General features: G+C 46.2%; 1 protein-coding gene across 1 annotated transcript; it reads left to right on the forward strand.

Annotated features, from left to right (window-relative positions):
- Positions 1-19,294: 19,294 nt before the first annotated feature.
- BARX2 (BARX homeobox 2) lies at positions 19,295-98,745 on the forward strand. The gene is made up of 4 exons (XM_008259259.5): positions 19,295-19,916; positions 82,776-83,076; positions 87,768-87,852; positions 97,762-98,745. Exons 1-4 carry the CDS (start codon positions 19,730-19,732, stop codon positions 98,026-98,028), a joined length of 840 nt encoding a protein of 279 aa, XP_008257481.3. The 5' UTR covers positions 19,295-19,729; the 3' UTR covers positions 98,029-98,745.
- The last annotated feature ends 45,434 nt before the right edge of the window (positions 98,746-144,179 follow it).

Here is a 144,179-nt window from a genome sequence, read left to right on the forward strand (position 1 = left end):
TTCTTAATATGATTCCTTTTTCTATCTTTAAGTTTCTACACTGCTTTTTTTTTAAGATTATTTATTTGAAAGGCAGAGTTACAGAGAGGCAGAGAGAGAGAGAGAGAGAGAGAGAGAGAGAGTTCTTCATCCACTGCATCCGCTGGTTCACTCCCCAGATGGCTACAATGGCTGGAGCTGTGCCAATCAGAAGCCAGGAGCCAGTAGCTTCTTCTGGGACTCCCACATGGGTGCAGAGGCTCAAGGACTTGGGCCATCCTCCAATGCCTTCCCAGGCCATAGCAGAGAGCTGGATAGGAAGTAGAGCAGCTGGGACTCGAACCAGTGCCCATATGGGATGCCAACACTGCAGGTGGTGGCTTTACCAGCTAGTCCACAGCACTGGCCCCTCTACACTGTTATTCTAACCTTTAAACTGGTTGGTTAATGCATTCATTTGGAGAATTCCTTATTTGTTAATTTAGACATTTAAGATTATGACTCGATACTAATTTGTATCTCACAAGTCTCAGAGCAGAGCATGTTGTTGGTGCTCAGTTCTGTGTATTTTATTTATATGATGGAGACTAGTGCAGTGGTGCAGTAAGCCTCCATCTGCAGCCCCAGCATCCCATATGGGTGCTGGTTCAAGTCACATTTGCTCCATTCCTGATCCAGCTCCCTGCTAATGGGCATGGGAAAGCAGCAGAGGATGGTCCAAGTGCTTGGGACCCTGCACTCACTTGGGAGACCCAGAAGAAGCTCCTGGCTCCTGGCTTCAGCCTGGCCCAGTCCCAGATGTTGTAGCCATTTAAGGAGTGTACCAGCGGATGGAAGATGGATCTGTCCCCCTCTCTCTCTCTTCCTTTCTTTCTGTAATTTTAACTCTCAAATAAGTAAATAGATAAATATTTTTTTAAAAAGACACCTGGATGTACTGTTTTTCCAAAAGTATGAACATGTTAGTTGCCTTCCATTATAAACGTCTAACTTGGTTAGACTGCAATCAGAGAATATTATCTGGATGCAAAATGTGCTGGGTGCCCTGAATACTGCCCAGCTTCCATGCCCCACACCTGGCTGCTGGGAGAGCTACTGAAAGATGACCCTCCCCAGCCAGCTCTCCTTAGAGGTTAGTTAGACTGAAGAAATTCACTTGCCCAATCAAGACCATGTCTCCTTCATGGGCAGCCTGCATCCTCTGGCTAATCATTGGGATAGGGTCAAGGTCTGACCTCTTGCCCCAACTCAAGACCACTTTAAAGGACTACCCAGCTCCAGAGCCCTCCCTAGACTGGGCTACTCACCTTACTGATGGGAAAATAAATGACTTAACGAAATGCCCATTATTTGGATTTATTGCCTGCCCACTGCTCTGTATGTTCACATTTTTGGTGATTCTGGATTAATGTTGCTTTGTCCTAAGTTTTGAAATTAGAAAGTGTGTGTCTTCTGACTTCATTCCTTTTTTTTTTTTCAGAATTCTTTGTGTTGACCTATACAGATCACCACTTCTTAATATTTCAAAGCCTTAATGGGATGGTGGCACTAAACTCTGTAAACCCTTCCACAAATGCAGGATTGCTTTTGATTTCTTATTTTTTTAAGTAAGGACAATTCTATTGACTTCCCCTTGGCTTTTCCCACCACAATGGCCCTCACTATTGGTCTTGGAATGGAAATGAGAATTCTTCCAGTTGCTGAGTGTGTCTATTGTGATGGTATACCACAGACTAGAGAAGCAATCTTAGGATTGGGTTTTAGACCCACTGGGACCATGGTGAGATGGACCTAGACTAAAATTCCTTTGATCATGTGATCTCTGTAGCCCCGCCTCTGTCTGGCAGACGCAGTGGTATTTTGGGTCTCCTGTAACTGGTAAATGCAGTGCCTGGTAATATTTGAAAAACTGTTATATTTCCTTCTCCCCAGTGCTCAGTCACTCTGGAAAAAAGCCTTATGTCCTTGGTGGAAGGCTGAGAGAATGATTAACAGCATAAATCAATGCCCATGTGGAAGTTCTTTCCTCATTCATAAGTTTTTGGGTAGTAAATGGGCCCTAGTCTGTGATTGACTTTGAGATTGTGACTTTCTGTTCTGGTGATCCCATTAGACTTCTGTCTATTTGACCAAGAACTCTGGCTTATGCAGACCAGGTAAGACCTTAGTAGACTGCCAGCCACTTCTGGGGGCGTGGGTGTCAGTGACCTCTCTGATCACTGCCTTGACACTCGTTTGTTATGGACACCGGGCTCATCTTGCCTTTGGTGATGACATGTCGCACTTGGCCCCTGCCCTCCTGGGATCCAGTGATTCTCTGTTATATTCAAGGGGGTCCCCAGGAATGGGAGCAGTTCCCACTGGAATTTCATGACCTACTGAGCACTTCAAGGACACTAGGGTTCTTCCTCACAAGTCTATTTGTCATGTTCCTGTGAGAGCTGTGTTCTCTGGATCCTGACAGTGTGGGTCAGGTCACTGAGCTCTGACCTGAAGTAACAAGTCAGTGTTGAGAAATCATTGCCCAGGATTTTTTCATAGAATCTGTCTCTGATTGGAGGTTTTGGTTTTAAGACTTTGTGTCTGAATGTAAAAGGTACTTTATCCTCTCTTCTAGGGGGTTCCAGCACCAAGTAGTGGAAAAGGAAGAGACTTTTAGATTAAAATCTCTTTTATGTTGCAAAAGTGATCTGCCTGTACTCCCCTTCCTCTCTCTCTCTGTCTCTCTCTCTGTCTCTCTCTCTCTCTCTCACACACACACACACACACACACACAGAATCTCTCTCTCTCTCCCTCTCTCTCTCTCAGTAAGCAAACTGGTTAGGTTTCTTTGATGTATATCATAGAGATTTTATGGAGGTTTAAAACCCAAGTTTCCAATTTGAAACAAATTCTACTTTAGGCATGAAAATAAAGAGGCAAGGAAGATATTTCCTCTTACTTACACCGTCTCTGCAGTGATTTCTATCTTTTAATATAAAGGAAAATCACTATCTACAGTGGCAGCAGATGTGAAAAATGTCACACCTTCCCACCTCCACCTGTCCTTTCTTTCAATCCATTTGCTTCTTTTATTAGCCTCCAGGCTTCTTCCTGGGTATCTCTGCCCATCCCCCCACAACCAATAAATTCTTGGGATTCTCCGTTTATATATTTCCCAGACGATTCCTTGTAATCTCAGGACTTTAATTACCATGTGCACGCCAATGGATTCTGAAATTCCTGTCTAATTCAGATTTCCACATTTCAGACACATACTCAGCAGTATATCCTATCTCCATGTGTATGTTCGATGGACATCTCAGATTTAACACAGCTAGAATTGAACGATTTTCCTGTAACCTGATTGCCTTCTCCTCTTAGTGAGTGACTAGTAGCCTGTCAACTTTCCAAATCAGAAATCTGGGTGTCATTCTTTTTGGTTTCTTTTCATTCATTTTTTTGTTTAATAACTTTATTAACACATAGTTCATATGGCATATCATTCATCCACTTCAGATTCCAATGCAAGGTGGATTTTTTTGGTACATTATGTTATGCATTTTTAAAAATTGTGATAAAATAGGTAATATAAAATTGTCATTGAAACTATTTTTAAAATTTATTGGACAGGCAGAGAGATACAGAAACAGAGAGATAAAGAGAGAGAGCTCCCATCTGCTGGTTCACTCTCCAAATGCCTGTAATAGCTGGGGCTGGACTGGGCAGAATATGGGAGCCGGGAGCACACAGGAGTATGTTCCCACATGAGTGGCAGGGACCTAGTTACTTGGGACATCACCATTACCTCTGAGATCTATATTAGCAGGGAGGTGGAGCTAAGTATCAAACCTAGCCCTCCAAGGTGGGATCTGGGTGTAACCAGATTCTTAACTGCTAGGCTAACTGCCTGCCTGTAAACCAATTTTAGTGTCATTAATTATATTCATAATTGTAGCACTATCTCCAAAACTTTTAATCCACCCAAACAGAAACTCTGTGAACATTAAACAGTAACTCCCCATTCCTCCCTATCCCAGCCCTCAATAACCACCATTATAACTTCTATATCTGTGACTTTAAATATCTTATGTATTTCATAAAAATGTCATCATACAATGTTTGTCCTTTTGTGTCTGGGTTATTTAATTTAGCATAATATTTACATGGTTCGTGTGTTAGCATGTATCAGAACTTCATTCCTTTTCCTATGTTTTGTCTATCGAATTTTCTGTTGATGGACACTTGGATTGTTTTCGTCATGGGGTTATTGTAAAGCTGCTAGGAATATCTGCACACACATGTCTGTTTGAGTTACTGTGCTGAATTATTTTGGGGTATATATTGAGAAGTAGACTTGCTGGTTCATACAGTAAGTCTATTGTTAGCTTTTGGAGGAACTTTCAAGCTGTTTTCCATAGCACTTGTCACATATTATACTTCAACCAGCAATATATAACACTTGTTATTTTAATGTCCATGTCTTTGCCAAAACTTGTTATTTTCCATTTTCTTTGCCTATATCCATCCTAACAAGTTTGAAATTGTAGCTCATTGTGGTTTCAGTTTGCCTTTTCCTGGCTAATGATGTCCAGCGTGTGCTTATTATCCACTTGTACATTTTTTGAGAAATGTCTATGAAAGTCTTTTGCCCATTTTTGAATTGGGTCTTTTTTTTCTTTTTGTTGTTGAGTGGGAGGAATTCTTTATAGTCTTGCTATTAAGTGAGGTCATTTTTAAAAATGAGTTCTTTATTTTCCCATATCAAAATAATTCTTGAGTCTCATAGACTGTGGTTTTTAGAAACTACTTCAATCTTTCCTTTTTCCCTCTGTACTTATCAAAAAGCTACTGCTGGCCATCAAGGAAGGATGTACTTTTCTCCGAAGGGAGGAGAGAACTTCCACTTTGCTTATGGCCTTGTCCAAACACTGACGGAGTTTGTGGATTCAAAAGGCTTCTGTAGACTAGGCAGCTCTTGTCTTGGGTGGTCACTGATGCCATACATAAGAGTGTTAATTGTTAAATTAACAACAGGAGTCACTGTGCACTAACTTCCTATACAGGACCTCTGTCCTCAATGAATTGTATTATGAGAGTTAACTGCAAAACTTGTTCTCAAACAGTTGTGTGTGTGTGCAAATTGTTGAAATCTTTACTTACTATAGAGTTGGTCTTCTGAGTATAAAGTTAATAAGAAATTAAAAAAAAAACTCAGTGGACACAATAACATAAAAGCATTTCAAAAGCAACAAGAGATCAGGAAATTCAACATTAAGAAAAATCACTAAGTGGTATATTTAAGATCTGTGTGTTTTCCAATGTGTGTAAAGTTTATCCCAATAAAAGTTATAAACAGATATTAAACTATAATAAAGCCACTACCTCTCATTTGAATTAATATAGTGACTTCTTTTTTAAAAATTTTATTTATTTATTTGAAAGGTAAACCCCACACACACACACACATACATACATACACACATACACACATGGGGTGGGGTAGGGAGAGACAGCCAGATAATGCAATCTTCCATTTACTGGTTCACTCCTCAAATGCCCATAATATCCAGGGCTGGCCCAGGTTGAAGCTGGAAGCCAGGAAATCAATCTGGGCCTCCCACACTGGTGACAGGGACCCTAGTATTTGAGTCATCACTCGCTGCCTTTCGGAGCACACACCGCAGGAAGCTGGAGTTGACAGCAGAGCTGGGACTGGAGCCCAAGCACTCCCACAGGGGCTGCAGGTGGCCCATGTGTCGTCGTAACTGCTACTTGGAACATTTGCCCCTAATGTAGGAGTTTTTAACCAGCTTCCTTGTCTCTGTTCTGCTCCCTCCTAATCACATTCTCCCAACTCTGTGGCCTGGGCTTTCAGAGTCACACATCTGACTCTGGCACGGTCCTGTTACCCAGCTTCTCAGTGCTTCTCATCGTTTTCAGAATCGAGAGTAAATCAACAGCATCGCTTAAAAGATGCCTCCTTCTTCCTCCTCTCATTCTTGCTCAGCTCGTTCCTCTCCTGACCCCTGCTTACCCTCAACGACTGCGTGTCCCAGGACAAGACACCTTCACTTGCTTCTAGGTCTTGGATGTTTTCTTATTGCCTTGAATGCTCTTAACATTCTTTCTCTCCTTACTAGCTCATACTCTTTCCTCGGATCTTGGCGTAAATGACAATTCTTTATGAAATCCTTCCTTGATCCCTCTTAGGACTGGGCTAGGAGCCTCTCCCTCATGCTCTCACAGCTCCCAGAGCACAGCTGGGCAGAGCTCCCTGCTGACTCATCAGTCTCTACCCCAGGCCTGCTACTCTGAGGAGAGGAAGTGTGTGCCACTCCCCGCACCAGCACAGTTCCTGGGACAAAGCAGAGGCTCAATAAATGTTTGCTGGATAAATTAGCTCTCTATTCAATCTGCATTCACCTCAAATTTTGTATTCATTTATTTTCATTTTTATTTGAAAAGTAGAGTGACAGAAACAGAGAGATCAATGTTCCATCTGCTGGCTCATTCCTCAAATGCCCACACCAGCAAAGGCTGAGCCAGACTGAAGCCAGGAGACTAGAACTTCAGCCATGTCTCCAACATGGGTGGCAGGGACCCAAGAACTTGAGACATCATCTGTTGAACCTGAGTATATAGATCAGCAGGAAGGTGGATCAGACTTGGAGGAGCTGGACCCAAACCAGGCACTTCAGTATGGGATGTGAGTGTCCCAGGCTGCATCTTAACCACTGTAACCTTAGAATGTATACATTTACTGCACCATAGAATTATAACACACCGCCCCAAACCGAGACAGTGCAATGCAGGCCAGAGAAGAAAATACTGCCATACAAGAAGGTAGTGCTAAATACCCAGAGATACATCAGTGTCTCGTTCCCAAATTCAGGTATCTGATTGGCTAAAAAGTCACTACAGCTGAGCACCACAGGCAGCTTCTTATTCTTATTCGCTGTCTGTTTTGGGTAGCTGTAGCCACTCACATAAATTGGAGTTTTGTTTGAATTTTCTTGAGAGAGGGGGTGTATGATTGTTTTAGTTATGCACAAACTTGTTTTTATATACCTGGCAGAACTGATCGATTAGGTATGCAGAAAAAGGAGAAAAAATAGCAAAGTCATTATTGGTGACTTTGCATTTGTAATACATGGGGTGAAGTCTTCCTCTCAGTAGTTCTTTCTAATTCTTTTCTTTTAGGTCCATCCTGTTATATACATTCTACCTATTACATTTCCTTTACTCAAAAGGGTTTCAACGTGAGTTAAAGAAGACCAAGTCAATCCATAAATTCAGGATACTGTAGATGCATCCAATCCGTAGGAGCTGGGTATACTGAAATATGGTCTAGAGTGGGCATACACGGGAATTAATAAAATATAGAGGATGTATATGCTGTTGATCATATTAGAAACCCATCCCCATAAACAGATTGGATCTCTGGGACAAACTAACTTAGGGAAGGAGCCTTGTACTCATGGTCAAGGCCCACACTCCCGTACAGGACTGGAAATGAGTTTCTCCTTACTCTGCCATCTCAGGGCGCAGTCCTGGATCTTGCGGTTGTATGCTGTAGGCTTTCTATCCATATTGTGTACTGCTTTCATATCCTCCCCTGCTAAATGCCTTTGTTAAATAGCTCTACATAGAACTAGTTTACATAAAATTAGTTCAAGTGGAGAATTCAAAATTCTTGATGATGAGAACAGGACCAAACAAGAGTTTAGGACTGCCTAGCAAGAAGCCTTCCCTGATAGATCTAAAGAGTGTCCCTTGATCTGTTTTACAGTCTTAGGGGAGTGCAGCGATTAGGGACCCTTCTGACACAATGCTGAGGCCCAGGGACCCTCTAAGCAGATCTCCAGAGACAGTGTTGAGTCCTCAGCACTGACTCAGCACTTCCTACAGCCCTTCCTGGATGATGTACTTTATCCTGCCGACAGAGGGAGACATGACCCCACAGCACAGACCCTATACTTCCTTTCATCTGGTAGAGAGCAGTCACAGCCACACAACAACCCAGAGAAATGGCTGCTGCCAGTTCTGATTCCAGGCATGGTCAAGAGCTAAGTTGGCTTGGCGGTAAACTCAGACGCCCAGACTGGAATTATAGCAGGTGAAAAACTTACGTGACCTCGGAGCAACCCAGGTGACAGTCCACTTTCTACAACATTATCAACTTGTCCTTTTCGTGAGACTTCTGCTAGATTTCAGCAGGTGATGGGACTGTCTGTGTTAAGAAGTTGACCCAGTAACTGACTGAGGCCCCTGGACACATGAGACGGCCAAGCCTTCTATCCGAGATCCCACCATGACACTCCTTGATTTATTATGTTTTCACATCAACCTTCTTAATGTTCTATTTATGTCAATTTTATCAAATGCTTCCCTTTATCAAGAATAAATGAAGTATATGGGAACAACGGAAACTCCTGAGACTAAAATTCCATTTCTTTTGAAAAATATATTTGAGATCAGAGAGGAAGCATTGTCCAGTGGAAGTATGGTAAACCTGGACTGAAAAGACCAGGGTTTGGGATTTGAATCTGCAACTTTCACTGTACTTGGTGACCACCAACAACTCCTTATTGTCAGTTTCCTCATTGTACAATAGGAACAATAAGACATGTTGTTTCTCACACACAGGGCTATGTAAAGGCACACATAAGGTAATGAACATGGAAATGCTCTATAAATGTATTATGCAAATTTAATTATTATTGAAGTTCTTTTTTATGTTTTTAACTTAACCATTATATTTGGAGGAAAAGGTAAATATTAACCATAAAATAATTAAAACATGGATTGGTGTTGTGGAAGAGTGGGTTAAGCTGCCGCCTGAGGCACTGACATCCCATAAGAGTGCCGGTTCCAGTCCTGGCTGCTCCACTTCCAATCCAGCTCCCTGCTAATGCATCTGGGAAAGCAGTGGAGGATAGACCAAATCCTTGGGCCCCTGCCCCTATCAGTAGCTCCTTGTTCCTGGCCTCAGCCCGGTTTAGCCCCGGCCATTGTGGTCATTTGTGGAGTGAACCAGCAAATGGAAGCTCTCTCTCTCTGTCTCTCCCTCTCTCTCTGTAACTCTGCCTTTCAAATAAAATAAAATAAATCTTTTAAAAAAACAATTAAAACAATCTTCAAGTCCATGGAAGGAAAATTAAGTTCTCCAAAATTCCACCATCAATAAATCATCACTGTTAATATTTGAACATGCATTCCAACATCTCTGTGTTCCTGTCCATGAAGGAACTGTGAAATGCTCATTGAAAAAGTGAAAATAAAAGATAAACTTATTTTGATGCCAAAAACCCCAGAAATAACATATATGAGGAGGCTCCGTAAAACTCATGAAAAAGGTATACTGTTGTTTTATAGTTTTTTACACCAAAATAGATTTATCTCTTTTTTAAAAAGATTTATTTATTTACTTGAGATGCAGAGTTACAAACAGAGAGAGGGAGAGACAGAGAGAGGTCTTCCATCTGCTGGTTCACTCCACAAATGGCAGCAACAGCCAGAGCTGGGCTAATCCAAAGCCAGGAGCCAGGAGTTTCTTCCGGGTCTCCCACGCAGGTGCAGGAGCCCATGCACTTGGGCCATCTTCTATGTTTTCCCAGGCCATAGCAGAGTTGGATCGGAAGTAGGTTGCCAGCACCACAGGCAGATGCTTAACCTACTATAGCACAGTGCCAGCCCCTAGACTTATCTTTTTAAAATAAATAAATTTGTTTATATGGGAGAGAGAGAGAGAGAAAGCTCCAATTTTCTGGTTTACTTCTCAAATGCTTGCAATGGACAGGACCAAGCCAGGCCAAAAACAGGAGCCAAGAACAAAATCCTGTTCTCCCATTCAACAGCCAAGAACTTTGAGCCATCACCTGCTGCTCCCAAGGTGCACATTAAAGGGAGCTGGAATCAAAAAGGAGCTGGAACTCAAGCGCAGACCCTCTGATATAGAACATGGTGTCTCCACCACCAAATGCCTGCCCTTAAACTCATACTTTTTTAAAATATTTATTTATTTATTTGAAGGCAGAGCAATATAGAGTGGGAGAGGGGCCGGTGCTGTGGCTCACTTGGCTAATCTTCTACCTGCAGTGCCGGCATCCCATATGGATGCCAGTTCTAGTCCCAGTTGCTCTTCTTTCAGTCCAGCTCTCTGCTATGGCCTGGGAAAGCAGTACAAGATGACCCAAGTCCTTGGGCCCCTGCACCTGCATGGGAGACCAGAAGAAGCTCCTCGCTCCTGGCTTCAGATCAACGCAGCTCCAGCTGTTGCAGCCATTTGGGGAGTGAATCAGCAGACGGAACACCTTTCTCTGTCTCTCCCTCTCTCTGTAACTCTTTCAAATAAATAAAATAAATCTTTAAAAATATATACATTCTATTATTTAAATACTTTTGTCCACTTGGCATCTCAATAGGAAGACTTAAATTTGTTGTGCATCCCCACTGAATCTCACAATAGCGTCATTGGTTATACAGTTCTATGGAGAAGACGAGGAAGCTGAGTTTCAGAGACGTGAAATAACAGATTTTCCAATTTCCTTCAACATCTTCCAACTAACGCATTTCTTTCTGTTGACAGCCTTTCCTCCTTGTATTATCATCCCTTTGGCAACCTGCTTGTCCAACAGTAACAAAATCAAGAAAGTGATGTGTTTGAAAATGTAAATTCTTACACATTTCTGGAGGAAGAAACCTAGGGACTGCCCATTTTTAAGCAAGTTCTCCTAAGAGACTCTGTGAGCCATCCTGTTCGAGAACCACAGCTTTGGTTTCGGTCCCTGCATTGGGACTGCTGGACGGATTCTGGGTTGGAGACCTGAAGCCAAACTGCCCTGCAGAAATGCTGCCCATTTACATTCCCACAAACAACGTGACTCATTCCTGCTCTTTTATGTGGGTCTCTCTGTGCTCCAAGATATTACCTTGTAAATGACTGCTTAGTGTGTCATCCAGACAGCAACCTCCTTGTGGGCTGTCAGCCTGTGTGTGCACACGGGTGGGTGTTCTGAGGTTTGAATTCAAGGCTGAGCACTTTTCGTCTGCATGCTAATAATTTTGAGGTCCTCAGGAATCCACCCATATGTTCTGTTCAGTGACACTCCCTTCTGATCCCTTCTTTCACGCCCTGCTCCCTTTCTGTTTTCCAAGTCACTGTTGTCAGGAAGGCAAAAACCTATTTTTCTGAAATTATACTGAGTAATGAAGATATTAACCTTCATAATTGGTCCTTACTGAGGGAAAACAAATGATATAGTTGTATGCAGATGCTAGCTATGGTCTCCTCACCAGCCCAGTGAGATCCCAACTTCTTCCCCGGTCTTCTCAGTTCACAGAGGCCCTCTGCCTGCTTCTAAAAAAAAAAAAAAAAAAAACACACATACACACACACACACACACACACACAAAACTTCCAACTTGGTGTCTGTTGTGTCAAAACTGAAGCCCTCCTTCCTGGCTTGTAAGAATACTATTCCTCTGTTGCATCCCACGCTGTACCCCGTAGCCTGCTTGAGCTGTAAGTAAAATCTCCGTTTTCACAAAGTCAGACTGTCATCTTACTGAGATTCCAAATAAAACTTTTCCTATTTTTAAAAACATTACCTTCCTCCTACCCTGCAAACTGAACTTCTTTTTAATGTCTTTGTCCTTGAAACAAAGAACTATTTATTTTCCCTCATAAAGGAGACAAAGACTTTTGTGGGTAATTCATTAACAACTCTTAACAATTAAGCTACAGACATTGAACAAGATATACACAGACATCAACGCAAGAGATCATGGCCTCGGAAAAACTCAGCAGGAGGGTGAGTCACCTCAGACTTTAATATAAAGTTTATGTTATTCAGTTATGATGATAATTGTTTCTAATTGTCTCCGTGTTTTTAAAAGAACTTTAGGCACAGAGAACAGAGTCATATAAAATTAGACCTGAGCAGTTTATCTGTACTCAACATTACCCACAATGAATTCACTGCTAGTACGTTTGTTTCTTCAAGTGAGGGCTTGTATTCTGACACAGATTTCTGAATCAAATCATTCCTTAGACTATTTGGGATCTGAAGGTGTTCAGTCTGGGGCTGAGCTCTGTAATGCAAAAGAGGCAATTCAGGCAGAATGTTGGGCCGGGCTGGGCTCTGCTCTGGGCACTTGTTTCTCTGTGGAGCTGTTGCTACGCCATCCATAAAGACAATAACGTGACTTTTCAATAGCCACTGAAGATACCGTAGAAGAGACTAAAATTAATAAAAGTCCTGGATTATTTCGGTTTTCTTGAACAGTGCTTTGTGCAATGGAGGTTCTGGTGGAAAGCTGTGTATTCCGCTATGCATTTGGTAAATCAAATCCTGTGTCAGATTCTGTAAAGGGGAGGACCCACATGCGCAGGAGTGCCAGGGCGTCTAGGGGAATAAGGACTATTCTGTGATTTCTAGTACTGCTACATTTGTTTTTCAACATTTAGCAAACACCAGTCCGGCTTGATGCTGGCTTGGCCCCAACCTTGAGAACACAAAAATCGAATGAGCACAGAATCGCCTCAGAGACGTGGCTAAGTCGTCTTCATACCCATTACAGTTTGGCCAGAAGATCTGTCCGAATACCTCCGAAACATTAGCTGATAAAAATCACAGCCTCCTTCAGGAATGGGGGACTGTATTCTGGTTTCAGAAGAGAAAACCAAAACCTTTTGAGCTGCATCCAGTTACTGCCAAGCCAGAGAAAACGACCCGTTGTTCTGCTTATACAGATGAGTAATTTGACTAATTCCCCCCCCCCCCTTAACTTGGCAGAATCTTTTATTGACCTGATTGAAATGACCAGATGTTTTGGCAGCTTCTCTAGACACAATCTGAGAGACTCAGTAATTGACTTAAGTCAACGTATCAGGATGGGGACTGGCAATGGAACTGGGGATTCTCTGTTCTGCGATGACTTCAAATTCCATTTGAAAAGGCAGGCTGCTCGCGGGATTGAAATGCATAGATGTTGGCACCAACTCATTCATTTGTACAGCCGACGTAGATCTGAGCACCCCTGCAACTTTTGAAAGCAATGAAGGAAAAGTATCAGCGTTAAGGACCTTGGAAAACTTTCCTGTCTGCTCTTAGGGGAAGAAAATCTCAACATATAATCCTCAGATGAAAAAAAGTTTCAATGCAACTTCACTTGGCTCCCATTATCCAGAAAGATATATTTCATTTTTAAAGTTTTCGAGTGTTTTATCCAAGAATGTTTCATGCCAAAATTTTCCGTGTTACTTTTTTGTTGTTTCCTATTGTGCTTTGAGCACATTTGCTGTGCTACGGTCTCTATGGGTGACAACAATATTCCTGATAAACAGCCCACCGAGGTCAACTTTCTCTTAAAAGCCTTTGACTGTAAGAAATATTTCAAGGTGTACACTGTGTGTCAGAAAAGGAACCATCTGCATTTCTTTGCTTGCACGCATGCCTGCTAACCTGGGCTAAGACACTGCTATGGGAAACTTTGGGCTGGACGGGGTGCTTAGCTTGCTTCTCCTTTTTTACTTCCTATAAGATGGAAGATTCCTCTTGGATTTAACAAGTAAGATTCATGAAAGATTTATGCTTAGGTTTCCCTTTTTCCTTCTATACACTCTCTGCCCCTCTTCCCCCCCAAATATAGTAATATTTATAGAGTGTAGGATCAGGCGCATAAGTGCTGGCGCATGCGCCCATCTACACACACACACACACACACACACACACACAGTGGGGGAGGCGAGAGAAATTCATCCACACACACACTCTGTGCCTAGACCTAAGTAGGTGATTAGCATCTGTGTCCAGGAGTCTGTACAAACTTCCTCTTACTTAAGGACCTGGAGCGCTGAGGCCATTCCAGCTCCGCTGGCACACGGCATCTAGCGTCCTTGGTAAATATCGTTCCATATTAGCACAGTAACCATCATGCCAGCAGATTTCCTTAATCACTCAAGCTGTCCGGGAGTGTTGTTTTTCTTTCATGTGCTCAGGAGGCAGACTGGCTCCACGGGTCTTTCTGGGTCCTGGCTGATACAGGAGCCTTCTTGTCCTTGATAACAGGCGATGTTAATGACCCACCAACCGCTTGTTCCCTTTGAAATCCTGCCTTGCTGAGTTGCCAACTTGCTCTGAGTTTGGGAAGACTACAGAGAACTCACAGGAAACCTACCCGAGGTCTGCTTGAGGCCAACGAATGAATAAAAATGTTTTATGGGATGATTTGGAAGAGCTGTCACCCGGTGGGTGCGAGATGATGGCATTTTTTTGGCAGATGAAAACACATAAGAACTATAAATGACCCAGCCAGCCCCCTGTGAAGGGCTGGTTGCACTGATTGACGCCTGCAGATGTGCTAAGTCTGTGGCTGCAGGGCCAGATGTTCAGTAAAGCTTAGGGACCTAGGTGGCCAGGGCCATTTCCTTTAGCTAATGATAGTCGAGCCCATTTACTTCTGTCCCTCACGCTCCTTATGCCTCCGTTGATCCGGTGTTTTGAACATCGAGCAAAACCCAACCCTGAACACATAGGAAACTGGAGAGACAGGCTCTAGTGCCTTTAAAGTTCAGTTTTATTTTGTGATTTTATTTTTACAGCAATTGCTTGTTTTATTGAAAAAGTAACAATCGTGGGGAGACTGGCATTTCCCAAGTTAGCAGTGTGCACACAATCTCCCATGGACTCACCTAGCAAACCCCTGAGGACACAGGGCCGGACGGTTATGATCAAGGGACTGGGCTGGGAATAGAGCGGGCTAGCCGGACTCCAGTATTCTTTGCTCCCACACCAGACGCTAGGACTAGGACGCTGTTCCAATCCACATTTCAAATGCTGCCTCTCTATTGCGGTTGCACCTTTCTATTCTTTCTTTCTTTCTTTCTTTCTTTCTCCCTTTCTCTCTTTCTCTCTCTCTCTCTCTCTCTCTCTCTCTTTCTCTCTTTCTCTCTTTCTCTCTTTCTCTCTTTCTTTCTTTTCAGGAAAAGACAGCAGATGGGGGTGAGTGGCGTCCCAGCCAAAGATGCTGCAGACTTGCAGATCTACTTTCACAATATTTTGACAAAAGTAAGGAGATGTTAAACTTTGTTTTTCCGGCTCTGTCAGTTGGGATAATTGAGGCACACAGGGTATTGACAGAAATCTGACTGGGTGATGTCAGGATACTATAATTTAAAAGTGGGGAGAGAATCAGCACATTTTAATCTGTGTGCCAAGATCCTAAAAATCTGGAAACAGCCGGATGATTTACTGCATTTTCAGTCTTCACGTAAAAATGTCAGTGCCCTGTGGATACAAGCCCTGCTCCTACTGTGCCTCTCCTGTCCTACTTTCCCTACAGAAAGCTGTTTGGAGAAAGGAGAGAAGGATCTTACTCAGTCCTTCCCCAGCCCATTTGTCAAGCAGGTCATATTTGTGGCCTCTCATACGGGGTATGAGAGCAGGTTTGTAAATTAATATCATCATTAGAAATAAGCTGGCCTCCACACACACCTCCCTTAACTCGTTATCCGAAGCTGCCGAGCCGGGCTCCTCAGACAGCAGCTTTGGCAAGGCTCTGAGGCCCAGGGGAATATTAACTTACGAGGCTTTTCTTATTTTGCTTTTACACGTCTGAAACTATTTCAAAACTTTGCGGCTGAAATACAAGTTCCTAAATGCACTTTACTAGAATGTAAGAAGTGCTTTCATCCCCCTCCCCCCCACTTTGGAGAAAAGAAGTTTGGGAAATGAATGAGTGTCCTTATGAGACATGCCCTGGCTGTTTCCGAATACCTACATCAACACGTAGCTGAAGACTGTAATATGATAATGAAACTAAAAATCAAGCTGAGTCCATCTAGGGTCAGGTCCTGCTTCCAATTTAAACATCACCCTAGGGTTTTAAAGAAGTCACTTTATTAAATGTCAAGAGTTACAGATACTGGATGGGAGGGAAAGAGGAAAGGAGGGATTCTTTGGTTTCTCGCTGTCAGAGCCTCCAGCCCTAACTTTGCAAAGGAGTCCTTGTCGCAGTCTCTCTGTCTGGGCTCTGTCTCCCCGACACTGATGCAGATGGGGGGTTGGAGGGAGGAGGCTGGGGGAACTCCCCCCCCCCAAGCCTCCTGGAGGGTCTGAATTTGCATCCCCTTTCTTGCAGGCCTAAGGTGACTCCACACAGAAGAGGCTCCTCTCTATAGCGTTCCGCAGGGGGACATAGGGCACGCACTGCCAGGGTATGGTCACAGGAGGCTGGGATGCGTCTGTGGGTCTCTAGCAGCTGGAAAGGGTTTGAGTCCCTTTGGCAGATGTTTGCTGTTGCAGCCACTTCATTAATGTTGAAATCAAAACCCCTGACTTTTCCGACCAAAGTTCCACCTCATGATTGACAGTTGGGATGTGCTTCCTCCCATTGGAAGGCTCCACAGTCTGGAGGAACGGGAGTGAAAAGAGGGAGACAGGAGCAGAATGGGAATCGGCCTGGATGCCATTGCTTAAAAACCCTAGAATAATGAAAGAGAGAGAGAGAGAGAGAGAGAGAGAGAGAGAGAGGCTCATTCGAGAAGAAGCACACAAGTACACATTTGGTACAAGTTGTAAGATTTGTCGTCACCAAGTACTTTATACGAATTAAGTTTTCCAGCTTTTGCGTATCCGCTTGTTCATGGCACATGTCCTGCCCCAGATGCTATGTGGGTATTTGGAAAACTAGACGGATACTAATGTTTACGGCATTTCACATCGTGGAGGGTGCAATAAACATGCAATGGACACGCGAGAGCCAGGAGTTGCGAGGGACAGCCTTGGGATGGGGAAGCGCTTCCCAGGGGAGGGACTTTTCAGGTGGGGCTCAATTTGTTTTCCTCTAAGGAGGAAGAGCAAGGGGTGCGCAGGGCTTTCCAGTGAGAGAGAAGGAGCTGGGATTATGACAGGGCAACCTGTGACGGTGGTATGGGGATTACCGTTTACAGATGAAGGCACTGAGGCTCCATTTAAGTCATAAACAACAGAGAGCTACCGTCCGACTGCGCAACCTGGAACCCCTTGCTCTCCCCTGCGCGTGGGAGTGTGTGCCCACAAACCCTACCAGAGGTCCCTTGCCTCTGGGGGCAAAGAAGCGAAGACACAAAATCCAAGCTGAGTAGGAATGCGTTTGACGTCTTCAGCTGTTAAAACACCGCAGATTACAACACCCACTGTGAGGGAGAGCGGGAAGCGGGGAGGAGAGGGCTGGGGGACTCGGCCCGTTAGGCGAGCGCGCAGGCGAGGCGGCGGGGCTTGGGCTGCGTAACTGCAAGCCTGCTGCCTCGGCACCAGCGCGATCCGGACCCGGGCTGGGGAGACAGGGCGGGAGGAGAGGAGGAGAGAAGAAAAGGGACGCACTGTGGGGAGAAGAGAAGGAAGGGCAGAACAGAGAAGAGAGAAGCTGGAATCCCGGGAAAGAACAGGCTAAAAGCGCAGGAACACTGGGGGAAAGGGGATCTGCAGGGAATGAGTGGTCCTGGAAAGACTGGAATAGCTCGAGAGTGAGAAAGAAATTGAGGAGCAGGAGGGCAGGGCGAGGACCTGGCCCAAGGATAACCCGCACGGCGCGCTGTCGGTGAGCACCCGCTCAGGGGCTCGGCCCCTCGCCGCATCTCTGTCGCCGGGCCGGCGCTCCGGTCCGGGGCTCCGGACGCTCCAAGCCCGACCCTTAGTAGGCGCTGCACTTGGGTCACCCTCCCCAAAACAGTCTCTGGGGGACGTGGTGGAAGCTGCCCACAGCACTCCGCTTTCCCGGAGGCGAAGACGACTCCACGCCCGGAGTGGCCCTGGGAACGAATGCAGCTCTCCTGGGAGGGACCCAGGTCATTGTGTGTAGCGCGCGGGGTCCCTGCTCCTTCCGCGCTCAGAACAGCCTTTGGGCGGCTCGTCCCGGCGTCAGGGCCCCGGCTGCGCGCAGCGCCGTACCCGATAGAGGACAGGCCGCCTGGTTCCGCCGCGACAGCAAGGGCGCGCCAGGGCCCGCTGCGGCTACCCGGGGTCTCTTCTAGTGGACGCGCGCCGCTGGCGGTCGTTCTCAGCGGCCCTCGAACGAGCTGCCTCCGCGGAGAAGAATCAAGGAAAACGATCTAAAACAGAGAGGAGGGAGGGGAGCCCGGGCACGCACGCACATTTCTGCAAGGGAGTTCCTCCAAGACGCACAGCGGGCCCTGTCTAAAGCTCGGCTTGATTGGCCTGTTAATAGCTCTTAAGTGCAGCATTGTGAGTCCCTAGGCGTGTCCCTCCTCCGAGTTTAACTACCGGCTCAGGCGCCGCAGCCACTTCGCTCCCGCGACCACCTGGGGCCCCTCGGGGAGCCCGGCAAGACTCGGGGCCCCGTCCAGGTCGGGAGCGGGGAGCGGGCGTCAGCAGCCCTGGCCAAGGCCGTCTTTAGTTCGCACTGTCTGTCCCTTCCGTTCGCTTTCCTTCCACTCCTGAACACCCCAATCCCGAGACAAGTCGTGGAAATGGGCGCGCCCCGGACACTGCCCGCCGACTGCCGCGCGCTGAGCCCCCTCGGGCTCGGAGGCCTGGCGGGGGCCCCTCACCCAACAATTCCGATTGAAAACGAAAGTTCGCACGGATACGAATTGGACAGACTCAGAGAGTAGGAGCTCAGGGGAAGAAGTCAAACTGCTCGGGAAACACGGGTCTCCGTGGCTGCCCACGCCCTGTCGCGTCTCGAGGGACCTGCTCAGATTCAGGGAGTACCCGGCGCTGGGAGCCGCTCGCGTGGGGCCCACTGCACCAGGGCCCGTGGGCAGCCTGGAAACGCGCTGTGCTGGCCCTTGCCGAAGCGGAAAAATGGGCTATAACCAGAGTTTAAACACCGGGAAAGAACGCACGCTTTTATTACTAATTTGTGGCTTATGGCAGGGATAACGGCCGGGGCCACGATCATTTATGGGGTAGGATCTTGGTGGTGCCTTTCTGTTTGCTAGCTCAGCGCAAATGCGAGGTCGGCCAGGGCTGCGGGGTTCCCAACTGATGACAACGGAGCCGTGGTCCTCGGGCGTAGTCCACGCGGGAAAGGAGAAAGACACAGGGGCTCGCAGCGGCTTGGGCGCTGGGGCCCGCAGCACCAGGGGCCTTGGCCGAAAATCGACTTCTTTCCAGTAAGACCTGGGCGCACGCACTAGCCCACCGCTGTGCAAGCGTCGGGAGCCGGCGGGCAGACGTGGGCCCAAGATGGGGCGAAGGTGCGCACTGGGCACTTCCCCGGGCCGTGGTCCCCAGCGGGGGCGGTGCGCACTCTCCGCCGCGCAACACACACACACACGCGCGCGCGCGCACGCCCTGCGCACACCTGGAGCCTGTCCCGAGAGGGGGCGGGGAGGAGAGCCCAAGCTGGGTGTCTTAAAATAGAGACGCCGGCCTGGGAGTGTGAGACACCGGGAGGCGGCGGGGCACGCGGCGCGCAGGTTGGCGCGCGGGTCTCCCGGGCGGGCGGGGGCGGGGTGGGCGCCGACGCCCCTCGGCTAAAGCACCCGGCACCTGGTCCGCAGGAAGTGAGCGCTGATTGACAGCCGCCTTGTCCCCAAAAGGCTCTGCGAAGATGCTGGTCTTCGGGTGTGTGTAGTCGCGCGAGAGGCGCGCCCGGTGCCCGCTGCCCTCGGCGCTCGCAGCCCCCCGCCGCCTGCCCGGCTGCTGAGGAGCGGGGCTCAGGCCCCCTGCCCCTCGCCGGCGCGCCAGCCCCGCGGCCCCGGCCGGCCCGTGCCCTCGCAGCCGCGCTCGGGCCGGCGGGCGCTCGCCGCGGCTCACCATGCACTGCCACGCCGAGCTGAGGTTGAGTTCGCCCGGCCAGCTGAAGGCAGCCAGGCGGCGCTACAAGACTTTCATGATCGACGAGATCCTGTCCAAGGAGACCTGCGACTACTTTGAGAAACTCTCGCTCTACTCCGTGTGCCCGTCGCTGGTCGTGCGCCCCAAGCCCCTGCACTCCTGTCCGGGTAAGACGCCCGCTGGGGGAGGGGTGCGTGGGCGGTCGCCTGTGCTTTCCCACCCGAGGGCCGCAGGCAGGGGCCCGGGGGTCCTTTGCCTGCGCCCCTGCGCGGGGTCCGGACTCCCCGGCGGTGGCCGAGGCGAGGCGTCTGCAACGCGGCGGGGCAGGGCCAGGCGTCGGGTCGGTGGCGCACAGGCGGCCGTGCGCTAGGAGGGCGCCGCGGGTGCGGGGCCTGGCTGGTGCTGCCTCGCCGAGCACGCCGGCCGCTTCCGGGCTGTGCTTGTCAGTGAGAGCTCAGCCCGGGCCCCGAGGCAGCGCCCCACGAGCGGTTTCAGGAAGCGGTGGCGTGGGTTTCTCCACTTGCCTGTCACCTCGCGCCCCTGGCCCGCCGGGGCTGTCGTGAGGAGGTCGCGATCCCGAGGTTCGCGGCAAAACCCGCGAGTTCCCCGCGCTTGGCAAGGTGACAGCGCTCTGGGGGAAGTGGGTCTGCACCCGTGGCGCTTGCGGCGCGCCCCGCGGTGGGGGAGCGGACTCCGTGAGTGTGAAATGACTAAAAACTGACGGCGGAAAACACACACACACACACACACACCCACCCAGAAAACCTTCCTCAGGTCTGCTTTCCTCCCTCCACACGAGCTGAGACCGATAAGTTCATAAAAACTTGGACAAAGTTGTAGGCTTATGTAGAAAATAAATCCAAAAACGTGGGAAAAAAAAGTTTTGGGGACATTAAGCTCCAAATTTCAGAGTGCCTTGAGGAAAAAAAAATTGAATCAATTTTTAGCAGAATTTCTGTTAAAGGTAATTTGATATTTTCAAACCAAAAGAAGCGTTGAGGGTATGTTTGCTGCATCGGTGTCGTGAAAATAAATTAATTGAAATATGCGTCCTTGGGAAAAGCGGACGCTTTGAATGACTTTTTTTGGAACGTTGCAGCCAAAAGCGTGTTGTTGTTTCAGTGCTGTTGTAGCCCTAAATAGAACAATCAGCCCATAAATAATAAACGCGCACAGTGAAGTCCTTTTTTGAAGCTAGTTGTTCCTACACGCCTGTGGTTGTAAAATGAGTGCCGTGTTCACTGACCTTTTGAAGTAAGATTTGTAAGGTGGAATTAGGTCTGCTGTCCCATAACGAATCTCGTAACACTGACACTGAAATACTGATTTTAAAAAATACTGATTTAAATCAATATAGACATGAAATAAGAAACCGATGAGAGATTTTAGAAATGAGGTAGAGATCTGTGACGATATTTTTACATATGTGTGACCCTTGGATGAATAGTCTTTATGTTTCTAATTTACATATATCTGTCAGAGGGGAGGTAGGCTGAATTTTGTTTTGAGCACAAATAATCATATACTATAATATCTGCAAGGATCCGTTTCAATCACAAGTAGTCACACATCTGCAATCTACAGTGTGCTCAGACTGGGACCAAACCGAACAACTTCTCCCAAGCACTCTGGTATAGCCTAGTGCTGGCAACCTGTTCAGTGCCTTTGCCTGCATTAACTTGAAGCCAGCTTTTTCTGGCTTATGGGAGTCACCGAATTGGATCATAGAAGCAAACATGCCAGAAATAGAGTAATAAATCGCCTTAGTAAACAGTTACCCTGTCAGTGCAGGCTGAGTAAGTTCTGTGGTTTGGTGAACCTGGTGTGGGAAATAGTCAGAGGGAAATGAAATGATTCACATGTAGTTCGTGAGCGTGGAAAGTAAGCTCCATGTATTTCAAGGGCTGAGGTTTCGCTCAGCCTTGCCCTGGAGAAGTTCGTTGATGGCTTGTGGCGAGGGTGACTGTTAGCAGGGGTGTTTGTTCTTGCCCTGTTCGTCCAGTGCTTGCTTTCTTCACATTGTTGCTTTGAAAGCATGCCATGGTTTTTCTCTAGTTGAGATTTAAAATATAGAAACTGGGATTTTCCAGTGGAATTGAACCCATAAAAACTGGCTACAATAGCCCCATACTTTCAGATCATCAGCCTTCAGTGGGTTTACGATTACAGTTAAAGCCTTGACATGTATTAGATCATGGGAATCCCATTAGTGCCTTCTTGGGGGTTTCACTAATATCAGACGTTCAAAGCATTTTTTTGTTGTTGTTGTATTCAACAGTTGCCTTCAGAATCAAAAGTCTTAAATTGGATGAACATAATCTTTATTTCAGAAATTTAAGAAATGTACGATAAGTTGCCGCCATTCCTAAGGAAACTAGTTTCTTTTCTGGATGAAGTTAAATGTTTAACACTTTGGGTGGAACAAATGCATAAATAATTCAAATTATGTGGAAGACATAAATTGGAGTTGAAGTTACTGAATGTTCTCATCCTTTTCTTTTCTGATGAGGTTTCAATAATTGCAGCCGCAGTGAACTTAGGTAAAATAATGACGACTGAGAAAAAGTTTCCATCAAAATTAAAAATAGTTACCAACATGTACCGCGCATACATGAAACTGGAGTAGAAAGAGAGCTACACATCTAAAAAATCCTCTGCATAATTAGGCAGTCGATGTTGTTTAGATTGAGTAATCCAGATGTCAGTGTCTGGCGCTCCATCTCCTCAGGCAGAAGAGCAGGTGTTCAAGTAAAATGAGAAATGGAAATGTTTTTCATCGCGCAGACGAATTGGTGTTAGATGCTCCAGTCTTGATGAGCTACTCACCTCCAGAAATCTAGTGTTTCTGTTGACACTTACAGTAATTTTCTTGCAGTAATTTTAGTCCTAGAAAGCTGTCTTTGCATTTCTTTTAAATTTCCCAGTTGATTTTTTAAATCCACTTGATAGCCAGCGAGAAAGAGAATTCTTTCCTTCTAAGCCAAATGAAAGGGAAGTTTCGCGTTACACTTAAAAATCAAACTTAAAAAATCCGAGCATGAAAGAAGCCTCCATTTGTTAAAAAAAAAAAAAAAAAGAAAGAAAGAAAGAAAAAAGAAAAGAAAAAAAAAAGACCATGGTGAGTTGTGGAATACTTTTGGAAGTAATTTAGTATATGACCTATTGGTGTGGGTTTTGAATAACAATAATCCACATTGAGAGTAGAAAAATATTGCATTTAGAAATCAGTAATTACCTCTCATAAACATTAACAGGTTGACAGTGATTGAAAGGCCAAAAGCAAGGCAACCTTGATGGTATCATAAATGCTGCTGATCTTCGGGGTGCGTTTGTTTTCCTTTTCTGGGTGTGATTAATGTTTCTTGGAAAAGTTGCATGAAGCAAGCTGGCTTCCTAGGGTGGGATGTGTTGCAGAGGGCTCTTGCAAGGATGTGCTTGGCGGCCTGGCCTGAGCTTGACCCTTAGAAGCAGGCAGCATTTGTAGAGTTCAGGAGCGTTTGGAGCAACGGGGTCCCTGGCTTCGCAGATTCAAGGATATAACAACTTTCCCTTAGGATTTTCCTATGAGAGTACTAATAAGTGAACCTATGGTGCTAATTACTTCTAATTTATTATAATTGTTTACACTTAGAACCTAGCATTGCCCTACATTTGTTCATGTAGATTTGAGGGGGAGGGAGTTAGATACTTGAAAGTTTTACAACCTCGGGCTTGTGTGTGAGTTCTAAGTATTCTATTCACTCCGAAGCTCTACTTCCTCTTCCCCCTGCTTTGGCAGAATGGTTGTGTTGAATCTCCCTGACCTTCAGTGGGCCTGACCATTGAACTGTGGAGCTGGAAGTGGACCGTGGAACAATTTCCTCAAATAGGGGAGCCTCTCCTGCAAAGCACCAGGGTCCTGTGGCTGCGGCAGCGTGGTTTCCGGTCACTCTCTACGTGGCAGGCCTTGTCACAGCACTTACGATCAGGAGGACTTTTCCCACTTGGTTGCATACCTGGGATCAACCCATGCAGTCACACCCTGGGGATAGTCAACCAGCCAATTAAAAGGGGCATTTGGGGTAGGGTGTTTATCTTGGGAGGTGACATTGAGAACATTTTATCCTTTGGTGGATCTAAGAGAAGCAAGTTCTTTGGGGTGATGTCCTTGGGCGCATTTCTGTCATAGAGATTGTGTGTCATCCCAGCAAAAAATTAAATGAGGTGGCACAGACTGCATAGTGACTACATTGGGAGTTAGGGAGTTGGCTACTGTTCCCTGGTGTTGGCTGCAGTGTTTCCCCAAATCGGAGCTCTGAGTTGGAGACCAAACTCACAGAATCTTGGGAAGCCAAGAGTCGAGAACTGGAACGTTAACGGAGAAGCATAAACCAGCGTCTGGGAAAATGCTCATTATCCATGGGTGTTTGTATTGCTGCCAGAGGCAAATAGGCTTTGATAGCAATTACTCATAACTGGGCTCCTATTCCCATTTGAGGGGTAAATAAGTTGAGGGGCACATGAGATCCAGTATTTCCTGCAGGGTCAGGTTATGATGGAGTTGAACTGGTATCACGTTCCTCCTCAACTTTTATAACTCCTTTTAAACTGGAGAGGCCATTGGCTTTCTCCAGAGTCCGTTTTAAGTCGTGGATAGCTCATTAGCAATGTCTTCTCTGGCTCTGATTTTTTTCTAATAGCAAATGGGACGATGTTTAGAAGTTTCGTTCTCACAAGTTGAAATGCCTCTCCAAATGTCCAATCTTCAGTGTCATTTAATGCAGTAACTTAATCAGAAAACGTTTGCATTTGCTTGGTGATGGCACTGTCAAGTTCATTATTTTTAAACTATTACTGAAGCATGACTGTCACCTAGGATGTTCGAAAAATTCCTCCAGACTACTTGCGGAAGCATTGCCAAGCCCTGTTTACTTATTTCTAGAGTAGATGCTGGGCAGCTTGGAACTGGGATAGGGGAGCGTAAGGACAGTGTAATACTTTTGCCTACCCTGTGTAGTTTTCTCTCTGAACTCCGCCTAAAAGCTGTTATTGCCTGCGAAAGTCGTCAGATTAACCTTGTTAAATGCAGGTGAAATCAGAGTGTACGTGTATTAACTCTTCTGTGAGGCCAGTTTACTATAGAGATGCTGGTGTTCTTGCTGGTTGTATGAAGGGGCTTGAAAGAATTCATGGGAAAATGGAATTAAAGATAAGTATATTTTGGTGTGAAAAATTTTAAATTCCATGCATAGTTTTTTCATAGTACATACTTTTTCATGAACTTTTTGAAGACCCCCCCCTCCCCCGTACTGCTGAATGGAAGAGGGAATTTGTGATACAAGCCTCCATGGTATTTCTTAAATGTAACATATCCCAGGCATCCCTATGAAAAGCATTGTAAAATGGTATTTACATTGTAAAGGGAAGTTGAAAGGAAAAAAAAAGAGAGAGAAAGGTCTAGGGAAAAAGAAAGTGGGTTTCTTTGAAATTCTTTTTTAAAAATTGATTTTCATTTGATTTGAAAGGGGGAAGGGAAGATCTGTTATCTGCCCAAACGCCTGTGACAGCCAGGGCTGGGCCAGACTGAAACTCGGAGGCCAGAATTCAATCCCGGTCTTCAAGTGGGTGGCAGGGACCCATGTATTTGAGCCATCCTCTGCCGCCTCTTAGGATGTGCGTTAGCTGGAAGCTGCAGTTGGAAATGCAGCTGAGGTCTGAACCTAGGCCCTCCAGTACAGGGGCAGGTGTCCTACAACTTAACTGCGGGACTAAACGCCTTGTAGCGCTGTGTCCTTCCAAATGGCTCTCCAGACAAAACATAGGTGGCTTCTGAAATTCTTCTGTCAGTCCATGAGTGGTTAATGGCTAAAACTGATTCTAATTTGAGGCCGATGGCAGCTGTGGTGTTTACTAAGATGCTGCTTGGGACACCTGCATGCCACTTCACTCTGCCCAGGTTTGAATCCCACCTGCCCTCCTGACTATAGCTTCCTGTAGATGTGTCCCCTCGGAGGCAGCAATTGATGGCTCAACTGGTTGGGTCTCTGCCCCTGACGTGGGTTACTGGGATTGAGTTCCTGGCTTCTGGCTTTGGTCGGGTATAGCCTCAGCTCTTGCAGGTATTTGGGGAGTGAACCAGCAAATAGAAGATCTCTCTGTCTCTCTGCCTTTCAACTACAAGAAATAAAATCTACTTAGACACACACTAGGGTCCTTTAAGGGGAGAGGCCGAAAGCTTTGACTCTGATCAGCACCTTGCATTCACTGTGGAGGACTGTAAAAAGGTTAAGACAGAACATTTTTAAATTTTATTTTTATTTATTTGAGAGCCAGAGAGAGACGTAGAATGAAGGAGAGAGAGAAGAGAGAGAGAAGGCACCCATCTGCTTGTTCACTCCGCAAATGCCCATGTTGGCAAGACCTGGGCCATATCCAAGCCAGGAGTTGGGAACTCAATCTGGGGCTTCCTTGTAGTTCGTAAGGAGTCAACGACTTGAGCCATCTCCCATCCTCCCCAGGGTGTGCATTTGCAGGAAACGAGTCAGGAACCAGAGTCGGGCATGGAACCAACTCTCCGATGTGGGACATGGGTGACCTACCTGCGGGCTAAATGCCAGCTCCACCCGGAGAATTCTGAGGTGTTATTTGTACTCTACGTAGAGGCCACGCTGCAGGAGGAGCAGAGATGAAAAGCCTGGTAGGTCACGTGGTCTGAAGCTCCTGCCCATGCGTGAAGCTCGTGACCCATGAGTGTTTTGGAGCGTGGAGCCCACTTGTTCTGCCCTGAGTGAGTTAATGGGCATGAAGTTTGTGCATCCTGTGGATGAGCCCTGGGACCAGCTCTTAACTGGAATATGGTCAGAGGGCTGTGAGGATGTGGGAGGGAGGTTTAGAGTTTAGCCTCACTTTGCACCTCACTGGGGGAGATGGTGCTTTGCACTGCAGCCTTCGTGGAGTTTGTTCTTAGTGTGACTGTAGAAATATTCTCAAAGCTGGAGGAGCCGCCTTCTACTTCCCAACTTGCAGAGGCCCCCAAGTGCTCCCTGAGCCATTGTGAGCTCCGGTGCTGCAGGCTGTCGTTCTCTTGGGAGCAACACGACAAGGACAAAAAAAGAAGGGTTGAGGTTATTTGTGGGAGGAGTCTGCACGTGGAATTTGCCTCATTGGTGCCTGTCTGCTGTAGCTGCCTGATGGGGTTGGAGTGGGGGTTTCTTCCTCTGCGGCAGGCAGAACAAAATTAGAATTTGTTTTCGGCGTTTTTAATAACGGGCTTCAGATCAGGACCTTGCACAAACTTAGCGGTATTAACAAAATAAATATTCTCCAGGAAGAGAGTTTAAAAAAGAAAACACAGAAAACCTTTGCAAACACTCAGGATTTAATTTATTTTTATTGCAGTTTAATAACGGTTAGGAAAAGTGTTGTTAAAGTAAATGCTCTAAATAAAAACACAGTTAATTTTCCATTACAGTGTCTAATTACTCATCATCCACCAGGGCATTTTTATATGGCAATTTAGCTTCTTGAAAGTGGAAACTTGGCACACGTGTAAGGAAGAGCGCCCTGCACCTTAGATAGATATCAGAAGATGGTCTAATTTTATTTGGGCTGGAGTTGGATCTTACGAATGGTTGCTGTGAAAAGAGAGGAGGAGAGGAGGCCTGTGCCCGTAGTCACTGAGGAGAGCTCCGGTTTCTTTAGCGCCCGTGGAAACTGAATCCGCAGAGCTCATTCTGAGTGTTGAGGTCCATCTCCAGAGGGCTCAGGGCTCCTGCCAGTCACCAGGGGCGCTGACGTCAGGACTACTTGATAGGCCTAGTGGGCGGCTGTGTGTGCGTCCTGGCTGCACGGGCAGACGGCGCTGCGATGGGCACAGCCTTCCTTCTGGAAAAGGTCAAGATGCCGCCGGAGGGGAGCCAGGGCAAGCAGAGGCACTCATGGGCTTTCTCCTCGTCTCTCCAGCCTGTCCCTGGGAACCCAGCTTTCTGGATATCGGGGCTAGGTCGGAGTTTTCATAGCGTGGCACTGGCTGCCACTTAAAGATGTCAATGTTCTTTTTTTCCTTGGGTCATTAGTGTAAAAATTCCAGCTTATTATGAGAGTACTTCTAAAAGTTCATGGAAAATGGAAGGAAAATTTATTTTAGTGCAAATCATGTTGCAATGCATGCATAGGTTTTCATAATACTCATTTTTCCCCGTGATCTTTTGAAGACCGCTCATACGTGTGGATTTTTAAAATTTTTACAGCAAAATAAATTTGTCTTTTTGATTCCATTTCCCACAACACTTTTGAGGCACTGTCATCTTTGATAAATGGCATCATGAAAAGTGAGAGGATGATCTTATTTGAGGATCGCTTTTGACGGGCCTGGTGGAATTTCATGAAAGTCACAGCTGTGTTTTCATCCCAGGAAATACCTGGTAACAGCAGGTCGGAGAGACTGATGAGTCAGCTGGCCAGCCCCTGTTCCCGCCCACCTGCCTCTCTCCCAGGGTTCCTTTCATTCTGTGACTTAACCATGACTGAGAGTCAGAAAAATGATGGTTTCATAAACAAGGCTCCAGTCCCGTGTGGACTGATAGAAGGGTAACTTGGATGTTTACTTTACACATTATCCAGGGGCGTTGACCTATGTGTTTCCCTAATGCTAACTTATGAGGCTAGTGTACCCACATTATGCTTTCTTATCCTGGGCAAGGAGAGTTACTGAGAATCCTCTTCCTGACTCCTGCAGTATTTACCCTAAGGGAGCTACACACTTGGGAAAAATGCTAGAAAACTCTGTATGCGGAAACTTCTTATGTGTAACAATAATAGTGACCATGATTTTTTGTTTGTTTGTTTGATTGGCTGATAGGTAATAGGCATTGAACCAGGTTCTTTTTGATCATCTTCAAAACATCCCTAAGAAATAAAATATTTTTATCTTCTACTTTATGAATGGGGAACAAGGGAAGTTAAACAACTGGCTTAAAGCCGTAGACCAGAGAGAGATCTCTTTCAAAGTTGTAGGGCAAAATGCAAGTAAAAAAAAAAATGGATGAAAGCTACAATCAGGCAATTTATAGAGCTGAAAATCTAGCTGACCAATCAGCAAGAAAGGATGCTCCACCTCCCAGGCAATCAGAAAAACTCAACTTAAAAAGAGACACCACTGCAGACCCATCAGATAGGCTGAAATGAACGAATCAGCAGGCTTAGCTGATGACCGTCTCAGATGGTGCTGGTGGGAGTGGGACATGGTACAATGATTTGGGACAGCAGTTCGGGGACACCCAGTCGAGCTGCAGATGGACCTAGCCTTGCACTCAGTGGTTCCACTTCTGTGTGTGCCTTGAGAAATCGTTGTGTATGTGCGAAAGGACGCTGGTAGAAGAGTGTTTATGTATGTGAAAAAATGAAGACAATCCAACTGCCCTTTCAGAAGGACATAGGGTAAAATAATATGTGCTGTATACATGCAATGAAATCCTATGCAGTGATGAAGATAATATTGTATTTCAGGAATTAAGAGCTCAAGAAGAAAAACCAGTTGCAGATTGATCCATATAGTCTGATATGTTTTATATAACAGCTGAAAACATGCAAACTAATACCATGTGTTGGTGAGGGAGTCGGGGGAATAGGATTGAGGAGTGCTCACGTGTTTTCATTTTCCAGTTTATTATTTATTAACAGGAAATGGCCAATTTTGAATATGACTAAGCATTACCATGTGGCAAAATGTGGGCGTGTCCATGCTGACGTTCATGCCGTTGCTCTCTGTACTTTTCTGTATGCTTGAAATTTTCCCTAATATAAGCATTGAAAAGTGGTAGTATGGGAGACCACACATATCTATGAAACTCTTAAACTTGGGGAACGGGGAATGGATTTCTTAATAGCGTTCCTTATCTGGAAACAGAAGCTTTTACATGCTGAGCTTGTTGTACCTGGTCCCCCCTAGCAAACAGACACAGGTACAACTCACACCAGAACCACCCCTGTGGCTTGTGGAATTGACTGGGCTGTCGGAGGGATTCATCTCCGTTCTCCCAGGAATGTTTTGCCACGTGAGTACAGTCTCTGAGTTGGGCACTGACTCTGGAAGGAATTGTGAAGTGTCTGTTTTTTTTCTGACAGAATAGACATCAGTAAACATGCCCGAAAGAGTTGTTACCTTTATCCTTTTCCTCCTTAATGATATTTAAAATCACAGTAAACAACGTTTGCATCTTGTTTTTTTTTTATTTTCTATTTTTATTTATTTGACAGATAGAGTTATAGACAGTGAGAGAGAGAGAGAGAGAGAAAGAAAGAAAGGTCTTCTTTCTGTTGGTTCACTCCCCAAATGATTGCTACGGCCGGAGCTACGCCTATCTGAAGCCAGGAGCCAGGTGCTTCCGCTTGGTCTCCCACGCAGGTGCAGGGGCCCAAACACTTGGGCCATCCTCTACTGCCCTCCCGGGCCACAGCAGAGAGCTGGACTGGAAGAGGAGCAACTGGGACTAGAACTGGCACCCATATGGGATGCCGGCGCCGGAGGTGGAGGATTAACCAAGTGAGCCACGGCGTCGGCCCCCTACGTCTTTTTTTTTTTTTTTTTTTTTATTTTAACAAGTAGGTGATACACTACTCTTGGCTTTTTACCTCAGTAGTCCATTGAAATCGATATTGTCTATTACATTATAGACAGAAATTGTGTAGGGATGGTGGTGATTGACTATCAGAGAACCTGAAAATCTTAAAATAGGGCTTCTTAGGGACAGCCTAGCTGTGTTTTTTTTTTTTTTTTTTTTTTTTTGACAGGCAGAGTGGACAGTGAGAGAGAGAGACAGAGAGAAAGGTCTTCCTTGGCCGTTGGTTCACCCTCCAGTGGCCGCCGTGGCTGGCGCACCGCGCTGATCTGAAAGCAGGAGCCAGGTGCTTCTCCTGGTCTCCCATGGGGTGCAGGGCCCAAGCACTTGGGCCATCCTCCACTGCACTCCCGGGCCACAGCAGAGGGCTGGCCTGGAAGAGGGGCAACCGGGACAGAATCTGGCGCCCCGACCGGGACTAGAACCCTGTGTGCTGGCGCCACAAGGCGGAGATTAGCCTAGTGAGCCACGGCGCCGGCCCCGATTTCCAGCTCTTGATTTCAGTTCTCTGCCCATGTAGCCCTGGCAGGTAGCAGTGATGTCTCAAGTGGTGGGGTTCCTGCCACCCACAAGGAAGACCGGGACTCAGCTGGGCCCAATCATAGCCATTGTGAGCTTTTGGGGAGTGAGGGAGTGGATGGGAGCGCTGTCTGTCTGTTTGCCTTGCTTTCTTTTCCTCTGCTTCTACAATAGCTGAAATACTTTTTTAAAGATTTATTTACTATTTGAAAGGCAGAGTTGCAGAGAGGTAGAGGTAGAGGTAGAGAGAGAGAGAGAGAAATCCTCTATCTGTTGGTTCACTCCCCAGATAGCCATTGTAGCTGGATAGAAAGTGGAGCAGCCGGGACTCGAATCAGTGCCCATGTGGGATGCCGGAACTGCAGGCTGTGGCCTTACCTGCTTTGCCACAGTGCTGGCCCCCTGAAATATTTTTAATACAGCTCATTAGCAGGAAAGAGTGCTTATAGTGGCCTCTGAGTATTATTTATCTATGATAATATTCTGTAACTGTGATCTGATTTCGTAACTTTGCTAAGGGAATCATATCAGAGACTGTGGGAGGGGGAAATGAGCTGTTACCATGGAAACCCCACAGCAGTATCTGTTGCCAGTTGCTTGGAGGAGTCAGCCTGGATAGATCACTTTTCTCCAGAATGACAACTGTAGTGGCAGGTGCTTTATTCAACCTATCAGAACAGCCAAGGCATTACAAGATAGCCCCACGTAAGCAGTGCTGCTTTTAGGGGTTTGGGCAGAAATGTGGCGCTTTGGGAGCCCTGTCTTTTTGCATCCCTGCAGAGGGAAGGCACTCTGTAGTGTGAAGGAAGTGGTTTGTGCAGTCGAGAGTTTGCCAAGCATCTCCCCTCCCTGGACTGCTCCTCTCTGCCTAAATAAATCCATATGCAGTGAATCAAATACATCAAATCAGGCTCTCAAGGACTCTCACCCCACCTGGAGCCAGAGCCAGTGTCACTGCGCTTGCATTGGTGCCTGTGCTGCCATGGTCAGCAGGAACGAAAGCCCACAGCACGAGGACTGTGGTCAAATTCCACGTGACAGAAGGATGGTGGAATGGAGCGTCTAGCAGATGTGTTCCCAGTGTACAGACTGTACAATGTGCAGGCATTGTTGGAGAAAGCCCTTCTGCATTTCATGGTCCCTCACGATGGCTGGTGCCAATCAGTCTTTCTGTGTTGAGATCTCCTATCTTGGCAGTAAAACCCTATTCCTCAGGGCTGGTGCCATGGCTCACTTGGTTAATCCTACGCCTGCTGCGCCAGCATCCTATATGGGCGCCGGGTTCTAGTCCTGGTTGCTCCTCTTCTAGTCCAGCTCTCTGCTGTGGCCCAGGAAGGCAGTGGAGGATGGCCCAAGTGCTTGGGCCCCTGCACCCACATGGGAGACCAGGAGGAAGCACCTGGCTCCTGGCTTAGGATTGGCACAGCGCCGGCCTTAGCAGCCATTTGGGGAGTGAACCAATGGAAAAAAGAAGACCTTTCTCTCTGTCTCTCTCTCTCACTGTCTGTATCTCTACCTGACAAATAAATAAATAACCTATTCCTCATAAAATGGACTGTGTAGGCAGCAGATACCAAGAAGGACATCCCAGAGAGCTGCCATGTCACTCTACCGAAATAAATAAGAAAAATCCGCCAGGGGCGTCCTTCTGCAACCCGTGGTTGTTTGCTCACTGGCAACAAATCTGATAGGTTCACTCTTGGATCTTCTCTTTGGAACTGTTTAGGAAAAGACAAGTGAGGATTTGAGGTATTCAGGGCAAATATTAAGCAGATTTCACTGTGGGAGAGGGCAAGGCAGTGTTTTAATTACAGTTCTAATCTAAGTCCTTTCTTTTTCATGACTAAATATTTTACTGGAATAATTGGTAAATCACCCCAGAAGAGCTTTTCCTGGGAGAGGGTTGTTAGTTTTGTTATCCCTGGCTATTATAATAACTGGTTACTGTCTTAGCACGTTGGACAGCTGTGTATATTGGGAGCATTTTTTTAAGCCTATTTATTTGAAAGGCAGAGAGAAAGAGAGAGAGAGAGGGAGAAAGACAGAGATCTTCCACCCGCTGGTTCACTCCTCATATGACTGCAATGGCTAAGACTGGGCTGGGCTGACACCAGCAGCCTGGAATTCCATCTGGGTCTCCCACGTAGAGGGCAGGGCCTCAGCACTGGACCGTCTTCTGGTGCTCTCCCCAGAGCTGGATCGGAAGTGGCGCATCTGAGACACCAGCTGCCGTCTTCTGGGGTGATGCCACAGTGCCAGCCTCTGGAAGCATGTTTTAACCATTGGCATAAAGCAAGGCACAGGGAGCATCTTTTTTGGTGGGCTTCCCTTTTGTTTTCTACTGGGGTTTTGGGCCTTTGGGGGTGAAAACAATTACCTGCCTAGGCATAATGTGATTTGCTCTTTAGGGAGCTGTGCAATAAACATAATTATCCTAGAAAATATTAACCATGAGCCAGGCACTACAGTACACACTTGTATGCATAAAGACATTTTAGTTAAATGGAGGCCCTATATGAAATAGCTATTACCAATGGTTTTAGGTGATCCAAGTGAAACTCAAGGAGGTTAAAAATTGGCCACAACATCACATAAGTTAGTCACAGAATTGAGATTGGAACTCATGTCTGTCTGTTTCTATATATAAGTGCTGTACCATGTATAATTATTAGCAGATGGGTTGTCTATATCTATGTTTCTCTCTCCTGTCTGCTGTCTCTTTCTTTCTCTGTATGTATACACACACACATACACACACACTCCAATTAATGTGCCAGCTCAATAGAAATTTATTTTGAATGTGCTAACTCATTTATACTTATTTATAATCATTTCATATGTGTCTGTGAGTCATTGCTTCTGATGATTTCCTGAGTTTCTGGATGGTTCCAGAATTCCAAGAGGCAGTGTAGTTTTGGGAGTGACCAAGGTAGATGGGAGAATGTAGAATGTAGACCTGTTGCTGTTAGGCTGTGGGACCGGCGACTTGATTTCATTGTCCTTGTGTGTGTGACATTTGCTAAGACTCTTTGTCACTTTACTTCCATGACCTGTAATTCTTTGAATAAAGCTTTTTCAGGGGAGTAAAAGGTAGAATTTGCACTTATTTATTATTATGAATTAGATATTATGAATTAGCCATGATGAGCCAACAAACACCTTAAGAATTAAGACTTGCCATCTGTTTCATGTAATACTGGTGAGGGCAGATTCTGGGAATCCCTGTTTTTAAAATGCTTTCTCTGCGATGATAATGACAAATCAGGGTTGGGAACGACTGTAGAGTAGAGAGCAGTGCTGAGATTGGTGTAATTTTCAACCCGTGACAAACACAGGAAAGCATTCCCATGGAACGAGCCTTGTGTATGAGTTTTGAGTCAGTCAGTCTTGGGTTTGTCTGCATGTTGTTGTCTGTGTGATCTAGGCAAGTCACTTAACCTTCCCAACATTCAATTTCCTCATCTGTAGAAGGAAGATAATAATAACGACATAATAGTAGTTAGTTGTGTAGGTTCAACAAGATAATATATATAAAGCTCTTAGCGTAGTTGCTGGCAACCAACTGTACAGTAGTTGGTATCATCTATATTAGGAATAACTATAATAATAAGCTTGCCGTGGTGAACTGAAGCACACTCATTTAGGGAAAGATTACTACTCTTGGTGAGTTAAGCACACGAAGTTGAAAAATCTTTAAAAATTTGTTTTACTCTGGGGCATTCTTCTGAGTTATGCCATTGCAGGAGACCCCTGGCTGCCTGGGTGGTCTGTGAGTTGTTTGAGTTCAGAGTCGTCAATAGGTGGGATTTTTCATTCCTTCCACTTCTGTTATATAACATGAATTCAGAATCTTGTCAATTCATAAAATGAGTGGCACAAACAAGTCAACATCGCAGCCTCACAAAAAGTGCCTTGTAACTTCATTTTTTACAAGAGTTGCTCGGGATGAATTGCCCCTAGGAAATGTTCCATCCTGCAGCTGTACAGAGCCTCAGAACCATGGTAGAGAAATGGCAGAAGTTTGATTTCTTTGGAAAACAGAGACAGGAAGAGTCTTGTCCTTGAGAAGAGAATCAGAGTGTTCATTTTCTCTGATTTCACGGCGCTGAAAGAGAAAAGAACTCTGTTGAGACTTCATTTTCTAATCAGGTGGTGTGAAACTCGCTGCCAGTTTGCAGGCTCAGGTTGGCTGGGACTGGGGTTCAGAGTTAGTGCCCAGTGAAACCCCTGTTCACAGCTTTGACATTGCTACTGGGGTCAGCGCAGGAGCCCATTCTGAGTGGCCACGGTGGATGCCTGGTGTGGGGAGGGCTGTGTGAGTAAGAAAGAATTCTCGAGGGATTTTTCCGGAGTTGTGGTTTTCACTTGGTCACTTGTGAAGTTCAGTGTCTCTGGATGAAACACTTTAACCAGTGAATGCCCTCCAGAGGGTGAGAAGAATTCTCCTATGAGACGTCGTCCCCTTCTAAGGTGAAAAAGAAGCCGCAGTGAAGAGGGTGGGGCCTCTGGCCAACCATTTATAATGAGGACTCCTGCAAGCAATGTCGGATGACCTCATCCAGGTTGAGTGGTGGGTGGGGGCCAGGTGGAAGGAAGCAAGTGGGATCAGACACGGCAATGTGTCATCATTGTGTTTGTGAAGAGTGGGGAGACTGACTTGGTCCCCTAAGATCCTCAGCGGGATAGAGTGTGAATTTTCTGAATCAGTGTAACAGGCCTCAGTGGGCGACCCGGGTGTTTGGCTGCTTGTTCCAAATATGCTTTGACACAGACAGATTCAGGAAAGCAGAGTGCATGTGTTTGTGTCCCTGTAGGAGGGGGCGTAGGCAGTGATGGGGTGGCAAGTGGAAAAGGGATGTTAGCACATGAGGAACAGAGTCGGGGTAAGGAATCAAGTGAGTCTACTGAGGCACAGACCCTGGGTGCTTGCTCAGCATTGGTTGTCTTCCAGGAGGAGAGCCAAGTGAGGAATGAGAATGGAATATTTCGTTTGGAAATGGCCCTGTGAGTACGTGCTAATTTCAGAGGCGTTCCTCCTAACTGACAGGTGTGAGTGGCTGCTGATTGGGCAATGCCTTGCCCAGCCACACAGGTAAACCAATTATCGTATATTTAACGATGTATTAAAGGATTTCATCATCCTGGGTCACCGGAGATCATTATGATTGTATGCTAATACAGCAGTGGGGCTCATGCAGCACCACTCAGCAAACTGTGTGTCCCAGAGTTAGCAGGGAAGCAGGGTTCAAGTGCTTCTGTTTCTGCTCTTGGTAAAATAAGGCTTCCCTCCCCAGTGTACCGGAGAGGAGCAACTGATTAAGAACTGTTGATTTACTGCTTTGAAAATATACAGCCATGATGAGTTTGCAGAGACTGACCGAGAGGGAGCTGTACAGTCCCCAGGCAGTTACCCGGCTGCTGTGATTTTGAACTGAGCTAAACCAGGTTTCACCTAAACCTTTGCTGCCCCCTATTTGTCTACTGCCACACACTCCAAACGCTGTTTACGTCTGTAAATGTTTTAAAAGAAATGAAAAGAAGGAGCGCTATTTTGCGACCTGTGAACATTCTGTGACATTCAGGTATTGTCGTCCGCACATGAAAAGATGAATTGGAACACAGCCACGTGCACTGTTTCTCTGCCGGCCATGGCAGCTGTCCTGTAACAGCAGCGGAGGTGAGGCAATGGCACGGAGACAGCAGGGCCCACAAAGCCCTTTACAGGGAAAGTTGTCCAGCCCTTGAACCGGACTCTTGCAAGCAGGATGCCTCAGCTATGAAGTAGGGTTCTTACTGATCCACAACATATGATGTCATTTCGGGCCACAAAAATACCTCCTTTGATCCGTCCCAGGCCGGGGTTCTGTTCTGTCACCCTGCACTGTGGGAATGGCTGGGAGGTGGAGTTGAGTCGGGGAACCTTGTAGGGGGAACCTTTCACACTGAGATCAGGCCCTCTGAGCTTCCAGGCCTTTCCAGAAAGAACCCCAGGTTCTCCTGCATGGACAGAGCGGTCAGCATTACAGGGAAGCAGCTGTAACTCAATCAAGCGGTATTGACTCTTTCTCTTTGCCGTCCCAGCCCTCACTGGTTTTCCCCAGGGGGACCCGAGGAGGACCCCCGCAGGGAGGAGAGGCTGGCAGCATCCACAGTTAGACTTTTCAGTTTGGAGTTTGGGTGACAGTTGATATGCTTCTGACTTGACTTTAACTTGTTGCCCAGCCCTAGAAGTAATAGCCCTACCCAGAAGGGTTTGCACAGCCGCACAAGCAAGGCTCGTCACTCTGCTTGGGAAACGTGTACCTCTTTGAGCCTTCGGGGCTTTCAGCTACTTGGGGCTGGGAGCTACCCGGACATTGAGGAAGGGTGAAGCGTGAGTCTCGGGTGGCTGTGGCTCACTGGTTTCCGTCCAGGCACTTGGACTAGGGTGAGGGCAGCCTCTGAGCTCATGAAGCCCACTGGGAAGTCGGGGGTGTGAAGTTATTAACTGATTTGGCTGCATGTTCCTGTGCATGGTGGGGTTCACCCAGCCAGCAGGCTGAGGACCCTGTAGATTTAGCCCTTACCAACCAGATGGAGTTGGAAAGGGGTATGTACAGTGGAAGGTTGATTAATTTCAGAGGAATAAATTATTCGTCTTGGAAGGTAAAATCCTACCTCCAGGAGAAGTCTGTGTGGTACAGCTACCCCTGATTTTCTTACTCCAGATCGAAGGTGAAGTTCTCAAAAACAGCAATAAGCACATAGGACAGCTCGCACTTGTGTAACAATACTGAGTGCCCGATGTTGTTCTGCATGCCTTACTTTAATTCACTTGACTCCTACCATGACAATGGAGGGGAGACTATTATTTTTCTCATCTGATGGAGAGGAAACAGACACAGGGAGGAAGAGGGAGAGCCTTCGTCTTGGAGGGGGAGTACAGAAGAGGAAAGGAGAGGGCATTCAGGGCAGAAGAGAGAGAATTCCACTAAGGACTAATCTCTGTTTTCTGCCATGCTGTGATAGAACAGAAAACCCTACTCAAAAACTATGATCACTTTGGCAGAGTGCTTAAGGTGCCACTGGGGATGCCTGTAGCCCATGTGGTAGTGCCTAGGCTCCAGTCCCAACTCCTGGTTCCAGTTGCCTGCTAATGCAGTCCCCTGGGAGGTAACAGGTAATGGCTCATGTAGTTGGATCCCTAGATCCCTGTAGAACACTCTGCTTGTGTTCCTGTTCCTGGCTTTGAACTGGCCCAGCCCCAGGTACAGTGGGCACTTGGGTTGTGAACCAGCAGATAGGAGCTCTCTGTCTCTGTGCTCTTCAAGTGAAAGATGTATTTAGAGGAGCAGATAAGGGATCCAACCTGGTCACACTTTTGGGAACTCTGTTGCCTAATTTGGAGCATGGACCTCCTGCAAAATTTCCCATTTTAAGAAATATGGTTCTGGGGGCTGGCTTGTGGTATAGTAGGATAAACCTCAGCCTGCAGTGCCAGCATCCCATATGGGTGCTGGTTTGTATTCTGGCTGCTCCTCATGGAATCCAGCTCTCTGCCATGGCCTGGGAAAGCAGTAGGAGATGGCCCACATGCTTGGGTGGCTGCACCTGCATGGGAGACTCGGAGGAGGCTCCTGGCTCCTGGCTTTGGATCAGCTCAGCTCTGGCCGTTGAGACCCACTGGGGAGTACACCAGTGAATAGAAGACCTTTCTCTCTGTCTCTCCCTCTCTGTCTGTGACTCTACCTCTCACATAAATAAGTAAAACCTTAAAAAAAAAATACGAAGAAGTAGTATGGTTCTGGGTACTGGGTAGATCCTCAGCAAAATATTTTGACAGAATTTCTGATTTCCTTTCATTATATATTTGATTTACCTTATCTAGTTCTTTATTTCTAGGCTGTAAAACTGTCTCCAGAGTGATTAGGACATTTTCCCCTCTTTGGTGCCATAAAATTCTTACACAACTGAAATCCTAGGGAGTGTGTAAGTGTCCAGATTCGCAAAGTAAGTTAATTCAGGTCAATATTTTATCCATATGCTTCCCTGCATTAGGTCCTGTTTCAGAGTGGACACAAGTTTGACAAATGTAATGATAATTCTTAATATTTAAAAAATTAAATGTTGAGTAGGTAAAAATACTTATAAAATGTAGACAGGATTCAACAATAGAAGTCACTGTGCACTTATTCCTCATGTAGGATCTCTGTCCTTAGTGTGTTGTCCAATGTGACTTAATGCTATAACTAGTACTCAAACAGTATTTTACACTCTGTGTTCTGTGTGGGTGCAAACTGATGAAATCTTTACTTAATATATACTAAATCGATCTTCTGTATATAAAGATAATTGAAAATGAATCTTGATGTGAATGGAATGGGAGAGGGAGCGGGAGATGGGAGGGTTGCAGGTGGGAGGGAAGTTATGGGGGGGGAGCCACTGTCATCCAAAAGTTGTACTTCGGAAATTTATATTTATTAAATAAAAGTTAAAAAAAGAAAAAAATGTAGACAGGATTTATAGAACAACACGGTGTACGCTTCTGTGTACCCCAGCACCCAGCTGAAGAAAAATCTCATGTCTTCCAAAAGTTGCCTGTGCACCGCTGCCGGCGCTGCCTCCGTGAGCCCCCAGCACCTCAGCTCTGTTCTGCTCTGCCTTCCTCTGCCGTGTGTCATGTTTGTATCCCTACACATATTCCGTTTAGCTTTGCTGCTTGTTGAAATTTATGTCAGTGTAATCATACGGCGTGTGGTTTTGTGACTTGCTTTCTCACAGAGGATTGCGTTTCTGAGATCCGTGTTGGCTGGCTGTTTCGTGTGGCTGCAGCCCCTCATTGCTGCTGCTGCCTGGGGGCCACGGGGAGGGTCTCCCCCACACCTCTGTTTACCCAGTTGATCAGTGGACGCTTGCACTGTTTCCAGTTCCTCTCATTAAAGATATTGCTGCGTTGCACATTCTTGTTAAATTCCTTTTTATAAACCCGTATTCAGGTAGACTAATATAAATGCAATAGTTTTCTCTTGAGAAGGGCAATCACATAGATTAATGAAAATTATAATAGCTATTCCTGGCACAAAATATTGTAGTTTTTATTTTGGAAAACACATTACCTCTTTGAGTTTATTTATAAGTGCTTTTTGGGTTAATTATTTTTTTCCAGAAGTGAACAATAATTTGTTTATTTTGTGTTGTAAAATGAATTGAGCCATTTATTGTAAACATCTCAGGAAAAATAAGTTTTCCTAATTTAACAGTAAAGGATTTTAAATATTAAGTAATTAGAATGTGAAGTACTTTTTCTGTAACTGAAAGATTGAATAACTTTAGAGCAATGAACAAAAAACCCTGGATTATTAAGGTAAGATGGTTTATTTGTAGACTAGAAATGTTTATTTTTAACATTTAAAGAAAGATAGCTTAAAAAGATAGACCTGAAAACCCATCTGAAATAAACTGCAGAGTTACGCAAACACAAAGACTGAGGGTAAGCCATCTGCAGCCCACTGTCCTGGGAAGAAAACCGAAGCCCAGAGGAGTTCAGTCGTTTGGCCAAAATTCTCTAGAACAGCTACACAAATCTGTGGTTACATTTCTGAATTGGAAAGCCGCAAGCTTCTTTTCATAGTCATCTTTCTGCTTCAGTGCGCCTTCTTTAAATTATTCACTATCATTTTAAAATCAGTAATAGAATCTATGACAGCTTGAGGTTTGATTTTTAAAATTACGTCTCCGCACCTTGTGGACGCAGTGCGCCTGGGGCAGTTTTGACTGGGTTCCTGTAGCCTGGTTTCTGGCAGTCACAATATGGCCATTGTCTTACAACTTGCTTGTGGCCGGTGCTATTGGAAGACAAGCACTAAGCTTGAAGGATCCTGTTGTGTCAACAGCGAATGGCACCAGCCTCGTCCCACAGCTTGTCCACAAGCTGTCCCCAGCGCCTTCCCTCTTAAGGAAGCGGCAGCTTTGCAGGAGCGATCTTAATGAGGTCATTTGGATTAGATTGGGTTAGTGGCCAGCAAGGTCCTGATTTAGGGCTGGGTGTGAGGCTTTTCATGTTCTTGGAATCTCCCCGACCCTCCCCGTCACAACCCCATAGGGCCACATCCAACCCTGTCCTCTGTGTCCAGCCTGAAATAGCCATGGTTCAGCATGGAAGAAATTCACCTCCCTAATCCCTCCTGAGCTGGTGAGCTGTGCATTTGCCAGGGGGGTGGGGGTGGGTTTTGACTTTCTCCCCCTTAAGGAGAACTTTTGAGTGCTGAAATTTTGTATGGGAGGACGCAGCGGGAATATGGCCAGCCTTGGAGTTCCCGCTCGGCTGCTTGGTGGGTGACGGTGGGCAAGCCGCTGAGCTTTTCCTTCCTCAGCCGCGGAGCAGGTGCCATCCTGCCCATGCTCCCGGGTCTGCTGTGGAGGCGAAATGAGCTAAATCTCCAGAATCCTCTCTGGAAAGAGGACTTCACCTCTGCAATGAGTTTTAAGGGCCTACATGTGTCTTTAAGTGCCAGTATCGGAAAGCCAGCAACCGCCATCTGTAACAAACCAAAGGTAGTCGTGACCGCTGTGTGTCAGCCATGCTTGCCGGCTCTCTCTTACGCTCCAGGAGCGCCAGCCTGTTTAATACACGGCGTTGATGTCCATTTGTTTATTTGATTGTCTTTCCTGGGGGGGCTTTGAGGTTCCTCCAGGCAGAGTTTGTACCTTCTTCATCGCTGTGCCCCCAGCCCCAAGCATACGTATTGTGGCACTTAGAAGTTGTTCAGACCAGTGTGGTTTGGGACCTTACTGAACCTGACACTCATCTCTGCTGGTGTTTATTTATAGTGTTTTTCTTGCTATAAGCAATATGTTTCTCTCCTGCTTAACCTGCAGAAGCTTTCTCCTGCCCAGGGATCCCCCTGACCCTACACCTTTTATCTGCACCCCACCTCCACCTTGTTTGACCTAAGTATTTATAATACGCAGCTGATCATGCTTAGCTGATACTAGTATCTGGAAGGATCTGCTACAGCTTGGGAATTCTTAAATTTAAGGTCTTATTTATAGATAGTAAAGGCTGCACTCTTTCTTATTTTTTTAATTCTCTAAATTCATATTGACTGTCCTGCATTGTGAGGGATAATGATTCATTTCAAGTTAATCTACAAGACTAAAGTGTAACCTATTTGGGTGGGGGGGTAGGGGTTAGATGGCAGCTGTTGAGCAGTGCATAGCAACTCTTCACAACAGCTTAAACATGAAAAAGGAGTTGGAGTAATAGAATATGCTGGAATTTGATGAGGACACGGACAGCCACAGGACATGGGATTTGAGCTTGCAGTTGTAGACAATGACTGTGTCTCCTGAGACCAGAACCCTTGAACCTTTACCCCCAGGATGGCCCAGAGCGGCTGCTGGAATTCCCAGCAATGTCCGTCCAGCTCTTGAAGCTTTACACCCTGTGGTCACACATCGTCCTTCCCTTTCTCCTTCAGTTAAGCCTCCATAAACGAGGGCAGAGTCGTTCCTGCCACCTTAGCGTCCCATAAAGTTGAGAAGAATAACTGCAAAGTCCTCTTAAACTTTTAGATAGAAAGTGCTAAGAAATGGAAAGGCTTAGGTCACCAAAATACACACAACTGATATTAGACGTGATTTTAAGAAACAACCAGGGACATGCTGACAGATACTGGCCAATTCTCTGAAAATGTTTATATAGCTTTAGTGGAGAGTGCCAACCCCTTTGGAAATAAAAGAATTAAAGCATTCTCTTGCCTCTTTTTGTACACAGAAGTTTATATCCATGACTTTTTTGGTTAATTTTATACAAAATCAAACTCTTAACAAGTTTATTTGAAAACTTACATTACCTGCATTAAAAATCTTAGTGAATTCAATTTAACCCTTTAATGATACATGGCCCACACTGAACTTTCTGATTAAAACAAAGAAATGCTAGCAACGCTTACTTATTTCAACTAGAATTCATTGCAAAATATTATAGAGCATTTATGCCCCTGGCACTTGCAAGGAGTGGAGATGTGATGGTGACCTGAGCTTCAAAATTGTAGCCCTTGATCTCACGGAAGATCCAGGCAGGTGTATATGCAGTTACCTGTACAGCATCATATGATAGATTTCTCGGTGGGGGAAGAGTGTGCTGAGGGACATCTACCCAGATTGGGACTAGGGGGCACAGTTAGGGGTGGCAGAGGGAAGACAGCCTCACAGCTGAGACCTATGGGAGGAATAGGAAGGCTGCGAAGAATGTCCTTGCAGAGGCATAACGTTTCTAAAATGTGTTCCTTTTCCTAAATGCTACAGTACACGCAAAGGGAACATTGACAGTTGAGGAGCTCATGAACTATAGGGTAATGAGTTTGACCCCTAGTCTTTCAATAGTATTACAGATGTCCTTGCATAAGGTGCAGTAATTATCAATGATAACATTATTGCAAATACATCTTTACAAGTTGTTTTCAAAATAAACATTCATAACTCAACCTAATACTTGTGATAGAGGCACAATGAAGATCATTATGATGACATGTGTTTCTATACTCCTTTAATAAAATATTTATTTAATTAGTTATTTGAAAAGCAGAGTGACACACACACAGAGAGACAGAGAGAGACAGAGACAGAGAGACAGAGAGGGGTCTTCCATCTGCAGGTTCACTCCCAAATGGACACAACATCCAGGACTGGGCCAGGCCGTGGCCAGGACCCAGAAACTCTATCCAGGTCCCCTTGTGGGTGACAGGAACTCGAAATTTTTAAGCTGTGATATGCTGCTTCCCAGGTGAATTAGCAGGGAGATAACTCAGAAGCAAAGTAGCTGAGACTGAAACCCACATTCCAATATGGATGTCAGACTCCCAAGAGGCATCTCAACCCATTGCACCACAGTGGTCACCTCACTTCTATAGTTTGTGAATCCTGACTTACAGTTGCTTCATAAATTAGCGCTGCCTCATCTCAGCCCCCATTTTGTCATTGCTTCTTGCAGGGTTAAGATTTTATCCAAGTCTCTTAATGAAATATTGTGTTTTTACCAGGAATAGAGCTTATTTCTGATTTTTGTAATGTGTCTGTAGAGTGACATGGGTAAGCTTCTCTTCCTTTCAATTTTTTCTCTTTTTGAATAAAGAGATCATACTCATTAGAGGAGTTCTTGGAGATTCTTAAATATCAAATATGAAATCTAGGAAAATGCAAAATATATGTAGATATTTGCCTGTTGTAAGCAGATCCTTAATAAAAGAACATTGAAGTAAATTTAATGGAGAATTTAATATTCACATTCATGGTAGAGCATTTGAATAGTTGTAGCAAAGTGAACTAGCAATATCTCATTGCTGTTTGCATTGGAATTTTAGAACTTGTTTGAATATTTTTGATTCTTATTCAGTCATCATGTGATTGACTAATTTTTTTTTTTATTTTTTTGAAAGATGGAGTTACACAGAAAGGTTAGAGACAGAGAGAGAGGTCATGCATTCGATGGTTCACTCCCGCAAGGGGCAGAGCTGCGCCGATCCGAAGCCAGGAGCCAGGAGCTTCTTCTAGGTCTCCCACGTGGGTGCAGGGATCCAAGGACTTGAGCCATCTTCTACTGCTTTCCCAGGCCATAGCAAAGAGCTGGATTGGAAGTGGAGCAGCTGGGACTAGAACCGGCACCCATATGGGATGCTGGCACTTCAGGCCAGGGCATTAACCTGCTGCACCACAGCGCCAGGCCCTTGATTGACTAATTTTCTCAAAATTCTGCATACCAGCTTAGAAAATGTGCTAGTTTACTTGTACAGAACACCATTTGGTACCTTTGGTAAAAGCTGAGTTTGATTTCAGTTCTGGTTGTTGGCTTATGGAACCTTAAGAGAAACAGCTAGCAGAGATGGGGTAGTGACAAGAGACACTTATGTTGCTGTGAGTTTGCTTGCCTCAGAAGGTTGGGATGGCCGTGTTTCGCCTCTTGGTAACACAGTGGCTCTGAGAAAATCATGCCAGTCTGCTTTATCTCTGTAAGCTACCGTTTTGTTGTTGTACTTCAATTCTAGAGCTATTTTCAGAAAGAGAAAAAGCGCAACACCTCCCCTCAGTAGCTGTTCAAGGAATAGCCTGGCCTATGAGCTATGGGGTGGTCCCATGGACCAGCACAGGTCTGCCCAGATGAGCCCATCTGTTCTGCGTTAATGGCAGGCAGTGCCTCAGCCCTGTGGGCTCTCCAGGAATGTAGTTAGTTTACTATTTTGGTTACAATTATCTTGAGACGACTTTCAGATTGACCAGAATGGCAAAGTAGGGTTGACAAATGGTCAGGAGAGGCAACAGAGAACTTTAAATTTATTTATTGATTTTAAATTTTTATGTTTTGCCTGGAAAGCAGAGAGAGAGAGAGAGAGAGAGAGAGACAGCGAGCAAGCTCCTATCTGCAGGTTTCTTTTCCAGATGTTTGCAATGGGGAGGGCTGACTTGACTCTGAAGCCAGGAGCTAGGAACACAGTCGAGCTCCCCACATAGATGGACCCAGTTACCTGCGCCATTTCTGATGCATCCAAGGGTCTGCCTTAACAGTATGTTGGAGTCAGTACCTGGAGGTGGGTATCAAACCCAGGTACTCTGATACTAGGTGTGGTTCCCTTAACCTGCATCTTAACTGCCAAGCCAAAAGCCTGCCCCTAAGTTTGACTTTAAATCAGCCGCTACTTCTCTTGACTCTAGAGAGACTTTTTTGATTAGAACATAGACCTTTGTAGCCAAAGGGTATTGATGACAGCTCCTGTATGTAGGCAGCATCTCCATTTGGCAGAGAAGTAGAGGCTTATGTCAGTCCTGGAAACCTTCGTTGAGTGCCTGTTCTTTGCCGGGTTGGGGAAGCAGCTGTAAAGAGGAATTATTCCCTCCAAGAGTTGACTGAATAGTGAAAGGATGCAGGGCTGTGGCATAGTGGGTAAAGCTGCAGCCCGGAGTGTCAGCATCCTGTATGGGTGCCGGTTCAGATCCCGGCTGCTCCACTTCCCATCCAGCTTCCTTGCTTATGCGCCTGGGAAAGCAGCAGAGGGTGGCCAAAGTACTGGGGAGACCCACAAGAAGCTCCTGCTCCTGGCTTGGATCGGTCCAGCACTGGTCATTGTGGCCATCTGGGGAGTGAACGAACAGATATCTCTCTCTGCATTTGCCTCTGCATCTACCTTTCTGTAACTCTTTCAAATGCGTAGATAAATCTTTTAAAGGAGGCAAACACATGAGACATCAGTTTAAGTACTCCGGAGAGTGCTAGGAAAGAGGCAGTGGGCATGGAGGTTCCACGAGAGGACAGAAAAGCAATGTAGCCCAGCCTGTGGGCCGGGAGTAGGAAGAAGCTGGGGAAGGTTTCCTGGCTGAGAAAACCTGAGCTGAATCTCAAAGGATGAGTAAGAATTAGCAGGGGAATGAGATTCCTGGGGTGGGGTGGGGTTGTTCTGAGAAGAGAGAAACACAAATAACATGGTTTGAACAGAGAGTGTGTGTCTGGGAATCGTGGGCCATATCCACAGACTGTGAAGCATAAAGACAAACGCATGGGCTTAGACCACAGGCCTTTTCCTGTGTGCTCTAAAGAATCAGCAGTAAATTAAACAAGGGAATCACATAATTGGATGTGGGTTAGGGGAGAATCACCTTGGAGCATGATTTTGGGACTAGAAAGAAAGCAGGAGAGTCCATTAGGAGGCAGGCGATGATGACTAGGGCAGTGGTAGGAGTGGGCTAAGGTTGGAGCCTTGGGAGAATCCCCAACATTTAAAAGGCAGGAGTGAATTAGGAGCTTCGGCAAACCCTAGGGAGAGATAAAGGGAAGATCAGAAGAGATTCTACAAGAGAATTTCAGAAGGAGTGGGTGACCAGTTATGTGAAGTGCAGTGTGGTCCTGGGACCAGCAGCACCTGCAGTGTCCAGGGCTGGTCAGGAGTGCAGATCCATGCTCCACACTCAGGGACAAGGTCTGGATGTGGGTTTGGTTGTTGATGACCTTGACATCTCATTTTCATTGAAATGGTTGGGACAGAATCAACATTGCAGTAAATTTAGGAGTTAGAGATGAGAACGTTGGAATTATATAGTCCTGCAAGAAGCTTGGCTAAGATCACAAAGACATAAATAGAGACAGGTATAAGTCAAGAAAACATATTTTTAATATGACAGAGACTTGAGCACATAATTTTTGGCTTAAAGGAAAATAGATTGAGGCTTATTAGGCTGTTGAGTCATGGGTGATGGTGGTTGCAGGAGAAGACCAGAGTGATTGAGAAAAAACAACCCAGTGGCTTCATTTCTTTAAATCATTAAAACAAATTCAAAATGTAATAATTGGATCATGCAGGTTTTACTGGTGATCAATTTACAGGAAAGGCATAAAAATAAGAAAGAATAACTAAGCATAGCCTGCAGTTTATACACAGTGCAAGCTTGCTTCATTTGACCACAGTTGTCCAAGGCACCTTGTAAGTAAAGGCTTGTGATGCGTGGAATGAGCATTTAAAGAAAAACAATGAGCTGGTGTTTGGCACAATGGGTTAAGCTGCCACGTACAGTGCCATCATTCCATATCAAAGTGCCGGTTTGAGTCCTAGCTGCTCCACTTCTGATCCAGCTCCCTGCTAATGGGCCTGAGAAAGCAGAGGAAGATGGTCCAAGTGCTTGGGTTCCAGCCACCCATGTGGGAGACATGGATGGAGTTCCAGGTTCCTGGTTTTGGCCTGACCCAGCCCTAGTTATTGTGGCCATTTCAGGGAGAGCCTCTCCCTCTCTGTGTAACTATGCCTTTCAAATAAATAAAATAAATCTTAAAAGAAAAAGAAACATGCTCCAATTTCTTGCTCATAATTGAAAAGGGCATTTTTGGGCCAGCACCGAGGCTCAACAGGCTAATCCTCCACCTAGTGGCGCCGGCACACCAGGTTCTAGTCCTGGTCGGGGCGCCGGATTCTGTCCCAGTTGCCCCTCTTCCAGGCCAGCTCTCTGCTGTGGCCCTGGAGTGCAGTGGAGGATGGCCCAAGTGCTTGGGCCCTGCACCCCATGGGAGACCAGGAGAAGCACCTGGCTCCTGCCATTGGATCAGTGCGGTGCGCTGGCCATGGCGGCCATTGGAGGGTGAACCAACGGCCAAGGAAGACCTTTCTCTCTGTCTCTCTCTCTCTCACTGTCCACTCTGCCTGTCCAAAAAAAAAAAAAAGGGCATTTTTTAAAAAATAAAAACATGCAGAAGACAGAAATATCTTTATGAAGAAGAGTTTGAACAAATTCGAATCCTAGCTCAGGTTGACATGAAACGACTGCTGCTCCAGAATTGTGAAGCCTGGCTTTCCAGATTGGCACTGTGTCTCCACATCTCTTTGAAATGCACCATTGTGTATTCATAAGAGCCTACAGCTTTGAAGGCACAGGCCTGACTTGAATTTTCCCTCACCTCTTAGTGTGTTGAAGTGAGCAAATTCCTGGGGCATTCTGAGTGCTTGTTTCCTCATCTCTAAAACATGCATTTGAATACCATCTACATAGGACTGTTACGGTGATTAAATGAGAAAGTGTGGGGTGGATGTTTGGCACAGTGGGTGAAGCTGCCACTTGAGATGACCACATCCTATTTCAAAGTGCTTGTGTTGCAGTTCCAACCCAGCTGCTTATTAATGTGCATCCTGGGAGGCAGCAGTGATGGCTCAAGTACTTGGGTCCTGCCACTCGTATGGGAGACCTAGGTTGAGTCCTTGGCACCCAGCTTCAGCCTGGCCCAGCCTTGAGTTTTGCAAGCATTTGGGGTAGTGATCCAGTGGATGGAAGAGCTCTTCTCTCTCTTTCAAATAAATAAAAATAAAAGCAATGAGGAAGTGTGTATGCAAACATATACACCATACTAGGGAAGATATTACTCAACTTACAAGGGGTTCTGTTCTGATAAACTTGGCTGTACGTTGAAGATATCTTACCTTGAAAATGTATTTGCTCCACCTAATCAACTGAACATCACAGCTTAGCCGTGCAGCACACTGTAGAGTATGGGTGGTTTATCCTCATCACGGGGCTGCTGGGGATATGTTCTTCCCTGCTGCTGCCCAGTGTCATGGGAGAGGATTAAACTACAAATGGCTAGTCCCAGTAAAGATACAACTTCAAGCCCCAAGCACGGTTTCTACTGAATGCTTATTGCTTTTGCACAGTCGTGAAGTCAAAAAATTGTTGAGTTGAACCAGCACAGGTTGGGAATGTCTATATAGATGTGCCAGACACCCAACAGGTGTTGGAGTGAATGAATGTGAATATGTAAATATCAGTGCCCAGTGAGGCAGGCCATTTCATGGTGAAATGTTGTGATTTCTCCTCTGTAATAAAACACTAATAATTCTGCCAGTTCATTGATAGGACTTTATAAAGAGGAACATGAGCTATTTATGGAAACAGTTATGAAAATTAATGTTCACTATGTGAACAATGAAGCAACTTCAGTGGTCAGAGCGTTAACTGGTTAACTCTTTTTAACTACAGATCAATCAAACAAACTACATTTTAACCAACTACAGATCAATCAATCAATCAAAAGGTGCTAATCAATAAGGAGAATTGTAGGCATGGAAAAAAGCCAACACCAACGACAGAAACCACCTGGGTCGATCCTTGTCCTCAAGAATCTTAAACTCTTGGCCGGCGCCGTGGCTCAATAGGCGAATCCTCCGCCTTGCGGCGCCGGCACACCGGGTTCTAGTCCCAGTCGGGGCACCGGATTCTGTCCCAGTTGCCCCTCTTCCAGGCCAGCTCTCTGCTGTGGCCAGGGAGTGCAGTGGAGGATGGCCCAAGTGCTTGGGCCCTGCACCCCATGGGAGACCAGGAGAAGCACCCGGCTCCTGCCTTCGGATTAGCGCAATGTGCCGGCCGCGGCGGCCATTGGAGGGTGAACCAATGGTAAAAGGAAGACCTTTCTCTCTGTCTCTCTCTCTCTCACTGTCCACTCTGCCTGTCAAAAAAAAAAAAAAAAAATCCTAAAGTCTCATCAGAACATAAGACCTTCCGGGAAGAAAGTGATGAGGCCTGATGAGGAGCCAACGGGTGGTGCAGGGGAGGGTGTGCTTGGGGAAATGCAGGGCTATCAGGGCTCCTTTGTGGAAATGGCCTCACCTGCAGCTCTGCTGGGCTTCCAGCTCAGATTTTTTTTCACCCTCTCTAAGTTTCTTAGAGTTAGCTATTTGGAATGGAATCATTGTTAGTCATTTACAGAGACATTCTTTCTTTCTCCAACTTCTTGCCTACACAATAGGTGGTGGAAGAAACAGAAGTGAACCTAGCGAGGCAGTGTGGCAGACTTAATTTCTGTAATAGACACTGGGTGATTCTCTGCACTGTATCATATTGAAAGGCTTGTGTGAAATCTGAATCTGTCTCAAGATGTTATTCCCAGCTCGTCCGTGGGGCTGCCCCCTGGCTTCTCAGCCTTGCAGAGAGGCAGTCTGCTCTCTTGGATCACCATTCTGAGCAGGCCCTCCATACATCCTTGGCCCCTGTCCTCACAGACCCCCTGGGATTGTTTCCCCAACCAATGGTGATAGTGCTGGCATCCCTGCTGTCCCACATGACTGTCCCTTTTGGGTTAGCTTGCAACTGGCTGTCTTTCCTTGCTCTTCGTCTCTCGTGGGATTGTCCATTGTGAGAGCACTCGACCTTCATCCTGTTTCTTGCTGAAATAGTCCTGGATAGTTTCTACTGCCTTGGACTTTGGATCCAATGCAATGTGTCCTTTTCTGCAGACAGAGAAAGGTCAGGTCAGTAGGTGTTAAGGACAGCGCCAGAACAAGAGTTACACTACTTCACGATTCAATTAAAGATCCCATGAGCGATGATCTAGTATCCATTTCACCCTGAAATCTCCCAAAAGAAGCACTGCTGAGACCCACACGCACACATGCTGCCACACAGCCACATTTGTTGGTTCTGATTGTGATTGCAACATCCCGAAGCCAACCCCAGGCAGCTTGCAGCAACGAAGGCTGTGGGTGATGAGGTGAACAATGCACCATTCACAGGTAATAAGGGTGTGCCTGTCTCCTGTGCCAACCAAAATGGTGCTGGGAGTAAATGTCACTCTGGAGTCTTGCTTCAGGTGATTAGAACCAATTAAGAGGGTGACACGTAGTACAGATGGGGAAAGAAAACACAGAGGGTGTCGATTGTTTCTCCTTGGCCCAAGAGAGAAAGCAAGTATTTGTCATCCGCCAGCTTCCCAAGTCCACTTACAAATTGCTGGATAACCTTTAGTTTGTCAGTTGACCTTTCTGAGTTTTTTTTTTTAATCCCCTGCTGGGTTCGTAAAACATAACTGATGCTACCTGCTCTGTGAGAGTCCAGTGGGCTTCATAGCCCCATGGGAAGTGCTTTGCTCTTTGCAGAGCCTCGCTGTTATTGCATGGTGCATTCCCAGGAAAACACACAGCCTGTCCATTTGGTGTGAGCAGTGAAAAGGGGATTCCAACAGGTGCCAGGCAGGCTTTCTGGTGGAGGAGCCATTCCTAGGGCCTCAGGCTCGTTTTGATCTTAGCTCAGATTGAGGGCTTGAGTGGAATACTCTCTCAGGCTGGTTAGGAGACGCTTTGATCTCGCTGTGCCTAATAGGCAGGACTCTCTTCTCTGTTTCCTCTAAGGACAAAAATAAACAGAGAGGCTGAGTTTGTGAACAGCTGCATAAACAATGCAATTTGGAAGCATGCAAAAAATATGTAGGGTCTATCCACATTCATATGTGTATCCTCTTGATCTGTCTTTTTGCATTCTCTGTCCAGCCCTTGATCTGAGAGAGATTTCCATCGGATGCAGTGAAATCCAGGCCCTTTGAATGCTCAGAGAAGTTTAAGGCCCCAGAGCACTTGGACAGAAGCATCTCTTTGCTCTGCACGTGGATCAGTTCTGAGACATTCCAGCTACAGATGCGCCGTGATTATAATGATTTGGACCTAGGATTTCTAGATTTTATGATGGTGCAAAAGCATATCCATGCGGACACTCTGGTTTTCACTTTAGTACATGAGATATTCAACACTTTAACATAATTTAGGCTTTGTATTCGATGATTTTGCCCAACTGTAGGCTAATGTAAGTGATCTGAGCACATTTAAGGTAGGTTAGGCTGAGCTTTGATGTTCCATAGGTTGGTGTTTGAATGCAGTTTTGACTTAGGATGGGGTTGTCGGGTCCTGACCCCATCCTAAGTCAAGGAACATCTGTACAGAGTCATGAAGAAGCCTCCTGAATGTGGCAAGAAGGGGCTGTTCCCACACTGGGGTCTGCTAAATGGAGTTGATTTTCTAGTAGAGGTGTTAGATTTACATTTGGATGATGGAGTTTGCATGTCTGAAAGCAAACTCACTTTCTTTGCTCTGCCCCTCCTCCCACAGAGCCCTTTCTTTTGACATCCATCGTTTACTTCACGGGGTTGCCATTGCCCTTCTCATACGGACCGAGAGCCCCACCATGTCCTTGGTCTGTCTCCTTTCCTCCCTCCTTCTCTGATCAGTCTCCAGACAGTGTGGAGATGTCTCTTCACTGACTCACTGATTTCAGGCTATTGCTATTGGAAGTAGTATCACAGCTTCCTAATAGATAACATAGCTTGGTTCTGGGAGATGATCGGTGAAATTTAATTGCTTGGGGAAGATGGCTGACAAAATGGAAGGCTCAGACGTAGCCTTGAGGCTCTCAGGAGAATGCTGAAGAAGCAGTAACTTTTCAAAGGCCTCAGAGGTGAGAAGCTTAGAAAGTTGGTTCTGCATTCTACTGCTGGTACCCACTTACCTTTCCTGTCTGTCCCCTAACTTGCTTTCCCTCCTTTGCAATCACAGTCCTCTCTATTATCCAGAGTCCAGCTCATCGGTCATCATCTTCCCTGGACACTCCAGGAGGAAGTTTTCATTCCTGCTACTGAATTTCTAGAACCTTTATACAAGGGAACTTCAAAGTATTCATGGAAAATGGCTTAAAAGATAAGCTTATTTTGGTGCAAAAATTTTTCTTTTTTTTTTTTATGTGAGAGAGAGGGATGGAGAGAGAGAGAGAGAAAGAGAGAGAAACAAAGGTCCTACCTGCTGATTCACTTCTCACATGTCTCTAACAGCCCAGGCCAAGCATAAAGCTAGGAGCCAGGAACTCAATCCAGGCATCCCACATGGGTGCCACCAGTCCAATTCCTTGAGCCATCACAGCTGCCTACCAAAGTCTCTGTTAGCAGGAAACTGAAGTCAAGAACTGGAGCTGGGCATCAAACAGGCAGTCCAGTATGGAATGTGGTCATCTTAATCATTCTGCCTCATGGTGCAGAACATTTTTGAAATCTATGGGTATGCCAGGGGTCTTCAGAAAGTTCATGGAAAGTGTGCTGTGGAAAAACTTCACATGAATTCAAAATATTTTGCACCAAAATAAACATCTTTTAACTGCATCTCCACAAACACTTTGATGCCCCTGTGTGTTCTGTATTCCATGTCTTAGCAATTGGCTTGCTTATTATGTAACTATGTATGTTACTCATTGTCTTACGAGAGTATGAATATCAGAGAAGGGGATGTTTTTTAAAATTTGTACCCACAGGCCAGTGCCGTGGCTCAATAGGCTAATCCTCTGCCTGCGGCGCCAGCACAGCAGGTTCTAGTTCCGGTTGGGGCGCCAGATTCTGTCCCAGTTGCCCCTCTTCCAGGCCAGCTCTCTGCCAAGGCCTGGGAAGGCAGTGGAGGATGGCCCAAGTCCTTGGGCCCTGCACCCCTTGGGAGACCAGGATAGGCACCTGGCTCCTGTCTTCAGATTGGTGTGGTACGCCGGCCGCAGCATGCCAGCCATGGTGGCCATTGGAGGGTGAACCAACGGTAAAAGGAGGACCTTTCTCTCTGTCTCTCTCTCTCACTGCCCACTCTGCCAGTCAAAAAAAAATTTGTACCCACAGAGCACAGCACAGTGCCTTGCTAACTCTAAATACTTAAAAAGTAAATGAATGGTACTAAACCATGATAACAACACATTTAGCCAATATCCCTTGTACCCATTTTTTTAATTTATTTTTTACTTTATATGTCTTTTTTCCCCTCAAAGAAACCTCTTATGTAAGGCATACAAACTTCATGCATTTCATAAATGCAACTTTAGGAACATGGTGAGTCTTACCACTGTACTCACCCTCCCATCCACACTCCCACCCCTCTTTATCCTCCCTCTCCTATTCTCAGTCTTAATTTTTACTAAGATCTATTTTGAATTAACTTTATACACAGAAGATAACTCTATATGAAGTAAAGAATTCAACAAATTGTATTAATAATAAAAAAAAAGCCCTTTTCCTCAACAGTCGAGGCAAAGGCTGTTCAAAGTCACTGCATCTAGAAGTTGATTTCACTTCTTTTTCTTAAGCATTCTTTTTTTTTTTTGAGAAACTTAATTAACTTTAAAGAAGTCTAAGTGCTTGCATCTTTTGCAAGCGCTTAGACATAGCTATAACTTATGAGACATAAGAATATGTCCTGTTTAATACACTAAAATGAAGTAAATCTTTGAGAACAAGTTTTCCTATTTAATCTCATAATACAACTCTTTGAGAACAGAGGTTCTGCATGGGAAGTTAGTGACTCCTGTTGTTAATTCAACAATTAACACTCTTATGTATGATGTCAGTGATCACCCAAGGCTCTTGACATGAGCTGCCTAGGCTATGGAAGCCTTTTGAATCCACAAACTCCTTCAGTATTTAGACAAAGCCATAAGCAAAGTGGAGGTTCTCTCCTCCCTTCAGAGAAAAGTACTTCCTTCTTTGATAACCACTTCTTTCCACTAGGGTCTCACTCACAGAGATCCTTCATGTAGAACATTTTGTGTCACAGTGTCTTGGATTTCCATGCCTGAAATACTTTCAGGGGCTTTTCAGCCAGACCAGGATGACTTAAGGGCTGATTCTGAGGTCAGAGTGCTACTTAAAGTGATTGTCATTCTGAATCTGCTGTATGGACAGCTTCCCATGTTGGAATAGTCACTCCTTTTTAATTCTATCTATTATTATTACTAAACACTTAATCTTATTTACATGTCACTTTTAACACTTAATCCTATCCATATGATCACTTTAACACTTAAAATGCTATTTACCACCAATGCAGCTTAAGGGGATTTGGGATCCCATGACAAGTTTTAAACTGTACCCTTAGAAGTAAGTCCATAGAAATGTATGCAAAACTATACAGATTTACAGTTACAAACTTCATACATTTCATAATTACAACTTTATGTGTACCCATTATTTTAAGCAAGTAGATAAGCAGCTCTTCAATAATAAAAACCATAGAAATCTCATTTAATTCTCACAGCAATCCTGTGACATAGTTATTACTTTTGTCTTCATTTTGTTGTTTAGAAAGGAAGGACTCAACAAGATAGATTCCTCCAGGGCTACCAAGTTTGTTAGTGGCACAGTCCAAACTGCAGCTCAAATTGGTCTGACTCCAAAAGGTTCAGCTTCCTGTGCTGTTGTGTCCCCAAGGTGACCCATGTGGAGGTACAAGGTGCAGGAAGCTTCCAAGTCAGTGGGGGGACAAGCCACTCTAGAAGAGGCAGCTGCTGTATAAGTTTTGGAGACAGAGTACACCACAAGGCACCTCACAAGTGTCAGTGACCTGTCTCTGAAGAAGGGGCTGTAGACAGGGTGGGAGCACAGATTCTCCTGGTGCTGGACTAACCAACCTTGACGGTCATGGAATCCACAACTGTCCATTCTTGCTGTCCTGGTTCAGGTGAGCTTGTATTTCATGACAAATTATGACATTGTCCCTCAGATGGTGATGGAGAAAGAGAGAGTAGTAAAGAAGTAGTGCTTATAATAATTTTTAAAACTGAAGTTAAACAGCACAACTGAGTGTCCTTGTTGTCAAATCCCCACACTGTGGTGAAACCAGGAAGCGGTGAGTGGGCATCTAATGAGAGAAGCTGACCGTGGCCTACAGAAAGGATATTCTTAGATTTGCTGGGCACACACACACCTCTGTTCTTCCCTGAGTTCCTGGGTAGGCTGCCTGAGGCTCCAGAGCCCGACCCCGCCTGTTCCTCCAAACCTCTACTGTGCTTCATCTCTATCCGCTTCTGTTTCTGGACATGCTAAGTTCTTTCCTGTTTCCCTTGTGTATGCTCTTCCACTAGCAAGGTTCTTCTCAACCTTGATTTCTTCTACGTTGTCTCTTCAGATGTTCCATCAATCTCGGCCTCCTCACCCCCAAACCTCACCCAGATGTTCTCCCACAAGCATTCCTGTTTGTTTCTTTCACAACACTCAGCCCGAGGTGTGATTCCAAAATGTTACTGTGCTTGTTGATCAGACTGTTTGCTTCTCCTGTCTCTGTAGATGGTGAGCTCTCTGAGAGCTCCCAGGAACCACGTGTGCTTTGTTGACTGCAGGTGCTCTCTACGTGTCCCTGAGTGTTCCTTACATGAGGTTTCCATGTGAACACCCGCTGAATACGGCAGGACGTGCATCTGCAAGGTGGACAGTGACGCTTGTTGCACACAGACTATCAAAGTGGAGTCAGATTCACCATCTGTAATCGGGAGTGACTTAGGGCTCAGGAGACACTGGTGTGGTAATACAGGAGCTCTCAGAGAAATCAGGGAAGTTTTGAATGAATGTTCTTTTCCTTTAGTAATTTATTTTCTTAAAAAGTAGAAGGATGATGAAATAGCTTCCTACCTCCGAAATGACAGCATACCAGGAGTTCAACGTTTCCCACGGGAGGGATTCGTGTTTTCTATCCTGTCCACCTGTCTTGTGTGTAAAGATCTGAGAGATGCTCTGTGCATCCCACCTCCCACTCTAGGCATTCTACTAAAATAATAAGAATTGAGCCATTACTCCTGGTGACTTCTGCAATTTACCAGTGACTTCATGTTAAGAATTCAAGCATAATTATTAAAAATGGTTCTAAAGTCTCTGCCTCCTGCAACACATCCTCCAGGGCTGGTGGTCCAGCTGACAAACTATAAACTTGCTTTTATTGGTGGAGACAGGAACATTTTAGTTACTGCTGTGACAAGTGACTGGCTTTAATGGGGTAGCTGTCCATTCACCATTTTGGGAACTTTTCCAAAAGTGCATGTGGACTGTTTTTCCTTCTCCCTTTGGAAACTTTTTTTTTTTTAAAGATTTATTTTATTTATTTGAAAGGCTGAGTTAGAGGGAGAGAGAGATTGATTTTCCATTGGCTGGTTCATATCCCAGGTGGCTGCAAGCCAGGAACCAGGAGCCAGGAACTTCTTCCGGGTCTCCCGCGTGGGTGCAGCGGCCCAAGCACTTGGGCCATTTTCCACTGCTTTCCCAGGTACATTAGCAGGGAGCGGCATTGGAAGTAGAACAGCTGGGGCTCGAATTGGCGCCCATATGGGATGCCGGTGTTGAAGGCAGCTGCTTTACTTGCTAACACCACATCGCCTGCCCCGCTTTAGAAACTTTTAGGACCTTATTTCGACCCTCAGTTTCCTGAAATTTTGGAATGATCATTTGCTTTGATGCGTCTCTCCTCATTCACTGTGAACAGCAGCTGGTAGATCCATTTAATTCATCTTCAGTTTAGAAATATTTTACTCTTTTTTTAAAAAATAAATTTCTCCATCCCCTTTCATTCTTTCTCCTTGTGGATCTTTTGTTAATTAGATGTTGCAAGTCTGTGTTAGTCCATGTGTTGTCTATCCATCTCTTCACGATACTATTTTGTATCTGGACTCCACTGTATACCATCTTAGAACCTCAGACCTACAATCTAACTTACCTGGACATTAATAGCCATGTCTGTAGCATGGGGATCCTGATGGCACCTTGTTCCAGGGATCTGATGCAACTGTAATGTGATACATATATATACATATGTGCATACATAAAATAAAAATGAAATATAAAGTGTTTACAACAGCACCCAGCACTGTTGTTAAAATTACTGTTTTCTGCATGTTTGTGTTTTTGCTCTACTGTTACTAATAATATATATCCTTGTACTTTCTTCTATTTTTTATGTTTTCCTCAATGTTATCTTCCAAGTATTATCTTCTATTTTGAAAATACAGCTGTCATGTTTTTATTTTACAAAAGTTCTTTTTTGTTTTCTCATTGTTGTTTTTTAAAAAAACGGCCTCTTCTCCCATCTCTTTGAGGATGTGAATGATAATTTCCATTATAACTTTTTCTTCTCCCTGAACTGCCTCTTATTACACCAGTTGCCTTTATTCCCCCGCTGTTGGTCTGATTCCTCTTTCACGTGCAAGGCTTAGTGACTTGGGCTGTCTCCTCCTGTACAAGAATGAGATACGCAGTGGGAGGTGTGTGTAGGAATGGATGGCAGGCAGGGAATAGGCTGCTTAGTTGAGGACCTATACATATCTGAGCCAGGAGCTTTTCGCTGCAGCCACTGGGAGAAGGATCCCCACCCCCGCCTCAGGTTCCTGTTGGCAGAGGAGCACAGCTGAGCGTCTGCTTCTAGATGGGGAGAGCTGCGTTTCAGCAGGATGGGCCTCAGGGTTCTGCGCTTGGACATCCGCTGCCCTCCTCTGCCGACTGCTGTGGCCACTCTGTCTAGTCCAGGGTCTCTGCAGATCTTGGACTGTGCATAACCAACCCAGTATTTGCTGTGTGGCCACATTGCAGACAAACCTAAATTACAGCAAGGTTCTTTGCAAGTCCTCTCTTGGGCAGGCTTGGATGAGGTGTGTAAGCACAGGTTTCATAGTCTGTGCTCTGGTGACCCTGCGTGTTGAGCGGCACATCAACAGAATAGCAGAGCATGGACGCAGTGGAGAGTGACCCAGGTGTGGAAGCTATGGTTGTCGAGCCGCTCCTTTTGTTTTGGGGGGCTTGCTTATATGGCAGGTCTGAGCGGGTGGCAGGCTGGTGTGCTGAGTGGACTAGGAAAAGACAAGCAAGAACTGGGATGGCCGGCGCCGCGGCTCACTAGGCTAATCCTCCGCCTTGCCGCGCTGGCACACTGGGTTCTAGTCCCGGTCGGGGCGCCGGATTCTGTCCCGGTTGCCCCCCTTCCAGGCCAGCTCTCTGCTGTGGCCAGGGAGTGCAGTGGAGGATGGCCCAAGTGCTTGGGCCCTGCACCCCATGGGAGACCAGGAGAAGTACCTGGCTCCTGCCATCGGATCAGCGTGGTGCACCGGCCGCAGCGCGCCTGCCGCAGCAGCCATTGGAGGGTGAACCAATGGCCAAGGAAGACCTTTCTCTCTGTCTCTATCTCTCTCACTGTCCACTCTGCCTGTCAAAAAAATAAAAAAATAAAAAAAATAAAAAAGAACTGGGATGAAGCCACTGTGCAGGAAGTTTAGAGGAAGTGGGTTTATTAACTCAGAGAAGGCAGGCAGGCCGGGAGGCTCCATGTCTGCACCACTCAGTCTCTCAGCAAAGATTTGTAGACTTGCAGTACTTTGTGCATGGTGGTGAGTCACTTCTCAACCCCAGCTATACATTAGAATCTCCAGGGCTCACCACAGACCAATTAACTAAGAACCTGTGGAGGTGGGGCCTGGGAACGAATATTTTCCGTAAGCTCCCAAGGTCCTTTTGATTTGCAGGTGGGATTGAGACTCACAAGGATGGGACTTTTATGGAAGAGGATCAAGTGTCAAATAGGACTCCTAAGGGAAGGTGCCCAATTGTAGCTTAAAATGTGGCACTGAAAATGTGAGTGATGATACAAAGTGTTTATAAATGCCAGGTAAGTTGCTTGTAAAACACAAGTAGATGGGCCGGTGCCCTGGCTCACTTGGTTAATCCTCCACCTGCGGCTCCGGCATCCCATATGGGTGCCGGGTTCTAGTCCCAGTTGCTCCTCTTCCAGTCCAGCTCTCTGCTGTGGCCCAGGAAGGCAGTGGAGGATGGCCCAAGTGCTTGGGCCCTGCACCCGCGTAGGAGACCAGGAAGAAGCTCCAAAGCTCCTGGCTTTGGATCAGTGCAGTGTGCCAGCCATAGTGGCCATTTGAGGGGTGAACCAACGGAAGGAAGACCTTTCTCTCTGTCTCTCTCTCTCACTGTCTAACTCTGCCTGTCCAAAACACACACACACACACACACACACACAAGTAGATGAGCTCAGAGTAAGGAGCTCCTTTTGTATGTGGGACTTTTAGGGACTTAACTGGTACCAGTTTTGTGATTGTCCCTGACTTCCATTCTAGAGGGGATACAGAGGGAATAATAAATGCTTCATGTGCAGGAGAAAATTCTATTCTAGGTAGAGGAAAATAAATTGGAAAGTTAAGTGCAACAGGAGTCTGAAGAGGTGTATTAGAAAAAAGTTTCTAGCTGAAGGTGGAATTTGAGATTTGCTTTAAAGAACTCCAAAGAATTTTAACTTAATAATTTAAAAAGTAAGTCATGAGTACATGTTACTTCCCAGGCACTCTGCTAAGCATTTACACGGATTATCTAATTGAATTTTCACAGTAGCCTTGTGAGTGATGCATTATTATCTCTGTTTTGCAGGTGGAAAAACAAAGGCTTGCTTGGGGGTTAAAGAAATGTGCCAAAGGTCACGCAAGTTATTAAGTGGTGGAGTAATTCTAGCAGGGCTGTGTGGCTGTTGAGCTGGGCTTACAACCACCATCCACAGGGCCGTGGTGAGCAGAGGAGAGGGGCCAGAGCCCACTGAGTAAGTGGCAGGTCAGGGTCAGGTTGAGTATTTGATGAGAAAGGTGAGTTGGGGCCAGTTCAGTTGGTCAGAGGTTTTGACTGCCTGTTGCATGGAATTTAACTGTATTTAACTGTATGGTCTGGGCACTGTGGTCTCAAGAGGTTTTTAAGGCAGGGAGTGTAGTGATGAGAACTAATGTTCAGGAAGACTGGAAAGACTGGAAACACGGAATCCAGTGCAAAAGATGTGTCCGTAGTAAGGTGTGAATGAGTGAGGGGGAGATGGTAGACAGGAGAGGTTGGGGCAGTCAGGCAGGGCACGTGGGCACAGACAGGACCTGGGGTTGTTCAGATCTGACATCAGCATGAACTAGGTTTTGGAGTTAAGAATGTCTGTTCTTCAGAGGCTGAAGGAAAGGGCAAATGATTTTTTTTCTTCTGAAATTAAGTTATTTCCATATTAGTTCTAGGGTTGTAAGCATTGTGTGACCTTTGATTCATTTCAGTTTGGGATATGATTTATGTAGGCCTTGTGACTAAGCTGTTTCTTGTGGCTTATCTAAGCGCCTCTGAGATAAAGGAATTACATAAATACAATCTCTGATTCTAATGTCAGACTCTGGTAATGTATCTCAGTCTGCCAAGAAATCCCATCTGTCGTTTCCCTGCTTCCTTTTCTTTAGAATTAATTATAACCGCCTATAACCTCCAGGTTGGGTACAGATTGTAACAATTCAAGAACTTTATTTGAAATGAGACCTCTGTGGCACTGTGCTTCTATGCCTGACCCACGTCTTCAAATTCTAGGGCAGCATGAGAGGCAGGTGACAGCAAGGGGAGAAGGCGGGAGTGCATCAGTCTCTGTAGAGCTGTGTGGTGACTGTAGTCATGCGTTGGCTTATCAACGCCTCTGTGCTAGGATTACTATCGTCAAAGGTATGTGGAGATACTACCTGAACCAGGTGTGAGAAATTCAAATACCTCCTTAGTAATGATTTTCATAAGGGCTAAAGAGTTTAGGCCAAAAATAATTAAAGTGAACAATAGCCCTGTCAGCAAAGCTCCCAAATAATGAGAAGGCAATTAATGAGTGAATGGGCTCATTGTTCTTTTTGATTGCAGGCATTCGTCATCTCCCTCTACGTCATGATAAGCGATGCCATGTTGCATGTCTATGTTTTTATATAATACTGTTAGTTTAAGTTTTTAACTTTCATTTTATTCATATTATTTAATCTTTTATTTTGTTTGAAAAATTATGTGACCCACCCCCCCTATGACAAACTTAATGAGCAAGAGGTTTTAGATCTTTGGAGTGTCCTCTGTTCACTCCCTGCGATAGGCCCTTAATCAATGTTCCGATGGTGTCATTGATGGTGATGATAAAACTTGAGTGCTCACATTGCCCAGCAAGGCTGCCTCTTTGAGGTCTGGCATGACTCCATCGTGTGGGGTTCATCTGGCTGGTTGTTCTTCTTGTGGCCTCCCCCCTTGTAGCCCCAGAAGCTTTGAAAAAGGCTCTGCTCTGGTTTTCTTGGCACAGCCTCCAGGGTATCATAGGCCAGGCTCCTAGCGAGCTGTTCTAAGCAGCATGCAAGCGTCCTCTCTCCCCTTGGCAGGGATTGGGGATAGGTGGTAATGGTGTTCTGCTGAGGCCATTGGTTGTGATCTAGTAAGTGCATCTCCCATCACCCTCAATGTTTCCATCTGCTCCCCAGGGAAGACCAAATACTTCTTTTTTTTATTTTTTTAAATTTAAAAAATTTTTTTTGACAGGCAGAGTGGACAGTGAGAGAGAGAAATAGAGAGAAAGGTCTTCCTTTGCCGTTGGTTCACTCTACAATGGCCGCCGCTGCTGGTGCACCGCGCTGATCCGATGGCAGGAGCCAGGTGCTTCTCCTGGTCTCCCATGGGGTGCAGGGCACAAGCACTTGGGCCATCCTCCACTGCACTCCCTGGCCACAGCAGAGAGCTGGCCTGGAAGAGGGGCAACCGGGACAGAATCCGGCGCCCTGACCAGGACTAGAACCCGGTGTGCTGGCGAGGCAAGGCGGAGGATTAGCCTAGTGAGCCACGGCGCCGGCCCAAATACTTCTAAACCATTTTCCAGATCCCAGAGCACTGGAGCATGGATCTCTTTTGCTCCTTCTTAGCACTAATTTGTTCAGAGATGTAAGTTGAGGAATGAATGTGTCCTTATAGCATAAGATGTATTTAGACAAAACATTTATTGAGGCTTGATTTAATTTCTGATGTCCTATAGCACAGGGAGGTAACTCTGGTTGAAAATATTTAATTGTGTATTTCAAAACATGTAGTAGGGAGGACTTTGAATGTTCCCAATACAAAGAAATGCTAGATGACTGAGGTGATGGTTATAGGATTTACTATGATTTAATTGCTACACTTTGTTATGAATGCATCAAGCTATCGTATTATACCCCTTAAGTTTGTACAATGGCTTGTGAATTAAAAGTGAAAAAAAATTAAGATTTGGTTTAATGAACTCCTCTCCCCTCTCCTCCTCCTCCTCGAGTAGACAAGATGCCCTTCTAAGTCTTACCTAAAAAGCCATAGATAAACCTAGATTTTTAAAAGTTTATTGGCGGCTTAATCTCCCTGTACAGAAAAATCCTGTTTCCTGCAATTTCTTATTGGATCTGACATGACATGGGACATTGTTTCCCATCTTAGGCTCCTCTGATTTCATGTCCAATTTCAGAGAAGGCGATTTCTTCAGAAATCCCCTAGCCCATGATGTATCTTTGTTTGTTATAGGAAGGATGGGTTGTGGTGAGATGACTCTTCACTGCATGGACACTTGAAATGCAAGGCCTCCTCATTGGATCTACAGGTGGATTCAGGGCCCGGGCTGGTGTGCTTAATTAGTCTGAATGTACTTTTTTTTTTTTTTTTTTTTTTTTTTGACAGGCAGAGTGGACAGTGAGAGAGAGAGACAGAGAGAAAGGTCTTCCTTTGCCGTTGGTTCACCCTCCAATGGCCGCTGCGGCCGGCGCGCTGCGGCCGGCGCACCGCGCTGATCCGATGGCAGGAGCCAGGAGCCAGGAGCCAGGTGCTTTTCCTGGTCTCCCATGGGGTGCAGGGCCCAAGCACCTGGGCCATCCTCCACTGCACTCCCTGGCCACAGCAGAGGGCTGGCCTGGAAGAGGGGCAACCGGGACAGAATCCGGCGCCCCGACCGGGACTAGAACCCAGTGTGCCGGCGCCGCTAGGCGGAGGATTAGCCTAGTGAGCCGCGGCGCCGGCCCCTGAATGTACTTTTGATTCTTCGACCTGGGACGCTTGGCTTCCGCCATTTCACCTTGCAGTGATTGGAAACCGTGCCAGCATCTGGGTCCTGGATTGTTTACCCTGCCGTGACAGATCGGTGACGCTTAGTGGTTGTTGTGGAGAGGTAGGGTGTGGTGAAGGGCGGAGGTGGGGACAGTGGCTAAGAAAGACTAGCAAATGGGATGTAGGAGGAATGGTGCTTGGACATGGAGAAATTTGGCAGGACAGCATCTACCTACAGAAACTTTCTCAGAAACTACTCAGGGGGAAGTGAGCTGGCTTAGTGTTTCCAACTGGTTGTTGTTAGCCACGATGCCCAGAGAATTTTGAAATTTAAGGATTTCTCCTTGCTAGTTCAGAATATTAAGTAATTGTGGAATCCATTAAAATTACTTGGAGTTGATGTGTTTGGGCTGATCATTTCCTTGAATTCTGAGCAGCCAGAAGTCCTCACCAGTGAGTGAGTGGGCTTACAAATTGTCAACCCTAGTTTATATTTAATCACTGCCTTAGAAAAGTGACTAGAACATGACTCCAATAACTTCATTGTAGGTCTAAAAGGTAGAAGAAACCAACTGGTTGCTGCTCCTCTTTGGTGTGGATGGTTCCCATTGAGATTTAAGGTTTTTGGAGTATCCTCACATTTCTATTTGAAATATTTTTTAATTAAACTTTTTTTATTTGAGAGGCAAGGAAACACAGAGAGAACTCTCATGTGTTAGTTTACTCTCCACATATGCACAATTGCCTGGGCTAAGCTGGGCCAAATCCAAGAACCTGGGAGCTTAATCTAGGTCGCCCAAGTGGGTGGCAGGGGCCAAATTACTTCAGCCATCACCAGTGTCTCCAAGGGTCTGCATTAACAGGAAACTGGAGTCAGTAGTTAGAGATGAGTGCTGTTACATGGAATGCAGTGTCTTAACCAGTGTCTTTGCCCAAACAAACAGCATTACAGCACTCCTGTCCCCTGGGAGTCCTTTACTGAGTAGCAGGGCGATAACACAGATGCGGGGAGATGGGAGGGAGTCACAGCTCCACCCCATTCCCCATGACACAGAGGACACATTCCCTGCGTACTGCCAGCTCCTGCTTTCAGATTTGTGCTGAGAGAGGGATAGGGGATCTGCCTGGACGACAGCCTACAGGCTTGGGTTCTCCAGCCCGATTAAATAAACATGTTCCTGCAGGACAAACTGCATGTCTAAATTCTTCTCTTTTGGGTTCTAAAAGTTGCTTTTGTTAAAAATTCTCTTTTCTAACCTGCATGTGAATAGCAGTGATATTCCTGGTGTGGGAGTTGGGTTCTCTAATGTTGACAGCACCAAGGCAGCCGCTTGAGGAAGCATTGTGTTCATCCAGAGGTCTCCCGTCAGGCAATACTAATAATCTACATTGCATTGCCCTCTGCAGTTCATGATGGTGTCTATAAAGAATGTTAACTGGGGGCCGGCGCCGCGGCTCACTAGGCTAATCCTCCGCCTAGCAGCGCCAGCACACCGGGTTCTAGTCCCGGTCAGGGCGCCGGATTCTGTCCCGGTTGCCCCTCTTCCAGGCCAGCTCTCTGCTGTGGCCAGGGAGTGCAGTGGAGGATGGCCCAAGTGCTTGTGCCCTGCACCCCATGGGAGACCAGGAGAAGCACCTGGCTCCTGCCATCGGATCAGCGTGGTGCGCCGGCCACAGCGTGCTGGCCGCGGCGGCCATTGGAGGGTGAACCAACTGCAAAGGAAGACCTTTCTCTCTCTCACTGTCCACTCTGCCTGTCAAAAAAAAAAAAAAAAAAAAGAAGAAGAATGTTAACTGGGGCCGGTGCTGTGACATAGTGGGTTAGTGCCCTGGCCTGAAGCACCAGCATCTCATATGGGCGCTGGTTCGAGACCCGGTTGCTCCACTTTCAATCCAGCTCTCTGCTATGGCTTGGGAAAACAGTAGAAGATGGCCCAAGTCCTTAGGCCCCTGCACCCGCGTGGGAGACCTGGCGTGGGAGACCTGGAAGAAGCTCCTGGCTCCTGGCTTTGGACTGGCACAGCTCCAGCCATTGCAGTCATTTGGGGAGTGAACCAGCGGATGGAAGACCTCTCTCTCTCTCTCTCTCTGCCTCTCTTTTCTCTGTGTAACTCTTTCAAATAAAATAAATAAATCTTTTTTAAAAAAGAACGTTAACTACTACGTTGAAATACTCATAGTTTTCCATTTCCTAACACAATTTCAAAATCTTGTTCTGACATCCCTCTTTTTAGGTAGGCAGAAAAGATCCCAAATATTCACCCATTTTAAAACCCTGTGCTTTGAAATAATTCTGATAAAATTCTATTCTGCAGTTCATTGGCCTTATGTTTTGTTGTGATGAGAGACTGGCAAATATTGAGCCTATCATCCTGAGCTCAGAGTCTAATGAGAGGGGTGTGGATTTGTTTTTTATTTACTTTTTTGCAATGTTTGGTAGCTTAGGGGTAGCTGGGGGAAGCAAATTTGAGGAATTAAGGGAAACCAAAGCAATGTTGATATGTGTCTCCAGGGGTAATGGTTTAAAGTTCTATAAAATTGCCTCTCCTGCATCTCACATGGCCAATGAGGAAATGGCTTATGGAAAATGAGAAAATACCTGAGCAGTTGGCTGCAAATCTGAGTTCTTTGCGTATGTGTGTGGCTTGGCTGCATTCTTGGGACTTGGTAATGGAGTCATTATTTCTGTGTTTGATGGATTTCAGAATGCATGTTATTTCAACCCAAGCTGTTTCCCAGGAAACACAACCATTTGCCCTCTTTTTCTTACCTGGACTGAACCAGAGAGCTGTCTTCTTCCCAGGCAGGACAGAGCCTCCAACAAATAGGACCTTCTTTTACCTTTTATAAACCCGTGAACTTCGAACTTCACTTTTTTTTTCTTTTTAATGTGGGAATTTAGAGAACATTTTTTGGTTGCATGTATTTATATGATTTTTTTTTTACATTAAAACATATTACTTCCTACTGAGAAAAAGGTAATGTGACCGCAGAAGAAGTAAGCATATATCCTTGATGTCTTTCTTTTGGGAAATGACTATCAGGTGATGAAAATTGTGGGGTCCTTGAGAAAACTATTGGGTATCCTTCCACAATGTCAGCCAGCACCTGGCATAGCTTAGGAACAACCTTGGAGAAGCAGGAGGGTTTCATTACATTTCAATGCATTAACTACTGCCCAGGACACTAGAGTATCAAAAAGGAATGTCCCTGGCAAGGATGTTTTAGAATTTTGAAAGGTAGATGACGTAACTAAAGGTGGATGGCCTTCAATCAGACAGTTTTCTGTTCCAGTGCCAGATATGTGACGTAGCCATGGCTGGCTTTTGTGAAGGGTGAAATCGATGCAAATGTGCAGCCTAGCACAATGATGGCAGTGTTCAAGTAGCTTGCCCTCTTTTGCTCCCTTCCTCTGTCCATTGCCTTGAGGCTATGGGTGGAATTTAAGAGACATGAGGTCAGTTCAGTGGCTTGTTGAGATTTTCTTCATTCGGCGACATTGACCCTTTTTACAACTGTTACCAGTGGAGCTCACAATTATTATCATTGCTTTTTTATTAAAAAAAATTTGTGCCAATGTTGTCGGCCACTGGCTTATAAACAGTCAAGGTTCTTTCTTTGGCTCCAAAACAAATCAGTCCTATTTAGGAGAGATTTCCAAGAAGAGAGGTTTTGTATTAGCTCATAATACATCAGATTAGCTGTGAATCTCAACACAGTCAAACTTCTCCCAGTGTAGACCACATGAAGGGAGGAAATCAGGGAGTGAGACCAAACTGTGCTCAGCATTTTGCCAAGAAAGGTTTGGCAGTGATGTGAGCAACCTGCATGCCCTCTCCAGAGGACTGAGCTGCAGGCTTGGTCCAGATGTTGACTTTCAGCGAGCCTTCTGCTTTGTGCATCAGGGGCCAAGTTAGAAAAAAAAAACTCTGCGTCTGTTCTTCATTGTGTCATTGGCAATACATTACTAGCCTTGAAGTCTTGATTGTGCATATTGAGAATTATGCAATGTAATCTTCTGCTTATACTAATGACAATATAGATTACCTATGGGGATATTAGGATGTAAATGTTTATCACTCGACTCCCTTGTGAACTGAGAAGGTATGGTAGAGCTGGAAAGGTTTATATGCCTGAATTTATATTCTTGTTCTTCACACACTTATTTAATTCAGCTAATACATATGTATTCAACTGAAGGACTATCCAAAGCATGGGAAGAATACTGTGGGAGATAGAGGTATAAGGCAAAGACTTTGAATCAAGTTGAGAACTATAAGAGAGACACATAGTGTATCAGTCTAAGAGTCCTCATAAAATCATTCATATGGGTACCAAAAAAGGACCTGAAAAACCATCAAACTCCCTCATTTATTGATGAGGAAAATTCAGAGAAAGAGAAACCTCTTTGCTGATTAAAACTGAGCAAACTTACCGGAGTGTTGAAGATACAGTTGAATTTTAAGAGACAGAATTTAGCTCGGTACATGGGCAGGGCAAAGCCTTCTTGTAGGGAGCAACTGCCTGTGGTCTTGGTTGGCCAGTTGGGCACCATGGTTCCTATGATGGATGTTCACTGTTTGAAAACTCTTACTGCTGTCCCTTCCCCCCGTTACCCTTGATTATGATAGCCTCTTCCAGAGCAAGGCTCAAACGTGAGTAGACAGTAGTGTCTGATTAATTTTCCCGTGACTGTTGCAGACACAGCACTGTCATTGATCCTAATGGCCTGAGTTAAAGGGAGAGGGGCTCCTGCATTCAGTTCAGCAAGGTCTTTCAACTGGGTGAATTTCTCCAAAGTTTGAGTCCTCTTAGCAACAGAGATTTCTGTCCCCTGACCACAGTGGCTGTACAACCATTAGAGATACATGTTTATCTGAGACTAATGGGATAACAGGAAGAGGAGATTTGACCATATAACTCACAGGACTGCATGGCGTGGAAACATCTTGCAGAAATGCCTGTTCCATACCTCAGAGCACTGGACAACTTTCTGATCATTGGTTATATTTTGGGTCTCCACTGGACATGGGTTTGTTTGAGAGTGTCCAGTGTTTTGACCCACCTGGCTGTACTAAGGGGGAGTTCTCCATCCAGCAAAATTAATTCCTTTTTTAAAAAGATTTATTCATTTATTTGAAAGTCAGAGTTACACAGAGAGAGAAGAAGAGGCAGAGAGAGAGAGAGAGAGAGAGAGAGAGAGGTCTCCCATCCAATCCAATGGCCCCAGATGGCCACAATGGCTGGAGCTGCACTGATCCGAAGCCAGGAACCAGGAGCTTCTTCTGGTTCTCCCATACAGGTGCAGGGGCCCAAGGTCTTGGGCCATCTACTGCTTTCCTAGGCCATAGCAGAAAGCTGGATTGGAAGTAGAACAGCCAGGACTCGAACCGGTGCCCATATGGGATGCTGGCACTGCAGGCGGCATCTTTACGTGCTATGCCACAGTGCTGGCCCCAAAATCAATTTCAGCGTCTTAAGTTCTTTCAAGTAGTCTTGAGGAAAGTAAAAATGTCTTTCTCCCTTTTCTCTACTCCTGTGGTTTTTGGCTTAGCATTTTCCCCCTTTTGACAGCATTTGTGTACTTTTATCTGGTATAGCTTAAACTTTTATCTGCCCCATTTTATTGTTTTCTGCTTATCTTTAATAGAAATCTGAGCTAACCTCATGCCTCTAATTACAATTAAATGTCATTATTGCAGGGGAATCCTGACTGTCAATATTAAGTTAGATCCTCCTGCTGAATACTCTTCATAATACCCAGAACAAGCGTCTTAGTCACCTGCCATTCTGTCCCAACTATAATCTGGACAAGGACCTGCTCTGTTTGTTTTAGCCCCAGTCTTTTGTCCAATGTCAACAGAATGGATTGAGCCAGATTGAATTGTACTATCACTCATAACACTTTGCTTCTAATTCTTTGCAATTTAGGCAAACCATAAAGTATTTAAGCCAGGATTAGAATGTAGAGAGAGGAGAATGAAGTCATACTGGCTTTTTAAAATTGCATTTTGGTGTGAAATGTTCTAAATTTGGTGGATGTTTTCTCCTGGGTGTAAACAGCAGCCTGCCTGTGCACCTGTGGGAAGCCCAAGTCAACAAGGCATGCAGTAAAGTTCTAGGCAGATACATTTTAAAGTGTTTTCTGTCCTAAAGGAGTTTGCAGTCTTGGGAGAAACAGGTAAACAAATTGACATGTACTCAAGGTCTGACTTAAGTCCAGGTGAATAAGGACACAAACAAAATGCATGGGGGCGTGAAAGCAGCAGTGATGAATTCTTTCTCTGTACTAAGACACAGCTGCTCTGGGCAGCTTTCCCTGGCTGAATCCTGGTGAGGTGTGGGTCGAAGCAGGTGTGTGTGTGCGCACGTGTGTGTGTGTCTATACAGCAAACAGCATGGCAAAGACAAGATGCCGTTTTCAGTGTGTGTACCTTGGCTGAGTGAGCTGAGGGAGAATGGTGGCTGCAGGGTGGATGAGGACCACCTGGGGGCTGTGTCCTTGCAGACAGTGTGAGAAGGCCCAGAAACTTACCTGCTGGGCTGGCCAAACTGAGCTCAGCTCCCAGCGTAGCCTTTTGTGGGCATCCACAGCTCTGACGATATTGTAGGTTGCATGTGACCAGACTGAACTTGTCTGTTTACAAGATAACTTGAAGAGGTGGGTGATGCAGCCACCCTCCCAGAGTTGCTCTGCTGTCCTCTGCTTGTCCTCCAGACTGTCCTGATTTGCCCAGATCTCCCCATGTTTTCTCCCCACTCCACCTGTCTATCCTTTATCTGTACATCTTTTAAGCCTTCTTAAGTTTTCTTTAATGAGATGGTTATTCTAGATCATGGCAGTCGCATGGTGGATTTTGAAATAAATCTAGTTCATGTTTCTAACTCATTTGTACTTAACTCGTCAAAATGTCCCTCTTCCCTTTTCCGTAGTGAGAGAGTTAATTCATGGCTGAGACATTTTGTCAGCCTTTGAGTTGGCCTCTTAAAACGCTGGCTCCTTTTTCCAGTCACAGAAAGCATCCCTTGGGAAGAGTGTGTCCATTCATTCAAGCTCGCTAGGCTAAATGCGTAGTGTGCCACGAAGCTAAATGCCTCTCAGAGCATCTTCACATCTCTTCCTCTGCTCCTGTTGCTCATGCCTGCGGTCATGGAACTTTCATAGCTGGAATCAGGCAGAGCAAAATAGTGTTATTTTAGACCTTGTGCCTCTTTCTCCTGCAGTTTCTGTAAAGTGATGCAGGCTCTGTCTTGTGTCTCCCAATGCTGTCCTTCCTTGCCTTGGTACTAATTTTGGAAAGTCTGAATCTTTTTTTTTTTTTTTGACAGGCAGAGTGGACAGTGAGAGAGAGAGACAGAGAGAAAGGTCTTCCTTTGCCGTTGGTTCACCCTCCAATGGCCGCCGCGGCCGGTGCACTGCGCTGATCTGAAGACAGAGGCCAGGTGCTTCTCCTGGTCTCCCATGGGGTGCAGGGCCCAAGCACTTGGGCCATCCTCCACTGCACTCCCGGGCCACAGCAGAGGGCTGGCCTGGAAGAGGGGCAACCGGGACAGGATCCGGCGCCCCGACCGGGACTAGAACCTGGTGTGCTGGCGCCGCTAGGCGGAGGATTAGCCTAGTGAGCCGTGGCGCCGGCCCGGAAAGTCTGAATCTTAGGACTCTCAAGTTGTTCTGTGAATTTCTGAAAATACCTCCGCAAAACCAAATAACTGTTTCTGGAGTCTTGATTGTTGTAGGAGGAGGCCTGGTCAGATTTAAGCTTTCCACTGGTTTCCCTTAGCTACTCTATTGCCATCAGTCTCAGTACAAGGCTGCAGGGCCTTTGCAGACTTCCCCTGCGCAGAGGAACTGGAGATTCCCGAATCTTGCTTTGCGTGGGAACACAGAGGTGCATGTGTGTAGTCCACAGGAGGCCTGCTTCCGGGATAAGAAAGCGAGTCCACGTTAATTGGGCCCAGTTGCCAGTGCCGCGGCTCAACAGGCTAATCCTCCACCTTGCAGCGCCGGCACACCGGGTTCTAGTCCCGGTCAGGGCGCCGGATTCTGTCCCGGTTGCCCCTCTTCCAGGCCAGCTCTCTGCTGTGGCCAGGGAGTGCAGTGGAGGATGGCCCAAGTGCTTGGGCTCTGCACCCCATGGGAGACCAGGATAAGCACCTGGCTCCTGCCTTCGGATCAGTGCGGTGCACCGGCCACAGCGTGCCGGCCACGGCGGCCATTGGAGGGTGAACCAACGGCAAAGGAAGACCTTTCTCTCTGTCTCTCTCTCACTGTCCACTCTGCCTTTCAAAAAAAAAAAAAAAAAATTGGGCCCAGTTACATTGCATCAAGCAACTAAAGTGAAGGGAGGGAAAGAACGGGGAGCAAATAGCTGTGAAGTGTGCAAGGGTGCTTCGCACACATGAATGCACTCAATCCTCAATAGTGTAGGAAGGAGAGCTGTTGTCAGTCTGCCTTTATAAATGAGGGTACTGAAGCTAAGACAGCCTCGTTAGCCTGCTGCTGCAGGTCCTTCTGTGAGTCTGGAGTGGAGGGCCTGTTCCTTCCATGACCCCAGTTACCAGCCAGCTGCTAGGAATGGGAGCCTTGGGAATCCTGTGAATGGGGTGATCTTGCGATTTTTGCTAGGAAACTCAGCTGTTGCTACCCAGTTACCCCACTGTGTCTCTCGTATCATGGCTTTGTGTGCGTGTTGCTTGTGTCCCTGTGAAGCTTGCTGTTCACGTACGGGCCATGCATGCCTGGAACATAAATCAGTCCAGCAGGCAGCTTCAAGATTCCTGTCCACTCAGACCTTTGGCCCTTGCTTGGGTCAACCGGAAATGTGGGTGTGCAGAGCCAGTTTTGGCACTGGTATGTTGGAGGCAGGGAGGAGAAGCCCACAGGAGGTGAGTAGGCTCAGATACTATTCTAGGGGGGTGGGGGGAGGGGATTCTGTTCGGAGGTTTAAGTACAGCCATAGCTGGAGGAGACTGCTTCTGCCATGAAGGACTTAGATTAAGGAGATGTACTGGAAACCAGCAGCCCTCTGCTGTGTGTGTTACCCTGAGTGGTTTTTTTTTTTTTTTTTTTTGATTTATTTTATTTATTTTAAAAGGAGAGAGATGTTCCATCAGCTGGAACCCAAATGGCCGAAGCCAAGAGCCTGGAACTCCATCTGAGTCTCCTACCTGGGTGGCAGGGGCCCAAACACTTGGACCATCCTCTGATGCTTTAGCAGGCAGCTGGATGGGAAATGGAGCCGCTGGGACTTGAACCGGCGCTCGTATGGGATGCTGGCATGGCAGGCTGCATGCATCTTCACCCTCTGCGCCACCTCACCAGCCCCTCATAGGCTTGAGTTTACAGATGACTTTCAAAATCACAACAGTGAACACTCCTTTGTCCTGGAAGTCCCTAGGCATGAGCCAACTGCAAGGTTTTCTAATGCAAATCCAGATCCTCAAACAGGTCAACAAACACACGTGGTCGGGAAGTGTTTCTAGGCATATAACGGGCGCAGTGATGGGATGTCAGTGCCATAGTGAAGCGCTGGTTCAGGGGACCTGCTGAAGAAAGACAGCTGTTGGGAAATGCATTCAAGCGTTCAAGTTCGCACTCCTTTTGTCAACTGAAAATGTGTTTGTTTAAACACCGTCTTTGGTTTATTACAGTCATCACTCCCTCTCAGTAGCAGAATATGTGCTTGAATTTCATGTAAATGAGCCAGAGGGCAGGGCAGCTGTCTTCAGTTAACAACTTCACATGGGGATAATTTTCAGGAAACAGGACAAGTATCAAGGTCCTTTGAACAGTTAGTAGGAAGTGGAATTAAAAGATCACTTTATTTTGGTGCAAAACAACTTTGACTTCCATATGTGGGTATTCAAAAAGTTTGTGGCAAATGCATATTATGAACAAACTGTGTATAGATTTTGATTTTTTCCCACCAAATAAAACATCTTTTAACTCTATTTTCCACAGTCGTTGAAAGTTCCCCCACATTTAGGGTTGCATGCTAGCTCATTCTCAATAACCAAAATGCCTCCTCCTGTTCGCATTAATTTTAAATTGTCCCCTCTTTTGAAAAACCTGACCTTGATTTTTAGCCAAACTGTAGATATCTGGCTGGACTAGTCTCACAATGCTTTTCTAAGACTATGAAATGGTGCTTGGTGAAATTAAAATTCTGGGGCCATGCTGTTTGGGTGGAAATCAGGGCATCAAATGAGGAAAGCCAGCAAGCAGCTGGGTAACGCGTGTCTGCTCCCCTTTTCTGCTCTCCACGTTAATGCTGTTCAGATTGCAGGCTTTGTAGCACACACATTTCCCACGCCTCCCTTCCCAGTCATGCTGCTTCCTTCTGGACCAACCTAGGAGGCAAATGTCAAGCACCAAGAGCCCTGTGCCTCCCTGGAAGTCTGCCTGCTCGCAGTGCTGGTCCTCCCAACCCCTGAAACGCTTCCCAGCACCTTCCCAGGACAGCGAGGTGACTAAGGTGTTGTCTTAAATCACTCTCGTTCATCAGAAGGGGTGTGTGTGTGTGTGTGTGTGTGCGTTTAATGAAGGTTTTCACTATATTTAAGCTTTAAGGAACCAAATTGCATACATTTCTAAAAACCATTTCATTTTATTTTTAAAATTTTACTTAAGGAATACAAACTTCTTACATTTTGTATATATACAAATTTAGAAACATAGTGATTCTTCCCACCCTATCCCTCCTCCCTCCCATACTCCCACCTTTCTTCCTCTTCAAAAACCATTTGAAAATAACCTGTGGTTGATTTTTTCAGTCTACCAGGGGACAGAGTTATCACAAGAACCAGCTCTTCCAATAATTAATCTTACAAAGTTAGTGTAATACTAACCAAGTTGTTAGTATGGTTTGGTTTTTAGAGCCTAACAAGTTGGTTCTAGAATTCAACTGGAAAGATAAATTCATGGTGGTAGCTAGGAAAGTCCGGGGAAAATAATGAATGAGGGGGACTTGTTCTACTAGGCAACAAACTCCTTAAAAACTCACTACCACGATGTGAATGTGGTTTGTCCTCCGAAAGGTCAAGAGCAGGAGGATTAGTCCAGTGTTAGGAGGTTGGTGGATCTTTTCAGAGGTAGGACCCAGTGGGAGAGTCATTGGGGGTGTCACCCTCCAAAGAACTTAATGCTGGTCTTGAGGAGTGAGTGAGTTCTCACAAGAGTGGTTTGTTATAACATGAGTTCTCACAAGAGTGGTTTGTTATAACGTGTTATAAGAGTGGTTTGTTATAACTTCAGTGCACAGCTGGGTTCACTTTCCATTTCCCTGCCACGTTGTGCCCTAGCCAAGGGGGTTAAACAGGTAAGAACCACCCTAGAATCCACAAGGGTGAACTCAATAAACCCCTTTTCTTTACTGGTCTCCAGCTTGTAGTATTTTGTTATAGAAACAAAAAAAATACCAATAACATTCCCAGTAATTCAAGTTTTCCTGTGATAGGACCTTATATTAGTCCTGTAGATCAGAACAGAGTCCAGAAACTAATGCATGTATACCTAATATAACCCAACTATCTCCCAGGCCCCATATGGCCCAGTGTGTATGCAAAATTATTTTCAGAGACAACCACAATCTCACTGTAGAAGCCCTGAACATGGAGATCTTTATTCTAGTTTTCCTAAAAGGAATATATTCATAGATTCACTACAGATACGCCTGAAATATCATCCAGAAATCCTTTCCTTTTTTAAAATTTTCTTTTTAAACATTTTTTTTTTAGTTATACAAGTTTCATGTCTTTCATATATACAGATTTAGGAACATAGTGACACTTCCCACCCTACCCTCCCTCCTGCCAATGCTCCAATCCTTCTTCCTCCTCCCTCTCCCATTCCCACTCTTAATGTTTACAAAGATCTATTTTCACTTTATTTAATGATTGTAAAGTTAACCCTACACTGAGTAAAAGAGTTCAACAAATAGTATGAAGGAAAAAAACACTTCTCCTCAACAGAAGAGACAGGGGCTGTGAACAGTCATCGAACCTGACAATGTCCATTTCACTCCAATACACTACATTTTAGGTATTCTAGTAGTTTACCTCAGATCAGGGGAAATATATGGTATCTGTCTTTTTGCGACTGGCTTATTTCTCTAAGTATAATGATTTCCAGTTGTATACACTATGGAGTACTACTCAGTTGTAAAAAAAAAAAAAAAAAAAAAAAGACATCCTGTCTTTTGCAACAAAATGGGTGCAACTGGAAATCCTTTCTAAATTACCTTTCCTTTCACCAAAGTTGCAGACTCACCTTGACCTCTAAGTGAGTGCCCCATCCCTCCATCCACATCCACATCCTCTCCCCCTATTGCCCCACCCATATTGCACTCCCTATTGGGAGCCCCTCTGCAGAGGGCAGCCCATGGGAAGGGTGATTCTCGTCCCGATGTGGCCTCTTTTCTAGAAAGCAAGAGATTCTCAGAATTCAAGTGACAAAAAGTTCCTCAGTAGACTCCTAGAATTCTGATGAGCAAAAAATTCCCATCTTCATTTTTTGGGGAATGTCCTGTGTCTTAAACCTGGCAGTGAACAAGTCAATATGTGGTATTAGGGTTATTGGCTATGTGCTTAGAGCAATAAGCTGACATTTCTGTATTTTATTAAAATAAACCTTTTCTGAGTATGTATTTCCATAGATTAGCATACACATTACTAGGTTTGGAGTATGTCTGTATATGTATGTATATAGAAACACTTCTGCAAGTTCATCTCCATGCGATTGCCTTGAAAACATTGAGCGGAATCTTTTACTTTGTATATTTTTGGAATTTAAAAAGTTTCTTTTATAAAAATGTACATTACTTTGGTAACAAATATTTGTTAACTTTTTCATTTATTTTTAAATTATTAAAAATGTTTTAAGTAAAAATTCAGTATTTTGCAGTGCTCATATGAATTTTGGAAAGTGTAAAAAGTTGTGTAACTACTGCATTAGTCAAAATACAAAACAGCCTCAGTACCGCCCTCCCCCCTGCCTTCCAATTCCCCTTTGCAGTCAAATTCTTCCCCAACCCTTAACCTGTAGCAGTCTCTTCTCCATCCCTAATGATGTCTTCCCCAGGATGTCATGGATAGGCAGCCATGCTGCCATGTCTCCAGCTTCTTTCACTTAGCATAGTGCATTTGAGAGTCCTCATGATGTGTGTATCAGTAGTCTGATCTCTTTTCCTATCTGAATAGTACTTCATTATGCATCTGTTCAAGCCACAGTTTTTTTTACCCTCCCCCTACCCCCACTGAGGGACATTTGGATTGTTCCCAGGTTTTGGTAATTACTAATAATGAGGCTATCAAAATTTGCATTCAGGTTTTCCTGTTTTCATTTCACTTGGGTTAACACCTAGGTAGGAACAGGTTTCGCAGGGTCATAGGGTGACTGTATATTTAACTTTACAAGAAACTGCTCAGCTCTCTTTCCAAGGAGGTGCTGCCGCTTTGGATTCCCACCAGTGATGCCTGAGAGTTGCAGCTGCTCTCTGTCCTTGCCAACACTTGACATTGCCTGTTTACAAAAAAAGACCATTCTAGTTGATGTGTGATGGTATCTCATGGTTGTTCCAATTTGCATTTCCTTAAAGACTCTTCATTTGTCTGATGATATACAAGGCAATACACATTTGTCATTGTGTATCCTCTTTGGTGAAGTGACTTCAACACTTTTGTTCATGGTTATGGGGTTATTTTGTAGTTTTGAATTTTGAGAGTTCTTTATACATTCTGCATGCCATTCATGTATAAGCTGTAAGAATTTAAAATATTTTCTCATCTTATAGCTTGTTTTTTCAGTTTTACCTCTGAAAGCAAAAATTAACTTTGATGAAGATCAGTGTTTTGCGTTTTTCTTTTAGGTATTATTCCTTCAATGTCAAAGTTAAGAATTCATTGTCTAACTCAAAGTCACAAAGATTCTCTCGTGTGCTTTCTTTAAAAGTTTGATAGAGTTGTGCTTGCATTCAGGTCTATATCCATAGTGACTGAATTTTAAAAATAATTTATGAAGTATAGATCAATTTTTTTGGCATATGAATGTCCAGTTGCTCTAGTACCTACTTGTTGAAAAGACTATAATTTCTCCACATTAAACAACATTTGTTTAGAAAAAAAAAAAAGATTCTACCCAGCATGGGAACTCAAACATCTTCTTTTTAATTTTTTTAAAATTTATATAAATGGAACAAATTTCATGTCTCTCATACATACAGTTTTTTTTTTTTTTTTTGACAGGCAGAGTGGACAGTGAGAGAGAGACAGAGAGAAAGGTCTTCCTTTGCTGTTGGTTCACCCTCCAATGGCCGCCGCGGCCAGCGCGCTGCGGTCGGTGCACCGCGCTGATCTGAAGGCAGGAGCCAGGTGCTTCTCCTGGTCTCCCATGGGGTGCAGGGCCCAAGCACTTGGGCCATCCTCCACTGCACTCCCGGGCCACAGCAGAGAGCTGGCCTGGAAGAGGGGTAACCGGGACAGAATCCAGCGCCCCAACCGGGACTAGAACCCGGTGTGCCAGCGCCGCTAGGTGGAGGATTAGCCTATTGAGCCGCGGCGCTGGCTCATACATACAGTTTTAAGCACATAATGACACTTCCACTCCATCCTCCCTCCCTCCCCCACTCCTGCTGCCTTTCTTATTTTTCTTTAAATTTTTGTGATAACAGACTTTTTTTTTCTTTGAGAACAAGTTTCATCATTAATAGAAGAAGCACCTAAAGAAACAGGCAATGGAGTTGAGCACTTAGGCTTATCTAAAACGCATGAGACCTAAGACCCCCACTTAATACACTAAAGTGAAGTGAATCTTTGAGAACAGGCTCAAACATCTTCTAACCTAAAAGGAGAAAATTCCACAGACCCGGGTTTGGAGGCTGAGAGTCACTTTTGCCCAAAAGAAAACCCACAGTATTTTTTTCACTTGCAGTGGCATAAAATTAAACATAATCTTATACTTCATTCCTAGATTAGTTTTCTTTGCTCAGCTTTTAGGAGATGTTTTAGTTATTTGTAAGTTCAAGGGTCAGTAATATGATAATTCCTTTTTGACAATTTCTTTCAGAATGGGAGTGAAGCTTAAATCTCACGTAGTCTATTCCTTCTTTAAGTACAAAAATAATACATGTTGAATATGTCGATAATACAAAAATATTATCTAAGTTTTAGGATACTATAGCAAACTGGTCTTCCTACAGCCTCTCTGGCCTTCTCAATCTCTTTGGCTGGTTTCTCTTCCTTTTCTCCCCTTCCTTATGACCTCAGATATTGGCATGGATTTATTTCTTTATTCCACTTACTCCCTGGATGATCTCATTCAAATCCATGGAGTGAAATGCCACTTATACCTCCCATGAACCAAAGTTGTGTCTCCATCCCAACTTCTTCTCCAGACTCCACGCTGGTTTAACCAACTGTCTCATCAACGTCTCAGAGACGTCTAATAGCCACTTGTCTAATGAGGGAATCTTGGTTTCTCCACCTAGTCCTGCTTTTTGCTGAACCTCTCCTGTCTTGGTTTAGGGCACCATTATTCCTTCAGTTGCTAAGACCAAACACCCAGATGTTGCTTGACGGCGCTCTGTCTCACACCTGACATTCCATCGTCCAGCAAGTTATTTCAAGCCTAACTGTAAAATGCACCTTAAATTGGACCACTGCTCACTGCTACAGCTGCTACCTCTGTAGACTCTGGAGAGAAATGGGGAACACGGCCTTGCCCCTTCACGGGCTTCTCCGTGTCCACACCTGCCTCTGCAGTCTCATCTCCACAAAGGATAGCCACAGGTCTTGCTGAAGACATAACTCAGATAATGTCCTTTTCCAGCTCAATTCTCACCAAGGGGCCGGCACTGTGGCACAGCAGGTAAAGCTGACACCTGCAGTGCTGGCATCCCATATGGGTGCCAGTTCAAGTCCCGGCTGCTCCACTTCCGATCCAGCTCTCTGCTGTGGCCTGGGAAAGCAGTAGAAGATGGCCCAAACACTTGGGCCCCTGCACCCACTTGGGAGACCCGGAAGAAGCTCCTGACTCCTGGCTTCAGATTGGCCCAGCTCTGACCATTGCAGCCATTTGGGGAGTGAACCAGTGGATGGAAGATCTCTCTCTCTCTTCCTTCTCTCTCTCTGTAACACTGTCTTTCAAATAAATAAATAAATCTTTCAAAAAAATTCTGGTACATTTTGTTTTTTCAAAAAGCATCATTTCATGTTGTATGCTGGGAAATCCAAAGCCACAAGCCCAGGGATCCTAATTTTCTTGCTGTAGTACGTAACTCCCTGGTGATTTTGTTTTCCTCAGAAGGAATCCACAATACAAGACCTCAAGTTTCAGAGCTGGCTGGAGAGCTCATGGAAGTTGTAACACTTGGTGATTGATGGTTATTTCACATCCCTGTGGTTTCTGCTGGGCCTTGCTAGAAGTGTTCTCAAAGAACAAGAGAAGTTGTCTGTTGCAGCAAGTAGGACAGAGGATGAGTAAGAAGAGCAAAGCCAAGCGACAGAAGAGTTCCCGAGCTCCAGCAGCGCCGGGAGCACCTGCAGTGTCATGTGGCTGCCAACGCAGGGTTCATGCAAATGTCTGTTGACTCAGGTGCTTGCCTTGCCTTGTGCTGAGTTGTCAGCGCTGCCCTGAGCCTTCTGTGTCCTCATCAGATACCAAATAGTTAGGCTCAGAGATACTTTTATGGCACCAGTATACAAGGATACTTCATAAAGGTCATAGAAATGTGGAAGTAAAAGATAATTTTGGCACAAAGGTTTTTGAAATCTATTTTTTTCATTGTGCACTTTTTTTTAAAAAGTTATTTATTCATTTGGGAGGTAGAGTTACAGAGAAAGGTCTTCCATTCACTGGGTTATTCCCCAAGTGGCCACAGCAGCTGGTGCTGAGCTGATCCAAAGCCAGGAGTCAGCAGCTTCTTCTGGGTCTCTCACACTAGTTCAGGGACCCAAGCACTTGGACCATCTTCTACTGCTTTCCCAGGCCATACGCAGAGAGCCAGATTGGAAGAGGAGCAGCTGGGACATGAACCAGTGCCATGGGTAGATGCTTAGCCCACTGTGCCACAGCACCAATCCCCATAGTACACGTTTCCCACATAACTTGGGAAGTACCCTCATATAAGAGCTTGAAGTGTTCTTCGAAATTAGCTACAGAAAGACAAAATGATTTTCACATGTAACAATCAATACACGCTTCACCTCAGCTATTCAATAAGGAAACAGCTGTTTTACTTCAACTCTAACACTTCTCAGACTGTTGATTGGAAAAGCACACGTCTGGACATTCCTCAAGAAGGAATGGCACATGACAAGTACATGTGTGACCATACCCCATCCTCCCGCATGTCTGGGACAGTTTGGTAACCAGCCTCAGCCAAGCTCTGACCAGCCCGCAAGCCCGCTAGACAACGGTGCTGCGGCCAGCCAGGCAGATAGGACCTGAGGCTGTTCCCTAGTGGTGAAGATGCCTGTGTCCCACGTTGGAGTACCTGGGTTCAAGTCCTTGTTCCACATCCTGCTTCCTGCTGAGGCAGCAGTGGTGTCTCACGGGACGGAGTCCCTGCCACCCATGTAGGAGGTCTGGATGGAGTTTCCAGGTCCCAGGGTCTGCCCCGGCCTAGCCCCAGTCCTTGTGCTCATTTGGAGATCACATACTCTTCCTCTTTCTCTCATGTCTGTGCCTCTGAAAAGAATTTACAAAGTGGATCTGAGTTTTCACGTGAATTAAAATCCATTTCCCCTTCTTTTTTTTTTAACTTTTATTTAATGAATATAAATTTCCAAAGTACAGCTTATGGATTACAATGGCTTCCCCCCCGTAACGTCCCTCCCACCCGCAACCCTCCCCTTTCCCACTCCCTCTCCCTTTCCATTCACATCAAGATTCATTTTCAATTCTCTTTATATACAGAAGATCAGTTTAGCATACATCATTCCCCCTTCTAAACGTTATATGCATGTGACTCAAGACTTGGTGCTTAGAGCAGTGGACTCCAAGCCAGTAGAGCTCCATTGGATCCCAAATCTGCTTTTTCCTAGCTGTGTGATCTTAGGCAAGTCAGTTAACCTTCCCCAGGGACCATTTGCACATCTCTGCAACAAGGGAGTTGGATTAACTACTAAGCATCCTTCCACCTCTGACAAATGCCGTCATCCAAGGTCCATAGACCACTCCGGAGGCTTCCTCGTTCCTAGAATGTATTTGCAGAAAGACTGGTGCTCGGGAAGTTTGCATGTTACAAATCTATTTGGAGTCTCTAAAGTATGGCATCCTAGCTTTTCCAGAAGACTTCTTTTTCCTCTGTTTGCTCTCATTGACCCATATCTCTGCAAGGAGTATTTAGGCATTCAGAAGGTAGAGAGGGGAAGGAGTCACTTAGAACCAGAGACCTGCAGGAGCCTCTTCCACGCTGCGGGGTCTGCATTGTTGTGGTTTTTTTTGTTAGTTTTGTTTTGTTTTTTTGACAGGCAGAGTGGACACTGAGAGAGAGAGACAGAGAGAAAGGTCTTCCTTTTGCCGTTGGTTCACCCTCCAGTGGCTGCCGCGGCTGGCGCGCTGCGGCCGGCGCACTGCGCTGATCCGAAAGCAGGAGCCAGGTGCTTCTCCTGGTCTCCCATGGGGTGCAGGGTCCAAGCACTTGGGCCATCCTCCACTGCACTCCCTGGCCACAGCAGAGAGCTGGCCTGGAAAAGGGGCAACCGGGACAGAATCCGGCGCCCCAACCGGGACTAGAACCTGGTGTGCCGGCACCACTAGGTGGAGGATTAGCCTAGTGAGCCGCGGCGGCAGCCTGCATTGTTTTTGACACCGGGCTGTGCAGGGGTTACTTCTTCCCCCGCTTCCTGCAGTTACCTCGGCTTCCCCTTCCTCCATTATCCCTCCATGGGAACCGGAAGTCCTGCCCCAAACCACTGTCCCCACGTGTCCCGTGGGGCTCTGAGCCTCCTTCCCCAGCCCCTTGCAGTGACCTGCCTCCCCGTTTCTCTTCCAGGCTCCCCTTCCCTTCGGGCATACCCTCTCCTCTCGGTGATCACCCGACAGCCCACGGTCGTCTCCCACCTGATCCCTGCCACCCCTGGAATCGCCCAGGCGCTGTCCCGCCGCCCAGCCGCCGAGGCTGCGTGTGCCGAGGCCCCGGGGGGCGAGGCTCTGGCCAGCAGCGAGTCGGAGACGGAGCAGCCCACGCCGCGGCAGAAGAAGCCCCGCCGCAGCCGCACCATCTTCACGGAGCTGCAGCTCATGGGCCTCGAGAAGAAATTCCAGAAGCAGAAGTACTTGTCCACCCCAGACAGGTGAGGGCGCTGGGAGGGCTCCCCGCGGGACAGGCCCTTCTCAGCTCTCACTGGGGGACCTGCAGACACCGAGGATGGTTTCAGTGGTGCCCAAATCTCCTCCTGGGTTCAAGTGGCCTCTCCTTGACTTAACGGAACCCAGGAGCCTGCCTGTGGCTGGACTCACTCTGTATTTTAACTCCAGGACTCCAGTACCATGGGCAAAGGCAAGGTTAGCTTGAAGCCATTCACCCTGAGCATCAGAATCCTCTCCCCACCCACCTGTTTCCCAGCCGGATCCCTTTGCTGGCCAAAATCTTGCTTGGAAAGGGCTGGATGGATCCAGCTGTGGAAGCAAACGCCAGGCGTCCTAGTGGGTTCAGCCGGGACCACTTGGCAGACCTGGAGGAGGAGGAGGACGAGAATCCTTTCTCTGAACACCTTTGAGATCAGGTTGGGGTGGGGCGTGAGCCCCCTTTCTTTAATTTACCGTCCGAACTGCAGATGGACAAGAGGTGTGTCTTATGACTCCAAACTCACTCTGCACGTGGCTGAGCTAATGTGGGATTGGATTTATTAGGGGGATTTTCCAGGTCCTTTTATTTTGTGCACTGCCTTGTCCGAATCATATTTGGCTCCTGTGCCATCAAAGAGAAGGGGGCGGGGGGTGAAACTTGCAGCGAGAGGGGAATCTGAGTCACTAGCAGGGAATTTGTCTATGATTCCGTTACCTGGAAACCGTCAGCTGTTGGCTGAGGGTCTGACTGGCCATTGTGGCGGGGGCATGGGTCCAGAGTCTGCTCTGAAGGAGGTCATGGGGAAGGACCATGTGTCGTGACTGTGATGGTGGTGAGCTGGGGACCTGTGCCTGCATGGTGCCTGGTGTGCCAGGTGGGGCTACAGAGCCTTCTCGGGGGAGGTAACACTTAAGAAGAGCTTCGATTCTGGGGACAGGGCACTGCACACAGAGGAATCTGCACATAGAGAGTACACTAGCTTGTCGGGGGGGGGGGGGGGTTGTGGGCGGGGCATCTCCAGGTTAAGGTGTGGACAGGACCTGGTAGAGATGAGGTTGCAAAGGTGGGAAGGGCCTGGCTGAAGAATGGAGGCTTGGAAGGGGCAGGCATTTGACCAGAGTCCCCTACCCGGCTTCTGACTCCAGCTTCCTGCTAATGTAGTCCCTGGGAGGCAGCAGGTGATGGATTAAGTAGTCAGGTCCCTGCCAGCCATGTGGGAGACTTAGATTGAGCTCCCAGCTGCAGCCTAGCCTAGCCCCAGCTTTTGTGGGCATTTGGGGGTGTGAACCAGCCGATGGAGGCTCTGTTTGTCTCTCTCCCTCTCCAATAAATAAAGAAAAGGAGGATTGCAGACTGTTCCATGTAGGCAGCCAGCAGCTATTAAGAGCCATAAGCAACAGGAGCAGATTTACATTTTAGAATCACGGCTTTGGTGGCTCGATAACTTTGTTACCAGAGCTAAGAAATGGGGCAGGGAAACCAGTGAGGCAAGAATGCAGGGAGAGTCACTGTGAACCTGAATGCAGGTGGAACAGCAGGAACAAAGAGGAGAGAATACGTGGGAGAACAGAGTTGAAGACTGGAACAGGCAGATTCGACATTGCAGGAGGAAGAGAGAGGGGAGTTGGGAATTCTGTGGTTCCTGCTTTGGGTCACCACTGAACAGGGTTTCCATGAACTGACTTTGGAAGGCAGGGGACAGCGTGGGTCTGAGGAGGAGGAGGGAGTTCTCTTTTGCACATGGGCATTTGGGTGCCTTGTGGCGACAGTGGAGACAGGCCTGTGAGCGGGGCATCAGTGGGTGGCTGTCTCGATGCATGCCCTCCACAGGTAATGGGGGGCCTCACGTACTTGTGCAGCCAGGAGGAGTGGGCTGTGTCATTTCTTGAGTTGTGTAGTGGTGTGTCACAGCGGTTTTAGCAGCAGCAGTCCCATTTTAGGCCTGTTCTTTAGAAGTCAGAGAAACTGTTATTACAGAAATGTTACTTCTTCATAAACCTGCTGGGGCTCCCTGCTGCCTGCCCAGGCATCTCAGGTGGCCTGCGCAGGGATGATTCACTGGCCTGGGGAGGAGGATCCATCCGGCTGGCATCGAGCTGCTGCCTCAAGCCGCTTCTTCCCATCTTCCCTGCCTCCCTACGTGCCCAGGGCCATGAGTGCGCCCTCCTCCTCTGTGTTTGTTTGCCCAGTTTCCTAGGTGACTCCATTTAAGCGAATACGCAGGGAAGTGAGAATTTGTAACGGTGGCAGGTAATGAGAGAATGCCGATGACAGCGAAGTGTGTTTCTATAGCCAGAGTGAGTCAAGGAGGCATGGTTCCCAAGTGAGCTAACACCGCTTGCTGATGTAGTGGCAGAGCTGTGGGCCTTCCATTGACTAATGCACTTGATGGCCTCGGGTGACCCGGGCTCAGGGAAGCACTGCCAGGACCCAGGGAGGACCTGTAGGGCTGCCAAAGCCCCCAGAGAACTGGGAGACCAGAAGTCTGTGGCATGGCCCCCTTGGATCTTGGTTCTTAATGAATGACTGCTTGGGAACTGATTCTTTGTTAATGGAAAGAGCTAAGTGCTGTTGGCATGGGGAATTCGTTGGCTTCAGTGTGTTCATTGCTTTCAATAAAACTGTCAGCTTCCAGTGGCCCTGGCGCAGGGATGACCAGATAGAAGTGAATGCTTATTTATGCCAGGTCCCAAAGCCCCTTGAAGGAAGACTGTTTTTATCTTGTTCCTTCTGGATGGAGGAGGGCACAGTGGGGCGGCTGCCCCTGCCAGTGCCGACAGTTAGCCCCTGCGTCCGCAGGCACCCACTGACCTTCCTAATGCTCAGGGCTCCCCAGAGAAAGTCGCTGCTGAGAACTCGCACCCCAGACTGCCCCTGGCCCAGGCTTGTGGTTCTGTGGGCTGCGTGAGACCATGGGCCTTAGATCTGCAAAGTGGGCATTCCTCAGAAGTCTGAGGACCTTCAGAAAGTACTGGGCACTGCCCAAGCTGCATCAAGGTGTGACCTCAAGTACTGGTGTTGGACGTCCACATGGCTTGCTTGAGCAGCCTTGGAGATGCAGGGACATGGCTAATACTGGCTCAAGGAGGTGATCCTTCCAGGAGGTCTCAGGTAGACCTGGGGTGCTTAGCCACTTAGGCCAGAAGTTATGAGACTGGGGTTGGAAGCTTGGCTACAGGCTTCCCTTTCTCATTGCATTCACCCCTCATGGGGTGTTGGCTACTCCCCAAATGTAGCCTCCCAGAGTTACAGAGGAGAAAGAGGGGAGAGAGAGTGAGAGTGAGAGAGAGAGAGAGAGGGAGAGTGAGAGAAGTGATCTTCTATTTGCCAGTTTATTTCCCAGCCAGGGCTGGGCTAGGCAGAAGCCAGGAGCCTGGATCTGCATCCAGGTCTCCTAAACCAGTGGCAGGGGCCCAAGCACTTGGACCATCTTCTGCTGCTTTCCCAGGTACTTTAGCAGAGAGCTGGTTAGGAAGTGGAGCATCTGGGACTCAAACCGGTGCTCATATGGGATGCCGGCATTGCAGACAGCAGCTTAACCTGCTGCACCACAACACTGGACCCCAATATTCCCCTTTGAAAGATCCAACTTGTACAAAAATATTGTGGGTAAAGTGATTGAGCCCCTATACTGGAAAGAGCTAAGTGGGTTCAAATACTGCCTCCATCTCTAACTCTAGGATCCTCTACCAGGAATCAGATTAGTTTTTCAGCTCAGGGCCAGGTAGGTCTGTATTTTGGGGCCATGTGGTTTCTCACAACAACTCAACTCTGATGTCTCTGGCAGCCAGGCACAACGATGTAAACAGATGACTATGTCTGTGATGCAATAAAACTTTATTTACAGAACCAGGTAGCAGACAGGCTCTGGCCCTAGTTGTTGAGATCTTTTGAGCCTCCAGTTGGTCATCTGTGAGATGAGAATAATTATACCTGCTTCACAGTGCTGTGAAAGGAATACAGAAGCTGGCGCAGTCCCAACTGCACTCCGGAGTGGCTTTGACTTTGGGGACTTTTCAGAAGGCTGGAGAGAGATTCAGAACGGTTATTACAGTGGCATAGGAAGCAGGAAGGCTGTGGATCTAATGTTTGTTTCAGAGTCTTTATGGCGTTTAATTATTTGGAACATTTGAATTCTTGAAACAGTTGAGGGCAGCTGTAAGGAATGAATCGATCCATCAAAAAGTAGTTTTGAGCCCTGGTTCTGGATTTAGCAATGTGAGAAACATTTTCATGGCTGTAAACGAAGCTTAAGACATAAGCTACTGTTGCTGTTACATTAGGGAGGCAGAAATAACACATGGGATGTGATCAGAGAAGAGGTGAGAATGTGGGAACTCTGGGGGATGGTCAGCTCTGAAGGGGCCAGGGACGATGAGCCATGGGGGGCTTACCTGCTGGAGGTGGGACTCGGGTGGCTGTGAGGTGATGAGTGGTATTCACATGAGGACCCTGCAGCTTTGTCTTTCCTGTTTCCAGGATGGGACTACCCAGAGCTCCTTGGGCGTGGGCCTTTGCTTCTTAACTTTCCAGCGTTTTCTCCATAGGTTTCTTGGAAGGAAAGAAAATCCCCTTGAATTGACTGAACAGAGGAGAGTCAGACTTTGGGATCCACTACCAGGAGCAGGTCAGCTCGACTCAGTCCCCACTGCTGTCTACCATCTTCCTCATCCTCCCTTGTGTCTTATCCTGTAGGTTGGACCTGGCACAGTCTCTGGGACTCACTCAGCTGCAGGTGAAGACTTGGTATCAAAATCGCAGGATGAAATGGAAGAAAATGGTGAGAAAGGGGAGAGCGAGTGTAACCATGTACTCTCGTGGGGAGGGGGCTCGCCGCAGGGGTGCCATGAGGCAGGAAGCACCCCTTGACATCTGCCGTGGAGGAGGTTGGGAGGGTTGCTACGATTTGGCTAGGAGGGAGGCTGTTTGAACTGTAGGATAAGCTTTTGACCTCTTGCCCTGGATTCCTACCCAGAGAGAGATTCTTTTTCACTTTCTTTAGAAACCAAAGTCAAAGCCCTCAAGCTTCTCATTTGCCAGCTGTAACCCCAACTGCTGGCCCCTGCAAAGCACTTCCTTCCCCCACCCACCCACCCACAGCTAAGAATAGAAGGCGCAGTATTCTTTGTTTCTGATGACACGGAGGGTGCACCTGTTCTGCTGGCTGTGCATCCTCGAATGCAGGGGTTCCCAAGCCTTCGGGGGCAGCGCGGTCACCTGGGCAGCAGATGACTCCAGAGGCCTGCGACAGGGCTGGGAACATGCATGTTAACAAGCTCCCAGGCTCCCCTGGAGCACCCGGCATATTACTGCAGTTTTCCAAAATCTGAAATACTCCCACATCTGAAGCTTGCTGAGTGCTGTCAGGACACCACAAGACCTTAATGGGACGGAGCACAGTCAAAATGCAAGTGCCCAGAAAGGAGTCTGTAAAGTTACCTTCAGATGATGAATATAAGAAACACAAATAAATTTCATGTTCAGACTTGAGTCCGTCACCAGGATCTATCATTATATACGAGTGTAGGTAAATATTCCAAAGTTTGAAAAAATCAGACATCTGAAACACTTCTGGTCTCAAGTATTTCAGGTTAGGGATAAAGGATCTGTAAACTATAACCCCTGCCTCCGTGGAATTTATGAGCTAGTTGGAGAAACAAGTCTTGGAGAGCAGAATTGGCCATATAATAACTAAGTGCTGGGTGTTTATTGCATATTTCAAAACTTCTGTTATTAATCTATTTGAAAAGAAAAGAGAGAGACAAACAGGAAGAGGTCTCCCAACTGCTGGGTCACTCCCCAAATGCTCACAACAGCCAGGACTGGGCCAAGCCAAAACCAGGAGCCAGGAGCTCAATCTGGGTCTCCCATGTTGGTTCTTGGGCCATCACTTACTACCTCCTGGGATGTGCATCCCAGGAAGCCGGAATGGCAAGTGGAGCTGGGACTCAGATCCAAGCACTCCAATATGGGATGCAGGCATCCCAAGGGGTGTCTAGCCACTGTTGCAGATTTATAACCTGCAAGGATTCCGAGAAGAGAAGGTGAGGGGGGTTGGAGGGAGAAATTGAAATTGTAGGAAGAATAGAGTTCGGTTAACATCCTGAGACTCTGCAACACTGCGGCACACATGAAGCTTCCAGGGGACTGGTTTCAGAAAGAACCAGAGTGGGGAGGGAGCAGCCCGGGCCGTATTCCCAGGCCTGCCCCTCCCTGGCTGCTTTTGGGCAAGTCCATTCACTGCTTTCTGTGCAAGTTCCACCACCCACCTCCTTCCTCATCAATCATCGTCATCAAAATCAATGTCTCCCGAGCAGCAGAGGCATTGTTCAAATCGGTTATCAGCAATCTTCTCATGAGTCAGATGAGTAACGAATTGACAGCCTGCCGTCTCTGCCAGAACCGCCCAGGACCCGTAGGAGGACGCGTGCACCTCTGCCTCTGACATCACTTGTTTTTCACCAGCCCCTGTGCTACTGGCACAGCTGTGGGCTGCTTATTGAAGGTTATCAACGCTATGTAAAGCAAAATGGACCTCAGAGGAGGGTCTGCAGACCAGCTGAATTCAGGTCCCTTTGGCATCAGTGCCAAGCATCCAGTTCATGTTAGCCGTAAGTCAGGGACCACTTAGTTTCATTAAGCAGTGGAGACGCAGAGGCAAGATAGGAACCTGTCTGTTAAAGAAAAAGGCTTTGGAAAGGAACTCACTCACGTAAAGGAGACAGACCTGAAAGCTTATAGTTCTACAAAGTGTTCAGGGCAATAGTGGAAGGCTTTGCAGGGGTCAGGGTCAGCCCAGAGAAGACGGCTTGGGGGATGAGATGTCTCGTAGAGTGGTTGAAATGTCTCAAACGAGATGAGCCCAGGCAACGTGGGGGAGGGTACTGCAGGCACAGGGAGGGTCCAGGAGCCCTTGGGGGCTCTTATGTAGGTCCAGGTGGGCGGAGCAGAACCTTCAAGGGGGTTGTGTTCAGCTGCCAGTCTGAATTCTGAGTCCCTCAGAACAGCAGGGCATTGTTGCCCTCCTGATTGCTTCATTTGTTTTCCTGGTAAAAACTCTTTCAAGCTATCTCTTCAGGTACTGCGGAGGAAAAGAAAAAGATAATTGGGCAATAAAGATGTCTCAAGGCTAGTAACCTAATTGGAACTGGAAAAAGATTAGCACTTGATTCTCAGACTTATTCCCAGAGCTGCCAAGACAGCACTGTGAGAACCAAGATAGCATCTCGGACGAGTTTTGACCAGTCAGCATCTGTAACCTGTAGCAGGTTGGGTAAATTAGACCTCGCACATGAGACGGGGCACCAGCCTCTGGTCCACTGCTGTTGGCGTCAGCTCCGGGAGGATCCATGGTGTTTTTGCAACAGGCTGCAGAGCCTCCTCACCCTGCAGTTCTTCTCAGCTCTACAACACAGCTCTCTCACGAGATAGACCCTTCCCATCCCAGCCACGGAGTCTGCGTGGGCCACGCAGCCATGCACCCTCAGTATCTTTCACACTAACAGTCGCCAGGTAGACAGTATTCATGAAGTGGTTACTAGTTACCATCTAGGTACTCTTGGACAGTTACTTCAGTAAAGCGCCCCACTTGTACCTTACAGGGTGTAACATTAACAGACTGGATCTCTGTAAAACATGAACAGTGACTGCTACACAGGACTTGGCCAAGAGATGTTAGCCGCTATGATGGTTATTATTATTATTATTATTATTACCCTTTCCATTATTATTATTCTGTGCCTTTAGAGAATCCAAAGTTTTGGAGACTGGGATAGTAAACCCAAAGTGAATTCTGCAGGTTTCTGGGAGTCAGCAGTCCTGGGTGTCTGTCCTTTGTCTTCCCCCCTCTCCAGCTGTCTCCCCATCAGGGCCTGGGCCTTTGGGGCCCTGCGTGGGATGTAGTAGAGCATCCCACGTTCAGACTGAGCCCTTTGGCTGGGGTGAGTGACGTGGTGATGGGAGGAGGTTCGTGCTGGAGAAGCCCAGCTTCTATCTGGGCTTCATGGCCATGGTCTGCAGTTACCTGGCCCTCACTGGTCTCTAAAGCTACAGATGGTGGGAGTGGGGAGCACCCCAGCTCGTGCGCCTCCTAGGAAGTTGGGTGATTGCAGACAAATACCAGACATGGAGAGAATGGTGGCATTTGGGACACCCCACTCACGCATTATCCAGCTTGAAACACTGGTGAGGGTGTTAGAGGGGAAGAGCCAGGGGTTTTGTGTTCACATCTCTGCTCTGCCCTTTGGTTTGCTCTTTGACCCTGGTAGAGCCTTCCTGTCGGCTCAGTTTCCTGTCTGATTGGAAGGGAGGGAGAAGCTTGCCCTGCACTGACACTGGGAGCTGGTTCCCCACCTCAGCACCTTGGGAAGGAGGCAGGAGGCTCCATCTTGACATCTGCAGCAACAGGACACTTGAATTCCTGCCGGCATGGTTAATAGAAGTAGACGGGTGCTTGGTGTTTTCTGGAAAGCAGAGAGTGGTGTGCAGCCTTGCAGACCTGAGTCCCCTGGCCTCTCTAGACCCAAGGGCACCCAATGGGCTCTGGGACGTGAGAGGAAAAGGCTCCTGGGAGGAGGCCAGAGGGTGCATGTTAATGAGAAGCTCCGGCATAGGGTGGTTTTGAGATAATTATTGCATGTCTCAGGTGTGCTGGAAGGTGGGGAGCCAGAAGTCCATGGGGAAAGCAGCCAAGAGGGTCGTTACCTCCTAATTATTGCTTGCACTGGAATGTTTTATTCCATTTAGAAAATGGTCTGATTTTTTTTTTTTTTTTTTTTTTTTGTGGTATCTTGGGAAAACAGCCAGGTGGGGTCTATCCAGGCCATGTGGGTGGTGTTCTGTACTTGCTGGGCTGGTCTTGCTTTTGCCAATTAGGTGGCTTCCCCAGGCCTGCCCTTTTCTGACTTGTTTACTGCACGGGACAGCTTGTTTTGTGCAACCTCTTTCATTCCGAGAGGGGCTGCTTTCAACGTGGGGATTCCATCTTGGCCCCCTACAGCCCGCTCTCATGGCAGTCACAGTCAGAAACTGACTGGAAGAGGAGGGGGACGTCGTCTCCCCACAGGTGCTTCTGTCAGTGCCTGTGCCTTGGTAAAGTCCCCTTCACATCTGTGTTAGCTGTTTGGGTGAATTCAAGCTGATTGAGCCCATCCACAGCCCAGAGGAGCCGTTGATTGAGAGTATATGCTGTTCCTCATACTAGACACAGAAATGAATTTTGCACCTCCGCTGAAGAGCTATAACTATAAAACTCTTAGAAGAAAATACGAGAGTAAATATTCGTGACACTGGACTAGGCAAACTGTTCTTTGATGTGATCCCCAAAGCACAAGCACAAAAGGAAGAACAAGCTGGACTTGATCAAAATGAGACAGTTTTGCGCTGTGAAGGACATCATAAGGAAAAGTATAAAGACGATGCACAGAATGCAAGAAAATGTGTACAAATCTTTTATCTGGTAAGGGGCGCGTATCACAATATTTAAAGAAACCTTCAACTAAATACAGGTGGTATATCCCTAATCCAAAAATCTGAAATCTGAAATGATCCAAAATCCTCAACATTTTTGAGCATTAACCCAACATTTTGAACGTTGCACCCCTGAGCTCATGTGACAAGTCACTGTCAGATGACAGGTACACTAAAAAGACTGCATAAAATACCTTTCAGACTGTGTGTATAACATGTATACAAAATGTAAATGAATTTCATGTTTAGACTTGAGTCCCGTCCCCCAAGTATCTCCTTATTTATATATGTAAATTTTCCAAAAAAACCCCACACTTCTGGTCCCAAGTGTTTTGGATAAGAGATACTCAGAAAGACAACCACATTTAAAAATGAGCAAGGTATATGAATAGACCTTGCTCCAAAGTAGATCCACGCCTGGCTAGGCAACATGTGGAAAGAGGTCAAAGTCCATTTATCACCAGGGAAATGCAAACCAGGAGCACGGTGAGATGCCACTGCACGCCAGCGGTGATGACTGCAGTCGAGAAGGCGTAATAACAGGCGCTGGCAAGGATGTGGAGAACTGGAACCCGCATACACTGTCAGAGTGTAACTCATAAAGCTGAGTCCTCAACATGTTCGGGTTACCGTGTGATCCACTATCCCGTTTCTGGGTCTGTACCCAAAAGGCTTGAAAGGAGGGTCTTGCACAGACATTTGTGCACCCGTGTTGATTAGCAGCATTCCTCACAGCTGCCAATATGTAGGAGTGACCCAAGCAGCCATCAACAGGGGTGAGAGTCGGTACAATGCGGTGTCTGCATAAACAGACATAGTGTTTACTGATACATGCCACAACATGCGTAAGTCACAAGAACATTATTCTAAGAGAAAGAAGCCCGTCACCAAAGTCCGTGAATCCTGTGGTTCTGTTTGTGTGAGACGACCAGAGAGAGGGCTGATCAGAGGTGGGGGGAAGAAGAAGTTGGAGAGAAAGAAGGGGTGACTGCTAACGAGTATGGGATTTCTTTTGGAGGCCATGAGAATGTTTTAAAATTGCATTGTGGTGACAGTTGCACAGCTCTGCAACTATGCTAAAATCTTTAGCCCGTGCATTTTACATCGATGAACTAGGTGCTACGTGGATATCTCAAAGCAGTTTTTAAAAAGGACTTTTTAAGATCAACCTGTTTGTTTATTTGAAAGGCAAAGTTACAGAGAGAAAAGGTGAGACAGAGAGAGAGAAAGATCATCTACCTGCTGGTTCACTGCCCAAATGGTTGCAATGGCCAGGAGCTTGCAGCTCCATCTGGGTCTCCCACGTGAGTGGCAGGAACCCAAGCACCTGGGCCGTCTTCTACTACCAGGTGCAGGAAGCTGGATCAGAAGTGGAGCAGGCAGGACTTGAACCAGTGCTCATATGGGATGCTGGCATTGCAAGATATGCTGCAGCGCCAGCCTAGAACTTGTGTTTTGATCAGTTAGTGCATTCATTCTTTTTTTTTTTTTTAATTTTTTTTTGACAGGCAGAGTGGACAATGAGAGAGAGAGGTAGAGAGAAAGGTCTTCCTTTGCCGTTGGTTCACCCTCCAATGGCCGCCATGGCTGGCGCGCTGCGGCCTGCACATCGCGCTGATCCGAAGGCAGGAGCCAGGTGCTTATCCCGGTCTCCCATGGGGTGCAGGGCCCAAGCACCTGGGCCATCCTCCACTGCCTTCCCTGGCCACAGCAGAGAGCTGGCCTGGAAGAGGGGCAACCGGGACAGAATCTGGCACCCTGACTGGGACTAGAACCCGGTGTGCCGGCGCCACAAGGCGGAGGATTAGCCTAGTGAGCCGCGGCGCCGGCCAGTACATTCATTCTTAAAATTTATCACCTGCGTGTCGGCTGCTGCCCTGGAAGGAAGAATAGGTCGTTGATCAGTATTCGGTGGATGCATAGTTGGGAGTTACATGCTTGGAGCACAGGAGAAAGGAGAGAGGCAGGATCTGCTTTCCCGGAGCTTATGTGCAGATGGAGAAGACAGTATCAAGTCAGGTGTGTGAGCAGCAGAAACACCTGCCACCCTGATTACCTGTGCTAATACAAGGCCTCCCAAAGCCCCTCTCACCAGCTGCCTAGAAAAATCGACAGCTGCACCGGGCCAGTGTTCAGAGCCAATGGAACAGTGTGTATGACACTCCAGAGCAAAATATAAGTATTTTAAAAGTTATCCCCCTGCCTAGCTCCCGGGATTCTTGGGCAGGTCACACATTGGGATAGTAAAAGTGCAAGTCCTTTGAGGTCATCCAAGACCGCTTGGTATCTGCCACTCTATGGAAAGGTTTGTTCATTTAGCACAAGTTGTCAAATGCCTGTGTGTACAGGGACTGAGTGGGAGAGGCAGGTAAATACACATGCAGTGACAGCTCTGAGGGGGGGCATGTGCAGAGGGCATTTGATTCAGACTAGGGGTGAGGGACAGCTTCCAGGACCAGTCAGCCGGGTGGAGAGACATGTCCTGAGCAGAGGAAATCTGTCAGGAAAGTTCTAGCCCTTATGTACACACATCTGTTGGTCACTCTCTCCTCCACCTGTGAGATAAGTTAGTACCATCCCCATTTTTCAGGTTGGGAAACTGAGTCTCAGTGTGTTCACAGAACTTTCCCCTAAACAAAGCTGATAGTGGCAAAGTTGAAATGGACCTTAGTTCAAAGCTAGAACATTCCTACTTCTTTGAGCAGTATAAGACTGGTTTTATGGCAACTTTTTACTGATGACAGAAATATATATATATATACACACATGATAATTGTTGAAAACTTAGAAAATATAGAACAAAACATAGAAACAGACTTTAAAACATCTATGATCTTGATACTACAAATGAGTCGGTATAAAAGATTGCTTCAGTGCCAAATTACATTATGCCTTTTTTAGTTTTTTAGATTTATTTATTTATTTGAAAGAGTTACACAGAGAGAGAAGGAGAGGAAGTGAGGGAGGGAGGGAGGCAGGGGAGAGAGAGGGAGAAGTCTTCCATCTGCTGGTTCACTCCCCACTTGGTGGCAATGGCCAGAGCTGCACCGATCCAAAGCCAGGAGCCAGGAGCTTCCTCCAAGTTTCCCACGTGAGTGCAGGGGCCCAAGGACTTGGGCCATCTTCTACTGCTTTCCCAGGCCATAGCAGAGAGCTGGACAGGAAGTGGAGCAGCCGGGACTCGAACTGGCGCCCATATGGCATGCTAGCACTGCAAGCGGCAGAGTTACCCTCTATGCCACAGCGCCGGCTCCCATTATGTCTTTGTGTGTGTGTGTGTGTGTGTGTGTGTGTGTGACAGACAGAGTGGACAGTGAGAGAGAGAGACAGAGAGAAAGGTCTTCCTTTGCTGTTGGTTCATCCTCCAATGGCTGTGCCTATCCAAAGGCAGGAGCCAGGTGCTTCTCCTGGTCTCCCCTGGGGTGCAGGGCCCAAGCACTTGGGCCATCCTCCACTGCACTCCCTGGCCACAGTAGAGAGCTGGCCTGGAAGAGGGGCAACCGGGACAGAATCCGGAGCCCCAACCGGGACTAGAACCCGGTGTGCCGATGCCGCAAGGCGGAGGATTAGCCTACTGAGCCACAACGCCGTCCCCATTATGCCTTTTAATAACCTGTTTTTCACAAAAATATGTGCACAGCATTTGCCATGTCACTAAACATTCTCCTATATAATAATTGTAATGGCCATCAAGCCTTCTCTCTTTGGGATATACCATAGTTACCTACTGCATTACACAGTTGAAACTTTGGGGGCTGGCGCTGTGGCACACTAGGTTAACCTCTGCCTGCAGTGCCGGCATCCCATATGGGTGCCAGTTCTAGTCCCGGTTGCTTCTCTTCCAGACCAGCTCTCTGCTGTGGCCCCGGAAGGCAGTGGAGGATGGCCCAGGTGCTTGGGCCCTGCACCCGCATGGGAGACCAGGAGGAAGCACCTGGCTCCTGGCTTCAGATTGGCGCAACTCCGGCCGTGGCGGCCATTTAGGGAGTGAACCAGTGGAAGGAAGACCTTTCTCTCTGTCTCTCTCTCACACTGTCTGTAATTCTACCCGTCAAATAAATAAATAAAATCTTAAAAAAAAAAAAAAAAAGAAGAAACTTTGGACCATTTCCCTCCCCAGTTTTTGCTTTTATATTCAATGTTGTAATGAATATTTCTTAAAGATTTATTTGTTTGAACAGATGACAGAAAATGAGAGACAGAGACACATGCGCGCGCGCGCGCATACACACACACACACACACAGAGATCGAGATAAGACCTTTCATCCACTGGTTCACTCCCCAACTGACTGCAACAACCAGGTGTGGGCCAGGCGGAAACCAGGAACCAGGAACTCCATCTAGGCCTCCAATAGGGGTAGCCAGGGCCTGAGAACACGGGCCGTCTTCTGAGGCCTTCCCAGGTACCTTAGCAGGAAGCTGGATAGGAAACAGAGCAGCTGGAACTTAGCCAGCTCTTAATCCATTTACCCTGCTGCACCACAGCGCCAACGCCTGTGTTGAATATTTTTACAGATCAGTCTTGGTCTCAGTCTTGAAAGACACTTTGAGTTTAGCCAAGACATTTTCCGTGAAAAAAGGGTATGCACATTTTTAAGGCTTTGGGCTTGTATTCTCAGGTTTTCTTGTAAAGGTTGAACAGTTACAGTTTTCCCTCTACAGTGTGTGTTCATTTTCCTGCTTGCTACAACTGCTGTTGCCCTTTGAATTTGTCAACCCGATATTGGTTGCATTAACATTTCCTTTTTTTATTTCTTTATTATTGAAATTGATTTTTTATGTCTTATGATCTTTTTATTAAATGCCAGAATATACAATATTGACTAAGAGTTCACTGAACATTTAAAAAATGAAGCCATCTTTGTAGACCAGAGGTGATGGTTGATGAATATGAGAGGACTTCAAAAAGCTCATGGAAAATTGAATTGAAAGATGTTCATTTTGCTGTAAAAATGTTTTTGAAATTCATGCATAGTTTTTTCATAATATGCATTTCCATGAAATTTTTGAAGACTCCTTTGTATGCAGTGGATTCCAAATTTCTTGCACGAAACTAAACTTACCTTTTAATAATTTTCCACAAACATTTTTAAATCCCACCAAATATTTTGCCAAAACCCGTGACTCTTTTAAGGAATTGATCCTTTAGATGCTTTCGTGAGCAGGGTGGAGGGAGGAGTTACTTCTCAGGTTTAGTAACGGTTGTTTTTCTCACTCAGGTTCTTAAAGGTGGGCAGGAAGCCCCCACAAAACCTAAAGGTCGTCCCAAGAAGAACTCCATCCCCACGTCGGAAGAAATTGAGGCTGAGGAGAAGCTAAACAGCCAGGCCCAGAGCCAGGAGCCTGTGGAGCCCTCGCAGGCACAGGAGGAGCCCTGCGAGGCGCGGGAACCCGAAGCCTGCAGTGTCCCCTTGGAGGTGGCAGAGCGGCCAGGCCAGCCCCAGGAGGTGCCAGTAGTCTCTTTGGAACCCCCACCGTTAAGCTAAAAGAAAAGTCTTAGGGGGCAGGGGGAGACAGGGAAGAAGGGAAAGGCGAGAGGGCAGGGAGAACAGGGAGAGAAAAGCTTCCAGCGGCCTGGGGAGCTGGGAAGGAACAGGTGCACCTTTCTCCCCGCCTCCCTCCCTCTCGAAGTCCTCTGGTGTCGTCAGTGCAAGCGTTTGAAGGAGACTCGCTGGCCTTGGGCCACTTTCTTCCTGAAAGGCAGCCTTAGCCACGATGCCCTCGATGAAGGGGGACAGCACCTTGCGGCTGCCTGCCCTGGGCAGGGGCAACTGCTGTGGGCCCGGGAAGCCCCTCCTGGCACGCAGGGGACAGCTGCTGTCCTCCCCCTGCTGGCCCCTGGGCAGCCATCAAGGCAGAGAGGGTTGTGAGCCCTTGGGCAGTGGCCCAGGCTCCTTGCTGACTCAGCACTTACTTCTGTAGTTTTAAAAGAGAATTTAATGATTTGGTTGTTTTTTTTTTTTTTTTCCTGCGTTTTGGGGGTGGGAGGGTTGGGGTGAGTGGGCCAGAAAGAGTTGGGAGCAGGGAATTTGGAGCTGTTAGCCATGTTTCTGAATCACGTTGGTTTGTTTGAAGACACGTGTGCCTTTGTACCCATTCTAAGACGTTCTTGCTTCATCCACACAGTTGCCATCCCTGAGCTGCAATGCAGATATGTTAAGATAACTTTTATTTTTTAATTAAAAATAAATCTTTCAAAAGGACCGAGTGTTTGTTTCTTCCAGGGAGTGTAACTAAAACTGGCTGAGTGCAGCCCTGTGCAGAGACCTACAGAGCTGGGCGGATTCCTGGGCCTTCACTTTCCCATCTGTGAAACAGGCCCAGGCATTCCTGTCCAGATGGGGCCCCTGGGGTGCTCCCCACAGCCTGCCCCGAGCAGCTCCACCAGCAGCATCTTTACGTTTTGGGCCTTTGAAGATGTAGTTAAGTCTCCAAGCCTCAAGACTACATAAAAAGATGCCTTGCCACCACCCTATCCACCCTCCTCCCTCACTGATAATCATTTATTATTTCTTTATTTATTGTGAAAGAGTTGCAGAGAGGGAGAGAGAGAGAGAAAGAGAGAGAGAGAGATCTTCCATCTGCTGGTTTACTTCCCACATGGCCGCAACAGCCAGCATTGGGCCAGGCCGAGGCCAGGAGCCAGACATCCAGGTGCAGAGATACAAGCACTTGGGCCATCTTGCACTGGCCTTCCGAGGCCATTAGCAGGGAGCTGGATTGGAAGTGGAGCATCCAGGACACGAACTGGCACCCATATGGGATGCTGGTGCTGCAGGCCTTGGCTTTAACCCTCTACACCACAGTGCCAGCCCCTGCTTTGCAACTTTTAACAAAAGAAGATCTGAGAACTACTTGGCTGGATACGCTGGGTCATTTTTTAATTTTTTTTTTTTTTTTTGACAGACTGGACAGTGAGAGAGAGACAGAGAGAAAGGTCTTCCTTTGCTGTTGGTTCACTCTCCAATGGCCACCGCGGCTGGCGCGCTGCAGCTGGCGCATCACGCTGATCCGAAGCCAGGAGCCAGGTGCTTCTCCTGGTCTCCCATGGGGTGCAGGGCCCAAGCACTTGGGCCATCCTCCACTGCACTCCCTGGCCACAGCAGAGAGCTGGCCTGGAAGAGGGGCAACCGGGACTAGAACCCGGTGTGCCGGCGCCTCAAGGCAGAGGATTAGCCTATTGAGCCACAGCACCGGCCAGCGCTGGGTCTTTTTTGTTTGTTTGTTTGTTTTTGTTTTTGTTTTTGTTTTTTTTTTGACAGGCAGAGTGGACAGTGAGAGAGAGAAATAGAGAGAAAGGTCTTCCTTTGCCATTGGTTCACCCTCCAATGGCCGCCACGGCCGGCGCGTTGCAACCAGCGCACTGCGCTGATCCGATGGCAGGAGCCAGGTACTTACCCTGGTCTCCCATGGGGTGCAGGGCCCAAGCACTTGGGCCATCCTCCACTGCACTCCCTGGCCACAGCAGAGAGCTGGCCTGGAAGAGGGGCAACGGGGACAGAATCCGGCGCCCTGACCAGGACTAGAACCCGGTGTGCCGGCGCCGCAAGGCGGAGGATTAGCCTAGTGAGCCACGGCACCAGCCTAGCGCTGGGTCATTTTAAATTTAAAAATGGCATCCCACTTTTGATAAGACCAAGAAACAGGTCGTCCCCTAACCACCAGAAAGGAGGGCTATGCCCACCTCTGTTAATTGTGAGATTCTCATGCATTCTGGCTCAGAGACCTGGTCTTCCCCTGGGGTCGTCTGTGGCACTGGCCCTCTGCAGTGCCCTCCAGGACAGGGTTGCCTGCCATTCGGGACCTGCCAGGTGTTAATTACATGGCCACGGTGCTAAGTTGCAGGCTTGGAGGATCCCAACAGCCGACCTTAGCAGTGGAGACCTAAACCTGCAGCTAGTTCTGTAAAACCAGCCCATCATGTATTTAAGAGTTAAACAGGAAAGATCGCCTGTTTTCAGCCCTCTGGCTGCCTGCTTCTCTCCATTAACGCAGACGGATGGAAAGTAACTGGCGGCTGACCTTGCCCATGTAGTGCGTCCATTCCCTTTGCAACCGAAGGAAAGCAGCTCATCTTCTTAAGTGCTGTGAACACAGACACAGGCTTTGGAGAATCAGTTTGTGCAGACAACGCCTGCTACCCATGCAAGGGAGGTTTTTGTTTTTGTTTTTGTTTTGTTTTGCTTTTTTTTGTTTGTTTGTTTTTTTTTGACAGGCAGAGTGGACAGTGAGAGACAGAGAGAAAGGTCTTCCTTTTGCCGTTGGTTCACCCTCCAATGGCCGCCGCGGCCGGCACCCTGCGGCCAGCGCACCGCGCTGATCCGATGGCAGGAGCCAGGTGCTTCTCCTGGTCTCCCATGGGGTGCAGGGCCCAAGCACTTGGGCCATCCTCCACTGCACTTCCTTGGCCACAGCAGAGAGCTGGACTGGAAGAGGGGCAACCGGGACAGAATCCGGCGCCCCGACCGGGACTAGAACCCGGTGTGTCGGCACCGCTAGGCAGAGGATTAGCCTAGTGAGCCGCGGCGCCGGCCCGCAAGGTAGGTTTCTAACAACAAGCGTGTAGAAAGCTGTCTCCCTCACCTCCAGCCCACCCCACTGTGCACGGTTATGATCTGCCTGCCACGTGGTGTTGGGCTGGGCCACAGAGGGTAACCGTGCCTAGAGAAAGCAAGGTGGGAACTGTTGCGCTGTTATCCCACCCCCGACAGGCCATGCCTTTGGATGCTTGCGTCCCAAGGCGGTGGGACTTTGGTCTCTTGCCCTGGGCTCTCCTGGTGTCCTCTGAGTTGTGTGGTGGTGACTGCCACCCCACAGATACAGGTGTGCAGATGCCCATGCTGGTGTTCCCTGATGCTAGGGGCCACATCCTGTCTCTGACATCAGCTCCTGCTCCTTGGGCTGTCCTCTTTGGTTTTGGTATTGCCTTAGGGTTGATGGTAACTTACTGGCAAGTTTAAGAATTTGGGTTATCTTTCCCACTGTATTGCAAGTCCCAGTCCATGGTTAACTTCTCCTATAAGCCTTTGGCTTGTCTTCCAGCTTCAGATCTGCATGAGGTTGGCATGGTGACAGGGAGAAGGGCCAGAGGTGGGCTTTTGGCATTTGCGCCATATTGGAGTGCCTCGTTTGAGTCTTGGCTGTGCTTCTGATCCAGTCTCCCTAATGCTCACCCTGGGAGGCAGTATATGATAGCCCAAGCACTTGAGTATCGCTCACATGGGATATTGGGCCAAGTTCTGAGCTCCTGGCTTCAGCTTGGATTAAGTCCTGGAGGCGTTTCGGGAGTGAATGAACTGATGGGAGATTCTCTCTCTCTCTCTCTCTCTCTCTCTCTCTTACTCCCCCTTCCTCCCTCCCTCCCTTTCAAATAAATACATTTTTAAAAATAGTAATGAAAACAACAGAGGCCAAGCTGGGCTTTTTTGTTAAAAAAAGTTTTAACTGACTAAAATTGTATATATTGTATACAACATGATGTTTCATTTTTTAACAACTTATTTATTTGAAATGCAAAATTAGAGAGAAAAATATATCTGCCATCCACTGGTTCACTCCCCAGATAGCTGCAATGGCCAGGGTTGGACCAGACCAAACCCAGGAGCCCAGAGCTTCCTCTGGGTCTTCCATGTGGGTAGCAAGGGACCAAGCTCTTGGGTACTCTTCTGTTGCATTCCCAGGCACATTAACAGGGAGCAGGATTGGAAGTAGAGCAGCCAGGACTCGAACTGGCACCAATATGGGATGCCAACATTGCAGGTGGCGGCCTAACTGGTTATACCACACCACCGGCCCAACATGGTGTGTTCAAGTACGTATACATTATGGAATGGCTAAATCAAACTATGTATTATTACCCTTCATACTTTGGTGCTGAGAATACTTAAAATCTACTCTCAAATTTTCAAGTGTTCAGTGCATTATTAGCTGGAGTCAATGTGTTGGACAGTAAATCTGAAACGTATTCCTCCTGTCTAAATAAAATTCTGTACCGTTCTACCAACAGCCCCCCACGGCCACACACCCTCCTCCCCTTGCCTCTGGCAATCACCACTTTACTGTCTATTTATGTGAGCTCAGCTTTTTCAGATTCCACACGTACATGCAATCACGAGGTATTTATCTTTCTGTGCCTGGCTTATTTCACTTACTAGAGTGTCCTCCGGGTTTATCCATGTTGTCACAGATGACAGGATTTCCTTCTCTCCCGTGGCTGAGTAACGTTCCATTGTGTCTATACGCCACATTTTCTTTATCCGTGCATTCGTTGTGAACACTCAGTTTGCATGCATGTAGTAGCTGTTGTGAATGGTGCTGCAGTAAACGTGGGAGTGCACGTTTAGTGACACACTGATTTTATTTCCTCTGTGTATGTACCTGGTCATGGAATCGATTATATGCTAACCCTCTTTTTAACTTTTTTTTGAGGACAGGGCTGAGCCTTTTGACTGTGAACAGACTGTGAATGTCCTCTATGGCAGTGTGTCTCATCTGCAACCAAACCCTACGCTTGCCCATTGCTCCCCAGTTCCCAAGACATATGACAGCATCCAGAGCCCAGCTCCACGGGTTTTCTCTGGAAGGGGACTAGGAGGCCTTTCTGTGCAGGGCCTGGGGCAGGCTATGCAGTGACCTCCAACACGCAGCGTGCAGTGTCTTTTTCGTGGACTCTGGCCTTCGCTTCTGTGGTCACCCCTCTGCAGTCCTTGCTGAAGAAATCATGCTCTTGTTCCGTGGCTTCCAGGGTGGTGACCCTGAGGGGTCAGCGTCCTACGTGAGGGTCCAGTCACCTGCGGCTTTTTGAAGTTTGGTCCCACTGTTTCTCAGCTTTGAGAAGCTGATCACGTAGAGACATCGGCCCTCTTCTCTAGGAAGTGGTCTTCTTTGGGAGGCTTGGAGAGCACTGTGCCAGGCACCTGGACCTGCTGCGGCACCCCACCCTGGGGCGGTACAATTAGCTGTTTCTTCTGGTTTTACCCAGCGTGTGAACCAGAAAGAGGCCGTGGTCTTTCCCTGGGCCCATCCTGTGCTTAGGAGCTGTGTTGAGAGGCAAACTCTGGGCCGCATTCCCTGAAAAGGGTCTTCATCGGGCATCCCCGCTCCTGCACAAGGGCCTGTGGTGGAGCTGTCAGCCCAGGCTGCTCCCTGTGTCCCAACACCGGCAGGCTCGGAAGGCAGGTTCCCTGCCTCGCTCCCACCGTGGGCATGTGCCTCTTCTCTGTTGGAGAGCAAAGAGTTCCTGGCAGATGCAGACTCAGAGAGCATCCAAGCCTGCTTGTCTGACAGTGCGTCTGGGTCATGGGTCACTGTTTCCGTCAGGTTGCTTACTCGTGGTCTGCACTCCCCCCCCGGCTTTGATATGGGGGAAATGGGCTGGATGATCAGGTGGGTATAAATGATCTGGAAGACTTGTCACGATTTCTGTGCAGCCCTGCACTGCAGAGACATCCCTTCACACTTCAACCCAATATGCCACTTTCCCATGATGCACCTGTGTCTCGTCCAGGACCAGGAAGCAGCAGAAGCCGCGATGGCCTTGTGAGAGTTAAACTCCATGTGGAGCTGATGTTCAGCTCCCAGAAAGCCTCACACACACTAAACCCCACCCCAGAGCTATTTGTTTATTCATTAGGGGCCACCCCATCCCCCCACAAAAGGGGCTGTTGCACACAGGAGCGGCCCTTCTGCCTCTTGACTTCTTGTCTTCATTGTTGCTCTTCCCACCCTCTGTCCTTATAGGCAGCTCTCTGGCCCACTCATGACACGTGTCTCAGGTGGGGTTGCTCACCCTCAACACACTCTCACTTATGCACCTTACCTATGTCTCTGCTTTGAATTCTTTTTTTAAGGTTTATTGGGGCTGGCATTGTGGTGTAGTTGGTTAAGCCACTACCTACAATGCTGGCATCCCATACGGGTGCCAGATGGAGACCTGGCTGCTCTACTTCCAATCCAGCTCCCTGCTGATATGCACCTGGGAAAGCAGTGGAAGATGACCCAAGTACTCGGGCCGCTGCCACCCATGGCGGAGACAGGGCAGAAACTGGAATCCTAGCTTCAGCTGGCACAGCCTTGGATGTTGCACAGTTTGGGGGAGTGAACCAGCAGATGAAAGCGCGCACTCTCTCTCTCCTTCTAAAAATAAAATATTGAAAAATAAATAAGGAATAAGAAAAGATTTATTTATTTATTTGAAGGGTAGAGTGACACATAGAAAGACAGATTATCTTCCATCTACTGGGTCACTCCCCAAATGGCTGCAATGGCTGGAGCTGGGCCAGGGCAAAACCATGAGCAAGGAACTCCAGCTGGGTCTCCCACGTGGGTGGCAGGGGCCCAAGGATTTGGGCTGTCTTCTGCTGCTTTCCCAGGTACAACAGCAGGGAGCTGGATCAGAAGTGGAGCAGTCAGGCCTCCAACCGGTGCTCATATGGGATGCAGGTGTTGCAGGTGGCAACTTAGCTTGCTATGCCTAACACCGGCTCTCTCTTTTGAATTCTTACCTTTTACAAATTGAGATAGTTATTCCTGTAACAGCTTAACCTGAAAATTACCCAGTAGGTCTCAAGCTGTGAGCCATGAGCCCTCAAACTAGGTTGAGTAGATCCATCATAAACCCACTCGGCTGGTTTCAGTGTCTCAGACTGGTCAGTTCTAGAACTGTCCTAAAGAATGGCCCGAGGACACAGAGCCTTCCTTCCAGTCACGAAGTGTCTGGAGTTCAGCTGCCCTTTGCACGACCTTTCAACTTCCTCCCATCCCGCCTCGCGCCACACCCGTGGGCTGGGCCTGGGCTAGGCCTGGACTGGAGGGCACGAAGCTGTGCCCTCAACACAAATCGTGCTTAGTCAGCATGGTCTGGGGTTGTCCACTCAGCAGAAAATCAACAGGGACTTAGCAGAGTCCCTGGCTCTGGGAGTCTGCCACAGAGCCTGTCCCGAGGCTGGGGTGGGTCCTCCCCAGTCTCTCCTGCCTGGGCGACCCCCAGCATATTTGCAAGAAATCTTTCTGGCACAGGAAGTGTCGGGGTTAGTGAGCTGAAATGCACTTTGCGCAAAAACCTATTTCTCAAGGTTGCTATGCATTCAATATCCCACCTAGGTAGAAAGCCCTGAGTGGCTTCCTGTTGTTGTTGCCCTTTGTGTCACTGTCCCTTCTCTGAAGCCCTAGCTGCTCCCTCCTTGCTGAGTGTCCGGCTTGGAGAGGCCATGCCCCAACCTGTCTGTGCCCCAGAGACAGCAGCCTCTGTCCAGCCTGCTGCAGCGGCTCCCCTCTGCCTCCATTGTGCTCAGCAGGAGAGTTTAGAATCAGCTTTCCTGCAAGGGCTCCTCAGTTAGCCTCACCTGTTCTCCAGTCTAACCTGTTCATTCCTCCCTCACCTCCTCCTCTTAAGGTGCCTTTTGTAATCACCACCGTGAATGCCCGCCGGCTGTTTTTCAGTGCGTGTGTTCCCAGTCCCTTTTTCTCCGCTGAGCTCCCCGAAGGCCCACAGTTGGGGCAGCTGGATTTGGGTCCTCCCGATATCCACCTGCTTGCCTCTTTCCTGGAGGTCCAGAGGTTTGGTCCTCAGCAACAGAGTGGGGGCAGTTTCACCCACAGCCCCCAGTCATGAAGTAACTCACTGTCTTTTTAGGGCTTGGAGCTGCCAGCACTTTTCCGAGACAACTGGGAAGGCAGAGACACATATCTTTGCTGCCTGCTAGAATATTCCCAGCACCCAAGGGAAGCAGTGCTGGGTCAGTGTCCCTTGGGGAAGCTGCGAAGAGGAACAAGGGTGCTCTGGCACCCATACATACCTAAAGACCCTTGTAGCCAATGGTCAGTTTCCCACCTACTCCCTTTGGGGAAAGGTGCTGATAGGGCTCCGAGGATGTTCCTTCCAGAGAATTCTTGGCAGTGACAATGCCTACTGAGGCCTTCACCTAAAACAAGAATCTTGTCTAGCACAAATGATATTTGGCAGTGGGCGGTGGGTCCTTGATCTGCGATATTGGGTGGTGGCTGGGAGGAGACAAGTCCCTCTTGGTGAGTGTAGGATGGCTTGAGAGGCAGGGGCAGGAAGACTTTTGTTGCATTGGGGGCTCAGCTTTGAGAACGGAGGCTACACCTAGAGCCTGAGGCGGAGGGTAGCCAGCAAGCTCCCTTCCATGTCGTAGAAGGGGAAACCTGGAGAGGCGGCAGTGACTGGAGAGAGTGCCCCAAAGCCAGCCAGGGTTGGAAGCCAGGGCCACTGCCTCTCAGCAGGCAGAGTGCATGGGGTTTCGGATGGCTGCAAGCAGCCTCAGCCTCAACGCAGGTCGACAAGCACTTCTTTGACACCATTTTGTGCCTAACCTTGTGCTATGAGAGAAGTGGGGGCAGAGAAGGAGGGGGCACGTGGCAGGTGCTGAAATCTTGATGGAGAAACTTGTATAATGCAGTGAGTTTGGGGGTGGGGTCAGGGATTGCAGCCAGTCTTTTGCGATACCTGCACCTTCCCTCACCCTGCAAGATGGCGTTCTTTCCGGGCAAGGAAGCTGATTCATGGGAGATACAGTCCTAAGCGTGTCCAAGCTGGGCCCACTAAGAGAGGGTTAATGTCTTAGATAGGCCCCTTGTGCACCTGGAAGTGTGATTAACACTGGAACAACAGGTGTTTGCTAAATTCACCTGAATATGCCTCTAATCCCAGATTGTCTCCAAAATCCTGGGTGGAGAAGGGTGGTTTGGGACGGGCAACAGGATCCTGGTAAAGCCATTTGTAATCTGGGTGTGGCTCCCCAAGGGAAGGTAGCTCAGACCAGCCTGGTTTGGCCTCTTTGGTCTTGCCCTGGCCTCACTGATGGGCATGGGGGTGGGCAGTGGACTGAGTGGGCTCCCTGCCTCCTTCCCTGCCCCATCCAGGTGTGCTCTGGAGTTGGCCTGCACCTGACCGCTTATGCTGTCACATCGGTCTCTCGCCTCTGCAGGGCAGACGTGGCCAGGAGGGGCCGGGCGGAGTCTGCCTGCCGAGGGGGGCCTTGTAAATCACTGTGACAGGCTCCTTTCATGCGGCCAGCCCTCCTCCTCTCTTTCCCAAACCCTCTCCCCTTGTGTTTATTTTTGTTGCGGATTTATTAGACACAGAGGTAAGTGCCCATGGAGCTCGGTGAACTGTCATCATGCCTGCTGCATGAATAAAATCATTCACTGACAAAACCCTTTAAACATTCTTTAAAAAGAAGGTGGGGGAGGATCGGGGGAGAGGAGTGAAGGAGGAAGCAGCGCCCCAGGTCAGCACGGTGGCCAAGAACAACCGAAACCCAGGCGGCGGCCTCTCCTGGCGCTCAAGAATGTAACGAGGGCCTTCCGCGCTGCCTTCAATCCACCCGGTTCATCAAGACGTGTGTCATCTCTCCCGCGGGGTTCTGGGGTCCCGAGTTCAGCTCTTTGTCTCAGCTGCCAGAGAGCTGCCAGTCGGGCAGGCTGAGTGGTGGCTGTGCACCTGCTCAAAGTGATTGCCAAGAACCTCAAGGCGTGTCAGGCCGAGTCTTGGCCCCTCTGGAACCCACAGTGAACTTCCTCTATCGAAACCCTCCCAGCTCTGCCAGGGATTCCTGCTTTCTTGAGGTCTTTCTTCTTAAAGCTACTGAAACACATGGATGGCTCAGCTGAACGCAGCGAGAAGCCGTCCAGTGTCCTCTTGCTGTGTGCTGCCCACATGCCCGGCACTGTACTAAGGACTTTCTTCCCACCATCACGCTCCTGCCCCTCAGCAGCCCTGGAAAGCAGGTGCTGTGACACTGAGAAAGTGGTCTTGTATGTTGCACAGCCTGTGCTGACTTACAGGACGCTGAGTTGGCGGACTCTCACAGGGTGAGGTATGGAGGCAGGCAGAGCTTGCACCCCTCAGCTGACCCTGAGGGCGCCCCTGACCGCTGCTCCCCTCCAGCTGTAAGGGGGCAGCTTTCACAGCACAACCTCACATTCTGCCCTCCAAGAGTAAATGACCAAGCACTCCACCCATCAGGACCAGCAACAAGTGAAGGTCCCCCTCCCTCCCTTCTGCTGTATGCCTGCAGGCTCAGGAGCGTTCAGGGGTGTTAGAGTGTGCTGTCATCGGCCTTGACCTTGGATGGGGGTGCCAGCCTCTGGAGGAACTGGAGCGGGTTCATGTCTGACAGGCGGTAACGGGATAGCAGCCTCACTGTGGAGTGGCAGGCGTGTCAGGGCACTTGGTCTTCCCCACAAGAATGAGTGAGACACGAATCACGTAGGAGCTCCCATGAGGACTGCTGCAATGCTGGGCCCCCTGTTCTGCTGCACACATGGATGCTGCACCTTCGCAGATGTCCTTGGGGTGACCTCTGAGGCCTGAGAGGTCACTGACCCTGGTCCCGGGAGGTCACCTCACTTCAGCTGATGAAAAGCCCTTGCTGGTCTTCCTTCTCCTGCCCTTCCTCCACCTCCTCTTTGGTTTCTCTCTCAGCCAGTTCTTTCTTTTTGCTTGCTGTGTGTTTATAACTTGTGTTCAGTGCAAATAAAGTTCCTAATATAAAAACATTCTGACGAACAAAGCCAATTTACATGCATAAAAGGCACAATCAGAACATGTATTCTGCATGTGAATATGAAGGAAGAAAGAGTGTTCATTTGAACACATTCGAGAGCTTGTGGTGGGGGCTGTTGTCGTGGGTAAGGATTAAACCACTGCCTGTGTCGCTGACGTCCCATGCAGGTGCTGGTTCGATCCACTCTCTTCTGACCCAGCTGCCTGCTAATGGCCTGGGAAAGCAGCAGTAGATGCTTCCAGTGTTTGGGCCTGGAAGAAGCTCCTGGCTCCTGGCTTTGGATTCTCCCCTACTCAAGCCATTGCGGCCATTTGTGGGGGTAAACCAGTGGATGAAAGATTTTTCTCTCTCAACTCTGTCTTTCAAATAAACAAATAAGTAAATCTTCAAAGAGAGAGAGAGAGAGAGCAAGTGTTTGTGATAGGTTGCCACTGATGGCTTTGTTTTGCTTTCTAAGGATGGCAAACATTTGCTTTTGTTTTTAAGGCCCCTATACCTGTCTGGCCCCTGGAACCCCAGTGTGTGGTCGTGGGAATCAGAGACTTTAGTGAGTGCATATTTCTAAAAAGATTTCTACATCTAAAGGCAGTAAAAAACTTTCCAGGGCAGGTATTTGGCCAAGTGGTTAAGATGTTCCTCTTCAAAGAAGGAGGTACCTTTCTCTGAAGGGAGGAGAGAACCTCCACTTTGACTATGACCTTGTCTAAACAAGATAAGAGTTGGAGAACTCAGAGGGCTTCCATAGCCTTGGAAACTCTGACTGGAGCATAGGGAGATTACTGATGCCATAAGCAGGAGTGTCAATTTGTAAAGTCAACAACAGGAGTCACTGTGCACTTACTCCTCATGTAGGATCTCTGTCCTTAATGTGCTGTACATTGAGGCTTATTGCTATAACGAGTACTCAAACAGTATATTTCACTTTGTGTTTCTATGGGGGTGCAAACGGTTGAAATCTTTACTTAATGTATACTAAACTGATCTTCTGTAAAAAAAAAAAAAAAGAAAAAAAGAAATTATCAATTCCCAACTTGACTCTCACTGGGATTAAACATGACAATAGGTCTGATCTGATTTCATCATCACTTAAAAAAAATCATCTATTATTTTTCACTTTATGTTTCTGTGTGGGAGCAAACTGTTGAAATCCTTACTTAATGTATACTAAGCTGATCTTCTGTATATTAAGATAATCGAAAATGAATCTTGATGTGAATGGAAGGGGAGAGGGAGTGGGAAAGGGGAGGGTTGTGGGTGGAAGGGACGGTATGTGGAGGAAGCCATTGTAATCCATAAGTCGTACTTTGGAAATTTATATTCATTAAATAAAAAAAAAAAAGACCCCATGTTCCAGCCGGCGCTGTGGCTCAAAAGGCTAATCCTCCGCCTTGCGGCGCCGGCACACTGGGTTCTAGTCCCAGTTGGAGCGCCGGATTCCGTCCTGGTTGCCCCTCTTCCAGGCCAGCTCTCTGCTGTGGCCTGGGAGTGCAGTGGAGGATGGCCCAAGTGCTTGGGCCCTGCACCCCATGGGAGACCAGGAGAAGCACCTGGCTCCTGCCATCGGATAGGCACGGCTAGCTGCAGCACGCTGGCCACAGCGGCCATTGGGTGAACCAATGGCAAAAAGGAAGACCTTTCTCTCTGTCTCTCTCTCTCACTGTCTACTCTGCCTGTCAAAAAAGAAGAAAAAAAAAAAAAGACGACCCCATGTTCCACATCAGAGTGCCTAGGTCCGATGCTCGTCTCTGGCTCCTGACTCCAGCTTCCTGCTAGTGCAGACCCTAGGAGGCAGTGGCAACGGCTCAGGTTATTGAGTGCCTGCCACTCACGCAAGCATTTTGAGAAGTGAATCAAAGGGTGGGCACTCTGTGTCTCTATCTCTTTGTCTCTCTCTCTCTCAAATGAATGAATAAACACTTTCTAGAATCGATGTCAGTTTCTATTTTAAACACCAGCTGAAACAGAGTGCTCCAAAGACAACTAGCTTTATTCATAAGGATAAAAAAAAAAGTATTTGTAGAAATAGTGTAATAATTTTTCTGAGCTCAACTCAGGTGAGTTTCTATGGTAAATATGCCTTGTTTTTTTTCTACTTCTGTCAAGACTCGCAAATATGTGCTGAAAATGAATCTTTTATATATACTGAAATAAAAGCATGAATTTAAAGTTATTTGGGGGTCACATTCCCATAGCAAAATTAATCTAACTCTCTTTTGGTGAAGGAGAATGTGTGAAAGAACAGCTTCTGGGCTTTTTAGTAGATAAACGAGATTTACTGTTTTCCTTGGCGTTCGGGTAGTTTCCAATCCATCACTGTCCTGGCACATGTCAATTACTCCCAGCAAGTCCAGGACAATGTCTGAGTCAAGTGCAAGAGAAGACAATTCAGTTTCCAAGAGAACAAAGAGGGCTGAGCAATGGAAAATTTTAGTCATCACTAAATTAGTGTTGCCAAAGCAATGCACGTAGAACTTTCAGTAGAACCTGGAGATTTCATCCACTGTACAAATACATAGAAACCTGGACACTTTTCATTGTATTTAATAGTCATGTTGCCTTGTGCTATCACATGTCAAAGTGAAAACTGAGTTTCAATTTCATACCCTATTCTTTCACTGTAGATCAAGGTGAATCCATTTTTTTAAATTCCCAAGGTCATTTTCAGATGTCCATATTTCCTAGGCCACATTGAATATATTTCTCTCTGTCTTCAGTATTGTATGAAAAATTCCATCTGCTAGATTTACCATTTCTCAGGTGTTCTTCAAGGCCACCACATTTGGGGATCTCAATATTTGCTGAATCATATTTGTGTCAATCAAAGTAAGGAGTGAGATCTAGTAGACTGGTGAAGACACTTATGGTTATTAACTTCTTTGACTGTCTTTCTGGACTTAAAGAAGGAGCATCTCAATTTTGAAAGATGGGCTAGGGCCACCAGCCCCTAAAAGCTTTCTTTAATATATGATTTGTTTATTTATGTGTTTTGAAAGGCAGAGTTACAGAGAGAGAGATAAAGAGAGAATGGAGGTCTTCCATCCTCTGGTTCACTCCCCAGATGGCCACAATGGCAAACTCTGGGCCAGAAACTGTGGCTTCTCCTGGGTCTCCCATCTGAATAGCAGGGACCCAAACACTCGGGCCCTCTTCCACTGTTTTTCCCAGGCCATTAGCAGGGAGCTGGATTAGAAGTGGAGAAGGCAGGACATAAACTGGCACCCATCTGGGATGCCAAAACTAGTAAAAAAGGGACAGCATCACATTTGTCCTATAAGAACTGTGTCTCCAGTTAATGAAATAACTGATGAAGGGAAGTTTCTCTGTAGATAAGACAGTTAAGTGAGCAAGGAATTTCACCATTCAGAACCTCACTGAATTCATGAATCTGGGCAATGAATGTACTAGCACCACCGAAAGACAGACAGCTGTCATTATGTGCATCCTGAAAGAAATGCATACCATTAACTTTGAGGAGTCTTGCAAAAGTAAACAAAATCAAACCTGATCCTGATCAAATTTCTGGATCAAAATATCAATTTATAAGCTGTGAAGGGACAGAGAACTTGCTCAATGAATGCTCAAAGGACGCAGTCAACAAAATCCACACGATTTCTCCAATTACATCTTTTTTTTTTTTTTTTTTTTTTTTTTTTGGACAGGCAGAGTGGACAGTGAGAGAGAGAGAGAGACAGAGAGAAAGGTCTTCCTTTGCTGTTGGTTCACCCTCCAATGGCCACCGCGGCTGGCGCACTGCGGCTGGCACACCGTGCTGATCTGAAGCCAGGAGCCAGGTGCTTCTCCTGGTCTTCCATGGGGTGCAGGGCCCAAGCACTTGGGCCATCCTCCACTGCACTCCTGGGCCACAGCAGAGAGCTGGACTGGAAGAGGAGCAACTGGGACAGAATCCGGCGCCCTGACAGGGACTAGACCCGGGGTGCTGGTGCCACATGAGGAGGATTAGCATAGTGAGCAGCAGCACTGGCTCCAATTACATCTTAACCGACTTTCTATCCCCACAGGACAGGTCGACCTGCATATCTTACTCCAGTGGTCACGCTGTGAATTTTGTCAATATCTAAAACTTCTTTGCCTTAAAACTCACTCTCTAATCACAACCTCCAATTCTTTCCAATCTTAATTTAATCATGTCCTCTACAGCTATTCTCAAATTCCATCCGAATCTCCATCCCATAGGCCTTTCTCACCAAATGCTAGTCTTCTTTCTTCATTTCACTCCATGGTTGCCTGGGATGTTGTGCTCTGCTGGTACTCTGAGCTGCTTTCCTATTTACCGTGGTCATAACAGTCTGGCAGTCCTGTGTGCATTGAGCCATCTGTCCCCTCCGTGTCTGCACCCAGCTCTCTAATGGCTGATGGAACTCAGTGGGCAGGGTAGAGGGGTCGTGTGAATGATCCCCACGTTGCCTTCCACCCTTCCTGGAAACCAGCTTCCCTCTCTCTAGACACATTCAGTGCTGATTTCAAATCTTTCCACTAGGAAAGAAGCTGCTAACAGAGAATCCCTCAAACTGCCTGCCACCACTACCAATCCCACAAACCTAAACATCTGCCCAGCCTCTTCCTCTCCATTATTGAAAAGGCGCCTTTAGCCTCTGCAAAACGACTTCTTCGACTTGTGTCTTGGATTCACCACACCCAGCTTTTGATAATTTAGCATATAAATTATACATTCTGATTTCTTTCTCTTCAATCTCTGCATCTATCTCTTAAGTTATTGTTTTAAAAAATAGCTTTATTGAGGTGTAATTGTCATACAATAAAATCCATGTATTTAAAGTGTATAATTTGATGTTTTGACACTGTATAAACACGTAAAAACCATTACCACAATCAAGACGATGAACACACTCATCATCACCCCAAAGGTCTCCTCAGGTCCCTCTCTGATCCTTTGCTCCAGCCCCGCCCTGCTCCTGTTCCCCCAGGCGACTGCTGCTCTGCCATCTATTACCATAGAGTAGTTTGTGTTTTCCGAAGATTTATGTAAGTGGATCACAGCACCTACTCTGTTTTCATCTGACTGCTTTCACTCAGTATAATTATTTTGAGATTCATTCATGCTGTGTATATAAATAATTTATTCTTTTTTACTGCTGAAGTACTATTCTAATGTGATTAAAAACCAAAATGTGTTTATCCGTTCACTAGTTGATGGGTATTGGGGAAGTTTCCAGTTTTGTGCTATTGCAAATGAAACTGGTAAGAACATCAGCGTATGCTGGCGCCACAGCTCAATAGGCTAATCCTCCACCTGTGGCGCCGGCACACCGGGTTCTAGTCCCGGTCGGGGCACCAGATTCTGTCCTGGTTGCTCCTCTTCCAGTCCAGCTCTCTGCTGTGGCCCGGGAGTACAGTGGAGGATGGCCCAGGTGCTTGGGCCCTGCACCCCATGGGAGACCAAGAGAAGCACCTGGCTCCTGCCTTTGGATCAGCGCGGCGCACCAGCCGCAGCGCGCCGGCCACAGCAGCCATTGGAGGGTGAACCAATGGCAAAGGAAGACCTTTCTCTCTGTCTCTCTCTCTCACTGTCCACTCTGCCTGTCAAAAAAAAAAAAAAAAAAAAAAAAAACATCAGCGTATGAGTCTCTGCTCTCTTTTCTCCTGGGTAAACATCTAGAATTGACTAGACCACAGGCTGGCTCACATTTAACTTCCCAAAAAGCTGCCAAAGTGTTCTCCATGGTGGATGCACCATTTCACATCCCCACCAGCAGTTTGTGGGAGTCCCAGTTCCTCCACCTCCTCGCCAACAATTAGAATAGTGACTCTTGGGCCAGCTCCGCGGCTCACTGGGCTAATCCTCCTCATGTGGCGCTGGCATCCCGGGTTCTAGTCCCGGTTGGGGTGCCAGATTCTGTCCCGGTTGCTCCTCTTCCAGTCCAGCTCTCTGCTGTGGCCCAGGAGTGCAGTGGAGGATGGCCCAGGTGCTTGGGCCCTGCACCCACATGGGAGACCAGGAGGAAGCTTCAAAGCTCCTGGCTTCAGATTGGCGCAGCGCTGGCCGTGGCAGCCATTTGGGGAGTGAACCAACGGAAGGAAGACCTTTCTCTCTGTCTCTCTCTCTCTCTCTCTCACTGTCTAACTTTGTCTGTAAAAAAAAAAAAAAAAGAATGGTGACTCTTTTTACTTGTAAATATTTCAGTAAGTATGTGGTGGTTTCTCACTGTGGCTTTAATATGCTTAAATGCTAACTACATTGAACATTTTCATATGTTTATTTACTGTATATTTTCTTGTGTTGTTTCTATTCAAGCATTTTGCCCTTTTTAATTAGATTTTTTTATTGAATTTTTTAGTTCTTTTATATGCTTTTCAGATATTTTCGCCAAGTCTGTGCCTGTATTTTCATTCTATCAACAGTGTCTTTTAATAAGCAGATTTATTATTTGTGGGTTGTGTTGTTCTGTCATTTCTAGTAAATTTTTGCCATGGTCAAAGTCACAAATATTTTCTTCTAGAAGTTTTATAGTTTCAGATTTTACATTTAGGTCTCTGACCCATGTTGAGTTATTTTTTGTATAAGATGCAAGGAATGGTTACAAGTTCTCTCTCATTCTCACAGGATATCTAGTTATTACACAACTATTTGTTGAAAAGATTATCCTTATTCCATTGAAGTACCTTTACTTTCTTGTCAAAGATCAGTTGCCCATACATTTTTAGACTTTCTATTGCTGGACTATTATGTTTCACTGATGTACTTTTTATCATTAAGGCAATACCATACTTTTAGTTTCTATAGATTTATAGTAAGATTTGAAATCAGTCAATATTCCCTCTGTTCTTCTTTTGCAAAATTTGTTGGGCTACTTCAGGTCCTTTGCATTTCTAAATGAATTTTAGAATCACCTTGTTATTTTTCTCAGACAAGCCTGCTAAGAATTTTACTGGAATTGTATTTAATCTATAGGTCAATGTGGGTAGAATTGACTTTTTAATATTGAGTGTTTCCATCCGTGTACAAAGTATATCTTTTCATTATTTAGGTCTTCTTTGATCTCTTTCAGCCATGTTTTATAGTTTTGATTGTACAAATCTTTCATATCCTTTGTCAGATTTTTCCCTGAGTATTTCATTTTTCAGGTTCTATTGTGAATAGTGAGTATTCATCTGTATATTCATGGGGGCATTCTGCCGTTTCTGGGCAAAACCCATTGAGCAGCTGTCCTTACTGGTACTCTGTCCTGCAAACCCTCGCTGTATTGGTCTCCCTGGACTCTCGGGTTTGTCTGCTCAACTTAGAACGTCCACTCAGGGTTTCCTGGACTCCTGTTCCCTTCACCACAGTCTGGAAGCTCTTCCCGGGGCAATTCATGGCTTCCTGTGTCTCGGGGCTCCGTCCTTTGTTCCTGATGCTCAGTGTCTGGAAAACCATTGCTTCATATATTTTGTCTGATTGTTGTTTCTGGCAAGAAGGAAATCTCATCCCGGTTACTCCATCTTGGACAGAAGTAGAAATACGACTCATAAATATTTAAATATCCCATTTGAAGAAACAAACAGGTCTTTGGATAGGCCTTCATCTCTAGCAGTAGGCCTTTTGGGCAGAGTTGTCTGTAGTCATAGTTTCCATCTATCTACTGCCCTCTCACCGCTTGGTTGACACCAACCTGGCTTGTGCTCCAGCCCCTCACTGATGTCATTTGTAAAGCACAGCGGTGTCTCCAAAGCCAGGGGCACTCTCTGTGCTCGCCTTACTTGACCTTTCTGCACATGTACCACTCCCTCATTCTCGAAGGCTGTCTCTCTCTGTTTGGATCTGATGACACATATCCTTCTCTCCCTCCTCGGCGTCTTTCTCTTGGGTTTCTTTGCAGGCTCATCCTCATCTGCCAAGGCATAAATTCTTGCATTTCTCTAGTTCCCCATAGGCCCTGTATTTTCCTTGCAATCTACATTTATTCCCTAAACCATGTTATACACATCCACACCTTCAAATGGAACCCAGCTGTGTCTATTCAACATGCACACTTGGCTGGTGAAAAATGCGTCATAAACTCAGCATTTCCAAAATTGAATTCACAATATTCTCCCAAACTTGACCTTTCTTCCTTCTTGAACAGTGTTTTTTTTTTTTTCTTCATGTTATTTGTTGGAACTCATTACTTACTGTAGGGCTAATCTTATGAGTATAAAGTAAACTGAAAATAGATTTTCATAAAAATTAAGACTGGGAATAGGAGAGGGAGGAGGAAGCAGGGTGGCAGTGTGGGTGGGAGAGAGCAGGTGAGAAGTATCACTATGTTCCTAAATCTGTACATGAAGTACATAAAATTTGTATACCTTAAATAAAATTTTAAAAAAGGAAAAAAGATAATGTAAGAAGACTATGCTGTGTTTCTGTGATTGGCCTTATCATCCATCCAGCTACACAGGTAAGGGACATGGGAAGCATTTTTGATCCTTTCTCCTTCGTGTTCCTTACCAAACGTGTCAAATCTATCCCATCACTTTATTTTAAATTGCTATACTCTCTCATCTGAATTTTTCTATAGCTGTATAACTGGACTCCCAATCTCCAATCTCCAAACTGTAACCTGGATGATTGTGCTACTCTCTTGCTTAAAACCCTTCAGCGGCTTCCAGTTGCTTTTAAGAGACCAAAGTCCAGGGCTGGCACTGGTGTAGAAGGTTAAACCTCCAGATGCAACACCTGCATCCCATATGGGCACTGGTTTGAGCCCTGGCTGCTCCACTTCTGATCCGGCTCCCTGCTGATAAACCCGAGAAAGCAGCAGAAGATGGCCCAAGAGCTTGGGGCCCTGGACCCACACGGGAGACCCAGAAGCTCCAGGATCCAGGCTTCCACCTGGCCTAGCCTTGGCCATTGTGCCCATTTAGGGAATGAACCAGCGGATGGAAGGTTGATTCTGTCTCTCTCTCCCTCTCCCTCTCCCTCTCTCCCTCTTTCTATCTCTGTATTTCACTTTTCAAATAAATAAATAATTTGCTCTGTGCTACGAGCTCACTGGCCTTCTCTCAGTCCCCTGAAGCACTGCGCTCCCCTCTTTCACAGAACCCCTGTGCATGCTGTTCCCCCCACCCAGAATAACGTTTCCCCCTTTCCCTTCCCTTGCAAGCTCTCTGCGTGTTTCCTATCTCAGCTCAGATTTCACTAGTTCAGGGAAACCAGCACAGACTCCAGGCCAAGTCCCACTTCTATCAGCTGTTATCTTGCCTTCAAAGTACTCAACATGTTTAGCAATTCTCTATTGGTGAATTTGCATGACCTGTTTTCCATTTAATTATAAGTACCCCAATGATACCAGTCCTGCCTAGGTTTTGCTTACCACTGTAGCCTCAACTCCTAGAACACATAATGAGCTCCTAATGTTCTGTTGAGTAAATGAAAGGGCGAATAAGAATTTAGGGCCTATGTTTAATAAAGAGAGCCAGAATGCAATCAGAACCTTAATTCCAGTCAAGAGGTTGGTATTATTCTGACCTCGGTCCAGTGTGGATTTCACAAAGTTTTTCAGATCATATAAAGATCCCAGAGAGTGTTCCCCAATGTAACCTCAATTCATCACCTCCCCCTCTTCCCAGAGTGTGGATGCTCAGGCCTCCCATCCTCGCAAGCACCAGGAAGTACCAAACTTCCTACCCCTCCCCAGGACAGGTGCAAGGGCAGGGCTTCTGAGGCGTGTGCACTACATCCCTTCTCCCTAAAGCTGGCTGTTTTTGAATTTTAATCTATTCCCTGTGGCTAGTCTCCAAAATGGGTTAAAGCGAGGTGAAAGGCAATTGACTAAGCACCGTGGAGCTTCCCGAAAGCAAACATCAGATCAGATGTGGCTACTGAGATCCTGTAGCGGTGCCCACTACAGTCACACTGAGGATTGTCAAAAGGAAAACATAAAATTAAATATATGTAATTGTGTATTAATTATGTCTCGGTATGGATGATTTAAAATGGCATCTAAATTATCTCCCATTAATTTGAAAATCATTTTAGAAAGTGAATTTCTTCAGAAAATCTGCCACAGAGACTCTGCTGTGAGGATACCTGTGTCCACAGCTATATTGAGCAGGTGGCTCCTGTGAGTGGCAGGAGCTACCCAGGACTGGTCATGTTTGCTGCACCAAGGTGAGTCATGCATTGTATCTATGTGGAGAAGAGAGGATCAGGATGTTTGCACCAGCAGTAACATGGGGAGAAGTACCCTGGTGGCCAGGGAGTGTCGGGGTGGGAGTCAGGCCCAGAACCAGACCATGAGCCCGAGTTCTCCATTCTTGCTCTGGGTCAGACCAATTTAATTGCACTGATGCATGACAACTGTCAAAATAATAATAAGCAAGGCTTATTTTGCTCTCTCTCTCCTGCAGAAGATGTTTGCTTTCGCGGTTTAAAAATAACATAATAACATTTAGGAAAGTAGAGAAGGTAGAAAATCAACACTGACTCAACCACTTAGGACAAATACAACTATCGCTTTGTCTCCCCTCTTGGTAACTGCTTCATTTATTTATTTTTACCTTTCTGTTTACTGTAAAAAAGACATTATATTTTAGAGCCATTTTAGGTTTGCATCAAAAGTGAGTGGCAGCTACAGAGGCATCCAGCCTCCCTGCTGTCAACACCCATGCACAGGTGGTCCCTTTGCTACAACAGAAGAACCTACACTGACTCATCACTCTCACCCAAAGTCTAGAGTTTTCAGGAGGGTTCACTGTCAGTGCCATACGTTCTGTGGACTTTGACAATCCTATAATAACGGATCAACCAGCATAGTACCCCATGGAATAGATGCTTTGCACTAAAAACACCCTGTGCTGTTTCTATTCTTTTTCTTCTCCCTAACACCTTGCAACTATTGACCTTTTTGCTGTCCTCACAGTTCTGCCGGTTCCCGGATGTCGTAGAGTAAGAATAATACAGTATCCAGCCTTTCAGACCAGCTTCCTTGACTTTATGATTCCTCTGTGTCTTGCTAACTCATGTATTTTTAGTGCTAAATAATATCTCATTGTCTGGATGCATCTCGATGTATTTATCCATCCTCTTATGAAACAGCATCTTGATTGCATCCAAGGTTTTGTTCAGTTGTATAAGAAGCTGCAAACTGACTTCCAAAATGGCTGTACCGCTTTGCATTCCCATCAGTAATAAGCGAGAGTTCCTGTTGCTCCACACCCTCATCAGCACTTGGCATTGTCAGTGCTTGGAGATGGCCATTCTGACAGGGGGGTGGGGAGTGGAATCTCATCACTGTTTGAGTCTGCAGTTCTCTAAAGGTGTGTGATGCTGAGCGTGTTCTCACATGCCCATTTACCAACTCTAGATCGTCCTTGTGAGGTGTCTGTTCAGGTCTTTTGTACATTAAAAAAAAAAAAAAGGTTTTAAAAAAGGTTTTAAAATTTATTGCTGGTGCCGCGGCTCACTAGGCTAATCCTCTGCCTTGCGGCGCCGGCACACCAGGTTCTAGTCCCGGTCGGGGCACCGGATTCTGTTCCGATTGCCCCTCTTCCAGGCCAGCTCTCTGCTGTGGCCCAGGAGTGCAGTGGAGGATGGCCCAAGTGCTTGGGCCCTGCACCCATGGGAGACCAGGAAAACCACCTGGCTCCTGCCTTCGGATCAGCGCAGTGCGCCGGCCGTAGTGCGCCGGCCGCGGCGGCCATTGGAGGGTGAACCAACGGCAAAAAGGAAGACCTTTCTCTCTGTCTCTCTCTCTCACTGTCCACTCTGCCTGTCAAAAAAAAATTATTAGCTTTATTTGAGAGGCAGACACACACACACACACACACACACAGAATCTTCGATCTGCTGGTTCACTCCCCCTGCTAAATGCCTACAACAGCTGGGTCTGGGCCAGACTAAAGCTGGCAAACCAGGAACTCAATCCAGGTCTCCCTTCTGGGACAGGAACTGAACTACTTGAGCCATCACCATAAACAGGAAGCTGGAATCATGAGCAGAGCTGAGACTCAAATCCAGGGCTTCCATTATAGCATGTGAGCATCGTTGGTGGTGTCTTTGTTTTTTTGTTTTGTTTTGTTTTGTTTTGTTTTTGTTTTTGTTTTTGTTTTTGTTTTTGTTTTTTGACAGGCAGAGTGGACAGTGAGAGAGAGAGACAGAGAGAAAGTCTTCCTTTGCCGTTGGTTCACCCTCCAATGGCCGCTGTGGCCGTCGCGCTGCGGCCAGCGCACTGCGCTGATCCGAAGGCAAGAGCCAGGTTCTTATCCTGGTCTCCCATGGGTGCAGGGCCCAAGCACTTGGGCCATCCTCCACTGCCTTCCCTGGCCACAGCAGAGAGCTGGCCTGGAAGAGGAGCAACTGGGACAGAATCCGGCGCCCAGTTTATCACTTAGTTCTTTCATAGACTGTGCCTTGGGGTTATATCTAAAAAGTCGTCACCAAACCCAAGAGCTTCTAGATTTTCCTCTATGTTATCTTCCAGAGTTTCATGTTTTGCAGTTTATATTTAGGTCTCTGTTCTTTCTTGAGTTAATTTTTGTGAAGGGTGCAAGGTCTGTATCTGTTTTTTTTTTTCTTTTTCTTTTCATGTGGCTGTCCAATTAGTAACATTTCTTGAAAAGACCATCTTTTCTCTATTGTATTCTCTTTGCTCCTTTGTCAAAAATCAGCTGATTATAATTGTGTGAGTCTATTTATTGCTTCTGTATGCTGTTCCATTGATCTGTTTGCCCCTTCTTTCACCGATACCACATTGTCTTGATTACCACAACTTTATAGTAAGTTTTTATATGGGGTCATGCCAGTCCTCCAATGCTTTTCTTCTTCTATATTGTGTTGGCTATTCTGAGTCTTTTGATTATGCATATAAACGTTCAATCAGTTTGTCCACATCCTCAAAATTAACTTTCAGGTGTTTTGATTGGCATTGCATTGAATCTATAGATCAAGGTGTGATAGCTGCTCTTTTTTTTTAAGACAAAGATTAAATATTAAGGAGAATTTCAAGTCTTAGTCTGTTAGCCAAGTTTTAAGTTGCACTGGTGGCCGTTTAGAGACCTGTGACGTTCCATTAAATTTGGTGATGGGAGGCCACAATTGTCTTTATTATTAGTTAAGTGGTTATGACTTGAGGGAATGTAGGACTTAGTGCAATTGCTCCAAGACACTGAGTGTGGCCTTGCTTCAAGAAGAACTTGTTGACCCAGTCTGTATACTCCTCCAGCTATTGTTCTATTTCTTCCCTTCCTGGCTGAGTTTTTAAGTCTAGATTCCCTCTTTCCATGAGTCTGTTTCCCTTCCACTCTAAAATTCACTACATTTGGTGGTCAGAGTTTTTGCAGAGGTTATAAGTGGCGTTCTAATGCTCAGATCTATTCTTCCCTGTGACCTGTCTGCAATGCACAACATTATTGACCACACCCTTCTTCCTGAAACTCTGCCTTCATGACCCCCATGACCCATAACCCTAGTGCTCCTCTTCAGTCTCAGTAACTCCAGAGTCTCTCTTAAATCCTCTTTCCAGCAGCACTTTAAATGCTGGCTGTGTCTAGGCTCCAGTGTTGGTCCTCTGTCTCCTGAATAGCTCCCTTCTCCTCCATGGCTCTGCTATAAGGACTCTCAGAACAGCATCTGGAGTCTACAGCAGTCTCTTGAGAGACTGTATCTCCATCTGCCAAAGAGATATCTTCAGCAGGGTGTCTCATAGGTAGCTTAAGCTTAAGATCGATATATTTTTCCTTCCCCACACCTACCTTTAACTTGTTGTCTTTCCTACACTTCCTGGTGAATAGGACCAAAATGCACAGAACCACTCACATAAAAATCCTGGGTGCTATCCTCAAAGCTTCTCTCCTCATTAAGTTTCTACAGCCAAATTGCCACCACTTCAATCACTAGTCATCACTAGTCATCAACTTCAGTCACTAGTCATCAAGCTGCTTCAGGCCCTCATTGTCTTTCACTCCTACAATAACCTGTCAATCTGTCTCCTGTCTGTGCTCTCACTTCCTGCCCATTCATTCTATGAGCTGCCCCCAAAGTAACCTAAAATATCATCCCCATGCTCCAGCCACACAAGTTGACCTACAGTTCCCTGAACACCTCTCATAGTTTCAGGCCTAAGCTACTTCTTAATTCCCTCGAGAGACCTTGTCTGCCTTGCACGCATACTTGTCTACACTATGTCTCACAAGTACTTGCTTACATGTCTACATCCTCTCCACAGCACCCACCAAGACTCAGAACTCTTTAAGAGTAGGGGCCATTTTCCACATTCGTCTTCATTTCCCAAGAGCCTATCCTGGTGTCTGGAAGCGTTTGCTGAATGATAAAGAATGAAAGAGTGGGACTGGGTGACAGTGACACCCCTTACTGAAGAGAAGCGGTGTTGGTATAAGATGGTAAATTCTTTTGGGCAGAGGTGTGGGAAGAGCACTGAGAAGAGCATCCCACACCCACCAGGTGCATCCACTCTTCTCAATCCAGTCTTAATAGGGCAAGAAGAAGCCTAGGGCAGAGTGGCAGTCAAAACACACACTGGGATTCTGGTCCTGCTCTGTCGATCACCTGCCGATAGTGGTGGCTGTTGGGACCTATTGTGGGGCCTCAGACCCCTCATTTAGCAGCTAAGTGGAGTGAGCCCGCAATCTCCTGCCTGCCTTCCAACTCTAATGGTTTGTTTTTCTGTAGCAAATGATTAGAAGGGCACGGAAGGACTGAGCAGGGCTAGATGTGAATCCTTTTGAAAAGAGCTGCAATCAGAAGGCAGAGGAGGGAGGGGAAGAATGCAGGCATTGATAAATGTTTGATTTTTTTCTTTTCCTGAGGAAGGCAAGGGAAGAAGGCAATTTGAACTGAGAAAAGATGGCTCTAAAAGTAGGCTTGAGGGGCCAGCACTGTGGGGTAGTAGGTTAAGCATTCGCCTATAGCACCGGCATCCCATATGGGCACCAGTTCGAGTCCTGTTTGCTCCACTTCTGATCCAGCTCTCTGCTGTAGCCTGGGAAAGCAGTAGAAGACGGCCCCAAGTCCTTGGGCCCCTGTACCCGTGTGGGAGATCTGGAAGAAGCTCTTGGCTCCCGGCTTCAGACAGGCTCAGCTCCAGCCGTTTGTGGCTATTTGAGCAGTGAACCAGCAGATGGAAGACCTTTGTCCCTCTTTCTGTAACTCTACCTCTCAAATACATAAATAAATCCTTGGGGAAAAAGTGAACTTGAAAGGAATTGGAGAGTTTGAGAAACAAAAGTGACGACAGTCAAGGTAAAAGATGGAGAAACGGTTAAAATGAGGTTGTGTGGAAGAAAAGCCAGTACTTCTCGCAAGTCTACTTGGTGAGAGAGTGGAGAGCTGGGAGCCCAGATAGACAGAATTCCCTGGGGTTGGTTGTTGTGGGAATAACAAGGCTTGAAATGAGGAATAAAACACGGGCTCCTCCTTTGGATCCCAGACAATCCGTGCTTGTAGGTTATGTGAATATCAAGCAATAAATGTCAGGTGTCCAGCGTTCTCCATCAGCTACCTAACTTTCCTGGGGCTGTCCTTTCTGACTTATGTCCACAAGACAGCAGATAAAAGAATAAAGGCTCAAGTTACGGAGGTACTGAAATAGAGCCAGGTTACCATGACCCAGCAAAGCCACTGGTGTCATTCCCATGCATGGGTTTTACACTAACAAAAAAGAGTAAGGCAACCCAACAGCCTGTACTAAAGCCAAGGGAAAAATATTTGCCCAAGAAAAAGTTCATTTGTATACACCTCTTCAGGACACTTAACCAGTCAACCAAGGCCCCTCTTCATCTCGCTGTCCTTGTTGTCCACATTTGTTGAAATGAAGTCCAGTGAAATATCTCCTGTAGTTCCTTTCTGGCCTGGCATTGAGCATGTGACTACCATGCATGTTATAAAGGGGCAGTTGGCCACTGCAAAGATTGCCTCTAGGGACCCATGCTTCAGGGTAGATTGGGTAACCAAGGACTTCCAAAATTCATAACCAGAGACTTGGAAGGTGGAACTGCTTCCCTCAGCTTAGGGGCCACTACAGGGGGCCCTTGCAAAGCTTTGTGGTTGGTGCGTATTTTCACCTAGTTTGTTCAGAACTGAAAGAAAAGGCCTAACAACTAGCATAGCTATAAAGGCAGTTGTAGGAGGTGAAAGGGGTGCTTCTGACTTGAACTTCTACATCTCTTATGAATGAACCGAAGGCCGTTTCACCATCCTCTCCCTTCATCCCCCAGCAGAATTCACTTCAAACTATGCCATGATACTTCCAGGTTTAAGGCAGATTTGAAATGGAGATCAAGTTGAAAAGCAAGGAAAAAAGGAGTTAAAAATGAGAACCTAATGTAGTAAATTGGTAGATTCCTCTCGTGATAGGAAGCCAACAACAGATTTTGGGGCCAGCATTGTGATACAGTGGGTTAAGCTGCCAGCAATGCTGGCATTCCATATAGGTGCCAGTTCGAGCCCTGGCTGCTCCAGTTCCAATCCAGATCCATGCAAATGCTCCTGGAAAAAAACGGTAGAAGATGGACCAAGTGCTTGGACCCTGCATCCACATGGGAGACCCAGATGAAGTTCTTGGCTTTGGCCTGGTCCAGCCACAGCTGTTGTGGCCATTTGGGGAGTGAACCAGCAGATGAAAGATTCTCTCTCTCTCTCTCTCCCCCTCCCTCCCTTTGTAACTCTGCCTTCCAAATACATAAAATGAATCTTTTTTTTTTTTTTTTAAAAGGAAGGCTGGAAGTGTTCATGGCTGGACAGCTGCCAGGAGAGGACCTCACTGACGGCAAGGTGATCTGCATTTCGGGAGGGCAGACACTTGGACTAAGCCTCCGTCTCATCTTAGGATTCTGTAACTCCAGATCCAGGAGGCCCTTCAGGTGTCTGTGAACTTGAACTAGGCTGTGGCTAGTCTGTCTGAGCTGTAAGTTCTGCAGGCAGGGACCATGTCACCTCACTCATGTTGTGCACCCTAAGCAGAAGTTCAGTAACGTGTGTTGAATGACTGAGACGGGAAAGAAGGACTGCCCACAGCTCTTGGCATGCTCCAGAACACCGAGGAGCACATTAGAAGCTACAGGTCACACCTATTTACCCACACCACCAGATTAAAATCTTTGGAGGGTGAGGCCTGTTTTTGTACAGACTGTAATACTTTTTAAAAAAAATTTTAAGAGGTTATAAAAAGAATAAGAGAAGGAGCTGTGCTGTGGCATAGCTAATCCTCCACCTGCAGTGCCAGCATCCCATATGGGCACAGGTTGGAGTCCCAGCTGCTCCATTTCTGATCCAGCTCCCTGCTAATGGCTTGGGAAAGCAGAGGAAGATGGCCCAAGTGCTCGGCCCCCCTGCACTCACATGGGAGACCTGGAAGAAGCTCCTGGCTTCGGATTGGCTCAGCTCTGGCCATTGCAGCCATCTGGGGAATGAACGAGCAGATGGAAGACCTTTCTCTCTGTCTCGCTCGCTCTCTCTCTCTCTCTGTAATTCTACCTATCAAATAAATAAAATCCTAAAAAAAAAGAGGAAGAAGGAGAATTGTGCGTACAATTTGGAACATGGTTTTTCTAAGCAGGTTGGTAAATTGTTTCTGCAAAGGGCTGGATTGTAGGCCAAATAAATCTCTTGCTACAGATTTTTCTTCCTTTCCTTCCTCTTTGGGACATGCTCAATTGGACTTGCCCCAAACGGTAGAGTTAGAAACATGCCAGGGGATTCCAATACAATCCCATCAAGATGGCATGTACCAATGCCATCTCACTAGTCCAAGTGATCAATTTCAGTTTACAATTGATCACACTGATAGGTCTAAGAGTCAAAGGGATCACACAAACAAGACTAGTGTCTGCTAATACTAACTGATAGAATCAAAAAGGGAGAGAATGATCCAACATGGGAAGTGGGATACACAGCAGACTCATAGAATGGCAGATGTCCTAAATAGCACTCTGGCCTCAGAATCAGCCCTAAGGCACTCGTATCTAGCTGAAGAGCCCATGAGAGTATTTTAGGCGTGGAAAGCCAAGACACTCTGGAAATAAAAGACCTAAATGAAAGATCTCTGTGAGTGAGATCCCAGTGGAAAGAATGGGGCCATCAAAGAAGGAGGTACCTTTCTCTGAAGGGAGGAGAGAACTTCCACTTTGATATGACCCTGTCGGAAGTCGGTGAACTCAAGAGGCTTCCATAGCCTTGGCAACTCATGACTAGAGCCTAGGGAGATTACTGACGCCATAAACAGGAGTGTCAATTTGTTAAGTCAACAATAGGAGTCACTGTGTACTTACTTCTCATGTGGGATCTGTCCTTAATGTGTTGTCCAATGTGAAGTACTGCTATAACTAGTACTGAAACAGTATTTTACACTTTGTGTTTCTGTGTGGGTGCAAACTGATGAAATCTTAATATATACTAAATCAATCTTCTGTATATAAAGATAATTGAAAATGAATCTTGATGTGAATGGAATGGGAGAGGGAGCAGGAGATGGGAGGGGTTCGAGTGGGAGGGAAATTATGGGGGGGGAGCCATTGTAATTCATAAACTGTACTTTGGAAATTTATATTTACTAAATAAAAAATAAAAGAAAAACCATGTTCTGCAGACTAAGAGTCTTCACTCAGGGTCCTTTGGCATATCTAGCAGCATAACTTTAACATGCTATGCCTCAGTTTGTTCATCTGTAAAATGGGATAATGACAGGAAGTGCCTCAACCATTGGTTACAGAGCTGTGTAATGTCCTTAGTAGAGTGCCCACTGCACAGCAAATGTTGGCTGAGCCTTTGGGCTATGGGCTTACATACCAGAGTAAGGCTCGGTGATGGTGAATTTTAGTTATTGAGTTAGTTCGGTTGTGGTGCTGTTTGTTCAAACAACAGTCTAGATGTTGCTATTAAGGTGCTGTTTAGATGTTGTTAATATTTAATCAAAGAGATTGGGTGAAGCAGCTTGCCCTCGGCGGGAGGGGGGCTCGTGTAATCAGTTGAAAGCCTTGAGAAAAAACACTACTAAAAGGAAGGGGTCCTGCCTCCAGCCTTCACAGTGCACACTGCAGAAGCAGCTCTCGCGGCGATCCCCAGGGTGCCAGTCTGCTCTGCACATCTAGAACTTGCCAGTTCCTTCTCTCTCTCTCTCTCTCCCTCTATGTGTGTGTGTGTGTGTGTGTGTGGCTACCAGGGACCCTTTTTTCTCTCTCCTTCTCTTTTCCTTTGCCTTCTTTTCTTCTTGCCTGCCTGCTTTGTTTCAATTTTTCATGCTGGAGACTTTCTTCAAATGCCTATAATCCTTGCCTGCTGTGTAAGATTACCAACTGGTGGGCTTTGCTGTAGAGTTTTCAGGCACAGATTTGGTCTTTTTATTGGGGCATCTATATTGGTAAATCACTCGGAATAAAAGAATTTATTGAAGAAATAACACAAAAATATTTCTAAGAGTTTAAGAATATTATTTTCTAGGTTAAGAAGGTTTACTTGTATGCCAGCTCATGAATAAAAAAAATACATTTGTTCTGGAAATTTAGAACACTGAGAACCCAAGAAATGATGCTTGAATATGTCTCTTTGAACACAGGTTCAAGTCCCAGCTGCTCCACTTTCAACCCAGCTCCCTGCCAATGTGCCTGGGAGAGTAGCAGAAGATGGCCTAGTACTTGGGCCCCTGCCACCCACATGAGTATAGAAGGAACACCCTTCAACACAATCAAGGCATTATACAATAAATCCACAGCCAGCATCATATTGATTGGAGAAAAGTTGGAAGCATTTCCACCATGATTTGGAACCAGACAAGGATGCCCATTTTCACCGCTGCTATTCAATATAGTCCTGGAAGTCTTAGCCAGAGCCATTAGGCAAGAAAAAAATCAAAGGGATACAAATTGAAAAGGGGGAAGTCATATTATCCCTGCTTGTGATGACATGATTCAATATATAGGGGAACCAAAAGACTCCACTAAGAGACAATTGAAACTCATAAGAGAGTTTGGTAAAGTTGCAGGATATAAAATCAATGCACAAATCAATAGCCTTTGTATACACATATGATGCCATGGCTGAGAAAGAACTTGTTAGATCAATCTCATTTACAATAACTACAAAAATTTTAAACATCTTGGAATAAATTTAACCAATGATATGAAAAATATCTACAATGAAAATTATAAAATATTAATAGAATAAGATAGAAGACACACAAAAAATGGAAAAATCATCCATGTTCGTGGATAGAATTAATATCATCATGTGATCTCAATCAAAATACCAATGACATTCTTCTCAGATCTAGAAAAAAGTGGTGCTAAAATTCATATGGAAACATAAGAGACCCCAACTAGCTACAGCAATCTTAAACAACAAAAATAAAGCCAGAGGCATCACAATACTAGACTTTAAGACATACTGCAGGGCAGTTATAATCAGAACATCCTGGTACTGACATAAAAATAGACATGTAGGGGCTGGTGCCTTAGCGTGTAGGCTAAGCCTCCTCCTGCAGTGCTGGCATCCCAGCACTGAGTTTGAGTCTGGCAGCTCCTCTACCAATCCAGCTCTCTGCTAATGGCCAGGAAAAGCAGTGGAAGATGCACCCACTATGGAGACCTGGAAAAAGCTCCTGGCTTCTGGCTTTGGATCAGCTCAGCTCCAGCTCTTGTAGCTATTTGGAGTGTGAACCAGCAGATGAAAGACATTTCTCTCTGTCTCTCCCTCTTTCTGGCTGTAACTCTATCTCTCAAATAAATAAATAAAATTTTTTTTTTCTGACAGGCAGAGTGGACAGTGAGAGAGAGAGAGACAGAGAGAAAGGTCTTCCTTTGCCGTTGGTTCACCCTCCAATGGCCACCACGGCCGGCACGCTACAACCGGTGCACGACGCTGATCCGAAGGCAGGAGCCAGGTACTTCTCCTGGTCTCCCATGGGGTGCAGGGCCCAAGCACTTGGGCCATCCTCCACTGCACTCCCGGGCCACAGCAGAGAGCTGGCCTGGAAGAGGGGCAACCGGGACAGAATCCGGCACCCTGACCGGGACTAGAACCCGGTGTGCCGGTGCTGCTAGGCAGAGGATTAGCCTGTTGAGCCATGGTGCTGGCTCAAAAATATATTTTTAAAAATAGACATGTAGACCAATGGAACAGAATAGAAACCCTAGAAATTAATCCACACATCTACAACCAACTAGTTTTTGACAAAAGAGATAAAATCAATCCCTGGAGAAAGTACAGTCTCTTCAACAAATGGTGCTGGGAAAACCAGGTCTCCACATGCAGAGATATGAAACAAGACATTTACCTTACACTTTAAATAAAATCAACTCAAAATGGGTCATGGATCTAAGTCTATCACCTGACACCATCAAATTACTAGAGGAAAACATCAGGGAAACTCTGCAAGACATTGGCAGAGGCAAAGAGTTCTTGGAAAAGATCCCAGAAGCACAGGCAATAAAGACAAAAATAGACAAATGGAATACATCAAGCTAACAAGCTTCTGCACTGCAAAGGAAATACTCAAAAAGTGAAGAAGCAACAGACAGAATGGGAGAAAATATTTGCAAACTACGCAACTGATAAAGAATCAATATCCAGAATCTATAATGAGCTCAAGAAACTTAACAATAACAAAACAAACAATCCAGTTAAGAAATGGGAAAAGGACATGAACAGGCACTTTTCAAAGGATGAAATTCAAGTGACCAATAGACATGAAAAAATGTTCAGGATCACTAGCTATCAGGGAAATGCAAATAAAAACCACAATGAGGTTTCACCTCACCCAAGTTAGAATGGCTAGTACCCAAAAATAAATTAAAAAAAAAAAAACAATAAATTCTGGTGAAGATGTGGGGGGGAAGGTACCCTAATTCACTGGTGATGGAAATGTAAAGCAGCACAATCATTACAGAAGACACTATGAAGATTTCTCAGAGATCTGAAAATAGATCTACCATATGACCCAGCCATTCCACTCCTGGGAATTTACCTAAATGAAAGGAAATCACCATATGAAAGAGTTGTTTATACCCTGAAGTTTATGGCAGCTCAAGTCACAATAGCTAAGTTATAGAATGAACCCAAATGTCCATCCAGTGATGATTAGATAAAGAAAATGTGAGATACACATGTGTGTGCATGTGCGCACACACACACACACACACACACACACTATGGAATACTACTCAGCCATAAAAAGAATGAAATCCTGTTTTTTGCAATAAGATGGATGCAATTGGAAACCAGTATGCTTAGTGAAAAAAGCCAGTCCCCAAAAGACAAATATCTTAAATTTTTCTCTGATATATGGCAGTTAATAATGTAATACAAAAAAGTATAGGAATTAAATGAACATTTTGGGATATGATTTTTGTTTTTAACCCTTGTTCATACTCTTGTGGAACTGTGGTGTCCCTACTTTTTACCTGTTTAATATGATTAGTGGTGAATTAAGCCTGTGAATATAGAGTGGATTAAAATCTTGTCTTTGCAAAAAGGATGAAGAGAGGGGAGGGAGGTATAGGAGAATTCGAGGGTGGAACAGGAGAGTGAGGGAAGTGTGGTTATTTTCTTGGAACTGTATGTATAGAATGCATGAAATCTGTTCTCTTTACATTAATTAATTTTTTAAAAGAATAAATAATGACTCACTTAAATCTGTATTATTTTGAAGGAATGTACATGCTTCTTGGATTTATAAAATATGACATATAAAAGATTTCCTGAATTAGCAGTAGCTTTTGGTTATTATTTGTAGATCATAAGAGTACAATTCCTATCATGTGAGAAGCTCTGAATCTGAAAGACCAAAAGGTTGACCAGCAATGCTGGAAGCCAAGGGAGTACCTGGAGACATCTGAGGCGTACAGTAATGGGTGCTTAAGGTGAACTGTGGGAGAAATCAATTGAAATGGAGACACCAGGGAAGAGCCATTCAAATAGCTCCAGGATGAGGTAATGAGGACCTGGATGGAGGTGGCCAGCAGTTGGCTTGAGATCAGCACCGTATTTTGTGGTCTATGAGTCAGCTGCTCCCCACTCTTCTTTGTCACAGACCCATCCAAGCCCCCATATCTGTGTTGCGTTGGATGCCCCCAAGGAGAGAGCTGTACCTGCTGTTTCTCTTTTACAGAGAACCCATGGAGCATTTGGTAAAAAGGTATTTGGTGAACACATCTTGTTAACGATGATCTTCCCACAGAGCCTGGCTGCCCTGAAGAGTCTCCTGAACCCAGAGATCTATTTTTGTGGGTCAAAATTTAGTCCTCAGAAAATGATGGTAGAAAAATGGGCCAAAGAACAGCCTACTAATAACTCTGAGGGAGATCAGATTTAAACAGGTGGCAATCCTTTAATCCCAGGTGATAGTGCTTCCGCCACAAACTCTGGAGTCCACCTCACCATACAGAAGGGACTTGGCTGCAGTTCTCGGCCACCTGATCCACCGAAGGGGCAGGAAACCTTTGCTATTCCGAAAGTGGGCATGATGGGCTGGCTGCTGGGGGCCAGGTGGGGCTGGACACTGTAACCTAAGCTGCTGCCTGCTGCTGTCTCTTCTGGGAGCAATTGGTGTGACCAAGATCCAGGGAATCCTAATCCCGTCTTGGCACAGAGACAGCCTGACATTGGCCAAGGCTCTGAGGCCCAGAAATTCTGCTTTATAAATAGAGGAAGCAGTATGCAAGGCTGCAGCGAGGGGCACTGAGGCCGCTGCACGGCGACAGTGATGGGATTTTCAGGAGGAAGAGCGTCCTTGGCACCAGGCAAGACTGCACCATGGGCTAACTGGGCTTCTTCCCATATCACCTCCATTTTCATTGAGGTGGAGGAAAGTGTATATATATATATATGTGTGTGTGTGTGTGTGTGTACGTATATACATATACATATACATATATATATATAGAGAGAGAGAGAGAGAGGTTTTTAATGATCCCCAAATTTCAGAGATCTTTGTGCAACTGAAATTGTGAGTCTTCTTGTCTACACCCAAATGCATTAACTCACAAGTGTGTACTTGGATAACAGGACTATAAATGCCACAACCTTAAGCTTCTCCTTACGTTTTGGTGACTTCTCATATATGAATTCTGTCTTTCTGGGATAGAAGCCAGGACATTCCTGGCTGCAGATTTCGTATAGCTGGGGTACAGACCTATGACCAATGTTGTGTCAATCAGACACACCCTCCAGAGACTTGACAACATGAGGAGGCAACCACACAGAAGTGATTGATCAAGCGAATGTGGTGGAAGGGGTATCCAGATCTTTGCGAGTGGCAGGGTTAGAGATCCTGGTATGGAGTAAACTTTTATGAGACCATGTAGTTGGACATTGTTGCTGGCTGCTTACTCTCAGGGTCTGGCTGCATTAGCCTGCAGGAGATTCTGACAGTTAACTAGTATTTAAGCCATTGTCTCTTCTTATGGATTCTGACATTCACCTCTAAAGACTAGCAGCTGTACTGATTGGTACTTGGAGTAATGGGGACTTGGTAGTTGGGTATCTGAGGGGGCCAGGTTTGAAGGTAAGGCAGTAATTTTTTAATTAGCATGAGAATGGGATTCTGGTAGCCAATGACAGACAGTAATGAAACAGTTGCTTGAATTATCGCTGACCTATCTGTTCAATGCATGCTTCCGTGAGGAAGAGACTGAGGCACACAAACAAAATGGAATAAACTTTTTGCTTCTAACTCTGCTGTGCTTTTTTTAAAAAAATAAAAAAGAAAATGATAAATCAAAAATTAAAAATTTCAGTTCATCAGACTATTCTACAACCAGGAAGCACTGATGCTACCACTTGCCGCTGCAGGTAGGAAGTCAAAATCATAGCGGAATGCTAAATGATCAAACCAGCTGGAGTCATAGCTTTAAGAGAATTCTTATATGCAAGTTGGAGCACTGACTGGGAAAGAGTGAGACACCCAGAATATGGGGAGGTTAGTACGGGGACATTGACAGCACGTCAAGTCCCAAAGTCTCAGCAGAAGGAAGACTTTGCTGTTTAGTCATTAAGCCTGTTTGACCTTATTAAAAGATATCCCCCTAGCGTCAGAAGCCACTTTTGTCCCCATGTACCCCGCTAGCCTTCAGGCCTGTAACCTAAGTCAGACCTGAGGATATGTCCAGGGGACAACTACAAAGTCGAACTGAGGAAATGAAGCAAAATACTTAAGATTTTGCTAATTTATGTTGTCAAAAACTCGGCATTATATGAGAGGCTGGATGAAGATAGAAAGTAGAAATAAAATTTTAGATTAGGCCAAATTGATTAATATGGGCTCACTTAGTGGAGATTTTAGATTCAGTGTGATAGCTCAAGTAGTTGGGAGTAATACTAAGAATATATTGTGGCCGGCGCCGAGGCTCAACAGGCTAATCCTCCGCCTTGCGGTGCCAGCACACGGGTTCTAGTCCTGGTCGGGGTGCCAGATTCTGTCCCAGTTGCCCCTCTTCCAGGCCAGCTCTCTGCTATGGCCCAGGAGTGCAGTGGAGGATGGCCCAAGTGCTTGGGCCCTGCACCCCTTGGGAGATCAGGAGAAGCACCTGGCTCCTGCCTTCGGATCAGCGCGGCCATTGGAGGGTGAACCAACGGCAAAGGAAGACCTTTCTCTCTGTCTCTCTCTCTCTCACTGTCCACTCTGTCTGTCAAAAAAAAAAAAAAATATATATATATATATATTGTTTGGTTGGCTAAAAGTTAGTCTCAGCAGATATCTATGCCAAACGAAAGGTGAGTTTCCAGACAGTGTTGGGGAAAATATAGAGAGGAAGAAGAAATCTCAAGCTTTTTGAAGAAATGGAAGTTTGTTGTAGATTTAATATTCACAGAATATTCACATATTCACAGAACCTTAAGGTAACCCAGAAGATAGTTGATTTTCCAAAACGCTAAGGCTTAATGTTAGTGATTGGTGTTCTAGCATCTGTTTTCTGTAAGCTGCATTGGAAGATACTACCATTGAAATAATCTCTCTGACTGAATGAAGATGATGGGGGTATTATGATATTGTAGATCAAGCAGCAGAATTTAACCAACAGAGGAAAGGATGGCATACCCATGTCCATCAAAATCCAAAGGCAGATAACTTCTGCTCAAGATGGGATAGTGGTAATCAAATTACCCTCACACCTGAAATAGCTAAAAACCCAAACAAAATATAAAAAAGGCTTTAAAAATTAAAAAATCATGTAATAAAGGAAAGTAATCCCTGAGAGATGAGAAACAAATGGGAGACTCATATCATTATTCCAATTTCCATTCTAGAGAGGTGGGGAGCTCTCCCTTGGTTAAGGGAGGGAGACCCCGGCAGAATTTGGTGATATTTCTGCATTGAGGAGACAAGGCTGAAGGTATAGGGAGAACGAGATGATTCAAGTTTATAGAGCAGAGAACCAAGGGGAAAGAGCCCTAAGGTCTGCAGATCCCTGTGGTCTTCATCTGAACAGACCAAGCGGATGCTTTGAAGAGACTACCCCAGAATAGGGAGGGAACACATGCTTGTGGGGCTCACACAGGGCTGAGCAAGGTTCCTATCCTCATTGGCTAGAGGGAGCAACCAGGGGCATCAATAGAGTGTTCAGAAGGGTTTGGGGGCGGGCACTGTGGTGGAGCGGGTAAAGCCAATGCCTGCAGTTGCCAGCATCCCATATGAGTGCCAGTTGGAGTCCTGACTGCCCCACTTCCGATCCAGCTCTCTGTGATGGCCTGGGAAAGCAGTAGAAGATGGACCAAGTCCCTGGGCCCCTGCACTGCACCCACGTGGTAGACAAGGAAGAAGCTCCTGGTGCTTGGCAGCTCTGGCTGTTGCAGCCATTTGGGGAGTGAACCAGAGGATGGAAGATTCTCTCTCTCTCCCTGCCTTTACCCCTCTATAACTCTGTTTTTCAAATAAATAAACAAATATTTTTTAAAAAAGAATGGTTTTGTTTTAGTAGTGGAAAATGTCATTCTAGGTTAAATGCTACTCTGAAAAATGTAAAAGCAAGACTTGTAGGGATCAGATGTTTTACCTGAATTCTGGAACAAAGCTACAGTGAATTGGTAGGAATATAAAAATATTCAGCACTATACAAAATAAAACATGCAATTTTTGATATGCAATCAAAAACTACCTACATAGGAGCAGAAAAATCTGACCCGTAAGGGGAAAAAATTCAATTAAGCGAAACTGACTCAGAAATGACACAGATGATAGAATTAGCAGACAAGGTTAGAAACAGCTATTTGAACACTCACATATCAGATAAGAAATCCATCAAAGTTAAAAACTGCAGAAGAAAAAATAGCAAACTTTTAGATATATAAATAGAAACTATCCAGGATCAAATATTAAGAGAAAAAGAAAATAGAATGAAAGAGCATCAGTGGTCAATGGAAAAACTTCCAGCAGCACAACATACATGTAATTAGAGCCCCTGAAGGAAAGAAAGCACAGATGAGTGAAAGGAAAAAGAAAGACTGAAGAAAAAGTAGCTGGACAGGTTCTAAATCTCAGGAAAGCTTTGAATCCACAGATTCAACAAGTTCAACAAACCCAAAGCATAAGAAACATGAGGAAAACTACACCAAAGTCCAAGGCCCGTGAAAGCTAAATCAATAACAACATGTGGGAAAGAGAAAGTCTTAAAAGCAACACCTCCCTCCCAGAAGGGTAAATAATTATGTACAGAAGAACAAAGAAAACAATTGCAAATTTCTTGTTGGAGACATTGCTAATCAGAAAACAGTGGAGCAACATTTTTGAGACACTAAAAGAAAAAAAAAAACTGTTTCAACTTAGAATTCCACACCCAGCAAGACTACCTTTCCTAAATAAAGATGAAATAGACTTGTTGGACATCCCAAAGAATTCATCACCAGACAACCTGCCCTTCAAGGAGAGGAAGTCTGAATCAGAAGCCACACAAAAGGCTGAACACACCCTAGAAGCACTAGAACTACATGGATTAACAACGTTTTATTATCATTAAGTATCTTTAGACAATACCGATAAAAATAATAGAACTTTAGATTATCTAAATAATTAAAGAGCTCTGGAGATGGTAATTATGTGGATAAACATAAAATACTCTTTTCCATTATTGTTAAAAACTTTTTAAAAACTGACTACTTGGAGAAGAATAACAACAATGTATTGTGGAATTTCCAACATAGGTGAAGGGAAAATGCACAGCAACGTCTCAAAGGTTAAGAGGAGATAAGTCAAGTGTATTGTAGTAAGTTTCTGTTATAATCTGTGTGTAGTGGTACCTTGTTGGAAGGTAGACTGTGATAAGGATGCATACTGTAAACCTTAAAGCAACTCTAAAATAGCTAATGAATCATTATATATATATATACACATATATGAGTACATATAAAATATAAAATTGATAATATAAAATACATATTAAAATATTATATAATATATAAAAACATTTTATATGAGAGGTCTTCAGAATGCCCATGAAAATGAAAATGGATATTATGAAAAATATATGCATTGTTGCATCTTTTTTATTCCATTTTTACCAACTTTTTGAAGTATTCTTGATATATACATTTTAATATATAGTGCATATAAAAAACTGTATTATATATATCTTTGAGCTATGTTTTCAGATCCATGAATGTGTAGGCCATCATATCTTTTGTTGAATTGACTCTTTATCATTATGAGATAACTGCAATATGGAATCATAAAAATACTCAACCTAGAGGCTGGTGTGGTGGTGTAATGGGTAAAGCCACCACTTGGGAGGCTGCATCCCATATGGGAACTGTTTGTATCCCAGCTGCTCCAGTTCCATCCAGCTCCCAGCTAATGGCCTGGGGAAAGTATCACAAATGGCCCAAGTGCTTGAGCCCCTGCTACCCACGTGGGAACCTAGATGAAGCTCCTGGGTCCTGGCTTTGACCTGGCCCAGAGCTGGTGGCTGTTGCGGCCATGTAGGGAGTGAATCAGTGGATGGAAAATCTCTCTTTCTCTCTCTCCCTCCCTCTCTCTCTCTCTCTCTTTCTCTCTTTCTCTCTCTGTTTCTGTAACTCAGACTCTCAGAATAAATAAATAAATCTTTAAAAAGAAAAAGCCCACTCTGGGGCCAGCACTGTGGCACAGTGGGTTAATGCCCTGGCCTGAAGCACCGGCATCCCATTTGGGCACCGGTTCGAGACCCGGCTGCTCCACTTCCTGTCCAGCTTTCTGCTATGGCCCGGGAAAGCAGTGGAGAATGGTCCAAGTGCTTGGGCCCCTGCACTCACATGGGAGACCAGGAAGAAGCTCCTGGCTCCTGGTTTCGGATCTTGCAGCCATCTGGGGAGTGAACCATTGGATGGAAGACCTCTCTCTCTCTGCCTCTTCTCTCTCTGTGTAACTCTGACTTTCAAATAAATAAATAAATAAGTCTTAAAAAAAAAAAAAAAAAAGCTCACTCAACCTAACCTAAGAGTATCAAAAGAGGAAAAATAAAACAAAAAGAGGTGGAATAAATTTTAAAAGCAGGATAAAGAACTCAAGCCTAATCACCAATTAAATTTGAATGATCCTAGCATTCTAATCAAATGACAGTGATTATAAAATTCTATTAAAAATGATATCCAACTATATGCTGCTTCAAGAAATCTACCTAAAACATAAAACTAGGTTCAAAGTAAAAAGGTGTTGAAAAGCTATGCTGGGCTACACCAGTCGAAAGAAAACTTTAGTAACTATATTAACATCAAAGTAGATTTCAGAGCAAAGAACATTACCAGGATAAAGAGGGTTTAGGTACAATAAAAAGGTCAGCTCATCAGAGAATATGACAAGCCCAGTATCCATGTGCCAAACATAGCACTAAAATATACATAGCAAAAACTGACCTACCAGTGGGGGTAATAGACAAATCTGCCTTACACTTGGTCATTTAACATGCTCATTTCTTTTTTTCTTTTTCTTTTTCTTTCTTTTTTTTTTATTTTACAGGCAGACTTAGACAGTGAGAGAGAGAGAGAGAGAGAGAGAGAGAAAGGTCTTCCTTCTGTTGGTTCATCGCCCAAATGGCCGCCATGGCTGGCGCGCTGTGTCAATCCGAAGCCAGGAGCCAGGTGCTTCCTCCTGGTTTCCCATGCGGGTGCAGGGCCCAAGCACTTGGGCCATCCTCCACTGCCCTCCCAGGCCACAACAGAGAGCTGGAGTGGAAGAGGAGCAACCAGGACAGAATCAGACGCTCATATGGGATGCCAGCACCGGAGGCGGAGGATTAACCAAGTGAGCCACGGCGCTGGCCCCTAACATGCTCATTTCAAAACCTGATAGAGAAAACAGAATATCAGTAAGGCTATTGAATATTTGAACAGCGCCAACCTCCTGAAATATTGGCATTTCTAGAGCATTCTACTCAATAACAGATGACACATTATTTTCAAGGAAGTACAGAACATTCACCAAGACAAGACATTCTAGGTCATAAAGCAACTCTTAATAAATGTAAAATGTTCAAATCAAAGTATGTTCTTTCTCTACAATGGAATTGAATTAGATATCAATAACAGATACTAGCAGAAGCTAATATTTAGAAAATAAAATAATGCATGGGTTAAAAACAAATTACAGGGGTCAGTGTTGTGGCACAGTGGGTATGAGTGCCAGTTTGTATCCTGGCTGCTCGACTTCTGATACAGCTCCCTGCTAATGGCCTGTGAAAAGCAGCAGAAGAGGGCCCAAGGAGACCTGGAAGAAACTCCTGGCTCCTGGCTTCGTCCTGGCCCCAGTGCTAGCATTGGGACCATCTGGGGAGTGAACATGGGGGTGGAAGATCTCTCTCTCTCTCCTCTCTCTTTGTCTCTCCATCTTTCTCTGTAACTCTGACTTTCAAACAAATAAATCTTTAAACAATAAATTGCAAGGGAAATGATAAAGTACTTTTAATCAAATGAAAACAACATATCACAACTGTGAGATGTAGATAAAGCAGTATGTATGGAGAATTATAGTGCTAAAGAATCCTGAAAGACATCTTGAGTCATAGTTGCAAAGGTGTCTGAGAAATGTTTGTGGTTTTTCTCATTCTATATAACTAGTTAATTTTATTTATTTTATTATTATTTTTTGATAGGGAAGGAGGAAAGGACGGAAGAGGAGAGGGAGAGAAAGGGGGGGGGGGAGAGAGAGACAGAGAGAGAAGCTAGCCACAAATGCCTGCAAGGGCCGTAATGGGGCTGAGGTTGAAGCCAGGATCCAGGAACCCCACCCAGGTCGCCCACACCGGTGGGGGGAGCCCAACCTCTTGAGCCATCCTTCTACCAGGATCTGCATTAGCAGAATGCTGGAAGCAGCAGCAGGAGCCAGGACTGGATCCCAGGCACTCCAAGGTGGGCTACAGGGACCTTAACCACTGGGCTACACACCCACCCCTGGAATAGCCATTTCTTGTCTTGGCACTCAGCATTTTTGAACATCCTTCTTGTATTTTTCAACTTCTCTGTTTTTGAAGAGCACTGTTTCAAGTTTGAAGCCAACTACATGTGTGGGCATACGATACAGGTTCTCACCGACCAGCACCTCCCCTGGGACTTCAACTCAGAAGTGAGCCAAAGAGAGCAGCTGGCCACATGTTGGGGAACAAGGATCTGGCAGGCTTGTTTGTTGAAGGCAGCTGAGTCACTGGAGACGGCATCGGTAGAGTTCCTGATATTTGGTTCCCGGCTTTGCAAATGCCAAGAAGCATTTATAAAGATGTCTTAGTGGAGAAGCCCACGAGCAGACCACTACCCAGCCTCAAGTTCTGCTGCTCTGGCTATCCTGGAAATTATGTGAGTTACCAAATATCCTTTAACTGATCCTACACATTCCTTTCTGGTATTAACGAGCGGGGTTAATCTTGTTATTTGGAAAGACAAACCCTGACTGACAGAACAGCAAACCCTCAGGTATGCATTTTAAGCAGGCTCCTCCGTGGAACTGGAGTTTTCTTTCCTTCACAGTAAGAATAGAGAGGGAGCTGGAGGTGGGAAAAGTAGGCGGTGGAGAGGAGGAGGAGGAAGGAGAGAATTTTCAGAAAACCAATGCACTATAAGAGATACACAATAGCAGCTTTCAGAGTACACTTTGGATTCAATAGATGCTTAACACAATTTTCCAAGCCATCTACATAAATTGGACTTATAGTGAAAATAGACGTTAAGTCGCTGAGTCTGCAAGATCTTCCTCCAACAGAGAGTTGTAGGATATAATTCTTTTGTCAGGTGCATTATGACTTGCAAATTTTTCTTTTGGTCTGTACCTTGCTTATTCATTTTCCAAATGGCGTCTTTTTTGAATAGAAGTCTTTTTTTTTTTTTTTTTGACAGGTAGAGTAATAGACGGTGAGAGAGAGAGAGAGAGAGAGAGAGAGAGGTCTTTCTTCTGTTGGTTCAACCCCCAAATGGCCGCTATGGCCAGTGCTAAGCCGATCCAAATCCAGGAGCCAGGTGCTTCTTCCTGGTTTCCCATGCTGGTGCAGGGCCCAAGTGCTTTGGCCATCCTCCACTGCCTTCCCGGGCCACAGCAGATAGCTGGAGTGGAAGAGGAGCAACCGGGACAGAATCTGGCGCCCCAACCGGGACTAGAACCCGGTATGCCGGCACTGCAGGCAGAGGATTAGCCTATTGAGCCTCGGGGCCAGCCAGGAAAATCTCTAAAAGGCATTTTAAGACTCAGCATTATAGAAAAATTGTTTTTTAAAAATTTGTTAACATTTACTTTTACTTATTTGAAAGGAAGAGAGAGAGAAAGAGAGAGAGAGAGAATCTTTCCTTCTCTGGTTCACTCCCCTAATAGCCGCAATGGTTGGGGCTGGACCAGGCCAAATCCAAGAGCCAGGAACTCCATCTGGGTCTCCCACATGGGTGGCAGAGGTCCAAGCACCTGGGCCATCCTCCGCTGCCTTCCCAGGCACATTAGCAGGGAGCTGGATCAGACTCCAACCGATGCTCTGATATGGGATGCCAGTGTTCACAACAAGCAGCTTACCCTCCAGCACCACTACGCCAGCTCCTGAGTTAACGTTTTTGTTTTTCAGTTTGACTGGTACATTTTTTGCATCAAGTGTTGAAAGAAAAAGTCCACAGATGCTATTCCTCCCCCATTTGCCAAGTTCATCAGCCAGACAGATTGAGACCCGAGACAGGGAGCTCTCTGGACCCTGGCAGCTCACCTGGCTCCCTTTGTGTTCCCACAGGTACCAGCACATACACGATATCCAACTTCTGCCTCTGGGAATTCACCCAATCACAGATTGAAAACATTTGGAAAACGAATTGCATGTGCACGGAGCACACACCGACTTTTTTCTTGTCCTTATTCCCTAAGTAATACAGTAAAACAGCTATTTACATAGCATTTACGTTGTATTGAGCATTGTCACTAATCCACAGTGTTTGAGAGGATGTGTATAGGTTACACACGAATACTACGCTACCTTATATAAAGCACTGGAGCACACAAGGATTTTGGAACTCTGGAACCAACCCCTGTGGATTACAAGGGATGGTGTACAGAGGCCACTATCATCCTTTTCTGTGTGAGCTCCTCACTGACAGGTGATATATTTCTCAGCGTGTTTGGATACTCAGTGCCTACCTCACTGAGCTGAAAGACAGAAGGAGCTGCCTTGCAGCGCCGGCACACCGGGTTCTAGTCCCGGTTGGGGGGCCGGATTCTGTCCCGGTTGCCCCTCTTCCAGGCCAGCTCTCTGCTGTGACCCGGGAGTGCAGTGGAGGATGGCCCAAGTGCTTGGGCCCTGCACCCCATGGGAGACCAGGAGAAGCACCTGGCTCCTGCCATCGGATCAGCGCAGTGCGCCGGCTGCAGCAGCCATTGGAGGGTGAACCAACGGCAAAGGAAGACCTTTCTCTCTGTCTCTCTCTCTCACTGTCCACTCTGCCTGTCAAAAAAAAAAAAAAAAAGAAAGAAAGAAAAAAGAAAGACAGGAGGAGCAAATGATACGGCTTCGTAGGGCTGTCCCTGAAGCTGCCAAAGTAGAAGGGGCAGAAGTCAGCAGGCTGCACGACTGAGCCTGCTTCTTTCTAGCAATAGGGAGGCTGCAGAATACAGAGGCTAGGAGCAGAGGTTTTGGAATCAGGTTCAAGTTCAGATTCTTGGTTCTATCACTTACGGGGTGATTAAGGTTGCCTAAGCTCTCTGGACCTCATAAGGCTGTTGAAAGGATTGCGTTGGAGAAATGCACACAAAGGGCTTGAACAATGCCAGGCACTGAGTAAGTGTTCAATAAAGAGGAGCTGTTACTTAGAAACTCTCCCATAGTTCCTTCTCACGTAAGCACAGGTTAAGTGCCTTTTGTCTTCCTCTCAAGCGTGCATTTAAAGTGAATGTTTGTAATAAATACAGTTTAAGAGAGTTGCAGATTAGCAGGCAGTGGTAAGAAATACTAATCCCGTGTACCCTTTTCCTGCTTTCTCTAATGATGACATTTTGCAAAATCACAGTATCACAAGCAGGCGTTGACACTGATACAGTGGAGACGGTACATTTCTTCTACCACGAGGCTCCCTCACGTTACCCGCCTACCATCACTCCCCACTCCCTACGGTGCCCAGCCCCATCCCTAATGGCTTGTTTGTTTTCTCCACTTGCATGATTTTTGTCATTTCAAGAAGGTTATGCACTGGGGTGGATGTTTGGTCTAGGGGTTAAAACGCTGGTGGGGACTTGCATCACACAGTTGCGTGCCTGAGTTTGAGTCCTGGCCCGAGCTCCTGACTCCAGTTTCTTGCTTTCAGACTCTGGGAGGCAGCAGACAATGGCTCCAGTAGTTGAGTCCCTGTGGTGCACCTGACACCTGGATTAATTCCCAGTTTCCTGGCTTCGGCCTGATCCAGTACCAGCTGTGGCAAGCTTTTGAGGAGTGAATCAGTAGATGGGAACTCTCTCTCTCTCTCTCTCTCTCTCTCTCTCTCTCTCTCTCTCTCTCTCACCTGTTTCTCTGTCACCCCCGCCCCAGCTCCTCTCAAAATCAATCAATCAATCCTGGCTTCATCACTTCTTAACTATATGGCCTTAGGAAAAATTAATCAAGCTTTTAAAAACGTGGTATAAATGGCCTGTGCCGCGGCTCACTAGGCTAATCCTCTCCCTGCGGCGCTGGTACCCCGGGTTCTAGTCCCCGTTGGGGTGCTGGTTTTGTCCCGGTTGCTCCTCTTCCAGTCCAGCTCTCTGCTGTGG

Source organism: Oryctolagus cuniculus, chromosome 1, assembly GCF_051225735.1.
Source record: "Oryctolagus cuniculus isolate XC-2025 breed Fujian yellow rabbit chromosome 1, ASM5122573v1, whole genome shotgun sequence".
In the NCBI taxonomy this organism is placed as follows: domain Eukaryota; kingdom Metazoa; phylum Chordata; class Mammalia; order Lagomorpha; family Leporidae; genus Oryctolagus; species Oryctolagus cuniculus.

Coding starts and splice junctions, on each gene's coding strand:
- BARX2 (XM_008259259.5), top strand. CDS start 19,730: ATGCACTGCCACGCCGAGCTGAGGTTGAGTTCGCCCGGCCAGCTGAAG. Junction 19,917..82,775: donor GCCCCTGCACTCCTGTCCGG/GTAAGACGCCCG, acceptor TTTCTCTTCCAG/GCTCCCCTTCCCTTCGGGCA. Junction 87,853..97,761: donor GGATGAAATGGAAGAAAATG/GTGAGAAAGGGG, acceptor TTTCTCACTCAG/GTTCTTAAAGGTGGGCAGGA.